The 117,554-nt window shown below is 58.9% G+C and overlaps 10 protein-coding genes across 31 annotated transcripts; 3 read left to right on the forward strand and 7 right to left on the reverse strand.

Moving 5' to 3' along the window:
- Positions 1-325: 325 nt before the first annotated feature.
- Positions 326-6,841, forward strand: WDR24 (WD repeat domain 24). Its single transcript, XM_074919122.1, has 9 exons — positions 326-806; positions 1,087-1,264; positions 2,088-2,763; positions 3,494-3,609; positions 4,678-4,799; positions 5,134-5,238; positions 5,337-5,674; positions 6,119-6,303; positions 6,479-6,841. Exons 1-9 carry the CDS (start codon positions 326-328, stop codon positions 6,645-6,647), a joined length of 2,370 nt encoding a protein of 789 aa, XP_074775223.1. The 3' UTR covers positions 6,648-6,841.
- A 232-nt stretch (positions 6,842-7,073) lies between these two features.
- Positions 7,074-9,047, forward strand: JMJD8 (jumonji domain containing 8). Of its 4 annotated transcripts, XM_074919427.1 has the most exons (9): positions 7,074-7,206; positions 7,281-7,364; positions 7,535-7,583; positions 7,692-7,788; positions 7,883-7,951; positions 8,043-8,162; positions 8,244-8,311; positions 8,468-8,602; positions 8,780-9,047. In XM_074919427.1, exons 1-9 carry the CDS (start codon positions 7,118-7,120, stop codon positions 8,858-8,860), a joined length of 792 nt encoding a protein of 263 aa, XP_074775528.1. In that variant the 5' UTR covers positions 7,074-7,117; the 3' UTR covers positions 8,861-9,047. The 4 variants fall into 4 exon arrangements, with proteins under 4 accessions (XP_074775528.1, XP_074775531.1, XP_074775529.1 ...); XM_074919430.1 differs by lacking the exon at positions 7,883-7,951; XM_074919428.1 differs by lacking the exon at positions 7,535-7,583 and having other exon boundaries at positions 7,867-7,951.
- Positions 9,048-9,221: 174 nt separating this feature from the next.
- Positions 9,222-13,359, reverse strand: STUB1 (STIP1 homology and U-box containing protein 1). The gene is made up of 7 exons (XM_074919432.1): positions 13,159-13,359; positions 12,208-12,406; positions 11,936-12,101; positions 11,664-11,754; positions 11,009-11,065; positions 10,682-10,798; positions 9,222-10,229 (listed from the first exon to the last, which is right to left on the reverse strand). The coding sequence occupies exons 1-7, from the start codon at positions 13,342-13,344 to the stop codon at positions 10,104-10,106; spliced, it is 942 nt and encodes a 313-aa protein (XP_074775533.1). The 5' UTR covers positions 13,345-13,359; the 3' UTR covers positions 9,222-10,103.
- Positions 13,360-14,681: 1,322 nt separating this feature from the next.
- On the reverse strand, positions 14,682-19,629 carry RHBDL1 (rhomboid like 1). 5 transcript variants are annotated; one of them, XM_074919266.1, is made up of 9 exons: positions 19,500-19,629; positions 17,807-17,944; positions 17,123-17,281; positions 16,622-16,846; positions 16,080-16,228; positions 15,877-15,989; positions 15,503-15,603; positions 15,070-15,130; positions 14,682-14,970 (listed from the first exon to the last, which is right to left on the reverse strand). In XM_074919266.1, exons 1-9 carry the CDS (start codon positions 19,536-19,538, stop codon positions 14,699-14,701), a joined length of 1,257 nt encoding a protein of 418 aa, XP_074775367.1. In that variant the 5' UTR covers positions 19,539-19,629; the 3' UTR covers positions 14,682-14,698. The 5 variants fall into 5 exon arrangements, with proteins under 5 accessions (XP_074775367.1, XP_074775368.1, XP_074775366.1 ...); XM_074919267.1 differs by having other exon boundaries at positions 17,150-17,281; positions 17,780-17,944; XM_074919265.1 differs by having other exon boundaries at positions 17,780-17,944.
- A 2,262-nt stretch (positions 19,630-21,891) lies between these two features.
- On the reverse strand, positions 21,892-67,643 carry LOC141966649 (mitochondrial Rho GTPase 2). Of its 9 annotated transcripts, XM_074919612.1 has the most exons (59): positions 67,518-67,643; positions 66,871-66,962; positions 66,600-66,776; positions 66,197-66,320; positions 65,557-65,727; positions 64,477-64,600; positions 63,042-63,109; positions 62,838-62,947; positions 61,737-61,967; positions 61,049-61,117; positions 60,305-60,415; positions 60,047-60,192; positions 59,683-59,740; positions 58,006-58,124; positions 57,651-57,812; positions 56,760-56,890; positions 55,557-55,673; positions 54,787-55,022; positions 54,180-54,319; positions 53,491-53,621; positions 52,136-52,266; positions 51,484-51,645; positions 51,076-51,204; positions 50,417-50,550; positions 50,282-50,319; positions 49,698-49,817; positions 49,095-49,274; positions 48,160-48,260; positions 47,126-47,228; positions 46,551-46,672; positions 46,012-46,171; positions 43,343-43,533; positions 42,924-43,092; positions 42,447-42,558; positions 41,697-41,868; positions 40,829-40,951; positions 40,450-40,630; positions 39,484-39,614; positions 38,320-38,463; positions 37,069-37,188; positions 36,476-36,560; positions 34,468-34,526; positions 33,231-33,312; positions 33,065-33,108; positions 31,702-31,755; positions 31,263-31,315; positions 30,607-30,715; positions 30,053-30,154; positions 29,541-29,639; positions 28,993-29,101; positions 28,619-28,739; positions 27,711-27,795; positions 26,711-26,856; positions 26,522-26,622; positions 26,319-26,449; positions 25,783-25,863; positions 25,476-25,598; positions 25,168-25,370; positions 21,892-23,798 (listed from the first exon to the last, which is right to left on the reverse strand). In XM_074919612.1, the coding sequence occupies exons 1-59, from the start codon at positions 67,525-67,527 to the stop codon at positions 23,681-23,683; spliced, it is 7,155 nt and encodes a 2,384-aa protein (XP_074775713.1). In that variant the 5' UTR covers positions 67,528-67,643; the 3' UTR covers positions 21,892-23,680. The 9 variants fall into 9 exon arrangements, with proteins under 9 accessions (XP_074775713.1, XP_074775715.1, XP_074775714.1 ...); XM_074919614.1 differs by lacking the exons at positions 36,476-36,560; positions 37,069-37,188; positions 38,320-38,463; ... (36 more) ...; positions 66,871-66,962; positions 67,518-67,643 and adding an exon at positions 35,041-35,116 and having other exon boundaries at positions 26,322-26,449; XM_074919613.1 differs by lacking the exons at positions 36,476-36,560; positions 37,069-37,188; positions 38,320-38,463; ... (36 more) ...; positions 66,871-66,962; positions 67,518-67,643 and adding an exon at positions 35,041-35,116.
- An 80-nt stretch (positions 67,644-67,723) lies between these two features.
- Positions 67,724-87,925, reverse strand: CFAP70 (cilia and flagella associated protein 70). 2 transcript variants are annotated; one of them, XM_074919621.1, is made up of 26 exons: positions 87,751-87,925; positions 87,349-87,444; positions 87,034-87,113; positions 85,846-86,022; positions 85,288-85,470; positions 84,723-84,814; positions 83,528-83,627; positions 82,439-82,573; positions 80,777-80,944; positions 80,467-80,547; positions 79,886-79,977; positions 77,653-77,713; positions 76,444-76,635; positions 75,678-75,809; positions 74,946-75,071; positions 74,259-74,392; positions 74,062-74,177; positions 73,712-73,903; positions 72,669-72,770; positions 71,835-71,923; positions 70,985-71,137; positions 70,110-70,271; positions 69,554-69,643; positions 68,432-68,533; positions 68,111-68,158; positions 67,724-67,827 (listed from the first exon to the last, which is right to left on the reverse strand). In XM_074919621.1, the coding sequence occupies exons 1-26, from the start codon at positions 87,818-87,820 to the stop codon at positions 67,753-67,755; spliced, it is 3,048 nt and encodes a 1,015-aa protein (XP_074775722.1). In that variant the 5' UTR covers positions 87,821-87,925; the 3' UTR covers positions 67,724-67,752. The 2 variants fall into 2 exon arrangements, with proteins under 2 accessions (XP_074775722.1, XP_074775723.1); XM_074919622.1 differs by lacking the exon at positions 80,467-80,547.
- Positions 87,926-90,969: 3,044 nt separating this feature from the next.
- MSS51 (MSS51 mitochondrial translational activator) lies at positions 90,970-94,596 on the forward strand. Of its 3 annotated transcripts, XM_074919322.1 has the most exons (7): positions 90,970-91,125; positions 91,655-91,841; positions 92,187-92,342; positions 92,568-92,692; positions 92,921-93,484; positions 93,980-94,073; positions 94,150-94,596. In XM_074919322.1, exons 2-7 carry the CDS (start codon positions 91,768-91,770, stop codon positions 94,424-94,426), a joined length of 1,290 nt encoding a protein of 429 aa, XP_074775423.1. In that variant the 5' UTR covers positions 90,970-91,125; positions 91,655-91,767; the 3' UTR covers positions 94,427-94,596. The 3 variants fall into 3 exon arrangements, with proteins under 3 accessions (XP_074775423.1, XP_074775422.1, XP_074775421.1); XM_074919320.1 differs by lacking the exon at positions 90,970-91,125 and having other exon boundaries at positions 91,495-91,841; XM_074919321.1 differs by lacking the exons at positions 90,970-91,125; positions 93,980-94,073 and having other exon boundaries at positions 91,492-91,841; positions 94,074-94,596.
- Positions 94,597-94,607: 11 nt separating this feature from the next.
- Positions 94,608-102,095, reverse strand: LOC141966505 (cytoplasmic phosphatidylinositol transfer protein 1-like). Of its 3 annotated transcripts, none has more exons than XM_074919323.1 (10): positions 101,982-102,095; positions 100,399-100,517; positions 99,070-99,218; positions 97,596-97,684; positions 97,425-97,432; positions 97,073-97,144; positions 96,888-96,983; positions 96,638-96,793; positions 96,490-96,553; positions 94,608-95,540 (listed from the first exon to the last, which is right to left on the reverse strand). In XM_074919323.1, the coding sequence occupies exons 2-10, from the start codon at positions 100,444-100,446 to the stop codon at positions 95,275-95,277; spliced, it is 948 nt and encodes a 315-aa protein (XP_074775424.1). In that variant the 5' UTR covers positions 100,447-100,517; positions 101,982-102,095; the 3' UTR covers positions 94,608-95,274. The 3 variants fall into 3 exon arrangements, with proteins under 3 accessions (XP_074775424.1, XP_074775425.1, XP_074775426.1); XM_074919324.1 differs by having other exon boundaries at positions 100,399-100,496; positions 101,982-102,054; XM_074919325.1 differs by having other exon boundaries at positions 95,397-96,049.
- Positions 102,096-103,858: 1,763 nt separating this feature from the next.
- On the reverse strand, positions 103,859-104,931 carry MYADM (myeloid associated differentiation marker). The gene has a single exon (XM_074919098.1). It carries the CDS (start codon positions 104,919-104,921, stop codon positions 104,055-104,057), a length of 867 nt encoding a protein of 288 aa, XP_074775199.1. The 5' UTR covers positions 104,922-104,931; the 3' UTR covers positions 103,859-104,054.
- Positions 104,932-106,075: 1,144 nt separating this feature from the next.
- On the reverse strand, positions 106,076-116,828 carry SEPTIN12 (septin 12). Of its 2 annotated transcripts, XM_074919097.1 has the most exons (12): positions 116,683-116,828; positions 113,464-114,075; positions 112,981-113,364; positions 108,173-108,361; positions 107,725-107,853; positions 107,529-107,610; positions 107,296-107,433; positions 107,020-107,137; positions 106,847-106,942; positions 106,632-106,728; positions 106,335-106,386; positions 106,076-106,235 (listed from the first exon to the last, which is right to left on the reverse strand). In XM_074919097.1, exons 1-12 carry the CDS (start codon positions 116,735-116,737, stop codon positions 106,091-106,093), a joined length of 2,097 nt encoding a protein of 698 aa, XP_074775198.1. In that variant the 5' UTR covers positions 116,738-116,828; the 3' UTR covers positions 106,076-106,090. The 2 variants fall into 2 exon arrangements, with proteins under 2 accessions (XP_074775198.1, XP_074775197.1); XM_074919096.1 differs by having other exon boundaries at positions 112,981-114,075.
- Positions 116,829-117,554: the final 726 nt, after the last annotated feature.

The raw sequence follows: 117,554 nt of genomic DNA on the forward strand, positions 1-117,554 counted from the left end.
GGAGCAAGGCACTCAGAAGAGGTTTGTGTGAACTCTCTAAGAGGGAGTCGCGGAAGGCAGCAGGAGGAGAAGCCTGGTGTGGGGCTGTACCTCCCCGCAGGTAGCAACTAAGCTGTAGCCTCTCACCTCCACAGCCCGTTGATGTGGCCACAAAAAGCTGAGGTCGAAGCCACCTGGGCCTGCCAGGAGCTGCAGGAGCCGAGCCTGTCCCTTCCCAGCTCTGGCTGAGGTGGAGCAGGAAGGCCATGCAAGCGTGAATGCAGCCTGTGGGGACACGAGCCTCCGAGCCTGCTCCTGGAGAGGGGAGTGTGCCCCGAGGACAGCCATGGAGAAAATGGCCAGGGTCACCACTGCCCTGGGGGGCAACGCCCTCACGGGACGGACCATGTTCTGCCACCTGGATGCCCCCGCCAATGCCATCAGCGTGTGCCGTGATGCTGCCCAGGTGGTGGTAGCTGGCCGCAACATCTTCAAGATCTACTCCATCGAGGAGGACCAGTTTGTGGAGAAGCTGAACCTCCGCGTTGGCCGCAAACCCTCCTTGAACTTCAGCTGTGCAGATGTGGTGTGGCACCAGATGGACGAGAACCTGCTGGCCACCGCTGCCACCAACGGCGTGGTCGTCACCTGGAACCTGGGCAAGCCATCCCGCAACAAGCAGGACCAGCTCTTCACAGAGCACAAGCGCACTGTCAACAAGGTCTGCTTCCACCCCACTGAGGTCTACATGCTCCTCAGTGGCTCCCAGGATGGCTACATGAAATGCTTTGACCTGCGCAAGAAGGACTCTGTCAGCACCTTCTCTGGTATGAACACAGGCTGTTGTTTGCCCTCTCCCCATGCCCAGGAGGAGGGTTTGCTCAGAGCATGATGTCCACAGCAGGCAGGGTGGGAGCTGAGAGGCATTTTGGTACTTTTTTTTTGCCACTCAGCAGTGGGCTAGGTCTGCACAGGAGGTGGAAGGTGGCCGCATTGCTCCCTGCTTCCCCTTCTTTCTGGGCCGGGGACCCCCATGGCTCTTCCAGTGGGGTTTTTAGCTTTGCTGGAGCTCTGTTCCACCAGATCTCAATTTCTGTCCCCACTCAGGCCAGTCGGAGAGTGTACGTGATGTCCAGTTCAGCATCCGGGACTACTTCACCTTTGCTGCCACCTTTGAAAATGGGAATGTGCAGCTGTGGGACATCCGCCGGCCAGACCGCTATGAGAGGATGTTCACGGCCCACAACGGGCCTGTCTTTTGCTGCGACTGGCACCCAGAGGACAGGTATGTGCAGGGCCAGACCCTGCCAGCCACCCAGCCTTGACAGAGACAAGGGAGACCCTAAAAACAGGGTTGGGACCTTGCCAGGGGAGGAATCAGAGTCTCTGATACCCTGGCCCCTTGTGTTAGGGGCTGGGCTATTGCTAGAAGATGAGAGCAATTATTGCTCTGAGGATTTGGGGGTGTGTTGGGGTGATTTGGTTTTGGTTTTTTGACAAATTGGGGGTTTCTGAGGCACTGGATTGCTAATGCTCAGGTGTAGCTAGCTGCTGTCTTGCCCCCTGTGTGAGGGCAGCATCTTGCTCCAGTGCTCAACTCGGGGAGGGCGCTGCACGGCTGCTCAGGGATGGGGCTTGCTTGTGTTTGATCCCATTTCCCTCCTGCCTTGCCCTGGGGGTGGTTGCAGTGTGTCTGGAAACAGCTGTTGTGGTGTGCGGGTCCCTCCTCACTCCCTGTCAGGCAGCGCTTCAACTCCTCACCAGACGAGACAGGCCCTGAAATACATTCAAACTGGCCTTTTTCCTCTTTGCTGTCCCTGGCAAGTGGAAAGCTGGAGGAGGGGGAACCAGTCTGGCTGGGAGCCCTTCAGATGAGTGTGGCTCTAAGGATGCAGGGGACAGGAAGGAGGGGTGTTGCCTGACCTGGTTATTGGAGAGCGGAGGCATTACAGTAGCACGTGGGAGGATGTGATTGCAGCCCAGCTACTTCCCCTTGGCGTGGATGTGGTCACATCTGTGCTGTGAGTGTTTCTGTGCTGGGGTGGGAAAGGAGAGGTGAACGGGCAGGGGTCCTGGTGTCTCACCATCTTCCTCCCCTCTTCTCCCAGGGGCTGGCTGGCAACAGGCGGCCGGGATAAGATGGTGAAGGTGTGGGACATGAACACCACGCGGGCGAAGGAGATTTACTGCGTGCAGACCATTGCCTCCGTGGCCCGGGTGAAGTGGCGCCCGGAGTGCAAGCACCACATTGCCACCTGCTCCATGATGGTGGACCACAACATCTACGTTTGGGACGTGCGGCGTCCCTTCATCCCCTCCGCCATGTTCGAGGAGCACAAGGACGTCACCACAGGCATTGTGTGGCGTCACCTCCACGACCCCTATTTCCTCCTGTCAGGCTCGAAGGACAGCACCCTCTACCAGCACATCTTCAAGGACGCCAGCCAGCCCATTGACCGGGCTAACCCTGAGGGGCTGTGCTACAGCCTTTATGGAGACCTGGCCTTTGCTGCCAAAGAGAGCCTCATCTCCTCCGACTCCAACCGCAAGCCCTACATCGGGGACCGGCGTCACCCCATCTTCTTCAAGCGTAAGCTGGACCCCACGGAGCAGTTTGAGTACATCTCCTCCTCCAGCGCCCTCAGCGTCTTTGAGTCGGATGTGGAGAGTGGCAGCATGGACTGGTTCGTGCACACCGCCAAGCAGTACGCGCTGGCTGGCCGGCCCCTGGCCGAGCTCTGCGACCACAACGCCAAGGTGGCCAAGGGCTTGGACCGCAACCAGGTGAGGCCGAGGCTGGAGAGCTGCAGCGCAGAGCTGGGCCAGTGCCGAGGTTGGAAGGTCCTGTCAGGATGAGGCCCACCACCCAAGCTGGATGGCAGTTTTCCATCCAACTGTGGCCTCTGGCTGTCCCCAGAATCTGTACCTCTGCCTGGCACCAAACCCAGAATCACAGAATCATCAAGGTTGGAAAAGACCTTGAAGCTCCTCCAGTCCAACCATGAACCTCACCCTGACTGTTCCCAACTCCACCAGATCTCTCAGCACTGGGTCATCCTGACTCTTCAGCCCCTCCAGGGATGGGGACTCCCCCCCTGCCCTGGGCAGCCCATTCCAACGCCCAACAGCCCCTTCTGCAAAGAAATGCTTCCTAATATCGAGTCTAACCCTGCCCTGGCGCAGCTGGAGGTCATTCCCTCTGTCCTATTGCTCATTACTTGATTCAAGAGACTCATCCCCAGTTCCCTGCACCCTCCTTTATGCTCTACAACATCCCTCCCAACAACCCAGGGAGTTGTAGAGGGCCATGAGGTCTCCCCTCAGCCTCCTCCAGACTAAACCCCCCCAAGTTCCCTCAGCTGTTCCCCATCATACCTGTGCTCCAGACCCAGCTTGTACTGCTGTTGCCTACAGCAAGGACAGATCATTGCCCAGAAGCCTGACCCCCACCGAGAGCCTGCCCAGCTCTCTAGATTGGCCTGGCAAAGTCTGACCGCAGCTGTGTCTCATGCAGGTGGCTCAAACGTGGACGATGCTGCGAATTATCTATTCCAGCCTCGGCACCGTGTCGTCCACTAACCTCAACCACAGCATGGGGAAAGGCAGCACTGCCCTCCCACTCATGAACAGGTAAGGGGTGGCAGGGAATGACACGATGGCTGGGGAGCGGGAGAGCAGAGACGGCTCCTCGGCTGGGCCGGAGTCACGGGGTGGGAGCAGGATGGCTCTCCCCCAGCCTCAGGCCGTGCTGGCTTGCAGGTTGGCATTGTTTGAACGCAGCTGTTTTCTGTGTGGCTGTGAAAAGCAAGTGGCCAGCCTGGCCTTGAGCTGTGCAGCCTTGTATGCTGCTCCCTTCCCTCCTTAAAACAAAGTTTGGAGCTGTGGTAGGGTGTGGGGCTGATACTATCTTTGTAGTTATTTAATTAGTGACTGTGACCAAGGGCTGGGATGGAGAACCCCTGTCTCACTGTGGAGAGGTCGTCTTCTGCTTTTGAAAGGGAGAGGACAGCCCAGCTCTGCGAGCAGCTTGCTGGGGTGGAGAGTCCCGTCATGGGCTGATGAAGCAGGAAAACTTGTTTTTCCTCTTCCCAATAACATATAAAAGCAAGGGGTGAGGACTCCAATTATCTGTCAGATCTTGCAGGGCTGGGTTCTCAGGGTGACTGGCAAATTCTCAAATAACATCAAAGAAAACTCTCCTTGACCAGGCTCTACATCCAGACAGGTCACTGTCTGCTGCTGACTTAAACAGCAGGCAGCAAGCTGAAGAGCTTGGCTCTGCTTCAACCCCATTTCTTTCCTTTTCCATCTTAGTGAAGCCTGAGAGCAGTGATGCATAACAAACAGCAAAGCACCGTGTAGTGAGGCAGCTCCTGTTTACCTGCCTCTGAGGTGAAGGTAAATATTAAGACATGGAGTCAAGAGCCAGCACTCAGCTCTGAAATCCTGTAGAAGGACCTTTGCGGGCACCTTCGTGGTGCACGTGTAGAGATGCCAGGCTTAGAGAAAGGGCTGTGTTAACAACTGCAGTGTATCTTTAAATTACAAAGTGAGGACAGCTGACTATTGAGCTCTCGGGGAAAATCACCATATCTTGTGTTTCACTGTTCAAATTGCAACTGGAGACCTCTTTCCAGGCTGCTGGCTAGAACAGAAGCTGTAAACTTCTGTGACTATTAAATTTGGCTTCTTTCTCAGCTTTAACCTGAAGGACATCCCCTCTGGGCTGGGTAGTGAGTCGAGACTGGATCGCAGCAAAGGAGAAAGCCGCACAGAAAACATCCTCATGGATTCCTCCTCCACCCTGATCAACAATGAGGGTAATGTTTCTGGGGCAGCCCTGTGGCTCTTTCCTCCTCAGCAGTAGATGGCCCTGATATGGTATAAACTGGTAAATTTATCCTGTAAATTGGGGTGATTGGACCTGCTGCAGCCCCCAGGTGAAGTGTGCCAAGTCCAGGGATGTTGTGGAAGGACATTTTGCTGCCGTGACCCCCAGAGTGGTGGCTGTAGGTGCCAGTAATGTGACTGCGGTGGGGAGCTGAGCTGCCTGGCTCAGACGCAGCCTGGCTTGCTGGGGCAGGACATGAGGGATGTGGATCCAACGGTGTACCTGAGGGGGATGAGCTGATTTCTTTCTCTCTGGGCGAGCAGACAACGAGGAGACGGAGGGCAGTGATGTCCCTGCGGACTATCTGCTGGGAGATGTGGAAGCGGATGAGGACGACCTGTACATGATGGATCACGAGAACCCGCATGGTGAGCAAATGGCTGGTGCTAGGAGGTGTTGCCTGTCCCAGTCACATGGCTGGATTTTCTCCTGTCCTTCCCTACTCATTCCTGATCTGTCCTCACAGCTGAAGAGCAGGAATACAGCCTTCCCCAAGAAGCTTTCCCCCTGCGCCATGAAATCGTGGACAACCCGTCGGCCTTGGACCACCTGCAAGACAAGGCTGACTCCCCTCACGTCAGCGGCAACGAGGCCGAGACAGTGTCGCTGACACCCGTGGAGTCCTTCTCCCTCATCTCCATCTCCCACTCGCTCTATGAGAACCGCCTGCCCTCCGACTTCTTCAATCCCATCGTGCGGGACACGCTCCTCTTCTACGCCGAGCAGGGTGATGTGCAGACGGCTGTGTCTGTCCTCATCGTGCTGGGAGATCGCATCCGCAAGGAGATCGATGAGCAGACCCAGGTAGACCCCAGAAAGCCCCTTCCCGGCTGTGCCAGGACTGAACCCTCCCTTCAGGGCTAGTGCAGCAACCCCACGAGCTGCAGTAGGATGCCTTGGTGGGACCCAGAGGTGGTGTATCCCAACACCATGGGATCTCATTGGGCTCTGGGCACCTCCCTTCTCCTCCAGCCCCTGTCAGGCCTGCTCTAACCTGGGGTGGGCACCTCCAGGACCCCTGGTACCCAGCTGGCTGCTCTACCACAGTCCTGGCAGGGACCTGAAGGGTGTCTGCAGGGCCAGCATGGGGAAGCAGCCTTGGCCTGTTGGTTTGGGGAAGGACACCTCTTCTCCAGCCCCGCAGAGCAGTTCCTCCTCTGCAGGGATCTTGCCTTTGGGATGCAGGGCTGGGATCCCAAGGGGGTTGGAGGGGGGCGTTGAGGCTCAAGTGTCTGCGGCCATCCCCAGGAGCACTGGTACACGTCCTACATCGACCTGCTGCAGCGCTTCCAGCTCTGGAACATCTCCAACGAGGTGATCAAGCTGAGCACATGCCGTGCCATCAACTGCCTCAACCAGGCCTCCACCACCCTGCACGTCAACTGCAGCAACTGCAAGCGGCCCATGAGCAACAGGGGCTGGATCTGTGACAGGTGAGGGCAGTGCTGCAGGCAAGGAGCAGGCAGCAAGGTAGGGCACTGTGCTGTGGTCACCAAGAGGAGTCCCAAAGGGGCTGCAGGGGCAGGAGGATGGGGTTGGTGCCTGCCTCGGTCCTCCCTCGCTGTCCGCCCAAGGGCTCTCATGCTCACCCCCTTCTCTCTGGTGCAGGTGTCGGCAGTGTGCCAGCATGTGTGCCGTCTGTCACCACGTGGTCAAGGGGCTCTTTGTCTGGTGCCAGGGCTGCAGCCACGGTGGCCACCTCCAGCACATCATGAAGTGGCTGGAGACCAGCTCCCACTGCCCCGCCGGCTGCGGCCACCTCTGCGAGTACACCTGAGCCCCTCGCCGGCCGGGGAGACGGCAGGCAGCGGTGGGAAGGGCAGGCAGAGGTGGGTAGGGCAGGCAGGGCCTCCTCTCTGCCTGCCCTCCCCACACCTCCCTGCCTGTATTTATTTTTGTGTAAATAGGGGCCGGGCCTGGCACCCAGCCCCTGCTCACCCCTTTTGTACTGGATTAAAACAAAACAGAGCAGCTGAACTGCATCGTGCCTCTTGTCTGTGCTTAACGTGGCAGCAGCGGCCCCCGGGGAAGGTTCGGGCCTCCGGGGGGCGGAGCTCGGCCCCGGTTCCGCTCCCCGCCCGGGGAAGCTGTGGGCTCCACTTTGCCCGTGGCCCCTTTAAGCTCTGGCCCCTGCCGGCACCCGTAGCGCCGCGCCCAGCCAATAGCAGTGTGCGGCGGCCGCGCGGGCCGCGGTGCCTGCTGGGAAGCGTAGTCCGCCGGCGGCCCCGGTACCGGCCCCGCTCCCCGATGGCGGCAGCGCGGCGGCTGCTCTCGCTGCTCCTGCCGCTGGCCTGGGCTCGGCCCGGCGGCTGCTCCGACCCGCCGGGCGGCGGCTGGTAAGGGCGGGGGGGGCTCTCCCGGTGTCTGTGCCCGTGCCCGTCCCGGTGCCGAGCGGAGCCTACCGTTGCAGGCTGGCAGGCACGGTGCCGGAGGAGGAGCGATGCACCGTGGAGCGGGCCGACGCCTCCCTCACCTACTCCCTCTTCCTGCAGCGGTAGGGGTGGCCCCTGACGCCGGAGGGGTCCCGGGGCTGGGGGAGGGCCGCGGGCAGTCCCCGGTGTCCCGGGGAGGGACCCCGGGCGATCAGGAGCGCGGGCAGGTCCCGGGGGAAGGGGGTTGGGTGCGGCCGCCCGTGCGGGATCCCGCTACGGTGCTCTCCCCCAGGTTCGCCTTCTCCCGGCCGGTCATTCTCCGCGGGGTCACGGACAACTCGGTGAGTGCCGGGAGGGGGGGGACCGGGGAGGGGACACACCGGTGACCCCGGAATCGGCGGCGGCAGCAGCATCGCGGCCCACCCCCGTCCCGCTGTGCCCCCCCCCAGGCCTTCCGCGCCCTCTGCACCCGGGAGAAGCTGCTGGCGGCCTTCGGGGCCCGCCCGGTGCGGCTCAGCACGGCCAACACCTACTCCTACCGCAAAGGTGAGGGGGGGGGCGGGTTGCTGCGGCCCCTCCCGCGGCGGGCAGGGCCTGCCCAGGGGTATCGGCAAGACCCCCCAGCTCTCCCCGCCCGCAGTGGACGTGCCCTTCCAGGAGTACGTGGAGGAGCTACTGAAGCCGCAGGATCCGGCCCAGCTGGGCAGCGGTGGGTAGCGCTGTCCTGCTCTCTGCAGCCGGCGGCCCCCCATCCCCAACCCCGGCTTCATCCTCCCCCTCTGTCCCCCCTCCCCCCCCAGACACCCTCTACTTCTTCGGGGACAACAACTTCACAGAGTGGGGTCCCCTCTTCCAGCAGTATGTGCCCCCCCCGTTCCGCATCCCGGGCACCAGCCCTGCCTACAGCTTTGGGATCGCAGGTGGGTGCTGGCAGAGGTGGCAGGGGGTGCGGGCAGAGAGGAGGGGTGTCTCCCCAGCACCAACCCCGCCTCCTTCCGCAGGCTCTGGCTCCGGGGTTCCCTTTCACTGGCACGGCCCCGGTTACTCTGAGGTGATCTTTGGCAGGAAGGTGAGACTTGAGCCCTGGGGGGGGGGGGGGGGGGGGGGGGGGGGGCAGGGGAAAGACCCCAATGGGTATCCCCCAAAGAAGCCCCGATGGGGCTGAGCCCGAGGGGCTGGAAGGGAAATAGGGGGCTGTGTGTGTCCCCTCCCCGGTGTCTTCCAGCGCTGGTTTCTGTACCCGCCGGATAAAACACCCCACTTCCACCCCAACGAGACGACACTGGCCTGGCTCCACCACACGTACCCCAGGCTGCCACCGGCCGAACGGCCGCTGGAGTGCACCCTCCGGCCTGGCGAGGTGAGTCCAGCCCGGCCTCTGCTAGCCCACGCGTCACCCTGTGTCTCTGCTCCCCTGGGGAGGTGGAAGGGACCCCCCGCAGCCCAGCCAGCACCCCTGCGGCTGCTGAAGGACGTAGGGTGTAGCCCCCAGGGAGCCCGTGGGACACCACCACCCCCCACCACTATCTCCCGGCAGGTCCTGTACTTCCCCGACCGCTGGTGGCACGCCACACTCAACCTGGACACCAGTGTCTTCATCTCCACCTTCCTGGGGTAGAGCCGGGGAGGCCGAGGACGTGCCCCCCCCACCCCAAATGGGGGCAGCAGCTCCAGCTCCTGCCCCTGCCTGGGAAGGGCAGTGCCAGCAGCCCCCCACTCAACTCCTGGTGTCGGGACCAAGTGCCTGAAGTTCTGGATTTTACTGGTATTTTCCCTCCTCTTCGGATTAAAGTTGTTCTGTTGTATCGCTTGGTGTCTTGTGCCATCCCTCCTGCCACCAGAGTGCAGGCAGGGGCTAAGCCCCAGCCCCCGTGGGCAGGCTGGGTCATGGCGTGACCTCCTCAGGGGATGGCACCGCTCCCCAAGCCAGGACCCTGCCTGCCCCCTGCAGAGATCGCCACCGTGAACCACTCCAGCTCTTTTTTCCACATTTATTGCTGAAATTTTTTTTTATTTTTGTATTTATTTTTTTTAATTGACATTGGCAAACTTTCAGAGGGCGCTCAAAGCCAGGCAGGCTGTCAGCCGACCAAAATGCTGGAGTCTGTCGGATGCAGAGTTGTTGGTTTTGTAGGGCTTTTTTCAAAGAGATTTCATTAAAAGGAAAAATTTTAACCCGGGCAGTTGTTCACAGGGAACCACAGTCCCAGCAGGCAAGGGGAGGCATAAACCAGCCCCTTCCAGCCCAGGGGCAGTTGTTTCCCAGGAAAAGCCAGAGGGCGAGTCAGCATCTGCAGAAGGAACGTGGGTCTCCCACCCTGGCAAGTGACTATTTACAGGGAAGAGGAGGACCCGACCCTGGCCAGGCAGGAGGTGGAAGAAGGAAATAACTATGTACATGGGGAGGGCACTGGGCCCGACCAGCACCAGGCGCTCATCCCGGCAAGCTCCTCGCAGCACCTCCCTGGAGCAGGATGTGATCTTTGGGGATTGTCAGCTGCCATAGCCAAGGGGGAACCTGCTGGTCTGGACGATGAAGATGCTGGTGCAACCTTCCAGGCCACCACCACCAGCCAGCCTTCTCCAAAGCGCCAGGCAGGTCTTCCTCCAAGTGCTGTGGTCCGCGAGGAGCTGGTGGAGAGGGGAGCCCGGGGAGCCTTTGTGCCCGCCCAGGCGCTGCGGCTCCTCGGGAAGGGGAGATGGCGATGTGCCCTTTCCCAGCGCTGCTGCTGGGTCTCTGGGCACCTGGAGCGGAGGGGGAACAGCCGGAGAGCGAGTAAGGCATGGTGCCAGCCCAGCGAGAGCCGTCTGTGCCATCTAGGGGGGGGACCTGGACGGACCAGCGCTGCCCCCTCGGCCCCTCAGTAATCCTCCACCCAGCCGTTCTCTGAGATGAACGCGTCTATCACCTCCTTCATGGCGAGGTTGGGGATCAGCTGGTCTTGGGTCAGGGGACTCCGCGTCACCGGATCGAAATGACCCACGCGCTGCAAGGGAGGAGACGGCCACCAACCGGTTACTCCACGTGCCTGGCCTCGGCCCCGGGGCACAGGCAGCTGTGAGGCCAGGGCCCTGCCTGCATCTCTGCCGGCATCCGGCACAGCAGCCAGGCATCCGTGCGCCTGATGGCGGGAGGAAAGGAGGCGGAGGGAGAGCCCCTTCGGAAGGTGCCTCCCAGCAGGTTAAGAGCGGGTCAAGGCACAAGATCCCTGCCAACAGCCGCCTCCGCTTCAGGCAGGGCCTGGCAGCACCCACTGCCTTCCTGCCTGCCCCGGCACCTCCGCAGGGAGCTGCCCGGGCAGGTACCTGGGACCAAGCCCAAGGAGGCTTTTGAGCCCGCAGCTGGGCAGACAGCTGCATTCACACCCAGGCAGGGCAGGCAGGAGACAGGCAGAGGAGGACTGGGTGGAAGCCCCCACTGCCCATGGCCCGGCAGTACCTGCAGATGTTCCTCAATGTCCTTCCTGTCATAGGTGATGCCGCTGGGCGTGATGCAAGGCTCTCTCATCAGCTCAAAACTGATCTTCCCACATAGGTAGTCAGGGATGTCCCGTTTCTGGCTCGAGAGAAGCAAAGCTGGGTCAGGAGGGGCTGGGTGAGCCCAGCATAAAAAAAAAAAAAAAAAAAAAAAAAAGAGGGCGAGGAGGTGGCACCAGCTGGAGGAGAAGCAGGGAAGAGGGCAGAGGTGGCAGCACGGGCTGAAGCAGGTTTATGGTGAGCAACTCTAGACAGGGAGAGACGGGAGCACACACCAGGGCACACTCACCTTCCTCTTCTCATCCACTTGAGAGAAGAGCTCGTCCATGTCTGCCAGGTATTTGTCCTGAAAGAAAAGGCCTTGAGGATGAGGGGGACCTGGTGTATGTGGGCTACAGGTCCCCAGGGAGGGAGCCCTGAAACCTCCCACCCCAGGGCTGGTGTGGCAGGCAGAGCCAAGGCTGCAGGTCCTCGGTGGCCCCTCTGCCTTCACAGCCCCCAGCTGGCGGTTGCCTGGCTCCAGGCTGAACTGCGTGGCAGGAGTGATCCAGCTTAAAAATAACCTTCCTTTGTGGAGCTATTTTTATCCCAGGATTAGTCCTCTGCACCGGGCCAGCACCCAGACCCACATGTGGCCAAGAGCCGTTGGCATTGCACGGCCCTCAGAGAACAACAGGCACAGCAGCTGGGGGACAGCAAATAGGCGTCACAAGAGGTGACAGAGCAGGAGCAGCTGTCATGGGGGGGACACAAAAGCCCTGCAACAGCAGCTCGAGCCATGAAATGAAGGCTGAGAAGCTGTGCTCTGCCCCGTGGGCTCCTGGCTTTCCCCTGCACAGCTGCAACCCCACGGCTTCCTCGGCTGCAGCAGCACATGGGGATGGGACGAGGAAGCCCCAGCTTGTCTCCCAGCCACCGTGAGCAGCCCCAGCCCCCCCACTCACATGTTTGGCCTCGATGCTGGCCAGCTGAACTCGGCTCCGGCTCTCATCCGCGTTTTCTTCCTGCTGAGTCTTTCGGCACTCAGCCAGCTCCCTAGGACAGAGCAGGGAGATGAGAAGCAGTGGAGGGACACGAGCACTCCCTTCCCTGCTGCTGCTGCTCGAGTTGCGGGGCTCCCACTGCACCTCCACGAAGGCACAGGCACCACACACAGAGCTGTGACAGCTTCATGGCACTAAAAAAGCCTTTATGGGTGCTGCTGCTGCCCTGTTACCTCTCCTTCTCCGCCATGATCAGCTTGGTCAGGTAGGAGTGCAGCTCATTCTCCTGGTTGATCCGCTTCTCCTCGATGCTGTTCCAGCGTTTCTTCTTGGCGATGCGCAGCGCGCTGGGGATGTCGTCTCCAAAATTCAGCCGCTGTTCCTTGGCGAGGTTATAGGCTGGGGAGGAAAAGCATCTCAGAGCCAGCACTGGCTTCCTTCTACTCATCCCTGGCCCTCTCCTGGTGGACAGGCTGGGGGGAACACCGGCATCGTGCCCGCTCACCTCTCTGCAGGTTGGCGATGGCCTCGTCGTAGTTCTCCATCTCCATCTGGCACTGGCCCAGGAAGAAGTGAGCCTTCACGGACTGGCCGTCCAGCTCCAGGGCTCTCTTGCAGTCGGCCAGTGCCTTGTCGTGCTGCTGCATCTTCAGGTAGCAGAGGGCTCGGTTGGTGTAGTAGACGGCCACCAAGGGGTTGCGGTTCTGCAAGATGAGACCCGTGCTGTGGCGGGTGATGGCAACCACCTGCTCCCCACTGCGGGCTGGCAGGGACAGGGCATGGTGACAACTGGGTGACTTGGTGAGCCGGCTGCACAGCATCGTCACCCTGACAAGAGCCATGAGTGCTGGCTCGGGCTTGCGCCCCATAGGGACTTGCTGGGATGGATGGGGGACAAGCTGGAGCCAGTCTCCATGGGGCAGCCTGTGTCCCAGCTCCGGGGGGGGGGGGGAGCAACCCCCCTAGACGAGGCACTGGAGCCCTCCACCCCAGGGTGTCTCTGCCTCACCAAAGCCAGCCTGGGGATGTGGTGGGGTGGGACAGGCCCAGGGTGGGGGCACCCTGGCAGGGGGTGGGCACGGGAGGATCCCGCTCAGAGCGTGGTGGCGGGACAGGCCGGGCTGGGGGCATGTCCAAGCCCAGGGGGACCTTGGCTAGACCAGGCCAGGGGCGGAGGGGGGGCTCAAGCCCAGCGAGGGGATCCATGCCCAGGGGCGTGTCTAGGACCGGAGAGGGTGGTCTAGGCCAGGGGGGTCCTGTCCCGGGGAGTGGCACAGTGTCCAAACCTCGGGGGGGTCCCGTCCCGGGGGTGTCCGGGCCAGGCCCGGGGAGGGGGAGCCGAGGCCAGTTATGCCCGGCGGTGGGGGGTCGGGGGGGGGAGGTGGAAGGGGGGGGGGGGGGTGTCCCGTCCCAGGGATCGATCCCAGCCCGGGGTGGGGGTGCCGTTGGGACTCACGATGGCGCGGCCGTAGCAGGCGGCGGCCTCGGGATACTTGCGGCCGCCGAAGAGCCGGTTTCCCTGCTCCTTGTGCTCCTGCGCGCTGTGGCTCTTCTCAGGGCTGCCGCCCCCCGCGCCCCCCGCTCCCGGCCCCGCCGCCCCGGGCCCCGCCGCGCCGCCCTCCCGCTCCTCCTTCCCCTTCATGGCGCCGCCCGGCCCGGCCCGGCCCGGCCCGCTGGGGCCGGCGGCTCCGCTGGCTCCGGCCGCGCACTGCGACAGCCGCCACCGCCGCCACCCCCGCCGCCGCCGCTTCCGGGGCGGGGCCTGGGCGGGGGCGGGGCCTGGGGCGGAGGGGCGGTGTCTATGAGTGAGGGGCGGGGCCAAGGGGCGGGTGGGTGATATTTGTAGGGCTGGCGATGGGGGTGCGGGGGGGGCGATGGGGAGAGTAGGGGTCTGATGGCGGGAGGGTGGGGTTGATGGGGGCTGTGGGGCTCCATGAGCGGGTGGGGAGTGAGGAGGCGCGGGGGGTGCAGAGAGGGGGTGGGAGAAGGGAGCGAGGGGCCAGAGGTGGGTGCGCTGAGGCACGGGGGGATTGGGGGGGACTTCAGTGCCCAGCCCGTGCTGCAGCCACCCCCATGTCACACACAGTGTTCCCCCGCGCCCCCCCCCCCCCCCGGGGGCAGCCCCCCCATTCCCCCCCATCCCTCACTGAATCATCAGGGACCCAGCAGGGATGAGGGTAGGGCACGCCCGGACACCCCCAACCCCCCCCATTCCCCCACCCCACAGAGACACAGCCCCCCAGCAGTGTGCAAAATATTTATTTATACTCCAAAAAAGGTCGGGGGTCGGGGGTCGGAGCGGGGCCCCCCCCCCCGTGTCCCCATCCCGGGGCGAGCCCCCCGCCCCGGGGAGGGCAACTGGCAGCAAAGCGGGGGGGGGCAGGGCACGGGGAGGGGGGGCTGCGCCGCCGAGGGCACTGCTGAAATGAGTTGTGCCTGTCTCAGCTGATTCGCCTTCCTGCTGGGCTCTCCCCATATTACTCTTCTTTTTTCTCTCTTTCTTTTATTTATATTTATTTTGGCATAGAAAAATAAATCGTTCCTATTTTGGCACCAGTCCTTTGAAAGTGCAGGTCCTGGAGGGTCAACGAGTCGGCCCCCACCCCGGAAAAGGGGTACAGGAACAAGCCGGGGGGGCCCCCCCCTCGACTCCGTCCCGGGGGGCACAGCCCGAGCCCTGCGGGCACCCCAGGAGTGTTAGTGATACCGGGGCAGGGCTGAAGCATCCTTGGGGGGGTCGAGGGCGGGCACAGCGGGGCGGGGGGATTTGCCAGGGTACATTCGGGGCCGGGGGGGGACGGGACGCAGCCCATGGGGTGGGGGGGGGCACAGCGCGCTCGCTAGCACCGAGGGGTCAGGCGGGCAGGGGGGTGGCCTGTCCCCATGTCACGCGCGGGGATCCCTCCCTCCCCTCCACCGGGCTTGGCCAGCGATAGGGAAAAAAAAAAAAAAAAAAAAAAAAGACAAAACAACGAAAAAACAGGCGGTGAGGTGGGTTATGGCGGGGGGGGGATCTGTGCCCCCAGCAGGTCGTAGGCAAAGATGTTCCAGAAGACGGCGAAGAGGAGGAAGGTGCCGTAGGAGAGGAGCAGGACCCACCAGCCGCACTGGTCCTGCAGGCTCTCCTCGTAGCTGCGCAGGATGGTCAGCCCCATGCTGATGCCCACGATGGCCCCCGCCAGGTGCGCCATGAAGCTGGGCTGCGGGCCCGAGGCCGGCAGCGGCGGGGAGAAGCGGAGCCAGACGGCGCGACCCACCTCCGAGCTCACTGCGGGAGGCAGCGCCGGGAGCGCTCAGTCCCCCCTCTACTCACACCACCCACCCCAAAATGGGCACCTCGGGGTGGGGGCGCGGCCGAGTTACTCACTGCACACCAGCGCCAGCACCATCCGCAGCAGCTTGTAGGGGCAGCGCATCCCGGCCCAGTTCTGCGGGCAGACGGATGGAAGGACGGATGGACGGGTGGACGATGGGCAGGCACCGGGGAGGGGGCTTGCGCGGGGGCCCCCAGCCCTGGCTCCGTGGAGCCCCCCAGGTCCCCATTCCTTCCCCCCCCACCCCACGATGCCACCCCGGGGGCTCCCCCCGGTGATGGTGCCCACCCCATGATGCCACCCCACAGCATCCCCCCCAGTGTCACACTAGGCTGCCACCCTACAATGCCATCCCCCTCCCGATGTCATGCCATGCTGCCCACACTACGATGACACCCAGTGTCACCTCCCCCATAGCATCCCCCCCATGATGTCACACCATGCTGCCCACCCCCCCATGCCCCCCCCGGTGCCGGGGGTGCTGACCATGACGACGTTGGCAAGGTGGGCCGAGCAGAGAGCGTAGACACCCCCTGATCCCCCCACCAGGGGGGCCCGCATGTCCGTGATGGAGACGGTGAGGGAGCCTGCGGGCATGGGCAGGTCTCAGCATGGGGCCTTGCCCCTCATAGCATTAATTAATTACAGTCCACATTAATTAATTATAGGCTGCTTTGCCCCCCCAGCCCCCTGGGGCAAGCAGTGCTGGCAGCACAGGGTGGTACCCAGTGGTCAAGACCAAGCAGCAAGCATAACCCCGCATCCCCATCGAACTCGGGGTGCATCTCCCCGTACCCTCCCCGGGGCTGGTGACGGGGACCGAGGGGGACATGCCCCCCCTCCACTGCACACGCACCCACCTGCCAGGACGCCGGCCAGGTAGAGGAAACTGATGCGCAGGATGCCGTGCACCATCTCCAGGGGCACCCCAATCATCAGCTGCAGGAGAGCGTTGAACCCCAGCTGCTCCAGCCTGCCCAGGCACAGGAGGGGACACTCAGGCCACGCAGCCCGTGGTGTGTCCCCCCCACCTTGGTGTTCGCTCCCCCCAGCAGAGACATACCCCACGTGCATGAACATGTAGGTGAGGAAGCGCCAGGCGCGTGCCCGGTGCCCGGGGTGGTAGACGAGGGGGCTCTTCATGTACTCGGGGTGGTAGGTCTGCAGCACCCACTTGTTCAGCCGGGCCCCGTAGCAGAGGAACACGATGATCTGCACCAAACCCCACGGTTGTCACCCCCAGCACTGCTGAGCGCCCCCCCATCCCTCTGTCCTGGGACAGGGTCACCCGCCCCTCTGCCCCAGGTCTGAGCCCCCATGGCCACCAGGACGTCACAACTGGGGTCACCCATCCCCACTGCCCTCGGTCTGAACCCCCATACGGGCACAAGGACCTCACAGCTGGGGTCACCCATCCCTCTGCCCTCCTCCATGGCCATTGGCATCTCACAGCCGGAGTCACTCATCCCTTCACCCCTGATCTGAGCCCCTCTGTAGGCACCAGGACATCACAACCAGGGTGACCCATCCCACCCCAGGTCTGAGCCCCTCAAGGGCACCGGGACCAGCCTGGGCACCAGCCAGCCACATGCCCGTGCCCCGTACCTGGGTGAGGGTGACGGCTGCCATGAAGACGGGGGGGGGACACGTGCGGTGCTGGTAGAAGTACCAGCGCCGGTCCATCTCGCAGGGCAGGATCTCATAGGCCACGTAGCGGACGAAGCGCTTGTAGAAGCCCAGGCCGGTCTCATCGAGCAGCACATCGCGGGGCAGGGCTCGCTGCCCGTTGGCGATGGCGCGTTTGAAGCTGCTCGAGCGCTTGCTGCTGATCTGCGGAGAGAGGCCGTGCCCGCGGGGGCCGCAGGGGCAGCTTGGGCCAGTGGGCTTGTGGCCACCCCCCTGCCCATTGCCACCACCCCATGCCAGAGTGCAGTGGGACCAGCCGGACAAGCCACCCCAAGGCCGTGCCATCATCCCATGCCAGAGGAATCCCTGGGGACCACCGTTGTCTGCCCCCCTCCCCAGGGGCACAGGGAGGTGCCCAGTGCCCACCCCAGGCTGGCACCCAGCTGCTCGCCCCCATCCCCGCAGCCCCTCAGCACTGACCAGGTCTACCAGCTCCTGATAGCAGACCTGCCCCTCGTCGTTGCCCTGTGCCAGGGCCACCAGCATGTCCAGCTTGGCGGGGTCCAGGGGCAGCTCATGGCTGTGCACGAGGCTGGCGAATGTCTCCACCCCGATGAATCCGGTGTTTTCGGGGTCCAGCTGTGGGGGACAGCACAGGGCATCGCTGGGACGCCAGGGCTGCAACTCCTTAATCAGCTGGGGAGAATGTCTGGTGCCCCTCACCCCGGCCTCAAGCCTGGTAGTATCATGTGCGGCTCCATGACACCAGCCCCCGCCTCCGCGAGGGAGGCTACAACCCACAGCCACCCTGTACCCCGCACTGGGTGGGTGCCTGGTGCCATGTGGGTGCCCTGTGCCGTGGGGGTGCCCCGTGCTGTGCAGGCGTCCCCGTCCCCGTCTCCCCACGGCGCAGCCAACACTCTCCCACTCAGTTATTTCCCGCCGCCAGCAGCCTGCCAGCCAGGAAGCCACAGAGCTAAACACACGCGCAGCCCTGGCACCAGCCTCCTCCTCCTCCTCCTCCTCCTCCTCCTCCTCCTCCTCCCATGTCCCCTCACCACCGGGCGCTGGGCTCCACCACACTGGGCACCCTGTGCCGGGGCACCCTGCACCATCCCCGGGGCTCCCAGCACTGACCGGGCACCCTGAGCCTTCCAGGGGCACCTGGTGTGGTCCCACTCCTGGAGACGAGGAGCCCGGCGTGGCACAAGGAGGATGGAGACGTGGAGAGGGCACCGGTGGCTGGAGCTCAGCTCGAGCCCTGCCGAGGGTGGCCAGGACCCTGCACCCCACAGAATCGCCCTGCAAATAGTGTTGGGTTTGCTCCGTTTTTCTGCGGGGAATGACATCCAGGAGAGGGAACATCCTCGTGGGACGGGCAGGAGAGGAAGTGCTGGGGGGCATGGGATCGTATCCCCACCCCGACGTGCACCCCATTCCTCTGCCCCGGCAGGGAACAGCCAAAGCCTCTTTCCCAAGGGGGCTCTGCCTGCCCGGAGCCTCTGCCAGGGGCAGACACGGGTGCAGGGTGGGGAGTGGGGTGCAGGGTGCAGGATGTGGGGTGCAGGCAGTGCTTGCATCCTCATAGCAGTCACCAGCCCATGGGAGCAGCCCCAGCTGTCGGGGTGGGGGAGCACCCCAGAGCCCCTCGTTCCCCACATGCCGCCCCACAGGTGCCACGTGTGTGTGCCACGCTGGGACCTGGCACACACTGTCCCCACGCGCTGGCACATGCCGAGCTCACTGGCCCCGAGAGCCCTGGCATCACCCAGGAAGCTCCTCTCTGCTTTTGGGGTGCATCTCCCACCACCCCAACTCCTCTGGCCCGCTACAGCCTCCCGGGGGGGGGCCTGGTCCCCCAGCCCCCCAGCCCCTCGGCCCTGCTGGGCTCTCCCAAGTCCCGCTTACTCCTGGGGAAGATGCTGCTCAGCCCCGAAGGGCTCGGACACGCACGGAGCCCCCACGCCCAAGGGTGGGGTGACACGCGGGGCAGCACCGCAGCTCCCGGGCCGGGGAGGCTGGGGGACCCGGCCAAGGTCACAGAGCCAGCTGGGGGCAAGGGGGGGCCGTTAATATTCCTGACCCCTAATAATTTCCCTGCCCATCCCCAGGGGAGAGCTGCCAGCTTGGCCCGGGGTGGGTGGGGACGGAGGGACGAGGCGGCCGAGCGCCGCGGGAGCTGCTCGGGGCCGAGCACTGGGGTGCAGCCGGTGGTAACGCACCGGGGCCCGATCCTGCCAGCGGAGCGGAGCCCAGCGCGACGCAGCGGTAACGCTCCACGGCCTGATCCTGCAGTCAGGTCATGGGGCTGGATGCAGCCCCCCGCGAAGGCGTGCGAGCCCCGACTTCACTGGGGTGGCCAAACCCCACGGCAGCCCCGGCAACTCGGGGTCCCATCCTGCACCCCAGAGCTGGGGCTCGGCCCCACCGCAGGCGTTGGGGCTCGGCTGCCCAGCACCCCTCGTCCTTGAGCATGCACCCGGCAGGATCCGGCCCGGGGCAGAGTGGGGAGTGCCGGGGCAAGGAGGAGGCCACAAGTGAGCTGAGTTGCGCGGTCTCAGCGGCGCAAGGGGGATCTGGGTCCCCCGGGGCAGTGATGGGGGGCACCGGGGGGTGCTCAGCGGAGGCGACGGGCGCGGTAGTCGCCCTGGGCGGGCAGCACTGCCCGGTGCCTGCCAGACCCGCGGGCAGCGCTGCCCGCTGCGCGGCAGCCGTGCCCAGTGCATGCGAGCATCCCCCCCGGTAGCGATGCCCGGTGCCCGGCGGCCCCCCCCGGAGCGGATCCCCGTGCCCGCTCGCTCCCCCCCACCCTCCCCCGGCAGCGCTGCCCCGTGCCCCCCCCACCCCCGGCTCTCACCTGCTCCTGGATGAGCTGGAGCAGGGAGCTCCTGTCCATGCACCCGGCGGGAGGCGGGCTCCGCCGCTCCCCCGCGCCCGGGGCCGGCGAGCCGGGCAGGGGAGCGGCGCGGGCGGCGGGGGCGGCGGGGGGGGCGGCTCTCCCCGCCAGCCCCGCGTTGCGGCGGGCCCGGGAGCGAGCTGCGAGCGGCGGCGCCGGGAGCCGCCGATGGCAGCGGGGCGGCGGCGGCGGCGGGGGCGGGAGCGGAGCCGAGCGGAGCCGCCCCCGCCGCAGCGCACGGCGCAGCGCCCCCCCCGCCGGGAACCGGGAACCGGGACCCGCCCCGCTCCGCCCCGCCGGCAGCCCCGGTCCCGCGCCCCGAGACACGGCACGGGGAGGGAGCCGGCACCGGGCACCGGCAGCCCGGGACGGTACCGCGTCCCTGGACAGCTACGTGCATCCCGGGAGGGGGCCCCGCAGCCCGGTACGGTGCCCCCATCCCAGCGCCGGTACTCTGATCCTGCTACAGTATGTGCACCCCGGCACTGGTACCCACATCCCAGTACTGATGCACAAACCCCAGTATGGTACCGGCATCCCGGTACAAGTATCTGCATCCTGGTATGGGAACCCCCAAGCCAGATACTGATATCCACATCCCAACATGGTACCTGTACCTTGGTGTGGTACCTGCATCCCAGTATGGGTACCAACATCCCAGTACAGATACCTGCATCCCAATATGGGTACCAGCATCCCAGTACAGGTATCTGCATCCCAGTACAGGTACCAGCACGACAGTATGGGTACCAGCATCCCAGTACAGGTACCAGCACAGGTGGCCGCAGCCTTTACCGCTGTCCTGACCCCGGCACCCCAGGCCAGCGCAGGGCTGGGCACGTCCCCCACGGCACCGGGCACATGGTGCCTCCAGCACCAGCCCCTGCCCCAGCACGGAGCCGGCTGAGCAGCCTGGCACCGGCTCCCCTTGAACTTGCTCAGCGGCCCCGGGGCCTGCCCTGCTGCCCCCAGAGCCCCATGAGCCCTGCCCTGTGGGTGGTGTATCCCCACTCCCCTGGGCCCCAGCTCAGCCCCACTGCGAGTGCCAGGGCTTTGCAGCTCTGCCATGGCACGGGGCTGTCCCTCGCCAGCCTGGCACTGCCGTGGCACGGGCTGCCCGGGGGACAGAGGGGCTGGAGGCAGCGGGCGGGGGGCTGTGCTGGCGGCGGTGCCGGATGGCACAGGACAGGCAGAGACGCTGGGCAGCGGGCAGTGCCCAGGCTCCTTCCTCAGGGACTGCGTGTGGCCGTGGTGAGCTCCCCCAGCCCTGCCATGTGCATCCCCTGGCCCACGCCTGCCCCGGCACAGCCTGCGCAGCTCTGGTACTATTAATACACATCACGGCATGTGGGCCTGCTGCTCCCACGGGGCCCAGCCTGGTTTGGACTCACCAGGGAGCACCGTGTGTCCCGTCCACCTTGGCATCGCCTCCCCTGCCCTGCGTGGCAGTACCAGCCGTGCTCCCTCCCTGCCCTGGCACCCCAGCAGCCCTGGTTTGCTATGGCAGGTCTCCTCTCCCCCCCAGCAGCCCGAAGAGACCCCCTCACACACAGGGAAGCAGTCTGGTCCCATCCAGCCTCAGAGGAGAGGCCCTGTCGAGGCGCTGGGAAAAGCCTTTTCCCCACCTGCACCTGTATTCCCGGTGCCCAGTGCCCGCAGCTGAGCCTGCAGAGACAGAAACAGCCGAGGGGAAAGCTGCCACGGGGAAACAGGAGCAAGCAGGAGAGGCAGCACAGCCCTAGGAGCTGCGGGGGGAGGTGGCTGCAGGGAAGCCCCCAACCCCACACGGGGATGGGCACACAGAGCCCAGCAGGGCTAAGGGGCTGGAGACCACAGTCCCCCCAGGGGGGCTGTAGCGAGCCAGTGGAGTTGGGGTGGCAGGAGATGCACCCCAAAAGCAGAGAGGGGCTACCTGGCTGCTGCCAGGGCTCTTGGGGCCAGTGAGCTCAGCACGTGGGGATGGTGTGTGCCAAGTCCGAGCGTGGCACATGCACATGGCACCTGTGGAGTGGCACGTAGGGGATGGGGGGCACTGGGGTGTTCCCCCACCCCATGGGGGCTACTGCCACCACCTGTGAGACCCTGCCAGAGCAACACAGGGACCCACCACCACCTTCCCCACCTCTCCCCGCTGGCTGGCACTTGTTGCAGAGGTATCCATGTCCTCAAGCACCAAGGAGCCCCACACCTTGTCCCCCTAAATCCCTGTAACTGTCCCCAAACAGGGCGGGCAGCCTAGGCCCTTGGGGTCCTCTCACTCACAGCGCAGCCAAGGGAGGCCCCAGGCTTTGCAAAGCCCCGGCAGAGATGTGGGTCCTGCTCCCCAGGAGACGTAGGACATGGTGTGCAAGCAGAAGGTGTGTAAAAATTTATTTTGTTGTAGAGAACAAACCTCCTAAAAAGGTATGGCTTTGCCAGACACAGACCAGTTCCGGGAGTGAGGTCACACCACCGGATGCGGGCATGGCTAGCAGAGCCGTGCACGGTGGGCTCGAGCACGGAGAAGGGATACAGAAACACCAGGGATGGGGCCCTGGCAGTGGCACGAAGCACGGCCAGCAGCGAGCGGGGTGGCAGCGGGTGCCAGACTGGCAGAGAGGCTGCGGCATAGGCAGGGACCCCCCGGACGGCTGGCACTGGGGACCGGGCACCGGCAGGATGGGGGCACCACCCTGGGACTGCCCCTGTAAGAAATAGATGCTGGCTGCCACCCAGCGACTTCTCAACCCCTCACTGGCTCCAGGCCACAATAAAAAGTTTAAATAGACAAAACATACAGAAAAGCACCTCCAGCTGTTACCTCGGTGCTGCCCCACCAGCTGCCTGCAAAGAAACCTACCCTGAGTGTGCTCGAAAAGCTGAAGACTGGTGGCACTGGAAGGGTGGGAGCCCAAGGGACAGGTGGAAGCCAAGTGCAGGGGCCAGCACAGGCTGGCCTCGCTCTTTGGGACTCAGGAGACAGGGACGCTGTGGGACTCTGGCCCCAGATCTGTGCTGAGCTGAAGTCACAGCAGCTGCCCAGCAGCAAACATCAGCTCGGGTGTGGGCAGGAGGCAGGCGAGGAAAGAGCTTCCAGTTGTAGAAGGAGATGCAACACCCAGAGCCCTGCAGGCTGGGCCAGCCTCAGTGTGGCCAGAGCTCCGTGGAGGGGACAGCAGGACCAGGCCATGTGCCAGCGTGGCACCAGCTCAGCAATGGCACTGCCAGGAGAGGACTGCAGCCTGCCCTGGGGAGCGCAGCAGGCACCCAACCCCCTCGCAGCCCTCCCCAGCATACCAGGGCTCCTGGGGCCCTGCAAATACTGGTGGCCATGAATACTGGTGGCCAGGGCAGGGCTGGGGAGGGATGGGACATGCAGCTGGGCAGGGGAGAAGGGCAGATGGGCTGAGAGGCTGGAATGCTGCAGGACTCCAAGTCTTTTTGAGCAGAAACGAGAGAGGAGCATGGGACAAGTCCCGGGTATCACTCCCTCCCCTCTCGCATCCCAAGCCTGGGGGCTGCAGCCACAGCATTCCAGCAGGAGGGGCCAGGAGTGTCCCCAGAACACAGGGGCTTGCGGGGTGTAAGCACCTGGCCCTCTACCACTTCCATTCCCGCTGGCAGAGGGAAACAGGGCCGGGGCTGGAGGTGTGCCCCAGGGGGCTGAAGCCATGAGCCCATTTGACAGCTCTGCTGCTGCTGCTGGGGGCGTCAGAGGCTCTGGAACTGTTGTCCCCCCCAGATTGAAGGCACCAGCACAACCCTCTGGGGAAGGGATGTACCCAGCCTAACAGATACTGAAACACTCATGTTTGAGCTTAAAAACAAACGTTAAAAAAAACCCCAAACAGAATAAAAAGAAGAGGGTGATCCTCCAGCTGCTGGCAGAGCTCCCCATGCAGAGCTACCTGGCTCTGGCTGCCGTGGCTGGGCAGGCGCCACACGGGCCAGGAGGCTGCGGAGGCCGTTAGGTGAGGCTGGCCAGTGTCGGGGGGGTCTATCCTGCTGGTGCTGGGAAGTCCTGTTTCACTGGTCCTGCAATCCAGGCTGGGGGGAAGGGAGGACTTCCCAGCAGGGACCAGCTTGAGGCAGGGCCCCTCACTGGGGCGTCACTGGGGATGGGGAGGCTGGTGTCACGGGGAGGACGGGGTGGAGAGAGACTCTCATTTGTTCTTGGCTAGCACACGGTACAGCGTGAACCCTACCAGAGCAGTCACCGCAGCCCCCAGGGCCACCCGGAGCCAGAAGGATGCAGCTCCCAGCTCCACGGCATTCAAGTGGCTGCAAGGAAAGAGAGAAGAGGCCAGTGAGCAAGGTGCACAGAGACGGCTGTCCAAACACCAACTCCCCGACAGCCCAGAGTGCTTCCACCTCAAGCAGGGAGGCTGGGGTGTCCCTTGGGGACAGAGGGTGAGCACGGCACAGCTCCAGGCCGGGGGATAGAGCCCAGGTGAAGGCAGCACCAAGAGGCCCCCCCCGGCCCCGCAAGCCAGAGTACTCGCTGCCCAGCATCACCATCAAGCCCAATGAAGGCACCCCGCCCTGCTGGGGGGATGGACGTGGCTTTACCCTCCCATGGTCTGGAAATAGCACACCTAAATAATTAGTACAAGAAGGAGGTATGTATCTGCCTTTCTAGGTCAAGCTGCTTTTACAACTCCAAGTGCACAGAGACCCAGAAGCGGATGCAGGCGGAGATGCCAGCACAGCCACTGACACCGACCCAAGCACAGCGAGGGAAGGGGCCCAGTCCTGCCCGAGCGTACACATTCCCTTCCTAAACACGTGCTGTCCTGCATCAATGTGCTCCTCTCCGAGGAGAAAAGACGTATCCATTATTCATTCTCCACTAAATCAGGGGAAAACAGCCAATCCCTGGTCCTCCATTACGCCGTTATTTATTTATACCACATACCCTAAGATATATTAAGAATATTTAAATTTTAATACTGCAGAGGGAAAAAAAAGTGTCAGCTCTAAAAATAAAGTTGTTTATTGAAAAGAAGCTAGAGGGAAAACCACTCACTAGTAATCCCATCCTGTCTTCCAATGCACCCACACATTCTCCCCAGGAGAGCTCTGCCCCCACTGTTGCGCCTACCCCCAGCTTTCAGCCCCCTCAGCCCCTCGGGCAGAGCGATGCCACACACAGACACATCCTCCTCCCCAAACCTCCCCTCACCATCAGCGCCCAGCCTGGCTGCCCGTTACCCAGCTCCTTTTGGGGTGCAGTTCCTTCCCAAGGGAAGCTGTGTGAACAGAGGTCTCGCTTCACTGACCTCTTTTTCAGTCTGATCCACCTCATCAGGAGAAAATAGCTGCCACCCCCTCTCTGCGGGCCTCGGCAAACTAGGCTGGCTACTCCAGCATTTTTTATCTTAGGCTTCAGAAATAAAAACTCCTGTGGCAGGATCTATCTAATAAATCTGTCAGAGATATGCATAAGGCAGAAGAGAGCCGAGTCCCCTCTGCCCTCTCTGAGCAGGGACAGAAGTGGCCCTTTTGTTTCAATTACTTGTACGAGCAGATGACAGCAAGAGCTAGTGAGAAACCAAACCAAAAGCAACGCAGTGGAGGCAGGGTTCAGACACAGTCCCCCTCCCCAAGCTCTGCTCCCAGCCAAGAGCCCCCTGCGTGGAAGGATACTAACGGGAAGGTGGCAGCGGTGGCCAGCTTGGTGTAGATTGTGGTGCTGGGCGGACCCTGGCTGTGGCAGGAGAAGAGGAAGGGCGGTGGGAGGCAGTGCTTGTAGCAGAACTCGGCGGGGGAGAGCCCGGGCTGCTGACTCGCTTCTGGCAGGTCTGTCTTGGAGGCCACAAAGACGCAGGGGATCTGGCTGTCCATGTAGTGTTGCTGCAGACACAGGGAGAAGTCCCAGTGAGGGGTAAGGGCCCAAACCCCGGGAGACATGGGACTGCCACTCAAAGACTGAAGTCCCACAGGGCTCCTGTCAGCTACCTTATAAATACTGGCACAGTAGCTGAAGGATTTGGGGTCACTCGGGTCATAGATGAAGCAGGCAACATCGCAGGCTGCATCCGACGGCTTCACGAACTTCGTGTCAGTGCTGACCTCATACAGCTGGGGTAGGAGGGGAAAGGATGTGTGGCACAGCACCGTCTCAAGATCAGCTGTTTCTCACACCTACGCAAGGCTGTGCTGGTGTGACCACAGCCACAGCACAGCACAGGGGTGCCAGGATGGCCACAGCCCAGCCCTGCTGCAAGCCCGACACAGCAGCAGTTCCCTCCTCTCCCTGACTTACTATAAGGTACTTTTCCTGACCGTTGACCTGCACCGTGTTGATCGTGTAGAGGGATGGTTCTCCTGGGTTCTCCCTTTGGGCCTGCCACCGATGAAAAGACCATCTCAGACAGCAGGGAGCAAGAGCAGTACTTTGGGGAGAGAGAGAATTTCACACTGCCCCAAGCCCCTGCGGTGTAACAGCCACTTGGAAGCCAGCTGGCACCTGCCACAAACACAGGGCTGTTCGTAACAGGGAAAGTCAGCGTCACCTTGGTGAGATCGGGGAGATACGGCTGCCCGGGAAAGGCACAGCCCCTCCAGCTCCTCACGACAAGGAGAAGGAGCGGGTGCGCTGCCTTAGGCAAAACTAAGGACACGAGAGCCACAGCAGCCAGCACCGCTGGCACGGAGCGGGGCGAGAGGCCCTTTGCTGGGACACTGGGCCCAGCCGTGGGCAGGTCACGCAGCAGATCGCTCCACAGCCTCAGGGCTCTGCCTCCTGCTCCGCCGGGACGCCCTGCCGCAGCGCGGCCAGGGAGGGGAGCAGCCACTCACCGCGAGGCTCCTGCCGAGGAAGGCCTGCAGGAAGGCGGACTTGCCTGCACCCCTGGCTCCCAGCACCTTGCAGAGGAAAACGTTTCTCTGGGTCTGGCCTTTCTCCAGGTCAATCCTTTTCTCCCGGGTCACTGGCAGGAGAGAAGCTAGATGAGGAAGAGGAGGGACCCGAGCCGTGACAGGAGGGGAGGGCATGGCGGTACCCGTGAGGGCTTGTGTCTGGGAGTCCTGCTCCGAGAGGATGGGGTAGCCCAGGTAGCCCAGGCACTCCAGGCAGTGCTGCACATCCAGGTATGCCACGAGCCTGAAGAGACAGAGAGCATCGGGAAGCCGACGAGGTCAGCAAGGGCTAGGCGACACGGCTAAAGGCAGGGGAGAGGGACTGAGCTTACGTCCACTGGCAGAGGAATCCATGCAGGGAAAGCAGGCCTTTATCAGTGGTGCATACCGTGTTGTAGAGCTCGGGGCCCCAGGGCACGCAGGGGAAGACGCTGAAGAAGTTCTGCAGCTCTGTGGGTGACAGGGCTCCATCCTGGTCCTGCTGAAACAAAGGGGTCAGCAGCTGAGGCGGGACACAACCCCTGGGCACATCAGCAGCTCTCTGCAGCCACACCAAGCAGTATCGGGCTCCAGAAAGGGTCCCTGGCACACAAACCACCCTGCTCGCTGCTGCAGAATGACCCAGGCATGCTTTCAATAGCAGAAATCAACTGGAAGCAAGTCCAGGGCTGTGTGAGCATGCGAAGAGCCTGTGCCCCAGGGACTGCCATCACTGCCCAAGACAGGCCGATTCTGCTCTGCGATCGTTGCAATCCCCCATGGCCCCCGGGGGCACATCAGCATCTGAGTAACTAGTCCCAGCAGGTGCATGCGGATCCAATACATCCCCTTCTCCCACTCTCCAGAGCCAGAGTACGGCACAATCAGTTGCTTTCTCTCGCTCTCTCCGGCCTGGCACCCCCTCCACAGGGCTGGCAGCCGTGCGGATGCTCGTGCTTGGTCCATGGCTGCAGGCCAGCAGCTGTGCCCGCTTCCCCTGCCACCCTGCGTGCTGCAGCCAAGCACTATGAGGGGCTATGCCAGTTTGATGTTAACTCAGTCCCATCCCCTGAAGCTCTAAGCTTTACTGGTTACTTTTTGGTCAAGGATAGTGACCAAAACCCCATGCCCTTGACATGCCATCAGACCTCTTACAGCTCACTGTGACCACCTCCTGCTCCCAAAGCCTTGGCAAGAAGCCACGAAGGGAGTGCTGTAGCAGAGGAAAGCCCTTCTCTGGTGCTATGTCTGCTCTCTGGAACAGAGGGGTGGGCAGGAGAGCAGCTACACCCAAGTGTACAGGCCTAGCAGACAGCATCCCCTCTCCAGGCAGCTCCACCACGCACTGCCCACCTTGTCATGCTTCTCAAACAGCCGCTGCAGGAACTGGTAGCCCAAGTGGTTGAGCTCTGTGGAGCAGCCGGGGGGAAGGCGGAACCTGTTGGAAGAGACCCCAGTGACCCTCCTCAAGCCCTGGATGAAGGGCAGAGCGTGTGAGCGGGTCTTCGGCCAAGCCAGATCTCACCCAGAGCACTCAGCTCCCCACGCCCTCCTGGCTCAAGGCCAGTGGTTGTCTCCAGGCCTGGCAATTCCTTGACACACCCGCCTCAGGGGTGCACAGCAGCCTCTCCTCTGCACATCCGCGCTGCCCGAGCAGGCAGGGAGATGACGTAGTCACATATCTGCCTTGCGCCCAGGGCTTCAGCAGGGCACAGCACTAGCCCCAGGGTGCCTTCCACCAGCACAGGCCCTGTCGCCTCCCCGCGCACCCCGCTGTCCGGGGAGAGCATGCGGCGGCTCACAGGCCAAACCCTTCCATTACTGCCAGATCACCACCTCCGGGGTGGCAGGGAGCAGCAAAGAGGCAGCAGCTGCAGAATCAGCCAAGAGGGTTATGCTGACAGCTCACTGCTCCCGACAGCCGTTCTGCCTCAGCTCAGGCAGACAGAACAGCCTTCAAAAACCCTTTGCTGGTCAGGGACAGGCCTTCATCCACCACCTCCTTGCCTGCCTACATCAGAGCCAGCAGCACAGTCAGCAACAAGGCCCATTGTCTTCATTGCCAACCCCACATCAGCTCCTGCCCACAGGCGAAGGTGAGGAGCATGAACCTGACCATGAGCTATGGGTGCGGATTCAGCCTCAGCTGAGGAACGCAGTAGACCCCAGGGTGCAGAAAGGAGCCAGCAAAGGTGCTGGGGAGTCCCAGTTGTGCACCATGGGGATGTCACACCCTGCCCGCCCCACGGCAGGATACGCACTGTGGGTAGAGATAGTCATCTGTCAGCGCCAGCTCGTCGTCGTAGCCAAAGCGGCGAAGGATGGTCCAGGTGGTCTCGTGCCGGCCCCTCTGGATGAAGAGTGTGTTGAGGAAGAGGAAGCCTGCAGGAGAGATCAGGTGGCTCAGACAGAGTGGGGTCAACCAAGCACCCAGACTCAGGGATCTGCTCCTCGGGACCATGTTTTCCCTGGGAAAACAGGCTCTTGGACTGAGAGCTCTAGTAGCCACAGCAGGCTCAGGCTTGCATTGACAAGAGGGACCAACTCAGTTTGGAGTGAGGGCCACGAGGCTCAGCCCAAGGACAGGGCCCCTCCATCCCTCACTGGAAGGGGCACGGAGCCCTCGTGCCATTACCATTCAATGTCAGGCCGTTGTCCTGCACCCCATCTGTGGTGTTCTTCCACACGACCATCTTCACATCCTCCAGAGCCTGGGGAGCCAGTGGGTTTCCAAAGCAGGACTTCTACCTCCCAAGAGAAACAAGGTCATCATCAGCAAAGCACACACACAGCACGACCCTCTGTCTCACCAGCATCCCTCTTCCCTGGGGAGGAGACAGTGTTTCTAGGAGAGAAAATCCACCCAGCTCAGGGGTTACTGCCTCAGACCCTGACCAAACCCCGTTCCTCAGCATCCCAATAGTATGACTCTCAGCATCTCCAGAGCCTCCTGCTGTTCCCACTGCAAAGCAAATTCAGCCCAAGCTTAGTGAAGACAGAAGACCTGTAGATCCCCACGTGCACAGAAACGAGCTTTATGGTGCTTTAGCAGAAGCACTGAATGGAAATAGAATGGCTGTGTTGGGAGAAGGACAGCCTTTCTGCCTGGTATTGAAGGAAAGGGGACTCCAGGGGCTTTCCACAAGGGACTGGGGAATATCTCAGCTCCGCAGCCAGCCCTACCTGGAAGTAGTTGAGTTCATCATCGCTAAGGATCTGGTTGTTATCCTGGTCCGAGAGGCTGAAAATCCGTGTCAGTGCTCGTGCGCATGCAGGTTTCAGCTGCAAGGGACCAAGCATGGTGACAAAAACAGGGCACCAGCTTCAGCCTGGCTCTTTCCACTGCATCCTGAACTTCCACTCATAGAGGTGTTCCCTTCCTGCACTGGCTGAGAACACAGTCCCTTGGAGCTGGGAGTCAGAAGCAGGACAGGCCACAGGGAGGTTTTCTCCTAGACCCTTCCCACCACAGCTAACACATGGCCTGGAGCACGAAGGGTTCTGCCCCAACATGCCCCTGGTCCTCGCAGATCTCTCTGGCTGTGCTGAGCACAGGAGTCGGGTACTTTCCCCCTGTTCTGGCTGCATCAGCCCAAACCCTCCACCCTCCCACCCAGGGGCACAAGCACAGCAACAGAGCAGAGCGCTGTGACAGGAAGGAGACTCCTCTGGGGGCTGCGGGCAGCACTTCCTACCTGCTTCTCCTCTGGGTCGTAGAGGGGGGCGGTGGGGTGCAGCACAGCTTTCTGGGCATAGTAGAAGAGCTCAGAGATGTTCTTGAGATTCTTGGCAGAGCACTGGGGATTCAAAGGAAAAGACAGCTCTGAGTGGGGGCAAGGGGCTGAAGCAAAAGGAAGATGACAGGAGGTCCCCGAGTCAGACGAGTCATGCAGCAACACACAGAGCAATGTCGGTCCACCATTAGACAAAAACAAAAGGGAAACTTCCTGCTCGTGCTCTGGCTTGGCTGCGCCCATTTCACAGCCCCAGAGCCAACAGGGGCTGAGTGTAGCTCCAACACCAGTTACAGCTAGAGAGCTGGAGTGGGCAGGCACTGAAACCCTCTCCCTGCAAGGAAGACAAAGGACAGAGAGCCTAAAGCACAGGCCCTCAAGGCCCAGCCAGGGGTACTTCTGCAGAGCAACATTAGCAGGGCATACCTCCATGAACATAAAGGCCCCCTGGCTCACACCAGACAAGCATTCCTGCCCTTCAGGGAGGCCTTGCAGAAAACCTCACGTTCCCTCACCTCCACACAGGTCTCAATCTCTGAGAACTGGTTCATGATGGGCAGGATGACATCCATGGAGCTCCCCACTTGCAGGTCGGACTTGTTTCCCACTAAAATAATGGGGATCCTGGAGAAGAAAGACAGTGTCAGAGAGCACAGGTGAGGCCACCCCTCTCTTGGTCTCGGTCCTACCCCAGTCAAGTGTGCTCCCAGGCAGCAGGCCAGGGAGCCTCCCCACCCTCCTCCACAAGGTCCAGAGCAGCTTTCCTGCCTCCCACGGCTGGGAGCATCCATCTGGAGAAACAGACTGCCTGATCCCGCTTATGCTTTCACCCAGCAACAATATGTTTAGGAGCCTTTAATCCAGCACAGCAGCCTTCTGCCTAAGCAGATTGGAGCTTCTGTGCTTCCATACTCCCTCAGCAGCCCCCTCTCCTCTCCCTGCCTGGCTAAGAGGAGATCAGGGGGGGAAGGAACCCTCTCCCCTGGCCCTCTGCCTCAGCTAGATCTGCAAGGGAGAAAAGCCCCCATGTTCTTCTGCTGCAAGTGGTCTGGCCACAAGCCACAAAGCTGGTTTAATCTCAGCAACCTTGGCAGGTGGTGAGGGTGCTGGGCACCCCACAGCCCCCAGAATCCCCCAATTCTGCATCCATGGACCACCTCACACACAGTACCTGGAGCCCTTCTCAACTCCCCCGTTCACCATGGGGATCCACTTTGTGCGAATCTGAAAGGTGAGCACAGGGAAAGGCCTGTCAGTGCAGTCTGGGGAGGGAGAGGCAGCTCCCAGCACAGCTCCAGCACAGGCGCCGCAGCAGACAGCAGGGCCCTGTGGCCATCTGCTCCCAAGCATTACCCAGCACCAGCAGGCAGAGCAGACCCAGGATGCTGGATGCCAGCAGAAAAATGCGACGAGCCTGTTGCCCCCCAGCACATATGGACAACAAGGCAACATGGGAGCAAGCTTGGGCTGTGCAGGGGTCTCAAACCCCCAATCCACAGGACCCCAGTACCCACCCACACCAAAAAGCTGGGCAGCATGGAAGGACCCATAGCTGGGAACCCCCTCCCCTCTGGCACTGCTGCTCAGGGCTCTGGTGGGGTACCCGTTACCTTCTCGATTGTGGCCTCCTTGGTGACATCATACACCACACAGACCACGTTGGCCTGCAAGAAAGAAATGGTAGAGGGGGAGCGAGTGAGGGTCCCTACAGCACCTTGCCGCAGTGGGGAGGCTGGCTGAGCCCAAGGCACAGCCCTGCCGTAGCAACAGGCCAGCCCCACGGCCAGGCAGCTCCAGCCCCACACGCTGCTGGTGCACTTGTACCAAAGCCCGGCAGGAGTGGCTGAGCACGCATGAGCGTGCAGACATACACAGCCCTCCAACAGCAACGGCTCACCCGCCGCCAACACGAGCTCCACAGTGGGCTGCTCAGGGAAAAGACTGGTTCCTCTGCTTCGGGAGCTGCTGCCAGCACGTCTGCCTCCACACCTGACAGCCCGGTTCCTCACTCCCACACGATGGCTCTGCCCGTGCCCCGTGCTGGGCCGTGGCCGCTGCCCCCCTCCCCTCCCCGACTGCGCGCAGACAGCGCTGACACCAATGCTTTATTTGAAGCAGACAGGAGGGATCACTGGTCTTTTCAGGAGAGAGTTTAGTGCTAATCCCGAGGACACACAAGGGTTTAGGCAGGATTTCCTGGAGCCATTTTAAGCCTCTGTATACTCTTGCTGTCTGGGTGGAGGGAGCAGGACCCCTGCACCCACTGGTCCACCTCCTTGGCTGTTACTCACTGAGGTGGCAAGATTAAATAGCTTTGCTCATGTGAGATGCACAGAGGAGAGACAGTTTTATTATCCATAATCAAGAGGTCCTCCTCCATACAGAGCTGAGGTTAATCCCAGGGCAGAGAAGAGCAGCTGGGTCTACCCCAGTCAGCCAGCTGGATTATTCCTCCAGGGCTGCTCGGAGGGACGTGGGAACCCTCATCCCTCCATGTCCAGTGCTCCCTGGGGCTTCAGATCCCAAACCAACTCCTCTGGCTATGGCTTCAGGAGGCAGCCACAGAAACCTAATACAGGGAGCGGGAGGGTCTTGGCCAAGCTCTGTAACCACTTCTCCCCTCTTCTGAATTTATTGGGAGCATCCCAATGCTAAGAGCACACCATCCGCTCAGCAGCCTCCTCCACCTCCTGAGCTCCAGTGAGCTGCCCCCCAACACTCTCCTTCTGGAGGCTCCCTGGAGGGCTAGGACAAGCCACGTACAACAGCTTACAAGACAGAGAAGGATTAAACAAACCTCTAAACAAACCAATAGCATTAATCCACAGATAAGCAACTGCCCGTGCATCTCTCGTGTTAATGGGGAGAGCGAGCAGCCACGTGTCACTCGCTGGCTGCAGGGCTACAGGCACCACAGCCCCCTGTCCCGCAACACCCCCAATTCACTTTGTTCCCAATTCACCCCCAGCTCACCTTAGCAATCTCCTCCTGCAGCTCATCCTCCGTCTGCTCTGACTCTGAAAGGGGAAGAGCGCCATCACCAACTGCCCTTGGCAGTGGGGACCCCTTCCCACTCCCCCCAGCAAGGCAGGAGGGGAGAAGCAAGACCAGCAGGGAGTGAGGAGGGATGGGGCCCTACCTGAGTAGTCCACTATGTGCGTGGGAACCTTCTCAGGGGTGACATCAGCCGGGATCGTGATCTCCTCTGCGCGAGGAGGCACCTGCAAAGGCAGCAGACTCTGGTCCAGCCAGCTGTGCTGAACGCAGCTGAGAGAATGGGTGACAAGGTACTTCAGATCCCAACGCAGCTGCTGCCCAGCGCCCTCCCTGCCAGGGTGGGATGAGCTCCAGACCACAGATTGCTCCGGGCCCACGGGGCTGCTGCTGTGGCTCGCTACAGTCCAGCCCTCGAACAGCCAGTGTCCCTGCAGTGAAACCCCTGACCACCTCCCAGTCCCGAGCCCTCCCTCAAGACAGCTCCTGGCAGCACCGAGTCCTGTCAGGGAAACCATCTTACAGACAGCGCTGCCACCCCCGCTACAGCTCTGGAGATAAGCCCTCAGCACTCCTCCAGCTCTCTGGCCTGACCTCCTGGCAGCTGGGAGAAGCACTAAGCTGATTGTCCGGGCTTTGCTGTGAGAGCACAGGAAGGCGCGTGGAGCCAGTCCTCCCCCGAGCCCCCGGAGCTGATGCTTCCCAGCGCAAATGTCGCAGAGAGCACCATCTGCTCACAGGCAGCAGGAGAAGCTGCCTGACGGCACAGGACAAACGTGCCTGGCCAGAGGGATCTGGTTTCCCTATCCAAACCCCGATGGGACAACGAGCTGCCGAACTGGGTGCTCCAGGTGGCACGTGCAGGTGGGCTGGATGCTGTTCCTTGTAGTTGACCCAGCTTGAAGCACCAGGCCTGTCTCCAGAAACAGGCAAACAAGCCGGGAACGTGGCTCAGTTCCTTCCAAGCACCCTGTGCTGGTGCCACCAAACCAAGGCCACAGCTGGGGAGCAGACAGCCCTGCCATGCAGGGCCCCGTGACCTGCTGTGCTGGTGGTGCGGAGACCCCCAGCCACAGTGCGCTGGCTGCAGCAGGGGAAGCAGGGCCCTGGGAGGTACCTTTGCCCCTCCTCAGGGCACACAAGGCCCCACATCAGGGATAAGAGCACAAACCGGAGAAAACGTTGTTTCAGCTAGAGCTCTTGGGGTCCTCACAGGCTTAAGCTCACCTGAATCAGCCCCGTGGCTCTCACCAGTCCCCAGGAAGCTGTGTGCACCTCCCAGACACCTCCACCTCAGGCCGGTGCCACTCGGGACAGAGCCGTCCCACCGCTGCCTGGCAGGGCACCCAGCCAGGTGGGCCAGGGCCCCCCCTCACACTCACCTCTTCAGGGAACTCCTCGCCCACCAGAGCCATGATCAGAGATGTCTTCCCCACCTGGGCTAGGAAAGACAGGGAAGACGTTGTTACCGGCCCGGGAGAGCCTGAGAGGGACACGGGCCAGGGCGAGCGGCAGCCACGAGTGGAGCCTTCGGCAGGCAGCAACTGTAACCGCGGGTCTCGGGACGACTCGGCAGTGTTCGTGCTCTGCGGGAGACCGCGGGGCGGAGGCCGGTAAAGCGGTGCAGCGCTTCAGACCGGCTCGCCAGCGGCCGGGAGCTCGGTGCTGCTGGAAGGAGCCCACGGGAAGGGCCCTGCCCGCAGGAGCCACCAGAAACGAGGGCCCGCGGGGCCGCCAACGGCGGCCAGAGAGCACTGCTACCAGGGCCGTCACGGCAGGGGACACATCTTCCGCTCTGCCAGCCCCCTCCCTGGGCCGGGGCCACGGCCAGGCCCGGCCCGGCCGCTCCCTCCGCAGGCGAGACCCTCCCGGTGCCGGGCGGCACCCCGCAGGCCCCTGGCCGCCCGAAGGGCCCCAGGAGCCCATCCCCGCCATGCCCCTGCCGCCCGCCTTACCCTCCCCCAGCAGGAGGATGCGCACGTCCCGCTTCATGGCGGCGCCGCCGCCGCTCCCGGGGCCGCCGCCGCGTCCCCCCCCCACTTCCGGCCACACCAGCGAGCGGCGGCGCAGAGCGGCGCGGGCAGGGCGGCGCCCCCTGGCGGGCGGGGGTGGCGCGCAGCATCCCCAGACCTCCAGGCTTCGGCTGCCAATGTTTTTATTAACAAAACCCAAAACGGCAAATAGGGCCGTAAACACATCCCGCAACTGCCCGGGCCTGGCCTGGGGGCCCGCCGCCGCGTCCCGCCCCAGCAACCTGCCGGGCGAGCGGAGGGTGGGGCTGGGGCCTAACTGAGGCCCGGTCCAGGGCCTCACCCCGGAGCTGGGGCCTGGCCGGGGGGGCAGCCCCCAGCCTTCCTCCCCCGCTGGAGAAGTGCCGCTGGCTCGGGGGCTCCCAGCTCAGCCCCCCGTGAGTTCCCAGACGAGGACAGCGCTGTGGGAGGCCGTGAGGAGGCGGCAGCCAGAGGGGGCAAAGCGGCAGAGGTGGACAACGTCATCATGGCCAGCGTAGTCCTGCACATCGCTGGCGGGGCAGCGCAGCAGCCTCAGCAGCCGTTCTGTGGGGAAAGGAGGGTGCTGTCAGGGAAAGGAGGTTCAGCCACCACGGGGATTGTCCCTGCCAGGAGCACCGTTCCCTGTCACTCTCTGGGCCCTCTCACCCCTGCTGAGCTGCACATCAATAAACTGAGTGACAGGGGACAGCTTCTTGCTGAAGCAATTAACAGCTGGTAATAGGGAGAGAGCATGACAGGGCAGCTCCACGCTGTGTGTCAGACGGTCATGCTGCAGTAATAGATGCGGCAGCACGCGTTAGTGCAGCTCTGCTCTCTTGCACCCCACCCCGAAGCACCTGGGCCTGGGCTTAGTGGGTGCCCTGCAGCAATAGGGCAGGTGTGGAACTCGCCCTGCTCTCAGGAGCTGCTGTCAGAGTGGGATGGATATAAATGCTGCCTCCCCAGGCAGATACAAACCGCTACAGGAGCAAGGTGCCCTTGCTAGGCAAAGGGTGCTGATTGTCCCCATGTTGCAGGAAGGTCCCTTCTGCCTCCCAGGCTGTAACTCACACAGCCGCAGAGATGAAGACAGCCCGTAACCCCAAGAAGTCATTCGAATGACAAATCTTGCTCATTGACAAATGGAACTGAGCTCATGCATCTTGTTTCTGACCTATGAGTCTCCCAGAGCTTTCTCCTTGCCTGACGCATACCCTGCCCGCAGTCCCAGGGTCTGAGAATATGGGCTGGTGTGTGTGCAAACCTCTCTCATTTAAAGGAAAAAGGAAACTTTGATTCCCCCGCTTTGCAGGAAGAAGGGGAGATCTCTCCTCACTGAAGGTAACCTGAGGACAAGGCAGCCTGGGCAGCAGAGCTCACAGCACCCTCTGGTACTCACCACCGAAGCCGACAGCCATGAAATGTGCTGCAGGAGACAAGCTGAGTGATGTGGCAAAGTACGGCAAAGAAATCTTCTCAACTACCTGTGCTCCAGCAAGAGAAACACACCAACAGCTCAGAAATGGAAGGCAGGAGACCAGAGCTGCTACAGTGACTGTCGTTAGGAGGGTAAGGGGCTCCTCTCAAAGGGAAGGCTGACAGATGCACAGCACCTCAGAAATGTGCCAAAGGCATTGACTTTCCAGAGCAGACTCCACTCAACGATTTAGAGACTGTTAGCACTCCTGAAAGCAAACACCTTCCCCTCTGGTCAGACAGAAAGGCAGCAGGGCGGCAGCCGGGACTGGCAGCCTGCCCAGACACAGCCCAAGGCAGGGGCAGGGTCCTGCTGCTCACCTGGGCCAGACTCGGGAGCTTCTGAGATGAAAAGCTGTTGCCCTGAGCAGCTGCTTGCCTGATCCCACCCCACACCTTCAGACTTGGCTGTACAGGTAGGGCAGCACTGCCTCCCCGCACTGCACCTCGTTTAACGTGGCCACAGCTCTGCGGCAGCAGAGGAATGACCACGCCACTCTGGCAGGGCACGAGTACCTGTTTCTTGCACAGACTGTAAAACAAGGCCTCCTTCTGCATCCCAAAGCCGACGTAGACCAGGGTACCAGGTTCCCAAGGGCAGAATGCAGCCAGGCTGGGTGGGAGGCTGCTGAGACCCTGGTGAGGGAAACCAAAGGGGGCAAAATGGAGGCTAGCTTCTCCAGCCTGACCTAACATAGTGGGGGACAAAATGAGAGCACGGAGGGACACCAGCCCTTGGGCTGCAGGTGCCCAAGCAGCAGGAAATTAGTATGATGGAGGCTGTTTCTACCTCAAGCATGCTCACAGCAAAACAAGGAGCAACCACACACTGCCATGGAAACCTAAAGCAAATCGTTTACTATCATATGAGTGGGACACGTGAGGGTCCAAGAGGTTGAATTTCCACTGAGGCGTTATTGCTGTGTTGCCTTGAAGGTGAGATTGGGTTATGTATTGGTTTAATACAAGAAAATAGAGCGCAGAAGATAGATCTTTAGGAGCGGATGCAAGATCAATCCTTCCCCTGTTCACTGTGGGGAGACCTGTAGTGAGTTTCCTTCATGGAGAAGAAATCCACCATTGTGGAAACAAACAATAAAAACATGGACAGAACCCAAGTGCCATATGGGTCTGGATGGTGCTTGGCCCTGAGGGTGGCAGGCTGAGGCACCACTGCTTGTCCCCCAAAAAGACCCAGCTCCCTTCTGCATACCAATGTCATGGGTATTGGGGACCATCTCCATGTCCTCTCCAATACAGACCCTCCTCCATTTCTAGCAGGGGTCTGGTTGCCCAGATCTCACACCTGGGTTGGAGCCAAACGGTTCTGCAAAGCATCACAGACACACAGGGCTATGGTACGTGGCTCTGTGAACCTGTCACTGGGCTTCTGGCACTGAATATTCATGCTCTTTGGGAACACCAAAGTTAGCAGCATGCTTATAATCAGGTCTCTCTTCTGTGCACTGTGCTCACCACTGCCTGTGCTCTGTTTTGCGTAGCACAGGGGTGTCAGCTATTTGCAGATGCAGTTTCTGACTCCTGAGGCTTACAGAGTCAGTGCTTCCTGGTGGTTAGGCACTACTAACAACTCCCACTGCTTTTTAACACGCCAGAAGGTGCATTAACAAGATACTCTCTGAGCAGCAGAACTAACAAAGATGACTTTCCTAAGCACACACTCTCTCTTTGGCCCCGTCCCACCCAGAGCCCTGAAGCATCCCTCCCGTGCCAGGAGCAGGCAGAGGCTGGCAGCATCACGCTCACCTCAGGGCTGGCAGGAGCTGGGAAGCTGAGCCAGTCAAGGAGTTCACACTTATCCTTCAGCCAGTCGGAGACCCAGACACTGACCCGGCGGTCCGAGCTGGTGGCCAGCCAGAGCTCACCTCCTTCCACCCCAAAGTCATGGTCCTATGGAAGATAAACACAATGCTGTGACTCTGGCAGTACAGAAGCTTTAGAGAAAGCTGCCACTAGAGCTAGCGTGGGGCAGGAGCTCCTGGGAACACAGGCCTTATGCCACAGGGGATCAATGCCAGGATTAACCTCCATTTGGGCAGTGCTTAAAGTCCCTTAGAACAAAATAGGACAAGAAAGCTGTGGTATTGGAACTGGCAGCACACTCTGGGCTGAGAGCACCAGCAGAAGAAGCTGCTGGGGGAGGAGCAAGTGCCTGGCCTGAACGACACAGATCTCTTCCCTGGGATCCCTCTGGATCTACACATCTCCTAGGGGAGTGCTTGCAGATACTGTGTGTCCCCTAACAATGTCCTTCACCTAAAATCGAGGAGGATCTCCTAAGTCTAGAATTACCAGGGAACACAGCCTTGCAGCATGGATGATTTTAAAGCCTGAGAACTTAGGCAAAATTATTCTCATTTCCACTGTGCAAAGGAAGAAGACTCTCCATGCAGAGAAGGGCAAAAGAGATGTTAAACCATCACACTGCCGCCCCCACCAAGTCTTCCCAGCCCCACAGAGGAACCGTACAGAGAGCCAGCCGTACAGAGAGCCAGCTACACACAGGAGGCCAGACTGCCAAGGATCGACATGGGGAAAGCACCCTGAGCCTTCTCAGGGGCGCGGGGGCTGAAAGCTCACAGCCCGGGCTGCTCTCAGGGGTGCTGCTCTCCGAGAGCCTGTGGCGCAGGCACACATCACATCTGCGTGCAGTGTGTCTACAACAGCCACCAAAGGTCCCCCCGCCTGCAGGCACAGCCACAACCACAGGGTGAACGCCTGTCGCTTCACCCCACCGAAGGCATCCCTAAAAAACTGAACAAAAGTTACCGGAGGGGATGGAGGCCTCAAGATGAAAGGTGAAGGACAACAAAGCAAACTCACTGACCGACCCAGCCCTGCTGCTGCTGCTCCCCACAGCTGTACAGTGACACCCGGGGCACAGCACCAGGGCAGAGGGTGAGGACACACCTGCTTCCGGGTGCACTGGAGAACAGTGATGGGGGAGCCTTTGTGGTCAGCGAGGACACGGATAGTCATCCCGGTGCGAGGACTGCTGACAGCCACAAGCCCGTCCTTGCCTCCTGATAAGATCATTTCTCCTGTAGGCAGAGGAAAGGACACTTCTTGTAGGAGAAGAAAAAACCCATAGGAGAAAGGTCCAAGACTGTGGGATACCGGTGTCCCAAAACATCATGAAATACTGGGAACATCCAAGTCAAAGGTTAGGTAGGAGGAGATGTCTGAGACGTTCACTAAAACACCACGCTGAAGAGCAGCCACTGCGGACTGTAAGCAAGACACAAAGGAATGTGATTGCTGCTTGTACCCAAACCCCTTCACTGTGCCATTGCCAAGGTACCTCCCATGTCCCATTTACCACAGGCTCAGCTGGCAAAGCTGCCACAGCTTAGAGAATCACAGAATCATCTTGGTTGGAAAAGTCCTTGAAGCTCCTCCAGTCCAACCATGACCCTCATAGTGACCATTCCCAACTCCACCAGATCCCTCAGCACTGGGTCAACCCGACTCTTCAACCTCTCCCGGGATGGGGACTCCCCCCCTGCCCTGGGCAGCCCATTCCAATGCCCAACAACCCCTTCTGGAAAGAAATGCTTCCTAAGAGCCAGTCTAAAGCTTCCCTGGTGCAGCTTGAGGCCATTCCCTTGGTTACTTGGTTCAAGAAACTCATTCCCAGCTCTGCACCCTCCTTTCAGGTAGTTGTAGAAGGTGATGAGGTCTCCCCTCAGCCTCCTCTTCTCCAGACTAAATAACCCCAGAAAAGCTCATTGATACAAGTTCTCTGGCTCTCCCTGGCCCCAGGTTTTTGGGCAGGTTGCCAGCATGCAGAGCAGCTGGGGGTCAGGGTAACCGAGGCACAACCTTGGGGTGCTCCCCTTGGCGATGTCTTCCCACTGTTATAACAGGCAGCCTCACCGTCTGTGGAGTAGGCAATTGCCGTCAGCGCAGCGGCATGGGGGTGCATTTTCAGCTCCATCTCTGTCCTGGAAATGCTGAACACACGGATGGTGCCATCGCTGTACCCTGCCACTACATGCTGGCTCTCAGATCCCCACGCAACAACAGGATGAGGCTTCCAGGCCAGGCACTGGCAGCTCTGCAAAGCAACCAGGGCAGAGACCTGATGGCACAGTGAAGACAACAGGACTGTGCAATCAAGTGCACTAAAAGCTCCACTTGCAAGTATTTCTCCAGTTTTAGTCTATGCTGCGAGGACACAGCAGTCCTTGCAATCCCAAGCAGTGGACTGTGCCCTCTGCCATGAGGAAGAGATTGACGTACCACAAACGATTACCTGGTTGAGCACCTGGAACTGTACCACCAGTTCCATGCTGCCCAGAGACCAAATCCTCACGCTGCCATCTTCCCCACATGTCGCACAGTGAGTCTCATCAGGACTGAAGCACACTTCAGTCACCTGCAGCAGGAATGGAGATGGGGAACAGGGGCCCTACAAATGCCACAGCCTAGAGGACATCAGCTCCTCTGCCCTCTTGCCCCCCAGGACCCCTCTTCATAGGAGACACCAGACAAGAAGCCCCAGACATAAAAGAAGATGGTGTGCTTTGGCTGTCCTTAAATCTCAGGCTTACAGCTAGGCTTGTAATGGAAACCAGTAAACCTAACACCAAAGCTAGGAGCACTATGCAGTGTAAGTAAAATACTTTCTCTTCTACTATTTGAAATCTTTTCTCTGTACCATAAAGACACCCCAAAGCAACAGCAAAATTCAAGTCATTCTTCACCTGGGTTTTTTTTGTGTCTTATGTAAAGAAAATGTTATCCAATATGGATATCCAGCTAGCAAACAGAAGGCAGGCAGAAGTCACCGCACTCGGGAATAAAGCCATAGTGCTTGCAAGCTACGTTCTTCTGCTCCAGCAGAAAGGCCCACAGCTGCTCCCAGGCCAAGGCCATTAAAAACCTAAGGCTGGAGAAGATGAGCTCGGACTTCTTGACGCTGGACTCCTCAGCATGCCCAGTTCCCTGTAGACTCCTCCATGCCGTCCTGCCAGCACTAGCAAGCCCTGCAGCTCCCTGGCCTCTCCCGTGGCCAGACCAGGGAATGCTTCCACAGCCCACACACGCTTCCCAGTGCACAGACAGCACACACAGCACTCGCTGCTCTGTGGGACAAACCACCCCCGCCCAGCCACTCTAACCTTGTTCTTGTGGCCACTGATTAGTCGGATGCTTGTGCTCTCCGTCCAGTTGACATACCACAGTGTTCCTGCCGTGGTGCCCACAATTCCCATTTCTAGAGAGTCATCAAAGGCCATGCTGACTATGGTCCCATCGAGGGTTATCTCATGTTCTAGCAGGACCGAGCTAGACCTGGAGGAAAGGAGGATGCAAGGAAGACTGGCTCAGCTGTTGGAACAGCCACTCTGCCTCCTTTAAATGCTATCCTTCTGATGAGCCCAGTCATGGATTTGCAGCTAAATGGTTCAACGAGGGGTTCCTGTGCATTGAACAGTGACTATTGTAGCATTTACGCTGCAACCATCTTCTTTAGGAAAGAAAGAAAGAAAGAAAAAAGGGGATGCAATAGCAGGAGGGGAGAAACAAACACAAAGTATTTTCACTGCTTCTCTTAAAGGAGTTCCTACAAATCACCAACACAAACTTTAGGCGTGATAATACCCGTTTCCAGTATTAAGAGGGTTCACAGCTACCTGTGGCAAAAATTGAGCAAAAAGACCCAGACAGAAAGAATCAGTAGTTACAGGACGGAGAGGAAAAGCTAAGGATGCAGAGCAACAGGAGCAGCATGCTTGCAGGCAGAGCTGGTGTCTGCAACAAGCCACCTCTCAGACAGGTCCTGGGAGCTGCCAGACGAGGGGAAGAGCATCTCCAGAGCACGGTGAGCCGGGCGTGCGCGCAGCGGGGACGCTGGGGCCACGACCTCCTACCTGGCATTGGGACCTTTCAGCTTCAGCTCCTGCACGGTGGCCACTGCCCACAGGCGGATGCGTTTGGTGTTGCTGCCGCTCACCAGCCTGCTGCGCCGACACACCAGCACACCTGGGAGGCCACAGGGGAACAAAAGGCACCCATGAGTATCCACTGCTCTCAGCCATCACCCAAGCTGTGCTCCTGACAGCCAGGCCACCGATTCACTTGGGCAGGGCAGTGGGGGTCTTCTACAGCCTAATACCCAGTGTTTTTACAGACTGGAGGCAGATCCCCCAGTTCTGACAAGGAAACCTGGAGAAATCCAAGGAAACCCAGATCCACTGCCACCCCACGCATCTTGTACGTAACATAGCAAACTGGCTTTCTGAGCACAGCTGAAATCAGAAGCCTGCAAGCTCATTGCTCTTCTTTCTTAATGAGTTCCCATGGAATTTGTTACAGCCCTGACAGAAGCTCAGGGCATTTTCACCCACCAATCTCGCCCTCATCTGCCTCCCATGTCATGAAGCAGCGACTAGTCTCGGTGTCCCACACACAGATCTGTCCTGAGTTGGTTCCACTATAAAGAAGGGTGTCAGCACCATAACAGAGGGAGGTCAGCTCCACTGGCCCCAACACTTCCGGGGCAGGGGCCCGACGAACCTGCCAGAGCACATAAAACAGAAATGTCAAAGAGAATACAGTGTTTACCTACAAGGGGAAAAAAACCCTCCTCCTACCCTCAGTTCATGCAGTTAATATGTCATATACAACTGAAAGCCACTCATGGCCAGTCAACATCATTGCCCTAAGAGAAATCATCAGCTCTCACGGACCTGTGGGGGCATCACACTCACCAGGGGCTTGGAAAATAAGTCAGAGATGCTGAACAGAAGGTTCACCTGAGGTTTACCTTGAGGTTGACATCAGCTCCCTGTTGTTCCAACAGCCAAAACATCACAGCTCCCTTCCCCACACAGGCCAGTTCTCTGTGAGAAAGAGGACTAAAAGCCACATCATGGACTGGCTCCGAGATACATATCGACGACATGAGTTCGTAAGTGTAGGTATTCCACAGAGCAATGGTTTGATCACTGTAGTCCCCTAGGTAGAACATGAATGACAGTAGGAGGAAATCCTGCAGCCTCAGGATGTTCCCAAGTACATACACTGCACACACACATCAGCTGTGACACTCCCTTGTCCAGTTGTTTGGGGACAACTGCTGCAAACACTGTCCCAGGCATGGACACGGCTCCTTGTGTGCTCAGCAAAAGCTGCACGATGTGATGGTTCCTCATCCGAGTTGAGGGCTGATATAAGTGGCCCAACACCTCATGCTGGAGGTTGTAGCATATCTGGCCCTACAGTGGGGTTTGCAGCTGGCCCTCAGACCAGCCGATGGCTGGCACGTGCATTGGGTTTGTGGGGCAAAGTTTTGGTAGCGGGGGGCTACAGGGGGGGCTTCTGTGAGAAGCTGCTAGAAGCTTCCTCCGTATCTCCAGAGACAATCCAGATGGCTCCAAGAAGGACCCACCGCTGGCCAAGGCCAAGCCCACCAGCAACAGTGGTAACGCCTCTGTGATAACATATTTAAGAGAGGGAGAAAAAAGCCTGGGGGAGAGGAATGGCAGTGGGAGAGAGGAGAGGGAATATGTGAGAGAAACAACTGCGCAGACACCAAGGTCAGTGAAGAAGGAGGGGGAGGAGGTGCTCCAGGCGCCGGAGCAGATTGCCCTGGCAGCCCGTGGCGAGAGGGCAGGCTGTGCTGCAGCAGCCCACGGAGGTCATCGGTGGAGCAAATGCCCACCTGCAGCCTGAGGAGGACCCCACGGCGGAGCAGGGGGATGCCTGAAGGAGGCTCTGACCCCGCGGGAAGCCCACACCAGAGCAGGTTTGCTGGCAGCACTTGTGACCCCTGGGGGACCCACACGGGAGCAGTCTGTTCATGAATAGCTGCAGCCCATGGGAAGGACCCACACTGCAGCAGTTCCTGACAAACTGCAGCCTGTGGGAAGGACTCATGGAGAAGTTCGTGAAGGACTGTCTCCTGTGGGAGGGAGCCCATGCTGGAGCAGGGGAAGGGTGTGAGGAGTCCTCCCCGTGAGGAGGAAGGAGCAGCAGTAACAGCAGGTGATGAACTGACTGCAACCCCCAACCCTGCCCCCCTGCACTGCTGGTGGGATGAAGGAGAGAAATTGGGGGCAAAGCTGAGCCCGGGAGGAAGGCAGGGGTGGGGGGAAAGTGTTTTAAGATTTGCTTTAGTTCTCATTACCCTACTCTGATTTGATTGGCAATAAATTAAATTACTTTTCCGAAGCTGAGTCTGTTTTGCCTGTGACAGTAATTGCTGAGTGATGTCCCTGTCCTTATCTCCACCCACGAGCCTTCTGTTATATTCTCTCTCCCCTGTCCAGCTGAGGAGGGCAGTGATAGAGCAGCTTGGTGGGCACCTGGTGTCCAGCTGGGGTCAGCCCACCACAGCACAGTAGGGATTTCAGCAGGCAGAGCAGGTTTTCTGCTGTTTCTACATCCTTAGGAGCTACTGCATGCCTCCACGTATGCTCCACACAAGCCCTCCGGCGATACTGTGCACTCGGGGCTAACAACAGTCTTAAAATAAGAAAGGGATGTCACCTTTGCTGAGGCCAAAGCTGAGATGGGAGCGGGTCTTAATGGAAGCCACCCTATCTGGGTGGCTAGCGGAAGACACAGGCCTTAGTGATGGCAAACATGGCCAGCTCCTGGCCAGCTCCGGAGGACAGCACTCTCCTGCTGCCTTTCCCAGGCTCCACAAGCTCAGTGGAGACTTTCAGCTCTTCTCTGCAGCCCAGACCAGAGCTGGAGGAGGGCTCCTCTCCTACACTGCTCTATGGAGAGCACAAAGCTCTCTTTCTCTCCAGCAACATTTGCTTTTTTCCAAGGGCAGGTTTACCAGCCCAGAAAGAGTGTATTGCCTGCTCCACAGGTCCTCTCTCATGCAAAACAAGAACTTATTAATTGCATATTTGTCCTTTAAATGTCCCCTGCCCAAACAAAACAGACAGCTTGAGCGTCCATCGTGTGCTGGCATTGCTGCCTGGCAGGAGGCTCACAGTTTGAAGCCTGGCTACTTCTATGCAATTCTACCTAAGCAGTGATAAGAACTCCAGAAGAAGGCTTTTCCCTTCGGGCACTATATATAGTAAATGCAAACTATTTACACAGGCTGAACAAACGTTAGTGAGCCAGGAGAAGAAAGGTGTCACTTCAAGAAAAACGAGCTAGCTGGAGCAATGAGAAAGCACTGAAGGGGAGCTGGGGGGAGCCCAGTGCTCACGCCTGCAGCTGAGATGCACAGGGTGAGCGCTTCCAACAGTGCTGGGAAGCACCCTCAGCTGCCAAGAGTACCTCTGCAGGTGCTCACTCCCAGGCAGACACAAGATCACCTGCAGCTTTACACACTGCATTGTCCATTGTCCTGAGGCTAACAAGCAACAGCTTCATACCCACAAGCCTGGTATGTATCTGGCAGGTATTACACATCTCCCATGAGCTGTCTACTCTAGGGTGTACTCCTGCACCCACATCCAGTGTACTCACCCAGGGTAATAAGGAACCTGTCGTCCCGAGAGAATGCCATGGCTTGTACTTGTGTCTTGTGATGGAAGAGACTTGCTGTGCAAACCCCATCCTGGACGTTCCAGATGCAGATCTGACAATGGGAGTCTCCAGTCCTCTTTCCTGAGGCAGAGGCAAGAACCTAACAGAACAGTACATTGCCACTGAGACCTTGGTAAGTAGAGAACACTTCATTAGTTAGTTTTAGAAATTACTAGTCTCAAATCGAGGCGATGCAGTTGGCAAATGGAAAATTCTGCGAGAACACCCATTAGCTGATGGCAGGAGGGAATGGTAGCATCACCCAGAGGAAGGGAGCAGCCTTTGCTGTCATGCTGAGCGAGCACAATGGCTAGCTAGGCTCCAGAACCACTGACTGTACTTCCATAACCCCAGGTCTCCACACAGCAGGTAACAGAAGGAATGGACAAATGGGATTTTAGTCTGTGACACTCCTTTAGCCCGAAGCTACACAGACAAAACCAAGGCCAGGGCAGCAGAAGCCTCTAAGCCTCTCCTACCTGGGCATCATGGCTGACAGCAAGTGTAGAGATCTCCTCTGTGTGGCCCAGCCAGTGGTTCTGTGATCCCGAGTGCAGGTCTTCAACCACAATGATGCAGCCACAGGTGTAGGCAAAGAAGCCTGGCAGAGGAGGAGGAGACAGGATGTTTTCATGTAAAGGGTTTGTATACAACACCCACTACAATCTACATGGCAATTCTTTTTTTCAGTAATACATAAAAGCTGAATCTTCTACACAGCTTGTCAACATCCTTCCTATCAGCTTGAGAGTGGAGTAAAATCTCACTTCTCCTAATGTAAGCAAAGCAAAGCTGTTGGGCATCACTCCAGCTTGGAGAAAGGAGGCAAGATGGCCTTCATGAGAACTTTCCCTTTTGCTCTGTCCACTCAACAGCTGAAGCCTGAGTCTGCTCGTATCAACTAATGTTTGCCAATAGCAAAGAAGAAGGTTTACTGGATTTTACCAACACAAAGAACCCGTGTGTTAAAGCAAAGCTCCCAATCCAAGAACAAGATCATAACGTGGCTCAGTACACCCAGAGTACACGTCTCTCCAGAGCCCTCCTGCTGTACCTGTGTCTGGGTTCCACACCATATTCCCTCTGCCGTTCCCATTGTAGCCAATCACTGCTTTCAGCTTCAAGACCTCACTGCCAGCTGGAGGAGATAAGAAACTCTGCAAGAAAAATAGACACTGGCTCATAATAAGTTTTTGAAGGATGGCCCTGTCAGGTACATTCAACACCCACATAAGCATGTGCATAAGCACACACACATTCTCACTCACACAACAGGCAAATCCGTGCCAATACTCACACAATCGAAGTTCAACACAACAACAGATGAATACCAACGTGCACACTTATACATACAAAAGAGAAACTGCACCAGCAAAAGCAGGCACAGATGCTTTCAGATGGGGCACAAAACAGGCTGGCAGCAACTGCCCAGCCGACGAGCAGCTGCTAATCCTGCTGGGAAAGAGTTCAATGGGTTTTGCTGACTCGGGGATGTAGATGTTTCAATAGGAAGACAGTGGGGGGAAAAAAATGCTACCAGGTGGAGGGACAGAGGAGAGAGTTGAGGGTGCAAGCTGAATGTAGCTTTTCTCCCAGCACTGTGAACAGCAGAGCTTAGGAAAAGGTTGAGTACGTTTCTGTTTTATTATTGCTCTGTTTGTTATCAGAGCGAGGGCTGTGCCTTGACTATCTTCACTACGCTCGATGGATTGCCTTCCCCAGCCTGTGCTGCCAACGCATCTGCTCACAAATATGGGTGCGTGATGAATCACTCCATTGCTCACTCGTCTTTCACTTTCAATAGCACATGCCATTTCCATTTCTTTTGAATAAAAATGTATGTAGATTTGCTGAACAGAAAAAGAGTTGATCACAACTCACTTTTTACTAGTCTGGAAAGAGCTGCATGTAGAGGAGAAAGGGGAACTAATGTTAGGAGTTTCTAATTGAACATTGGGCCCAGGGGTATATTTCACAAATTACTTTCAAACAGAACAAAAGGGAAACAACTTGGAAAATCCACCTACCCAAGCCCCAAAATGCCTGTCTGCCACCTGCTCAGGTAACCAGACCTGGCACAACTCTCACCTGGGGGAGCACTGATGCCTTAAAGCGAGGAGTGAAATGCCGGTAGGAATCTGGGCGGATGGAGCATTGGGACTTGGGACTTTTGGTCTCCTTTCTGGGTTCTGCCACACAAAGAAGAAGACAGTACCTATGGGACGCTGCTCCTTGAAAGGGTTTGGGAGCAGCAGCTAGGCTGTCTGTTCAGGTGCTGCGTATGTGTGCACACATACACACACGGCAAAAATCCAACCACAGCGTCACACGTGTGCCTACATGTGTGGCCATGGAAAAGCACTAGCTTTCCAGGAGCAAAGGAGGAACATCCATCTCCCCTCATCATCCTGCTCAGCCACAACACGCTGCAATCAGCTTCAGGGCATCCATGCTGTGTGCCCTGGGCATTGCTGGGAAAGCATAAGCCACACAGCTAGAAAGGTCTGTAATAACGAGAGCAGCGGAGGCACAGTTTCATGTTGAAGCTTTCCAACAAGTCCTGCCTGGGGCTGAGTGCTGGCAGCTGCCTGCTTCTGGCAGCTCGCCACAAACTGCTGCAGCTTTGAGGCTGTGCATCTATTAATAGAGACATTGGGAGCTTTAATTTCAGCCGGGTTTAATAGAACGTGCCACTTGGAGATGATATATTGGCTCCAAGCTGAAGGGGGGGCTTCTGGTATGCCTAGAAGCAGCAGCAAGGGAAGAGCCAGAAAAACAAGCAGTCTTGGAGACCAACAGGAGTGTCCCTCAATACTGACTTCCTTTGGTAAATCACACCCAAGGGAAAAGCCCCGAGGAACACATTGCTGCCCTTCGTCCCACAACTCAGAGTACGTGTCCAGGTCTATCTGTACCATATTAATAACGATCTTTCTTTATTTTTCAGGGATAGACCAAGCTGCCACACAGGCCTGCACACGTGCCCCTAAGGAGCCAAGCTCTGTACAAGATGGCTGATATACCATTTGCTGCTTCCTCAGGAGACCTTGAGCTCTCCTGCCTCACTTTGGACCTCACAAGAAGCTCCTCATTTCTGACTGACTCCACCACAAGGACCGAGGCATCTTTGTCTCCGTTTGCCACCATCCTGCTGCTGCCTGTCAGACATGCTTCCTCCTCTTTGTCCGATTCGGAGAAAATACCTGAAAAGAAAAATCAGTGGGAGGACAGAGCCATCCGTGTCCTTCAGGACCGCTTCATGTGTGACTGACCCTTTGATTTCTGGCAGTGTCATTCTCCTGCTCTGTGTAACAGTCCATCTGCTAGGGTGGAGGGCAAAGCAGACATTTCCTACTGGGTATGTCCAACACGGTATTTACCACAGCCCTCAGAGAAGCTGTGCCAACAGCTCAGTGTATGGAGGAGAGCAGAGGATTAAGTGGTGCTGAACCCCAACATCTCTGGCTGGCTTTGTCCAACTTAGGGTAAGGAAAGTGCAGACTGGTCTGTCAGTCCACAGGAAAGGAAACACGGGCAGGGACAGCTCCAAGGATGCTGCTAAACTAGGCAAGGCATTTTTCCTAAAACAAGATTAATTTTCCCCTTTCCTGCAAGCAGTTCCTTACTTTGACATCCCACTTGGTGGACAGAGCTGACATCCAAACATGGTGGTGAGGATGACAATGGCAGAGGAACTATCTGCCGAGGTGTTTCAGAGGAATCCTTTAGCTTCTCGGGGCTCCCTTCTGTGAAAAGAAAAGGGCTTATGTAACTTCCTTCATCCCTTAGATCCTTGCATCCTCCTGGGCTGATTAATGGTGATACCTCCAAGCTCATTTCTTCAGCTCTCTCCTACAAAGGAGATGCCACTTCTCTGTCCTTCCAGAAAGGGAGAGAGAAAGGGATAACGAAGTCAGGGAAAACGAAGACAGAAGAGATGGAGGCAGGGAAAGACAGAAGACAAAAGCTGAAAGACCTAGCAGAAAACCCAGAGTGGCTTTGCTCAGAACATCCCCTGCTTGGCAGACTCCCACTGAGATGTTCTAGTTAACTGGAGACTGGAGCTAATTAGCTGGTTAGCCCCCTGCTATGTGACCGCTTCAGGGAAGGAACCAAAAACCCTCAAACCCTACCCTCTGCCCCAAAAGGCAGCGGTGGAAGAGCTGCCGACCTGCCAGCCAGCACAACTCATGGAAGAAGCCAAACTCACCTGCTCCTGGCAGTAGAGTGGACTTGGAGGAACAAGCCCTGGAAAGGCAAGGAGAGCGGTGTTACACCAAAAGGGGTTGGGGCAGGCGAGGTGAGGGGAAGCAGGGCAAGGCACTGCCCAGCACGGTGCACTTACCTGGCTGGGGACGACCTCTCCGCAGGCAGAGCCAGGAAATCCCAGAGGAAGATGGCATCTCCAACGCTGATGACGTGCCGTTGGTCCGGGGTGAAGGCCACCTGGCGCACTGGCTCCGAGTGGCCAATGTACACCTGGGAGAGAGCACACCTTGACCTTCATCACCACACCTGTCCTGTCAGGATGGTGGTTACTGCGCTACTGCGCTCCCTACCCTGGGTAGCCAGGGTCTACGCTCCTCAAGAGGCCAGCACCACCCCTATGGTGTTTTAGGATTGATCAATCTGGGGTTGACCTTCAACACATCGATCCGGAGAAGCAAGCAGAAGCTGAAAACATCCAAGGTTTTGTCCTAGCTCTCAATACCTCTGAATCCCCAGGGTGAACCATTTTCCTCTCTGGGTGGCTCTGTCCCTAGCACACAGGCAACACCTCCTCTGTCCTTCTCAGAGAGCCTTGCTAGGTGTGGTGCTTCGGCAGCCCCTGCCTGTGCTCAGGGCCGGGCATCACTACGAGGGAATAGGGCTGCATTTCACAGCTGCTGGGCAAACTGGGACTGGAGACAGTGGGCCAAGTCACACAAAGGGCACTGGCTGCTCTTTTCTCCAATAATTCAGAAATGCAACACCAATCCCCTTCCCTCCCTTTATGGGCAGTACCTGGAAGTTGATATCGAAGCGCATCTGATAGTCCCACACTTTGATAACTTTGTCACCAGCAGTGAGCAGGTATCTGCTGTCCTTGCTCAGCACCAAGGAAGAACAGGACAGCTTGTGCACAGGAGACACCTGAGGACAAGAAACGGCACCAGGAGCCTTAACTGAGCTAGTTCACGTCCTTACTTATGCTTCAGCTGAAAGTGTGACAGCACAGAAAACAAGGACAAGCTCAGGCTCACCCTGAGCACAACCATACCAGGACAGCTACGGGCTTGCCAGTCATGTGTTTCTTTGAAGCCTGTCAACTCCAGGCTGAGCTCTTTTCTCATTTAGACTTTAGCAGTGACATGAAGTGCCCAAGCCCCACATGACACAAAACCTCAGTGCATGAATTTCGGAGTGTCTTACCTCTCGCACCAGTCGTCCTGTTTTTGCATCAAGCACAAGGATTTTATTGGAAGAAGTGGATACCAGGAGCTCGCCTCGGGGCACAGGAGCGAAACAGACTCTCACTGCAGAGTCCAAGGCCATGCTGTTCAAACCAAGGATGCTGATGTCCACCCTCAGCAGCTGTGAAACAAGGAGCTACTGAACAAACATCCTGGAGCATACTGCAGAAGCCTCAGGATTGCTCTCATGGCTCTCCTAACAAGAAGCTACAGAGCTCCCCAGACCCCTCCCTTCCCACCTAATGAGGGGCAGCAGGGTCCAGGCAATGTCCCAGCTGCCCAGGAGAGCAGATCACAAAGAGGTGCTGGAGCTGTCAGTCTACACAATACTTCTCCAAATTATCTTTCTAGAGGGGAAAGAAGCTGGAGAAGAATCAACCTTGACCTTCTTGTTTCTGTCTCACAGAATGGAAAACAAACCTCATTGTAACCACCCTGAGCAAGCATCTGCTGTGCAGGGAATGGCCATCTCCAACACTTCTGGTGCCCAAGGCTCTTGATCTCTCTCATCTGATGCAACCTATGGGAATTTTCCCACCAGCCTGTGGCACCCTGTGGAGCACACTCCCCTCCCCACTCTCCCCCAGGGACGAGGGGAGCCTGCTGGATACCTCATCTAGAGAGCAGGCCTCCATCACGGTCACAACGTACTTGGAGGGACCCACGAAAGCCAGGAGATGGTTGTCCGCACTGACCACCAAAGCATCTGGACCACTCTCAGCATCCTGGGCCACGACATTGCCTGAGGGCCACAGCAAGAAACAGAGTGAAGAGAGGAGCAAAGCCCACACTGCAGCCAGCTCACCATGACAGTGCTGCTGACTGGCAGCTACAGTTTCTCCTGCCTCCAAATCAGCCTTGGGTTAATGTTCTGGCCTGAGAAACAAACAGCCTCTGTCGTAGAAGATGCTACAAATTTTATCTGCAACACCCAAAACGTGCAGTGAACTACCTCAAAGGCAAGGTCTAGATAAACGGCTTGTTGCCTGACTGAACATGTGGTGTTTTCAATGAGAGAAGAAAGTCACGGGAAGAAAATTGATTTTAGTGTTTATTTTCTAGCGTTAGAAGAAACTGTGACAAGGAGCTATGAATGTGAGATCTCAGCTGCAGCCTGGGTGTCTGAACCCTGCACAGAACGAAGTCAGTGCTGAACCCCACCGTGCTGACATCAGTCCAGTGAGCAGATAGATCCAAAGGTCTAAATATCACAGAAATCACAGCAATTTTCTCTATTTATTCCATTACCAAAATTCCACTCTACTGTCCCTGGAATATGGCCAGGCAGTGAACATGATTTCAGAGTAGAGTCAGCATGTAAAGGTCCAGCTGCAGCACTGACACCAAACTTGGGTGATTTTGGACAAATTGCCTTATCTCTCCGAGCCCCTATTCGTTCTCCACCTACCTCAGCTGCACCCTTCCTGGGGCAGGATCCCCCTCTTTGTATGTTCTTGCATAACAGAGCTCCCTTTCCCTGCCTGAGCTTGTGCTGCCACAGCTCATTTCAAAAGCATACATTAGATGTGACATTAATGTTTCCAAACTGCCTTGCCCCTGCACTGCTTCCCCTGCCTGCAGCTCTCCACCTTCTCTGCTCACCAGCACAGCTCTGCACAGCTCTGCTGTAGGCAGGATTAGGGAAACGATCCAGTTTAAACAAATTAAACTGCACATCCACAGAACGGAAGAAGTCAGGGCTTGAGCATGAATAAGTCTCTGCAATTCCATCCCATTCATGAAATTGTAACACCAAGCAAGCTGAGAGCGTTTGAACCAGGACAGGTAGGGAAGGACTGGCAGCCACCAGGGTTTGCTCACACATATGGTATCAATGCAAATGACACAGCTTAGGATGTTCATCAGAAAATATCTTTCTGAGTAGGTTGAGTCTGGTTTGGCTTTGGTGCTAGGATGTCTGTGCTAGTAAAAATCGAAGAAAAGTGACCCACAACCGGAGTCTTACCTAGGACTCTCAGGATGTGGCTTTTCTGCACCATACAGCTGTAGAGAGCCAGAGTTCCCTGCAAACAGGAGCTGAACATGAACTTGCCATTGGGAGAGAAGGTCAGTCCAGTGATCACAGTGCGGTGCTGCCTGAAAGAAGGCAGAAAACTTAAAAAAGGGGAGGAGAAAATACAACCCCCCCTGAAAAAAAGCAGTAACACAGTGCAACATGGTGAAAAACCCAGGAGAACAAAATAATCAGGGACAGGCAGAGGATCCCACCACGCTCATGCCTGCAGCAGTCCAGGACAATCAACACTCTTAACTTTTTGGAAAACTGAGCAGCAAGCACAGCACTCCAGCTGTCCCTGGATGGGACATGCTCCCTCTGCCTCTGGAGCATCCTCTGCTTCCCACACCAAGGCTCACAAGGGCTCCCTATTCAGCTGCTCTCTAAGACAAGCTCTACTGTTGGCCACTGGGAAGTCACAAAGAAAACCCTCATAGTCTTTGCAGGTTGGACTTTTACTGTGCAGAGCCTTGGCACAGCAGGCTATCTCTGCCTGAAAACCACTCAGCTGGGATATGAGAATTGCTGAGCTCAAGAAAAGCACTTTCTCTGCCTCCATGATTATCACTGTGGCTCTTGCCAGGACACCCAGTTAGACCCATATCTGCCCCGGTGCAGCTCCCACTGCAAGTGCTTACTTGTGCTCTACCAGGAGATCGGAGGCAGCCAAGCTGAAGGTCCGCACCATCCCGCTGTCAAAGCCACAGGCCAGAATCTGCTGTGTGGGGTGAAAGGCCACAGCACACGGCATTTCATCTGCAGCTGTGAAGTCATACAGCTGCAGGGAACAGACACACCGCAGGCACAAAGATGGATAAAGCTCTACCTGGCAGCTGCACCACACAACTGTACAACAACAAAAGAGCCTCGGGCTTCCACCATGAGCGTGTCCCACAGCAGAAATCTGATCTTGCCTGGATGGATCTATAGCCCAGTGAAGTCCTGGGTCTGTGGGAGTTTAGATAAAGCCCTTGGGTATTGTTTTGTGTGAAAAAGCAATATTCAAAAGACAGAGGAAAAGAAAATATTTTTGTTTAACAATAGCTTCAGAAGCTAAGGTCAAATTATGCACTAAGCTAAAACTCTCAGAAAGCCATACTTCCAAAGGATTTCTTGCCCATGGTACACCCCCAAGCTTCAGGGAGGACATTTAAGGGCTCTCGAATGGTGGAGCTTTGATAACCAGACTGAACAGACTAAGCAGAGACTAAATGCAAAACACCTACTGACTCTCATTTCACCTACCTGCTGCATGGAGACGAGGTCCCAGACTCGGATGGTATTGTCCTTAGACACTGTTGCCATCTGCTTCCAAGTCTCCTCTACCGAGAATGCCAAAATGGAGTCCTCGTGAGAGCGCATGAGGGTGTTATAGTCCCGGGACTGGATATCCAGGTAGCCCAGATTTCCAGTGGCAGTTGTGCACAAGACTTTGTGGCTGTCTGGGCTGATGCAGACAGAACTCACCGGAGCCTCATGCACTGGGGAAAGACACAGGAGTCAGCAAACTCCCCTGGAAAAGGAGCAGCTGAAACACAGCTACCAAACCAGATTCACACTCAGGAAAGTAATGACACAGGAATGAGCATCCTGCCACCTGAAGACTGAATGCTTGCAGGCTTGATTTTAGTGACAAACTAGTCTCTGCCCTTTCTAGAAGTCCCCAGGCTCTGCTGTTACGGTGATTGCTTCAAAAAGAGCGAAGAACTGCTTGACTTCTCCCCTAATTTTTCACAGACAGGTGAGCCACGGGTACAAGGGCACAGGAATCAAAATGGAGTGCCTGCTCTCACCCAGGAGATCCTGCCTTTCTCCTATGAGTTGGAAGAATGAACATGAATAATTGTCGTTGAAGTAGAAAACTTCCAAGCCAGTCACCCCTAGACACAGCAGGCATAAAAGATGCCTTCGTTCATGAGAACTGTGTGAGGAGATAAGTCAGTGGAGCTCTGGCTCCACAGGAGCAGGCTGATGGAGATGCGGAGCTCAGGAGCACCGCTGCCAGCTCTACTCACCTGCCTCTAAGACAGCAGCTGAGAAGTCCAGTGGCCACAGGCGCAGGTAGCCATCTTCTGAACCTGTGGCACAGAAGGTTGAGGAGAGGCTAATACTGTTTATAGCGATCCCAGGACCTGAAAACCCAAAAAACAACAGTACCTTGTACAGTTGAAACAAAAAAACTCAAACCGAGGCTGTCCCCTCCCAGAGTTGAGTCCTACGGTCCACCCGCACCAGCAGCCAAAGCCTCAGAAGCAGCAAATAGGAATCCCACGGTGACTGACAGTACAGTCAGTCCCCATCTCTTCCCAGCACTCCTCTTTACCATTGTGCAACTCTTGCCAGGCACAGAAAATTCTTGCCACTTGTTAAACCCTGCCATATTTTTGCCTTGAACAGGATCTTGTAGCAAGGGATGTCCTAGATTAACTGGCAGAGATGCAAACCTCTTTCATTTCCACATCTCAAATCCTCTCTGCGGTGTAGTGAGAAGGTACAGAGAATACAGACCTACAGAAGCTGGGTTTTTTGATTCAGGTATAAAGTCCATTGGTCAAAGCACTGGCAAGAGCCAGCACTGCTACCAGGAGGACACCCAAGGACATTGTTTCATCTCCTCTTGGGGCGTTTTCTCGCCCATGAAGTGAGAACCAGAGTTACACAGCTCTCAAAGGGGCATGCTCTAGATTAATTAGCTCAATTTGCAAGAGCAAACTATGCACTAGGTTTTAAGGTATCATAGCAATCACACTTGAAAGTGAATTCTTCCTGCTGTTAAAATGAATGGAAGGGCCGAAAGCTGTACTATTTCATATACAGCAACAAAGATTTCCCAAACACTCTGCACAGGCTGAATAATGAAAAAAATCATCAAAATTTTGCTGGTCTGCTTCGCTCTTTTTCCATCTCTACATTAAGACTCCAATCAGCAAATTAAGACCTTGTTTCATGTTTCTAAAAGTAGTGTTTCTCTGAAAGTGCAATCAGCATTGAAAATGCTAAAATTCTTTCTTAAAATGATACTTTGCTGTACTAAGGAAGATTATTTGCAGTACTTAAGAGGCAAATAGCTAGCAATGATCTAATCAACCCAAAATAATCCTTAGCAGTAGGTAAATAGCTGGTTTATTTTACCAGAGATTTGAATTAATTTCTGCCCCGATGATGGCTGAAGTGCTCCCCTGCTGACCCCCCTCCTCCCTGCCCGCAGACACTCCTACCTGCACTGCTGCCCGCCTTGTCCTGCTGCTGGCAGCCCTGGGGCTGTGCGGGCAGGAGCCGCCGTGCGCTCCTCATGCAGACGTTCTTGTAGTCCACCTCCAGGATGTGGCCACTCTTGCTGCAGACAAAGCTGTAAAGGAGAGAGATCCCTGCTCTGGCACCCCAGGGTTAAGAGGAGCTGTGCCAGTGTGGTTTAGTAAAAACCCAGTTCGGTTCACCTGTTAAACTGTTTGCCTGGTGGAAAGTAATTCTGGTTCACAGTAACCTAAGGGGTCAACGAGGTGTTCAAGGGCACCTTTCCATGCGCTATCCTAACAAATCTACAACCAAGCCAGAGCTTCCTATTTGATTTCTTGTCCCTTTGAAACATCAATTAGCAAAAGAGCTAAAAATTTGGCATAGGCTTCAGAAAGGAACCTCTCTCTGCCACAGGACACAGCCCGGGGGAAGGCAGGGCCAGCGGAGCCGACAGCTCTGCCTTTATGGAAAAGTATGTGGTAGCAACAAAGGTTTGGCTTTGATGAAAAGTGTCTGTCTATATGCAAGAGGATATGCACCACACTCCTCCTACTGCCAACAGAAAGCTAGCCTTGGGTCAGGGAGAGGTTCAGTGAATAAGGCAAAACATCAGTATGGCAAGAGGAAAGATCCATTCCTTGGGCTATTCTGCAAGCAACCCAGTCTCTTTTGGGACATGAAGCACACTGAGGAGGGGAGAGGCTCTCCCAGCTCCAGAAGGCATATACATTTTGCAGGGAAAACCCAAGCAAAACGCCATTCCCCCACAGAGAAGGGGGAAGGAGAATGCTGAAGGCAGCTGAGAACTGCAGAGCTCGCTCCCGGCAGGCTGCCCCGTGGCCGGGTGACGGTGGAGCCCAGCAGCCCCTTACAGCGTGCGGTCCTCCGGCTCCCGCTCGGCCACGTGCCCCTCCTCGAAGGCCAGGTCGGTGAACTCCAGGGAATGGTACTCGCCCAGATTGACGGGACACGAGCGCAGCGCTCCGCTCCGCACTCGCCACAGCCTGATGTTGTCCCGGCCACACGATACCATCCTGTCCCGGGAGAGACTGTGTGAGGACCAGGGCAGGACTCTCCAAGCTCCCGGCAAAAGGTGAGTGCCCCAAGGGCAACCAACTGACAGCGAAGACTGAGAACAGGAACGGGAATTGGATGGTCGCAGCACCACGATTGGCCCTACAGCCATGCCAGAACCAATGCTTTTGATTTATTTTCTTTGCAATCTACCTTCTATCATCAAAAAAAGCAATCTTCAAAGCCTGGATGTCCACATCGGTGTGTGCTTTGGCCAGCACAGCCACCTCTCCACCACAGGTGACCCGAGCAGCATTCCACACCACCACCATCTGAAACAAGAAAACATGATGGCAGAGCTGCTCAAACGTGGAAACCTTGACAGCAAAAGAGTTTTTCCTTACAGCAGCTGACCAGGTGCACATACGGGAACCTATTCCAGAGCTGGGCACAAAGTACTGATAACAGAGTTGAAGTAGGGGAAAAAAAAAAATCCTCGTGCACAGAGGGTTTAGGACAGTCCAGCAGTTTTGCAAAGCTTCATGGCAATGTACTTGTCTGGCATCCATAATCATAGGTTCTAAATCCCAGGGCTGCCTGGCAACAGGGCTCAGACTTGGAAAGAAAATCCACAGAGGAGTGGGAACTCTGCCTGCTGAGATATAAGAGCTGTATCAGGGCTGAGCCAGTCCACGAGAGCTGGAGGTAGCACGTGTCTGGCGGCGCTGGCTCTTGCAGCACTTTGCACACTCACAGTGCCCATCATGAGCGGCAAGTTAGTTAAACCCTTGCCCCAAAGAAAAGCAGGAGATGGGTGAAGACATGCAGGTGATTTGATGCCCTGCACTTCCAAACAGTGTTAAAACCAGACCCATGGTAACCTTGGCGGCTGGGATGGGCTGAGGCATCACCCTGGGAGAGGTGCTCCTGGCCAGCGCTGCAGTACACCCTGTTCTCCCATCCTGCTTTCGCCCTGCTGATCCCCCCTCCCCAGTTTCAGCTTGCCAGTTCCCACCCCCATTGTGGACTACTGCCACGTGCTGGGAAAAAAATGGAGCACTGTTTGTTTTTTCGTGCAGGCAGTACACAGTTAGCGATGGCACAGCTAATTGCTGGTGGTTGTCAATAAGGGATCAGTGGATAAAAACAGTTCCACTGGTAAAACAAAACCCCCAGTCCCATGAAACAATTTTATTTTTGACTGTTACATGTGAAATCTGCGTCATCCCCTAGCTGCACTGGTGGGTGGCAGCTTCAGTTCCCAGCATCCCTTCCAGCAGCAATGTCTGTGATGCTCAGAACTCAAGGATTAAACCTTGCATCTTCCCCTAAATGCCATAAAAAAAGGGGGTTGGGGCTCCAGTCAGTGCTGAACCTCCCATTTTAATTCCCATTCCTTCACTATGTGTTTGCAAGCCTTCCAGCTCGAAATGCCACACAAAGATGTGTGACCCTCAGTCCGGTGGGCCGGAATGGCTGTGGAGGCGAGCGGCAACGCCGCGCGTGAGCCTGCAGCAATCCCTGCAGGGTGCGACAGAATCACACCGCCGCCTCCATCACCCCGCCTGGGCTCCCAGTGGAGACAACACCAGGGACACAAACAGCCCCAAAGCTCAACCAAGCAGGTCTCACAGGCTGCTCCAAAACGATTTGTTTGCTTGAAGCTGAAGAACGTGCATGGAAATACTCGTAAGCATTGGGTAGAAGGTAAGTATTTTCTAAGCAGCTAACGAGAAAGGGATCTACCTCTGACTAGAGCAAAGAACATCCCTAGGAATGCCCAGAGCAGAGGTTTGTCTGCAAAATAACTACATAATCTGGGAGGGCAGCCATCTCATGTTGCTTGTTCATGGGGCAGGGAAGCCTCCAAAACCAAGTTTCATTTCTCACCGTTTTGCCGTGCCCATCCTTTCCAACACCACACAGAACAGCTCCACTGTAGGAAAAGCTGCAAGAAGAGGCCACCTGGTGAAATGCAGCTCCTTGTACCCCGAGCACATCTCAGTGGGGAATAAAAGGAGACAAGTTGTGGGTATGGGGAGACTGCAAGACCTGAGGGATAAGCTCAGGAGTGAGCTGGCAGCATATCGGCTGTTCCGGGCCAGCCGCCAGCAGGTCTCGGTGATAAATACAGGCAGATGAAGGAGAGCTATAATTCACCCCCAGCTTATTATGCATGAATAGTGCAGAAAAGCTGCCGTGCTGCAACATTCAGCCCACCTGAACACATCCCCATGCCCAGGTTGAAACCCACCTCAGGGACAAGAGGGACTGGACGTGGGTTTTAAACACGGAGAGGCAGCTGCCCGTTGGGAAGTCCCAGAGACGCACCACGCTCAGGGGACCAGCCTGCGCCGAGGCCAGCAAGGTGCTGCTCCCGTTGAAGGCCAGTGCTGACACCTGTGGGAAGCACCAGGTCAGAGGCTCTCAAGGAGAGCTGGGACTGGGGGTACATCTGCGGTACAAGGACAGTGCTGCCACAAAGGGGCTTTGTAAGGATTGTTATGCTCACCTTGTCCGTGTGTCCGATGAAGAACCTCTGCTCTCCGGTCTGGATCTGCAGGGTCACTATAACAGCATGGCAGGGGTAGACCACCGCAGCGTTGTCCTGAGTCCACAGCACCTGCAGGCCAAGACAGGAATGAGGGGGCTGCAGGTTCTCCAGAGGTGCCCCAGGTCCGAGGCTGGACCTACAGAGATTTCTTCAACAGATCTGTTGCACGTGTCAGGTGAAAGGATGCTCTCCCGTAAAACGAGTACCCTTCTAACTTGCAAAGGGAGACTAAGAGCCCAGCCATCATCCTACTTAATTCAGTGGATTTACGAATCATGTCTACTACATCAACACCAGGCACAAGGAAAATGATGTTGGCAGAGCCCTGAACTGGCTGAACCAAAATGACCCTTTCTTTACCCTGACAGACTGCAAGCTGAGCTCCTGCAAGGCAGGGTGCCCCACGGAAACAATCCAAAACACAGCCCTTCCTTTCCAGACTCCTACAAAGTAGCTCTAATTTTAACGCGTTAAAACAGAGAAGCCATGAGATTTAAAAGTCCCCCAGAATTTCTAATTCACCATCGTAACAGTGGAAGACCCATGCACAAATATAAGCCTGTGCTCATCTGCTCTGGGGTCATTTTCCCCATCAAAAAGTGCAGGAAGGGTGGCACTCAGCTGCCTTTCACACCTCCAAAAAAATCAATACCCTGGCCACATGATTACAGATCAACTCCTCAAACTATCTGAGCTACTGACCTGTTTGGTGCTGCAGCCTCCGAAGCCAATAATCATTCTCAGCTTCAGGATGGGATCCGGTAAGAGCCTCTGGGAAAAAAAAAAAAACACAGTCACATTTAGAATTGGACTGAGGTCCTCCACCTGGAAGCCCCCTCCTTCCCCATTGCTAGTTTCTCTCCAAAGCACAGAGGCAGCTTTGAGTTCTCTCCTGTTAAGAGGGGATGGCTTTAAAGTATACAACCTGGTGGAAGTTAAATCTGGCAGGAAGGAGGAGCTGGGATTTCCCAGCATTAAGCAGCAATCCCAGCCAGGCTGGGGGGTTTCAGCCAGCCCTTCCCAGTGCCCTGGTGATGCCCAGCTGGCGGCTGCTGCAGGAAGGGCTCTCCTCTTACCCTGCAGGCAGGGGCTCTCCTGCTGGATAGCATACCTGGCCCGGAGCCCTTCCTGTACATGTTCTGGGTAAATTAGTAAACATACATCATTAGCTTAAGGTCAGTGCATTTGAACACAGGGTCCCTCTTTCAAGGCGAGTAAGATACTAGTGGAAAGGAGAACTGCTAGTCGGAAAAAAATGCCAGCAAAGGGACTCCATAGGATTAACTGAAACTTCAGCCTGAAGCCTGTGTTCCCTCTGCTGCTTCTGCCATGCTCACAAGCGTCTCAAAGCCACCCTTGGGCTGCCATGACTCCTCAGGGCTTCACCCACCTCCTCTGAGCCAGCATAGACAGCTCGGGTGGTTCGTTTGCTCCTCTGGTGAGCGTACACGTGGATGCCACCATCAGTGATTGCTGGTGACTGCCCAGCGTCCCCTGCACTGTGTGGTCTCTGGTTCTTCTCTAGCTCCTGGTCCCCAGCAGGCACCACTCTCGAAGGCCCTGGGGCTGTCAGGTGAACCTCAGGGATGGTTTTAGTAATTAGAGGACACCGGCGCGGCATCTGAGAAAGAGCAAAGCCTCAGAGAGAGATCAGCCTCCTCCCAGTGCCTCCCATCCACCGCAAAGGCAGAGGCAGGGAGACAGCCGCGTCTCTCCCAAGTGACTCCACAGCAATGCAAAGAAGGACAAATGTGTACCTAGCTTGGCCAGGGAAGTGAACCAGCAGTCCCTACACTCCCAGCGTTGTCTGTGCACAGTTCACCTCCTCCAGACAGCAAACCAGAGCCCCAGAAAAGATCCAGCCCTGGAAGAGCCGCCCTCTCTCCACTGAGCAGAGGAGGCTCAAAGCCCCTGGCCGGCCAGCCAGCCCGGCACATCCCAGTTCAGAACGGCAAAGTGATCACAGTCCTCATTTTCTTCCTCTCCACAGCGTGAGAAGGATGGCTTCCCCCAGTCCCTCTCCAAAAGCCCATCACCATGCTGTCTGGTAAGCCAGTCTGAGCCCCATCTCCCACATCACCAATAGCAGGGAAGGGGAACTCAGCGGTGAGGGCAGCTGTCTGCAATCCAGACTCCACACACTGCTCTGTTCCCTGAGGGCACCCGATCAAGTTCGTTAGTCTCCAGTCCTCATTTCCTATCTATAATTTGAAAACACATCTATTTGCTGCCTCAGCTGAGACAGGGAGGATAGATGTCTGGAGATTACGAAGTACTTGGCATTTATCTTGTCTCTGCTCTGCACCATGACAGACTGAACCACCCAGTCATTAACTGCGGGGCTGTGGTCACCAAACTATGCCCAGATCAGCTGCGAACAACAAGCAGCAGCTAGTACATCCTAAATAAAGGAACTCAAAGGCAAGACATGGGGAAAACTCCATGGGAGGCAGAAAGGAAGAAGTTATAGCCTCCTCCACAGTGCACTTACGGCTTTGGGACTGGTTATCTGATGGATGAGGGACAGTCGGTCACGGACTGCTTTGGTGAGCGTCACCGGCTGGGGCAGCTGGCAGACGGGGTCCTCCGAGACTCGGCCACCTGGGTGACAAGAGAAGCATGTTGGGCTCTTTTGGAAACCCAAGGCATCCACCCGGAGTGGCACAGCCTGGGCTGCTGTCCCCGGCCTTCCCACCTGCTGCAGGACTGGCACAGCTCTTCTGGATGGAGTCATACGGCAGCTTGGACCCCTCGGATGGGAACCTGAGCAAAGTCAGAGGAAGGTGCCGTGTAATCAGGATATTGCACTGGCACCCGGGAATCCCACTTGGTAACACATGGCACAAAAGCCTTTTCACTGTCTCCTCTAAAATTCCCTGTTTTGCCCCATCCTCCCCCAAATATAGGGATACTAAAGCATCTCCTAGGACTCATCTACACTGTTACTTTGCAGGGGTTACCTCGGCACTGTGCGCTTTAGGCAATGCTACTAAACGGATGACTGCAATCAGTTGTCACGGTTCTCTGGCAAAAACCTCTCCACTGATGGCAGCCCAGCACCAAAACTGAGAAAGTTATGCTTACATCTGTCCCTCAGTGAGGCATTACAGCCGGTGACAGCTCAGCAGCCCCTGGCAGCTACCCTTTAACTTAGCAAGAGGCTGAAGTGCTCCCTAGGAACAGCACGCCCAGAAGAAAGGCTTGCATTACGCTGTTAGCCATGGGAGCAATCCCAGCAAGAGACAGTTGAGAGAGGGGATCAGTGTTAACAGCAGGAATCACAGAATCAACTAGGTTGGAAAGGACCTTGAAGATCATCTAGTCCAGCCGTTACAGTTCCCAACTACACCATGTCCTTAAGTGCTAAGTCGACCCTACTCTTAAACACCTCCAGGGATGGGGACCCCACCACCTCCTTGGGCAGCCCATTCCAACATCCAACAACCCCTTCTGGAAAGAAATACTTCCTGACATCTAGTCTAAACTTTCCCTGGTGCAACTTGAGGCCATGCTCTCTTGTCCTGTTGCTTACTACTAGGTTAAAGAGACTCAGCTCTCTGCACCCTCCTTTCAAGTAGCTGTAGAGGGTGATGAGGTCTCCCCTCAGCCTCCTCTTCTCCAGACTAACCCCCCCCAGTTCCCCCAGCCGCTCCCCAGCAGACCTGTGCTCCAGACCCTCCACCAGCTCTGTTGCCCTTCTCTGGACACGCTCGAGTCATTCAATGGCCTTTTTGGGGTGAGGGGCCCAGAACTGAACCCACTCATCAAGAGGCGGCCTCACCAGTGCCAAGTACAGGGGTAAGATCCCTTCCCTGTCCCTGCTGGCCACGCTATTGCTGATACAAGCCAGGATGCCATTGGCCTTCTTGGCCACCTGGGCACACTGCTGGCACATGTTCATGAAGCCCTTTTCCTACCCCAAAACATTTAAGCAATTAAGCTTAGACCAGGGTAGATGTGTTAACGACACCTAAATGCTGGAGTTGGGGTGACCAAAATGTCTCCACTTGAGCCCCAGGTTTGTCTGGATCCATCATTCTGTAAGCAGCATTACCTGTCCTGCCCTCCCGTGGGGAATGGGGAGGTCTCAGAGCCACGATGGGTTCAAGAGCAGCCGGGAGCAGCCATACCTGATGTAGTCGTAGAGGTCATGCCACTTCTCTCCCTTAGGCACAGGGAAAGCCATTTCCCGCGGCATGGGAGCGACCCCGCGGCAGGCCAGGTCGGCCAGCCGGGCCTCGGAGAAGGTCACACCTGGCAGCACAGACATATAGAGAATAAGTTCCCCAAGGCCTGTGGAGCTGGCTGAAATCACGCATTTCCTGCGGTACACGGGCACAAACCACTTCCCTCTTTGAGAACAGCTGAAAAAACAAAGATTACAACCCTGATGTCTGTAACAAACTAACACACCTTTGCACAGGAATATTCCTGAAACTCTCAACCTCCAAAGAAGACCCCACAGCATAAACCCTTGGTATCGAGTTACAAATCCCCCAGCCCCAAGGTTCACTTAAGTTCTCTATTCAGTGATTCAGCAGTTTCACGTGATTTGTGTTAAGGCTCTTTTCTCATTTTCTTGTCTTCTTTCCTTCATGCATTTGTAAATTCATGCAAGTCTTGAAGATATAAGAAGTTTCAGGAATCTGAAAGCAGTATCTATAACTTCCTCTGCGATGATGCTTTCAAGTTGGCCAGTCAGTTCGGGCAGATTTCCAGCACAAAAAAAGGCAGGCAGAAACAAAGGTTTTGACCAAAGTATACCTGCCACACTGAACAGGTGGATAAAAAAAGTACGTTGGAAGATTTCTGAGACAAAAAAACCAAAGGCTTTTCCAGCAGATAAAAGGACAAGCCTTATAGATGTGAGGCTTGGTAACACCCCTGATTTTTTTCCCCCAAAGAAAGAATTCTAACCTTGGTAAGTTGTTTAACTTCAGTTTTACCACCTACTTTTACATCTGGAAAATGAGAGGACACTTTCCTCCAGAGATCAGGAGACTCTGGAAACTTAATATAGTTCCAAGTATTTTGCCTGTTCTGCTTCATATCGTACTGCTCCAGTAACAGCATCTGAGTGCCCTGCCAGGGCCAACGACCCTGCTGGCATCACATCTGCAAAAGCAGCTTTAGACCCCCACGGGCTCCACCCAGGCTGGGTTGAAGTCACGGCAGAAACCAGAGGCCACCCTGAGGTCTCAACTCCTCACCTGGGTCAAACACCAAGTCGCTCGTGCAGAGGTTTTTCACCAGCAGGTTGGAGCAGAGCTTGACGCTCTTCAGGTGCCTGTAACGGCGGTTGAGGTAGAGGGAGAGGATGGAGGGGAGGTCAAGCACCAGGCAGGTCCAGCGCACGTCCGCAGGGGCTGCGCCCAGGAGATCTGGGGAGGACAGGGCAGGTGGCAAAAGAGAAGATGGGAAAAGATGCTACAGACCCTGCCCCTCGCAGAACGGGAGACGCAAGATTAACAATGAGTAAGGAAAAAGTATTTACCAGGCAAGACTTCCACCAGGCTTGGCTTGTTTGTGCCAAGATGGGAGATGGGAAAACTCGCCTCGTAGCAAGCAGTGCAGGGGGGTAGAAGGACAGACAAGCAGCCCCGCTGCCTCTGTGGACTCGCACCCAGCCTGACACTGCACCCCACTGCTCGGGAGAACAGGGACAGGGGGCGTCCCTCACGGGAGCTACAGCTCCAACCTTCCCAGTGCTGAGGGTCTCCCACTCAGGACCACCACTCTCCACTCTCCTTGAACGCATCAAGTCAACTTCTGAACTCAATTTATTTCCTAATGATTTATTTCGGTGGCGATGTGCCAGCCGCCGCCAGCAGCACCTCACACGCTCCTCACCGGCCGCGCGGTCGCACACGGAGCCCTCGGCTGCTCCACAGACAAAGGGGAACTGCAGCCAGGTGGCTGTGGATTTGAACTCCTTGAAGAAGTTGGAGAAAGAGATGCGAACCACCAGGTTTTCCTGGGAAGACAAGACATGCAAAGAGCTTTAGTCACCCTGGTGGCTTCGGCAGGGAAATGCTGCAGAGGAGAAGGCACATGGCCGTGTGTCCTGTCCCCTCTGGAGAGGCTGCAAGGATGGAAACCATCCCCAACCCGGGGTAACCCACCAGCAGCCACAAACACTAGACACATGCCACACCCCCCAAGCGCAGAAGACCACCGCTACCACCCCCACGTCCTTCAACGGGGCCACGATGCTAACGACGGCGATTTAACGAGGCCACCCTGTGTCACGTACCTCAGTGGTGACGTCCAGGTGGACCACGAAGTGCTTGCGGGGCATGGGCCTGAAGAGCAGGTAGAGGTAACGCCCCGCCAGCCCCAGGGACTGCGTCCCCGACCGGGGCAGCTGCAGGTAGCTGCTGGCGGGGACGGAGCCCCGGATCCGGTAGACGGTTCCCTTCAGTCTCGCGTCCTTCCAAAACCACAGGGAAGGGGGACGAGGGGTCAGTGCGTCCCACCCGTGGCCGATGCCCCCCCCAAACCTGCGGTGCCGGTGCCCCCGTTACCGTGAGGGCGGCCACGTCCCCCTCCCTGGCGGAGCGCTTCCACTCCTCCACGCGGAAATGCTTGAAGATGTTCAGGTAGGGGCGCTGCCAGGCTGCCGGTACCGGGATTGGCGAGGGGATGGTACCCCCGCCCGGACGCCCCCCGTTACCCTCTGTACCGGGGACCCCGTGTCTCGAGATCCCCTGCCTTGTTGGCACCCCATTATCTCCGTGTCCCGAGCCCCCCCACCTCAGCCTCGGTGACGCCCCCGTCATCTCCGTGTTCCGAGTCCCCCCAGCCCCGGTGCCGCCGCCGTGTTCGGTGACACCCCCGTTACCCGCACCACGAGTCTCCCCAGCCCCGGTGACACCCCCGTTACCCCCGCACCCCGAGTGCCCCCAGCCCCGGTGACACCCCCGTGCCCCGATCCCGCTGTCGCCCCCGGTAACGCCATGCTCCGAGTCCTCCCGCCCCAGCGACGCCTCCGTTACCTCCCCATGCCCCGAGCCACCCCCCCCCCCCCCCCCCCCGCCGCCCCGGTGACGCCTCCGGTATCTCCGTGCCCGGGAGCCCCCCGCAGACCCGGCGTCGCCCCGTGTCCCGCCGCCGCAGCGACACCCCCGGTACCTCCGAGGCCCCCCCAGCGCCGTTAACCCCCCCCCGCTACCTGCCGCCATGGCGCGCGCCGCCCGCTCAACCGTCCCGCGCGGCCGCCGCCAATCCGCGCGGGGCAGGGCGGGAACGGGAGCGCGTCATGTGACCCGCCCCGCCCCGCCCCCTCGGGCGCGCGGGAAGCGTCCACCCGCGGGTGGGGGCGCCCGGGGCCGCGGCGGCAGAGACGGGAACGAGCCCTCGGGCACGGGGAGTTTATGCGGGATGGGGGCAGCGGGGGGGTGTCGGTCTCAGGAGGCCGGGCTGCCGGAGCGCTGCTGGGCGGCGCGGATCTCCCGCAGCAACGCGTCGTTCCTCAGGCCCAGCTGCAGGAAAGGAGAGAGCGGAGGGCGGGGGGGTCAGGCAAGTCCAAGGGCGCCCACACCCGCACCCCCCTCCCGGGGGCTCCCCAGGAAGCAAAGGGCCGTTCCCTCGTGGGAAGCCACGGGCAGGAGGTCGCCCAGGGCGGCTCCTCACACCCCGCCGCCTGGGCCACATCCTCACATTAAACGTGCAGGGGAAAAGGGAACCCCTGGACTGGCTGCCGTCCCGCGGCGCCAGTAGCCCATGGCCTGCCCTGCCCGCCCCCAGCCCCGGGTAGACCCAGACCTTGAGGGTGTACTTGTAGCACTGCTCAGCCTCCAGCTGCCGTCCTCCCTAGAGAAACCACACGAGAGCAGCTGGTGAGGAAATCATCTCGCAGGGAAATAACATATTGTAAGAAAGTTCAGCATGGAGTACGTGCGCCGGTGGAATAAGTGCATCAGGCGATGGCAGGCAGGGAGGAAGGGCACTGCTTTGGCCAGCCGAGCACAGTCCCCAAACTATTTTTACCACTTAGATTTAGAACACGTTCCTCAGGCTGATGAACAGATGCCAACAGACCCCCTGCTCTGTCCCGCTGGCGGGGGGAGCTGCCTGGGAACTCACTTGCAGGCAGATGAGGGCGAGATATCCCCACACTTCAGCGTTGGTGTTATTTAGGGCATTGGCTTCAGAGAGAGCATCCTCTGCTTCCACCATCTCTTCCAGCTTGAGAGAGAGAAGGAGAGGCGTGGACAAAAGGCAAACAGCAGGCAGAAAGGGCTTCAGAACCCAAAGGGCACCTGCTCTAACAGCCAAAAAAATATCAGTGCAATAAAAGCATCTGGCAGGGTTTCCTGATAGGGATGCAGGGAAAGGATTTAGGGCAGAGCCAACCAGTTCTCCTCCTGTCTGGAGCACAAGCCTCTTGCCGCTGACTCCTGGCCCCCATAGGAGCACATGCTGTATTTACAAATCAGTCCCCAGCTGTAAGGGAAGCAGCACAAACGCCTTCACCTCCACCTCTGGGAACCGAGGGGTCCAGCCCCACAGGGAAACACAGCTCTAGTCCTGGTCCCTAATCCCACTGCACAGTGGCTCTGGGGAGGCAGCGGTGCTCCCAGGCCACCACTCACCTCCCTGTCTCAATTCTGCAGCTTCCCAGGAGGTGACGTTTGGCCAAGGGAGAAACAGAAGTTCAAAGTCCTTCCCTGGGTGCAACCCTCAGCCAAACTCCCTTGGAGGCACCTCACAAGGTGCACCTCTGGGAGATACCACGCTGCTGGTGTCTGGGTGTCCTTGGCAGCCCTTCAGAGGCGCTGGATTCTTTTGGGCAGGGAAAGCACTGAGATTCCTCCCTGCTGATTTTCTGCTCAATTCCTTCGTGGTGACGTGCAGGTCATGTGCAGACAGGCACTCAGAGCAAAGCCCGGGCCCAGATTACGTGCTTGCCATGACATCCTGGGGAAGGAGGTGTTGGCAGGTCCTGGCATCAGGACGACTGGGGGAAGGAGTCCTGCTCCCAGAGCAGCTACCGAGGGTGCCTGTACTCTGACATCTCCCATACAAGCAGCCCAGGGTGCCCCGCTGGAACTGTGACAGCACAGGGCACACAATGGCCTTCAGGAGCATTGGTTTCGCAGGCAGCCAAGCTTTACTTTATCAAAGGGGATCATGCAAAAGCAAACCCTCCATCCCATGCCACAGAGCCTGTTAAAGCACAGATGACCTGAAGGTAATTGCACTTACCCTATAGCAGGCAATTCCCACCCCCAGCCAGGTGAGACAGGACGCAGAGTTCTTGCAGGCAAGCAGGTAGGTCTGCTTCGCCCGGCCGTACTGCCAGGAGAGAGACGATCATGTTTCTCTCTGCATCAAACGCATCGCTTTTCAGACAGCCCCCCTCCCCCCCTCCACAGGAATTTGCCAAACACCCCATCTCTGGTAGGGCTCAGACACCCCCGCCCCCACCATTGCTGTGGGGGCTGAGCGCCTGCCCGCTGCCCCTGACGCGGTGGCTCTGTGCTGGCAGGTACTAATACAGTAATGTAGAAGTCACCCTCATGGCTAGGATGGTGAGAAATGGGTCAGCTGGCTCCCGAAACATTGCAACCAGGACTTGGAGCTGGCAAAAAGGCAACAGGGCAGATCGATACTCCAAGGAGTTGAGCACTCCAGAAGGGTTTGCTGTGTTGTGAGATCCTGGCTATAGCTACAGAAAATGGTGTCTTGTACTTGGGGTCTGGAATCTCCTGCTATTTGTTTTGTGGCAAATACCTTTCCACCACTCCTGCTGGCTCCTCACCTCTTTCTCTTCCAGGTAGATGGAGCCCAGGCGCAGGTAGACGAAGTGCATATCTGCAGCATCCTCCAGAAAACTGATGGTTCGCTCATAGCACTCTTTTGCATCACCAAAGTCCCTCTTCAGGTAGCACAGGTGCCCTTTCTGAGCCCAGACATTTGGATTCTGTGCACACAAAACCAGGAGTGAGACATGGCTGGGAGACAGGAGTGAGAGAGACTTGGGAGAGAGACAGGGACCCTTGTCACAAGCAGAAAGGAAGAGCTGGCTGCTGCAGATTTTACGTACAGAATTAAAATCAAGTCAGCAGGCTGCTTGCATAACACCAGCAATGGAAGCCCCCTCCAGCCTTTCCCTGCACAGCACCCTGGCCTGTGCAAGGCTCCCCAGGTATGGTCATATGCCAACAGCATTTGAAGGTGTCAGCTTCCTTCTGCCTTCCATTCAACCTGACTCCCCAAAGCTGCCTTCCCTCTGCTGAATAGCATCCTTGTTTCTCATGAAACAGAGCCTGACTCACCAACAGAGGGAAAGAGGATCAGGATACACATGTTCAAAGGGAAAAGAAAGGCAGATGCTGCAGAGAGAGGAGTCCTCGCTCAGAAATACTGCCTGTCTGTGCCAGGAGAGGACAGAAGGCAATAGACGGGTTAATGAGGAGGGCTGTGCTGCAGCCACAGCCTGATGTGGTTCATCAGCTGTGATTGTCCTCCCCTGCAGCAACTGCTGCAGACTAGCATTAGAATTGCTCGAGTGGAAATGAAGCATGGGCTCTAGGTTCACAAGCAGCAACAACACAGGCAGGGTCTGGCGTGGTGTTTGGCCAGTGTCCTCCTTCGGGACACGGTGCTGCACCCTGGGAACACACACAGCATTACCATGCAGTCAATCCTAACAGCCTCGTGGAGACATTCTTCACATTTGGAGAGATCTTCTTTCAGCAAGGAAGTCTGGGCCAGCACCAGGTAGTATGCACAGGAGGGACCTCCCTGAAGGCTCAGCAGCTCGTGGGCAAGCGCCCTGTGAACAAACTGTGGAGGAACAGCACACCGTCATGGTTCGGAGAGCAGGCAAACCACAGGCACCCCCAAAGATGCAGCAGGAGCACTGACTCGCACCTATTTGTCTTCCATGGACAGAAAACAAACAAGAGATTCTTTTTTCCCCTCCTTTGAGTATTCACCTCCTTTACTTCTAGTTCTGTTTTGCTTTAAGCAACTCCTCCTGCCATGTAAAATTAAGGCAGTCAGAGTGATCTCACAGAGATGACTGTGTGGGACAAGGACATTCCACAGGTGGCACAAAAATTACTCTGACATACACGGGTGTCTGAAACAAGAAAGGAGTACTGGCGTCTTGGAAGCACCACAATAATGGATCTCATCTCCAAATGTACAGAGAACATCTGCACATGTCTGACTTGGCTGTCCCCTCCTTGGTAAGCAGTGCTGAGCTGAGGCGCCCCGAGAATGTCGCCTGCCTGAGGTGACTGTGTTCCCAACCAGAATTTCGGTCTGAATACGCTGCCTGGCCACAGTTTTGCATTTCTGGACAGTGGTGGTTTTGCTGCTTCTCGCACTTGGCATCTGCAGTAGCCACAGCTTGTTCTCCAAGCCCAAGAAGGGGGCTCACTGGAGCTTGGTGGAGCTTGCCACCAGCTCTTTGGTAATAACACAGGGAAGAAGACCAAACCTTCCTTCCCACTCCTCCATTCCACACTGAGCTGACCTGGATAGCATTGACTTTCATCAGGAATTCCACTGCCTTCATGAAGATTGTGCAGGGAGGTTGGCCGAGGGCTGAACCAGGGGACAGTGCTGCAAGAAAATGTGTCTCCATCAGTCCCAAAGTGGGCTTTTTATTTCTGAAGCAAGAGCAGGGACTGAGACCCTGGCAGGGACAGAGGAATCCCAGCAACACAGTGTAAAACCCAGGGGGTGGCAGGGGAGGCTGAAGCAGTGATTAACTCTGCATTTCTTCCTGAAGGGCTTAAATTTTGTAAGAGATGTGAAAAGAAACAATGCTCCTCACCCACTAATTTTCCAGTCCAAACTCAAAGGAAGAAAAGCTAGGAATTTATGACTGAAGCTTGTTGGAGTTAACTAGAATGAGGCCCCTTCCTCCCCAAACCAACCCAGTGGGGCCTCAGGCACCCAGCACTGCCATCCCTTTGCCAGCCACTGGAGGAGAGTGGAGCTGTAGAAGAGGCAGATCACACAACACACGACCAGAGGAGATCTGTAGGGACAGTTTAAGAGCTGGCATTTCAGGAGGGAGACATCTGAGCAGCCGATGAAGGCTGCTGGGTGCCGTGACATGCAGGAAGAGAGCTGCATTCACCTGCTGACTGTCCATCCTGAGATGTGCTGCTCTGAAAATCAGGATGAACCTGCTTTGCCTAGAGATTCCCCGGCTAGGGAGAGAGAACAAACCTTGACGTCTTGCCTTGGCATCAGGATGGCCACGGCTCAGTGCTCCCGAGTTACTCCCCTCCCCACTGATCGCACGAGGCCAATTCCCAGGATGGGGCTCTCCCTTACACGCCAGGCCCCATGCCCTAACCTTTTGGGGCTGCCTCTGGTGCAGTAGCCTCTTCCCCGGGTGCTACACAGGCCAGCTCCAGCACCTCTGGCAGTTTGTCAGCTGAGCTGCCGGGAACTCTCTCTGGAATGAAACCCCCAGCAACTATTAGATGCAAACAAAGAGTATGCCATAAACTGCCCAGTTTGAAGCATGATTCCACAGAAATGAGGAAGAGAAAATATAACAGATCTATCAGATTTTCAGAACTGGGAAGAAATTTCTTTGCAGGAGGCAATACCTAGGTCTGGGGTTTTGAGACCATGTGAAACTAGAAATGAGCATAAATGAGGCAATATCCATTCCCTCATAACCAGAAGGGCCAAAAAAAGGCCTGCCTGCCTGAGACATAAAGGTGGTGGTAACATTAAAAATAAAGCCAGCCAACATTTCCCACAGCCTGACCAAATATTTGAGATTCAGGACAGAAAGTTTTGGCTCAGGGTGTGGCTGGGCTCAGCAAGCCTCCAAAGGATCCCTGTTCAGTGTCACCACTGAGCAGCTGCTTTGCCATTTGAATTGGCGAGGCAGTGCTTTCCAAGCTGTGTTGGGAAGTCACAGCAACAGTTTTCATGAAAGCTAAACCTGGATGACCCTAATGTACGACTGTCACAGGGGCAGCTCTGCCCTCCCAAAGCTTCAAAAAGCACACTCGCTTCCTCCAGCCACCCTGGCCACTGCCCGTGACACATTGCTATATCAGTGACACTGGGCTAGGGCAGAAAAATAAATGCAAAGACTGGTCCCTCTGCTAGGCTGCGGGTAAGACAAGGTATTGGCCGTGCTGCTTTCAGAAAGCTTCATCATTTAAAGCAGCACACTTGCTGCTGCTGTCTCTTGCTGGTGAAGTTTGTGGTCAGTCTATTCTAGCTCACAGTCCACCTATTTGTCCTTTATCCTTTGTATTTCTCCTCTTAGAAATACTAAGAAATTTCTCCTCCTTTCCACTGCTCCCCATCTCCCACACTGCTCTGAGCGCCCTCCTTGCTGGTGCTAGGGCACCTCCTGGTTTTGCCTGGCGTTACCTGGCAAGGACTCTTCTGGCCCTGGGCTGGGAGACCTCACACACCCAGCAGAAATGTGCTTTTTCCCTCCTTCTCCTTCAGCAGCCTCAGGGATGCTCCTCTCCTTGGCGAGCTCTGCTCGCAGTAGCTTCTTGGCCTCACGGAAGGCCATTTCCGCCTGAATATTATTATTCTGCAGCTCATAAAACAAACCTATAGGATACAGAAAGAGCCACATAAGTAGGCACCTGACCATTAGCCAAATCCTCCCTTAGCCGTCAGATTAGAGCAGGGAGAGGAGGATCAGGGGTGGAAGTGATGCTTGGCTCTACAGGAACGCTTTGAGCATGCAGGCTGGCTTGCTTTTGTACCTGAAAGCGTCCAGGCTACAATGTTGGATGGCTCCAAGCAGCAGGCATCCTCAAAGAAAATCTCTGCCTCTTCATAGTGCTGCAGCGTGACAGCCACAATCCCACAGAGCAGCAAGCTGGGGACCGGGCTAGATAGGTTAACCTTGCAGGACACCCCCCACCCTCCCTCCCACCCACCCACCGGGAGCACACAGCACCTCTGGATGTGATGGGGGTCCAGAGAAAGAGCCTGCTGGAAGCACTCCTGGGCTTTGGTTGTTTCCTCAAGCAGGAGGCAGAACGCCCCATAGTCCAGCCAGTACTGAATGTTGTGCTGGTCCTGAGCTACCCTCTAGACAAAAGAGAACATTGCTGGAGTGAGGAGTGCTAGAATCATGCTCAGCACACACAATGGACTGGGGAGACAACTCTGGAATGACCATGGCTTTCCTCTGGCCACCCAGCCCAGTTTAGCAACAATCAAGCCCTTGACTATCACACACTAGGATTTCCCTGTGCTGGGCTTCCTCTAAGCCTCCTTCACATAACACACGTCCTCCAGCTTCAGCAGACCTCCTCTAGCCTGTTAGAGGGCCCAGGGTCCCCAGTGCTGACCCAGCAAGCCTTTTGGACCAGCTTGTCCCATTTCCCCTGGGCTCAAGGCTGAAGTCCTCAGTGAACTGGCCAGGCTCTGTCTCACATCCTCCAGAGAGCAGCATCTCCCTAGAAAATCCCTCAAACCATTCAACCTGAGTATCCCGGTCATGTTCACTTCCTTCCGCCCTACACAGCAGTCAGGGATGGCTGAGCTGTCACCAACAGGGGCCCCACACCACCGTGCTGGCGTGCTGGCTGCCAGCCCAGACATACAGGGGATGGGCAGGAAAGAGCAGGGGCTCCTTTACCTGCTGGTGGTAGAGAGATGCCAGCTTGTAGTCCTTGTTGACTTCAGCTTCGTGAGCAAAGAGCCAGAGCTGCTCCTCGGTCGTGCGGGACAGAGGAACAGGAGAAGCGGCTTCCTCAGACAGTAGCTGGTAGAGACCGAGACAGAGTGTTAGCCCTGGGGAGGGTAAGAACAGTTCATGTGACCCCAGAACAGCAGCAGTCCCCAGTCTGGCACTGGGGTACAGCCTGGTATGGCTGGGGGTGGGCGGGTTGGAAAGGCAAGCTGTCCCAGCTCCTGTGTGTGCTGGGACACATTCCTGTCATTCCCAGGTACCTCTGCCACACAACATCCATTATTTGCAGCTGTAGCAAGTAAAAGCATCCCCTAGATCAAGAACATGTCAAACTTCTGTGGTGACACTTACTGGTGACCCCAGCTGATGCAGGATGGCCCCCAGGTGAAAGGCAGATGACACCAAACCCAGACACCCTCACCAGGAGCCAGCTGAAGAAGCTTTTACTAGTGGCATCTTGCACACATCCCACTGTCAGGATTTCGCAGCAGTGGGATACAGATGCCCTGGACCCTGCCTCTGAGTGTGGCTTGGAGCTCACATGTGATAACTGCAGCAAATGAAAGCATGAGTCTGCTTCTATCTTGAAGACAAAAGTCCCCCGACGTCACTAGACAAAGTGTCTAGCCCTGAATCCACCGGGAAGTCTTGTCCCAAGTGACCCAGGTTTCTCCCTACCTGGTTCAGGGCAATGTGCATCTGGTCCATGAGGTACACATAGAGCTCACTGAGAAATGCCTGTAACTGCTCCTGGGACTCAAATGCCGTGGTCTTCAGGTATTTCTCCCTCACAATCTTCACAACAGCATACTGTGGAGACATGTGACTTGGACAAGGCAGGTCCCCCCTGCACCCCCCACCAGCTCTGTATTCCTACAAAGCCAGAACACACCAATTTTGCCCAATGCTCGAACTTAGTTCTGAGGAAGAAATCCAGCCCAGCACCGATAAAAGTGAAAAAAAAAATAAGCAGGGGTGAATTCCCTTCCCATCTCCCAGCTCCGTCCCCCCCTGACACACCAGTGCCCCTCTAGAAACATGTGGGAAGGTTTGTCCCCTCAGCACAGAGAGAGGGTCTCCAGGCAGAGTGTGGTTGAGGTCAACCAGCTGAGAGAGGGGAACCCCCTTTTTCTTCCAGGGTGGACTGTGAGTGTGCAAGAGCAGTCAGCTTTGCCTTCCTCAGGCTATGAGCATGGGGCAAATGGATGTAATCATTTGGAGTCTCCTCCCATTGACGAGGAATGGTTCTGCTGGTGTGTGACCAAAGCAGCTTGGTGCCTGCTCTGTTAGAGGAGAACCTGTCCCCCCCCATGCCACAGGTGGCAGAAAGGGATTCTGGAGCAACACATCACCCTAAGTTACCACCACAGAGCAGTAGTTCCTCACTGAGAAACTGCAAGGACAAAACAAGTAGGGAAGTGAAAAGCACATGTGGACTCTTTACCTTTAGCTGTTCTTTAAAAGCAAAATATTTCCCAGAGCTGTTGAGCTCAAAGTTGAGCTGACGCTTCTGTTCCTCCAGGGTTTGGTGGTCTATCACTCCCTGGTCAGGCAGCTGCTTCCCAAAGAGCTCATGGTATTCATTTAGGATGGCAACAGCAATGCTCGTGACACGGTTGTGATAATCTTCCACAGCCTAGGAAAGAAATAATCAAACTTCACATGTCACTTATGCCATCAACCTTGAAATGTATTTTATTTGTCAGAGCCCACGCCTCCCATAAACTCTGCCTGACTCAAGTCTCAATTAGTCTGTCACGCATCCTTTCCTGTCCATGCCCAAGGGCTGTGAAAATATCGACATGTAAATACAAAAGGGCTCCTTCATAATTAGATATTGCTTCTGCTGTATTTTTCAGTCAGAACCCAGTATTTCAGTCACAGTTGTCTCTTCTATAGCAGTATAATTGGCTGGAAGTAAAATATATCTCATTTGCTGGGAGCCTTTTAAACCCTTGGGCCAGCCCTCTTCAGAAGAGTCTGTAATCTTCATCATCTTGGTGGCAGAAGCTTCCATGCACTGCGATAATTAAAATGTATCACTGTGCACTCCAGACAGTCCGGCACAAACCAATTCTGCAGCAGCACTGGAGTCAGTTATTGAAGTGCTCCTTTTTCCCCCGCTGCTGCTTTGAATTTACCATCGGTCAGTGACCATCTGAGGACATTCTCCTTTTACGGCTGCTCTGTACCCACAGAAAAAGAGCCAGTGCTCTCAGACCATTTTCTGACGATGTCGCACACACAGAAGTCCTCAAAAATTCTGGATGACCCAAGTGCTGGTTCATGTTTGTCTGGGTCTAATGAAGCACATGGACTGCCCGGGGTAAACATAAGGTTCTGGCAGCATCTTTCCCCACCGTCCTGTTTCCTTCCAAACACCCCCACGCTGCTGCCTTCCCTGCCTTTGCTACATCTCTCCCCTTTGTATGGGCTGTGAACATGAGTGATGCAGCCCAGAAATGATTTCCCAGTGCATACTACTGCAAAGATAACACATCCAGAAGTTTTCTTTTCTGCATATTTCCTCTTCAAACCTCATCAACATGTTGCTGTGAGGCTGAGATTGAGAATGAAGATTCTCCTGTGTGAGAGGGATGAGGGCAGGATGAGGTGGCAGAGCAGTGGAAAGGCCACAGGCTCTTGCACGTACCTTTTTGGCTCCTGCAGTCCGGGGAGGCAGCGGAGCGCGAGGAGGAATCATCTGTTTGACCCTGTCAACGAGAGGACAGAAGAGATCAGCCACATACACTGCCAGTAACGTCAGCTCGTCCTGGGCACAGGCAGCCTGTAGTGTGAGGGCTCCATCCTGTCATCATATCCCTGAGACACCTTACAGGGACCCAGGGGGAAAACTGAAGTCTCAGACCAAGAATGAACTGTGAAGACCAGGCAGCTACATTCAGTGCTTGTAGCTTATCACAGTAGAGTTAACATTTGTTATTACTAGCAATCAAAACCACTCTCCTAGAGAAGCTGATCTTCTCTAACTCACAACCTCCTGAGTCTGCCAGAACAGCTGTAAGAAAGGTACCAACCTGATAAAAGCTCTGAAGAGTTTTATCACTGTAAACCCTCGGCCATCTGATCCATCGGTTCCCAACATCGCAGCGTGTGGCTGTGGCACCTCATCCCTTGGCCATGCAGTGACCCCTGGACACCATAGCAACCCTGTCTGTACCACTACTAGAGTTACAATGACCTTTCAATTATGGATCAAAAGCCCTTAGGATTACCATAATTTTTACTAAGATTTTATTAAAATCTGTGGTGTCAAACCAGCATACATTCATTGGGATTTTTATTAAGATTTCCTGCTTGCTCGCACCAAAACACCTTGGGTCCTTAGAACACAGTCCAGCTCACCAAGCAAAGGTGTTACATCCCTGTGATGGCTCCTACCCAATTAGCAAAGCAAATTGCTTATTCCCTGCCAAATATAAACCACTCTTACAACTGTTCTGCCAGCTTACGGAGCCCCTGACGAGCTGCCTTCTCCAGGTCCCAAGCCCTGCCCACTTCTCCCACACAAACCCCTCTTGCACTCTCTGCCGTGTGGTCTGGTACCATGGCTGTGTGGTGCCCTTGCTCTGCACAGACCCATCACTGCTCCTTGGGAAGCCACAAAGCCTGAACAAGTGGGTAGTGCAGCTCCCACACTCACAGTCCCACCCTCGCCCAGCCTCAGAACAGCACCTGACACCGACGTGTTACCTCCACCAGCAGTACACATGAAAAGCAAACTGCTTCATTTTCAGATGAGAAAAAGAAAACCAACAACAACCTGGGGAAAGTGTGTGAGCAAAGAGGGCCAGGCAGAGGCTGGCAGAGGATTTTGGATGGAGCCCAAGAAAGCAAGCTATGGTTTGCTACTATTTAAAAACCCTTCCAGAAAAAGATCCACTGTTGATCTTGCCTGCTAGGACACACGTGGCATCAGCTGGAGCCCCCCAAGACAAAGCCCTTCCCACAACTCGGGAGGGCTCATTTTTCAGACCTGACATCTGCAGCTGTGCAAGGCAGGTGAATGAGGAGGAGTTACTAGTGCAAGTTGCAGAAGAGTAGAAACAGTATAAAAAGGGCCAGGAGAAGGTCTGTTCTAAGGGTGGGGGGTCACCTTCCTCAATGTGTTCTTCCTAGAAGACAGCAGGCAGCACAGAAGGCAACACACATACTTTCCCTTCAAAGAATGGCTGCTGCTTATGTTTCTGTTTGAGAGGCATACCGCCTGTGCTTGTTATACTTTATTCATTTGCTGCATTTTCTCTTTTTTATTCAATGAATTATACATGCTAGGTCTTTCCTAGACTGTAACGCAGCAGGGCTACCACTGGACAGGAAGAAACTGCCTCAAATCAAACAGACAGTGGAAGACTCAAAGCAGCAGAAATGAGAGAGCAGCTCTACAGCAGAACAACATGAAAACTAATGTAACAGCTGAGGAATGGGTAGAAGATTGTGAGAAAACTTCTGAAAAGGAAAAAATGTCAGAACGCTATGGTGAGGTTACAGCAGCACTACCCAGGGCAGTCCACGCCGGTGGCCAGTCCCCATCAAGCAGCTTGCCAACATCACGTGCAGGAGGGGATTAACAGGAAACAAAGCCCAGTCGGGAGCGCAGACACTGTTGTGCTGCTTTGGTGTCTCTTTTTGAGAGGAATGGCAGGGAGATGCCAGCTCGGATGAATGCAAGTGTTTTCCCAACACACCAGATGCTACCTCTTAAGCAGCCTGGCCAAATCCTCCCCCTGATTCCAGGGGGCTCTGGCTCAGGCCCTCAGTTGGTCCTTACGGAGTGCTCCAAGGGGATGGCTCGCCATACAGCCCTGTTTCTATCCTGCAGAAACGAGCTGTCAGCCCCGAAGTTACAGCACGTCCTTACGCACCGTCTGGTGAGCTCCTCTCGTAATCGCTTCGGTACCAAGGCCTTGTCCAGCTTTATCTCCATCATCAGGAACGTTCCTGCTTCAGCGTATTGCTGTGAAGATAAACATTGCTCTCTCAATGTCATGCTGTCTAGAGCCATTACTGGCATGATGAAAGACTGAGAATATAGGTACAGATCTTCAGCAAATGCTATTCAAACTGTAGAGATACAGCTTGTTTTATAGCCTGCCCTCCGAATGATTTACAGCAGCAAAATTCAGCTCAAGAAACCAGTCAAGGAAAAAGGAGAAAGCCCAGATAATCAATCTGCTTGCAGAATGAATATGTATTCTAGATGTTTTAAGGAAGAATCCAAAGTATGAAGGAACCCTTTTAAATAAATGCCTGGTTATTTACAGAGACCTTCTAGCCCGATGCTAGACTGCCCTCCAGCTGGATGTCACTGGAAGAACTCCAGGACAGCACCTACATAAAACATTGCCCAACTCACTCTTGAAGAATTTAATTGCATGAAAGGTGTGAGACACTTGCGCAGTGATGGTCTAGCAGTCTTTCCTTCTCTTTGGAGATACATAACTACCTGTCCATCAAGGCTGAGATATGTGACATTTTCAGTTTCTACAGTGACATCTGACAACTGGGTTTTGGGCGCGTTGGACATCTGTTGAAGAAAAAGGAAAGAGGTCTCTTGTTTCAGATTCAATAAACCTCACACCTTCGCAAGTTCAGGGTGCGAGTTGTATATTTGTTCAGACAGCATGTACTAAAATTTCAAGATAATGAGTATCTCTCACTTGGCTGAGGCATCAGCCCCTGGTTTCTGCATGGCCCAGCTACCTCTGATGTGGAAATGGAGCAACCATGTTGCAATATGCCTCTCTAGACCTTACCCTTCTGTTGGAATCCTTATCTCTGGTGAGTTTCTCTTTGCCTTCCTTCTGAGTCTTGCTGGGAACAGCTCTGGATGGAGGAGTACTGATCCCTGAGGTCCACAGCTCTTCCTTAGTCAGACCGATCTGCGTCCTGAGATCCCAGAAAACACTGTGCTGACTTTTGGTCTGAAAAAAAAAGAGGCAACAGAGGGAATCAAGGGACAAATTAGGCTTCCCCACCCCTTTTCCTTAACCTCTCACTACAAAACACATTGTCAGGGTCCTAAATGCATTAACAAGCTATGCAGCCTCATCCTCCCCTCCTACCAGTGCTCAAGGCCAGCTCTGATGCCTCAGGTCAGACTATGAAAAGAGCTGCCCGAGAAAGCCTCACTAGGGTCTCTGCCTTCCCTTGAGAGCTGCATTTTCACCGAGGCACTGGCCCTTGATTCTTGCCTGAGCTATGTGGTAGATATGTTGGAACCCAGCCCCGTGCTGCCCTGACCCACTGGCCTGAATTCCCAGCTTGATCCTGGACCTGCCTCACAGCTATGGACTTGCCTGGTGATGTGGACTGTTAGATGAATCTGGCTACCCTCACCAGGTCTGCTCTGCGATTTTTTGCATGCCCCCACCTGCCCTGCAGTGATTCTCAGCTTCTGGCTCACCTTCTGGGATGGAGCAGCTTCCCTGACACACGTCAGTGAATTGCAAGGAACGGGTTTTCAGATTGTCTGTTTACACACTGCTTGACCACCTAGACAGGTGGTTCCCTCCCAGCCCTCACTGTTATCCGGGCTAACAAGAACTGACAAAAGGATGGAGCAGCTGTACTGAGATCATCTAAACCAAGGCCAAGGAGCAGCCAAAAGCATCCACAAAACCAGAGAATGAGAATGACAGGGAGAGCAAGAGTCACTTCACTTCCGACAGATATATGCTACAGGATAAGTAGTACCACACAGCAAGAGGCCATTAATTATGGCGATGAAGCAGAGAGCAGCAAACAGCTGTGTGCCTAGCCCTGCTTTCCAACTGCCAGCGGGAGCGTGGAGGCCTGGAGAAGGGCTGTAATTCACCCAGCTCCTGCAGCCTGGACAGCAGCACTACAGGGGCAGTGGGCAGAAAAACCACGCTGTGCATCTGCCCTCCTGAAACGAGCTCAGGTCTGTTCCAGGAGTACTGTGGGAACATGGAGATGTAACTGTCACTCTTAGTAACAGGAGGGGGAGAAACACAAATACAAATAAACCTCTGTAAGCTACGGCTGAAAGAGCTCCAGTGACAGCTTTTTTGGTTGTTGCCTGGGGTAACGCTATCCTTTTAGAGTCACTGTTTGCTCTTCCCAGCAACGCAGTTCATTTGCCCATGTTCCAGACTGGGGAGAGAGGAGCATTCTTACAGCTCTCCCTGCTCAGCTGTTGGCAGAGAAGGGAGTGGAGTGAGATTCAGAGCCTCTCTCAGCCCCCAAACCTGCTCCCGCATGCCCAGAAATCCCCTGCCTTTGAGAAGTCTGCACATAAAAGCTTGGCTTGTTATTTTTCTCCATCACCAGAAAGGCAGTGAAGTTTCAGAGCCAGTCTCTCAGTACCATGCTGCCCATGCTGCCCGTCCTCCCAACCCTGCTCTGCGCAAACAGCTGCAGAGTGGAGCTGAGCTGGCTGGCTGCTCTGCTCTCACCTTCTCAAACACCTCGCTGTCCTGGTAGGCAAAGACACGAAAAGCGCCCCGGATCTGCTTCACACCAGGGCACAGCAAAGGCACCATGTTGACATATGCCACGCCATGGAAGGAAATCTGCTTGTCCTCATCTCCCTGGAAACACAGAGCAAGGAACGGAGATACTGAACGGACTGTTACTGTCTTTAAGGAAACAAGGTCACCGATTCCATTAAGAAGAGGGCACACAGCAAACTGATGCACCTGATGAGCCAGTGGCTCTCTGTCACTGGCACGCAGCCGAGACAACCTGGATGAATACACTGGAGTCATTCAATATGTAGAATATCAATTTTATCCCACTCTGCAGATTTTCTCTCTAATACCCACACTGTTCCATTCCTCAGGATGATCTTTTCGAGATACAGCTGCAAAATTATCAACCGTGTGGTTAGAAATCCAAGAGACTCTAACAGAGCTGTGCATCTCAGGTTTGACAGAAATCAGGTAGCTAATGGAGGTCTGAGAGTCCAGGCTAGCAGCAGACTGGAGAGGGTAAGGAAAGAGGATCTCTGTCAGAGCCGCAAAATCCTGGCACCAGTGAGTGTTGAAAGGGATTTATACCAACTTGAATGACTTTGCCCTGGAACAGATTAGGAGCTTTCATGTGATCAGCGGCCAGGAACAGAACCACTAGCTAAGGGGCCGTTTCTTTGTTAAACCACCTCAGTTTATGTGCAAAAGCATATCTTATTTACACCCCATGAATGAAGGCATGAATTTTTTCAAGATGCTCCAAAAACCCATTGACTGAAGATAAGCTTGGTGAATTACCTTGATTCTCAAAAAGCACCCTCTCCCTGACCCCTTTCCACCAAGCTACCACAGACCATCAGCAAGAGCTCTGTATGCTAGAAGGAAAAAATATTATCCTTTGTCTATTTAACAGCTCTATAAGGCTGAGTAATCCCTTTACAAAGCCTCTAGCTCTCTGACTCGCTTTGGCTGGTTCAAGGCTGGTTTTGGTATTACAAAGGCATTGAAAGGAAAATGCTCGATAACGCAATGCTGCTCCACAAGCCAGAACAACGTATCCCTCCCCACTTTTACCTTGTCAGCTTTGCTGGTTTTCCCTTTGCTGGATGAGGCCACAGACATCCTGCAGACCTCCACGGGCCAGTACCGGCACTCCACGATGCGCTTCTGCAGGCTGAACACAAAGGAGGATGCTGAGAAGGTGCAGAAACCAAGCTGGAGAGCCACCCCACCCTTCTTTCTGCCCCAGCAGCTCCAAAACATCCCTCTCTGGGTTTGCTTCGACCCAGTTCCACACCAAGCACCCTCAGGCCACTGGAACATGTGTGCTTTGGGGCAGGCTTGGTACATTTTCTTCTCCATCCGCTGCTGTGTGCATTTACAGCATAACCAGCTGTAATACAGTTGTGAGAGCAACACACTAGGTCTTCTCTCTCCCCTGGTTACTTCAGGAATGAAACGATTAAGAAGGAACATGATTAACTTTGGTATAAATCCTGAACTGCACAGAGCAAGTGGACCCTGAGCTCCCATTCAATGTGCCTGGGTAACTTTGAAACCAGCAGGCAAGCTGATGGAAGTGTAGGGGGAAAAAAAGATTAAAAAATCTAACCAGATGATCGAAAGGAGTATTTCCACAGGAGGAGTAATTTGGCTGTGAAACTCATAGCCATGATGCAGCTGAGGCCAAGAACGTAGCAGGATTCAAAGAGAAATGGGATACTCATCCTGCTCGTGAGTGTATCTGGAGCCATTAAAGGTAATATTTATCCAGTAAAAAAGAAAATGAAGAGAGCCCACACGGAGTGAAAGGATTTTAATGTATTGGGAATTCAGCAAAACTTAATTAGCAGCTCAGAGGAGAGCTGTGTGGGCCACCTTATTCCATGTCTGTTCACCACAACTCTGCTGCCCCTTCCTTCAAACCATGGAGGGAAGAGTCACCAGCTCCAGTTGCTGGCAGCATGAGCGAGGGTTTACAGCCTGGAGACAGCAGCTACAGCCAATTCATCTTCTCCCACTGTAGCAGAAGTAAGCTGCTGCCAGCAATTAAAGGCAGTTAGCTGCTCCCTTGCTCATGCGAACACCTTTGGCCAACAGGCAGCCCCAGGAGCCACGGGAGGTGAGGCAGAGCCACGGTTTGATCACAGAAGAGGTCTGAGAGCACCTGCATGTTGCTGCTCCCTGCCTTAGGTCACTCAGCTGAGTGTGTTCTGGGGTGGTTTCTCCCCACCGCTCCATGCTGGAGGGAGGTTTGCAGGTCCCTTACATGGCTACTGTAGCAGGATCCAGGTAACAACGCCTTTCCGTGTCCCATATGATTCTCTTCATGTTTTCTGCTTGGATCCTAAATTCCCTGTCCTGTGAGAAACAGCAAGTGATCAGAGCCAGGACAGCAACCTCCACAGCCTGCATTATCCCCAGGTCATCCCCAAAAACGTTCCCTGGGGGAGAACGTGAGTCAGACAGAGGTGTCTAACTCACCACACACAGGCCATCCATCCTAGCAGAGTAAGTTAGCAGCCCTTCCTGCAGAGACCAGAGCACGTTAGTATTAAGAGCCTGGCTCACAAGGAGATAATACAACCCCCAGCCCAGTGGCTCAGGCGTGGGCAGCTTTCTGGGGAGCAGACCTACCCCATGCACCCTAGGGAACTCTCCTAAGGTGAGTTAGCACACCTGCTGTCCCAGAGGAACCACCTCCATGTCTGCACACTGCGCAGAGAACCGACCACCGCCTGCCTCCCGTAACAAGTCTCTGCAAGTCTTTCTCAGTCCCCTCAGTGAGACCTGGTGGTTCTCTTCCAGCCACGACACTGCCAGTCCTTCCTCACCTCTCTTTTGTTGAGCTCTCCATCCTCATCCTCATAGGGACCACCAACAATGAAGGAGTCGGGTATGCTCAGAGCGCCAGGGGCCATGATGTTAGCAAGGGGCCATTTTTTGGGCCGGGGTAATGGCTCTTTTTCACCATCAAGCTTCAGGATGCCATTCGTGAAGAGCAAGGGGAATTCCTTCTAGAGAGACATGAGAATGAAAGGACTTGCGTTTCCACCATGAGCAGGAGGAAGTGCCAGCTGCTCCGAGCTGGGTCTAACAAAGTAAAGCAGCAATGCAGGGGCCTGACTTCGAAAACACACTCTACCACATGCATACAAAGAACGGAGAAAAAATAAATAGACATGTGGAGAAAAACCTGCCAGTTTCAATACAAATCTTGCTGAAGAAACATGTCACCTCACAGAGACCCTGAGCACTCGCAACAAAGGCTACTGTTGCACAAGCTGTACACCCCACGGGCCTGGACACTTGTTCCACGGTGTGTACAGTGGGAGAACAACCCACTCCATAGCAGGCAAACCCCCTCTCACCGTGCCTGGACCAATCCTCACCTCCCCAGCTGCTGGTACGTGCAAGCAAGCCATGTAGTTTTGTAGGGGTCCAGTGGCAGCAAATGCTTCGGGGATGGAATAAGCTGCCTCCAGCGTGACACTCAGGAGGTTACCATTTGCAAACTGTGTTGCAGAAAGCAGGGGCTCTTTAGTGCACACTGTCACTTCAAGGCCACCCTGTGAGACAAGCATAAAGTAGAGCCAGTAGCTAGACAATTATAACTCTCCTGCTCTTGAGGGAGAAGCAAGCAGAAACCCAAGGCCAGAATGTATAATGTTATCTTATTCCTCACCTCAGATGTAAAAGAAAACAGCAGCACGGGAAAGGAATTTCATGATCAATTTGTCTGAATTGTGATATTTGTTTGTTTAAATTGGTGCCTTGGCATGGCATATGCCCCAAGGGTCTCATAAAACGAGCCAGGGAGAAAGAACATCAGGGATGGAAAATAATGATTTTCCCCTGGTGATTCAGAGCATGCCAAGCTAGAGCCACACTTTGACTCTGCCCTATCTCCACACGCTGTGTGCAGTCTTTAATTACCTGTCCCAGCCCTGGATGGATTCTGTGCAACGAAAACCCAGCTGGTCAGCATTTATTATCTCTCCTCCCTAATGAGTGCCCCCCTGCCTGGCTTACTATGTAACACCTCTCAAATACAGCAAAGTTAATGCAACATCCGCCCCTCCAATTCATTCGCAGTGCTAACTGCAGGCAGACTTAGGAGCAAAATTAAGACACATTTTCCCAGTCATACTTAACTCCCTGCTTTATTCACCGGGTACTTTTCAACCGGCTGAGTGAGTAAGGACCTTGCAGGAAAGGCAGTCAGAGTTTGTACAATAATGGACTCTGAGACATTTTGTCCACAGAAAGGAAGACTAATAATGTTGGGCAGGTAATCCTGCCTTTGTCTTTTTCTGTATTTTCAGCACGATGCTTTCCATCTTGAATATTTTTTCCAGAGCAATTTGGTAGCTGCACACATTAACATTTCCTAGCACGACCTCACCTATCATAGGCAACTAGGGACAGACGTCAATGGGAGTAGGAAAGGCCTCCAAGCTTGTAACATATAGGGCCATAACATATCCGTGATGAGCTCGGCGGCTGAGTCATGCTCGCTTTCCCATTAAAAAGCAGCAGAGAGCCGAATGAGCGAAGGAACAGTTCCAAATTCCACATACCTTGGCCTCCGGGTGAAGGCTCTCTAATGGAGAGGTAGGTACTGCATACAAAGGAGCTGAGACCTTAAATGAACACTGTCCTGGGAAGAAAAAGGAATGCAAACAGCATAAAGTAAGACCCTCTGTAGAGAAATCAACTCCTAACACTGAGCTACTGATGTCACCCCATCTTTCTCCAGACCCAGCTTTCTACAGATGCCCTGAAGTGCATTTTGTCAAAAGGAAGTAAGTTTTAGTCAGGGGTCCATAAGCAAAGATCAAAAAGTGCCAGGGAGTAAGAAGTAGTTATGGAGGCTGTGGAAGTCAATGTTGCACCTCGCAGCAGAGGTAGAAGGTCCACCACAGCTTGGCCAAGAGGTACGGTCTTCTCCTTCTGCTTCTTCTCCTTTTGCAACACTTCTACCACTGTCACTAGAGAGAAAAAAAGAGAGGAGCTGGTAGAGTTTCTCAGACAGCTTCGGGGGCTGCAAAGGGTCTGTGTCAGCTCTGGCACACACTCCTATTTCATGTCTCAAGGACAACAGCAAAGCCCAGGAGCACAGGCCAACATGAAAGGGGATTCTTCCAGCTGGCAGAGATGGGAACAGAAGTGCTGACCCCCCCACCGCTGCTGCTGAAGTGCTATTCTTGAACTAATGACTCCTGCAGCAGGCAGGCAGAGCACAGCAGCTGACAGCACCCACCTCCAAGGAGGGACATTGAGCATCAGATACTTACAGAGCACAGGTTTTTGTGCAATGTCATCCAAGGAGTTGGGCCCATTGGGGCTGCTCTCAAAGCTGGTCATGAAATCATAGTTTGCTGTCCCATTTGGCAAGACATCAGTCTTGGAGGATTCTCCCAAGATTGCTCCGTTGTATTCCACATGCACCAGAGTAACTGACACGTTGCTTTTGATAGTTTTCTGTCAAACAAACAGCACATTAAGCACTTGGCCCTGCAGCAACAGGCCCAGGGTCAAAGTTGCCTCAGGCAGGCAGCTCAGTTCAGTGCCCAGGACAGGGTTCACTGGTGGGGGTCTTTGGCTATTCCACTACAGGAATGGGGAAGAGGAGCAGAGTTTTGCCGTGCTGAGACCTCACCCTTCCCTGTCTCTAGGAAGCAAATTTCCTGCTCCACCATGCTGTGATGTCCCAAGAATTATCGACAGCTGTGGCAGGGGAGATGGAGAGGTCCAGGCTCTACCCCAGAAAAGGCAATGAACAACACATCTAAAGCAAATCCCAAAATACACCAGTGATATTTTTGTGCTTCCAGGATACTTGAGAATTTTGTCATCTCCTAAGAAAGTAGCTCCTGAGCTACATGGCTGAGCTCACAGGACACCTGTGTATATCACGTGGCTGCAGAATGCCCTGGAATCAAAGGGCTCCAGCAAGCTCTTTGACAAGCTCTGCAATTTGTTTTTCCACTTGCTTTAAGTAGAGATGAGGAGATTCGAATTTTAGAATGTCTCCACAGAGGGGTGGACAGGGGTGTGAGAACACAGCACATTGCAGCGGGGATCCATGTGCCCTCACAGCCATGCAAGTAGTGCTGAGACTGGCAGTTACCGAAGGGCCTCCCTGCAGGAGAAACGTGGTTCACTTCTCAGCCAGGGGAGAGTGGCCACCGCCCTGAACACAACTACCGCTGTACCCAAACCCAGCTTTTCTTTAGTCCTGAGCCATGGGGACACCTAACTTCCACAGGCCTCTCCCTCAGCTCCCTCTCTCCATGTCACTGGGGTAATTAGTTCCATATTGGCTCTTGCACAAAAAGAGTTCACTTGGTTTTAATTTTCAGTCCTTCTATCTCCTTGAGCAGGCATTCTATGACTGGCTAAACAGAAGAATCCAATTAACCTTTCTCTGTACCATTAATTACCCTAGACTCTTCTCTCATCCTTCTCTACATTACCTCTAATTAACCAGATTCCACACTTCTTATAGCTGGAATGTTTTTCATATTCTTGTTCTTATAATTGTACTTTTGTAACCCTCTCTCCTTTTGCCATAGCCGTTTCTCAAGATGGAGCAATCAGAACCAGAAAGCAACATTCCAGATGCAATCAGTCCACAGGTCTCTTCTTTCCAGCACTGTTTTTCCTCCTCTTACCTTCTACTTCTCGCCAAAGATGCTGTTTTCTGAATCTATCAGTGTGAGAGGTATTCAAATACTACAATGTAAAAACCTCAAAAAAACAGGCAGGTGCTTGTGGTTTGCTTTTTTTTTTTTTTTTTTATCTGCTTCTAAAGCAGAAGCAGGGATTTGCATTTTTCTGCTTGAGGCAGTAGCTGAGCTTCTCCTCCGCATTCCCTCCCAAATGCCTGTTCCTTTAGAAGACTTTAAGGACAGCTGGGTGTATCACGCAGCACATGGCAATCACAGTAGTCATGGTCTGATTGGAACCAGCTCATAGTCTTGCCCTGTAACTGCACTGGACCCCACTGTCTTTTTAAAACAAGAGCCATCCTATTGGTTTCAATATGATAGATCATATTAAAACCACTGTAGCTGGGATGAAAGTCCGACTTTATATCCAAGGTGAGATCTTTTTGGGGGTATTTGTCTCACTGATACACATTTTCACTTTGTTTTGCTTAAAAAGGTTGCCATTTACATACAGTTAGGCAGAGATACATTTCAACGCAGCATCTCTGGACTGCTGCTGAGGAGGTGCCTTCCCCAAACTACGTGCATCACAAGCCTTTACTCTGGACAAACAAGCCCTCAGTGCAGAGGAGGAAGCCACAGTGTGGCACCACTGAATCTCCGATATCCTCGCCACTCCTTCCTATAGTCTTACCACCTCATGCCTGGTTTCGAATAGAATCATAGGACACAGAATTGCTCTGGCCACGCTTATTAAATGATAAGAGACATTTTCAAAGGAACTTTACCAGGCCCTGTGCCTTCAGTACTGTGATCTGTACTGGTGTTGCTGGTTGTGACTCGCTCGGAAGAGCTGCAGCAGTGGGCAAGGCAGGGGACTCCTTTCTGGCAGACAGCCCCGCAGGGACCTCCATGGCTCTGCAGGAAAAAGAATGAGGAAAGAAACTTGAAACTGCCTTATTCCTCTCCTCTGTGGCTGCAGGCCACAGCAGCCATGGTTGCTAGCATTATTCAGGGCTTGACTGTCAAAACACCATTGAAAGCACAGAGCTTTGTCAGTGATGAATCTCTCATGAGGAGCAGGGGGAGGACAGGGAAGAAATGTAATACAAAAATTATCCAGCTTTGTAAATTTAACCCAGCTGCAGCTCTCGGTTCCTCCATGCACATTCAGTGTGACAGGCTGCTCCTGGCAAGGCTCTCCCCAGCACGGGGTATGGCTCTGGGCTCTCTTTTGCTTCTTTTTTAACTGAAACGGTAACCTGTGGGGCTGAAGGCCTATGGTTGCCAGTCCACCCTCACACGGCCAGGGGACCTGGCTCCATCCCGCACCGCAGGTTTGTCCGCGGGGCCTCTGGAAATCCCTCTGGAGACACGGCTGGGCCGAGCACACCCCTGTGACCCCGCCACACGCCGGTGCCTCACACGCCGGCGCCTCACGCTCCCCCAGCTCCAGCTGCCCCCGCCAGGTGTGGGCTACCAGTGTCTGCCCCGAGGCTGGCAGCCTCCTCAGCTCAGCCCCTTCCCGCGGCCCGGGGCCCCTCACGCCCCGGGCTGCGGCCTCCGGCCCCTTACCACACCGGCCCCATCAGGCCCCCGGGGGCGCGGGGCGGCGGCGGGGCGCGAACCCGCGGCCTACCTGCCTCCGCGGAGGGCCCGCGTCGGGTAACCACGGCGACGCGCTGCTCCCGCGCAGGCCCCGAAGCCTCGCGAGATCCCAGCTCGGCACCACGTGCTTGGGGGCGTGTCCGTGAGGCCGCTGCCGCCGCCATGATGGGTGCGGGCAGCCCTCACAAGGCCCCTGGAGGGGCGGAGGTTCCCCCCGACCCCCCGGCGCCGGCTGGGGGGTGCTGCGGAGCCACCGTGTCCTTCCCTGGAGCCTGGCGTGCCCCTGGGGAGCCCAACCGCCGCCCCAGCTGCGCTGCTGGCCCTTGGCTCCCCCTGGCAGAGGCCACGGTGCCCACTCAGCCGCTCACTGGGAGCCCTGAGGGAGAGGGGGTAGGAGCAGGCCGAGCTGGGGTGGGAGCCTCACGGCGGGGGGCTGGCAGGCCCCATGGGAACAGAGGGGAGAGGTCCCAGGGGCTCGGGCAGCCACCCCAGCTCCCCCCAGGAGTGCAGCGTGGCATCAGCTCCGGGGCAGACAGGGTTCTGGGGGACCCCTCCGCTGCCACCGGTGTGTGTTTCGGGGCGGGTGCTGGACCCCTGGAGCGGGTTGGCCTGTTCCCTGGGAGGGCATGACCAGAATAGCTCCGCTATCTGATTCCTGACGGAGGGGCCACTGCTCTCCTCTGCTGCTATCTTCTTGGGGCTGACATTTGAGCCCAGCCCTCCCTCGCCGGCAGTAGGACGTGTGCCGGGGCCACTTGGCATCACCCGGCTCCTCCGTCCTCCCCGCCAGCGCGGCTGGGGACAAGCAGCGGGATGGCGGGCGGGAGGCGGCGCGGGGGCAGCGGGCGGCGTGGGGGACCCCAGCAGCGCCCAGTGAGCCATGAAACAGCCCCCGTGCCCTCACCCCTCTCTCCTGCAGCCGCCACTGCCCAGCGAAATGCAGGTGCTGTCCCCAAAACCAGCCACCCCAAGAAGACCGTGGAAGAGCCAGCAGCAAGGGCACCCGATGTGGATTCGCTGGGCTTCCAGGCCATGGACTCCAACGTGCCAGGGCTGTCCCATGTCATCCTCCAGAAGCTCAACATGAAGACCTACGAGGACTACAAGTGAGTGAGCACCCACAGGTGCTGCCACGGGTATGTGTTTCCCCCGCCCTGGCCAGAGCATCCCATGTGTCCTCCCACAGCTGGAGCATCTGCTCTGGCTCATCCCACCCTCCTGGCTCAGCTGGCATGCGGGGTGCTCTGATGGGGCTCCTGGGTGCACCCCTCCACTAGCCCACTCCCCAGCTCCCTTGAGGAAGCCCAGCTCCCCATCCCCACCCAGCCCAGGCCAGGATGCTCTTGGCTGCAGCAAAAAATCCTGGCAGCCTTGGAGGGAAGATGTGAGCCCCACTGTGATGGCAGAGCAGCATGGGGCTGGATCCTGCTCACCACCCCCAACGTCTGCAGGTCTGCCATGGATGGGAGGAAGAGTGGCAGCGATTTTGGCATCCGGACTTACTTCGACATGTTTCAGAAGATGGAGGACACCTTCAAGTTTTGCGCTGAGTGCAAGAAGCTCCCCGATGCCCTCCCTGACCCCAAAAGCCTCCGGCGATGCAAGAGGTATCAGGGGGAGGTGGTCTGATGGCACGGGGCTGGGTCTGTCCCCTTACTTCCAGTCCAATGTCTGGGGTGAAGCCAGGGGTGTCTGGCCCCGATTCCCACCACAGAGCACCCCAAAACCAGTGATGCAGCCCTGAGAGGGGGTGGCAGGAAGCCCAGCTCAGCAGGTCAGATCCTACACCACCACCCCCCCCCAGCGTCTGGGCACACTGCCTGTCTCCCCAGGTGCCAGAACGTGTACTATTGCGGCGTGGCGTGCCAGCGTGCCAACTGGCCACTGCACAAGAAGTTCTGCAAGAAGCTGAAGCTGGTAGCCCTGGATCGGCTGGTGGAGTGGCTCGTCTTCACAGGTGGGGCTGGGGACACTGCTCCCACCCTGAGTGTGCCCTTCCCAAGGGCTGCCTGACACCTGTCACCCTGCACCAGGCTGCGCGGGTCCTGTGGAGGGGTGTGGGGTCCCTCCTCCTGGCTCCAGCCCCCCTGGCTGCGTCCAGCCCCCCTGCAGCCCAGGTGGGACGGGCAGCCTGGGCTGTGGGGCCACCACTGCGACCTCCAATGCTTCTCCCTCCTCCCCCCAGGAGACATCCCCTTCCCCACGGAGACCTGGACAAAGCCTGCCCAGGATGTGAAGAGCTGGGAGGACTGGTTTGCCATGCAGGGACAGCTGGAGGAGAAGCTGGGTGCCATCCTGGCTGGGCGGTACATGACCCTTCTCTGGGCCAACGCTGGGAAGCCCCGGCCAGAGGACGGGGAGCTGCGTGAATCCATCCGGCGGCTGGTCACTGACTTCCACTCACGGCCACTCACCATCGGCTTGGGGCTGCGGCTTTTTGGCATCAACCCCCTCGCCAAGGCCCTCACCGTGCACGTGGTGGGGGCATCCCATGTCGAGACCCTCAACACCCGCCTGACGGACTACGATGAGCTGACGCGGATGTTCCCGGGGCACCGGGGCATGGAGCTTGTGATGGTGGGGGTGGACGTGGTCAACGGACCCATCATGAGGCCACCCCTGGCCACACCGGCACCCCAGGGAAGGGTCCATCTCAGCAGCTACAAGGGGCTCTACCATGACTTCTGGGAAAGCCACGTGGAGACCAAGCTGGCCGCCCGCCCTGACCTGGTTGTGGGCTTTCACCCGGGTGAGTGTCTGCGCCACAGAGGGGCCCGGACCCTCGCCACCCTGCTGCCTGGGGCAGGATGTCCCTGGCAGGATGCTGGGTAGTCCCTGAGCACCCTGGCAGCACCAGGGGCTAAGCCTGCTGGTGGCCTGGGACATGCCCAGGGCTTCGCACCAAGTCACAATGGGCAGCTGGAGTGGCCAAGGGGACCCACTGGGGCTTGGCTGCCTTGTGTCCCCCCCCAGGCACTCAGCGTCCTGCCTGTGTCACCCACCTGCCCATGAGTGGGTGGGAGCAGCACCCAAAGGGGTCCCTGCCTTCAGGTCTCAGTGTGGTGGCTCAGCTCAGGGCCAGTGGAGGTGGGGAGACAGGACCCACCTTGCTAAGGGCTGCCAAACCCTGTCACTGTGCAGCCCGGGGGTCTCCAGCATGGAGCGGCTGCTGTTCGAGCCGCTTTCCCCAGGGCCAGGGTGGGACAGGAGGGGGGGTGGGACATTCACCGCAGTGTCCCCACAGGTTTCCATGCCTGTCCGGACCTGCTGGCAGGCTGGCTGCCCACCCTGCTGCTGCTGCGGGACTATCGCCTGCCCGTCCTCTTCACCGTCTACAGGTGAGCATGGCCCTGCTGCCCCGGTGTGCCGGCACAGGCGGTTGGTAACAGGCTCGTCTTCCCCCTCTCCCGGCAGCGAGCAGGAGCTGAAGTCCTCCCTGCAGATCCTGGTGGAGCTCGAGATGCACATCATGGGCTATGCCACCAATCCCTTCGCCTCGCTCCGGCCCGAGCAGGTCTACTCAAGCCCCAACAAAGCACCTGTCTACTGCAGCTCCTACTACATCGCCCTGCTGGGGCTGGCGGCATCGGCTGTGCCGGGTGCCGAGGAGCTGGAGGAGGATGATGGCTGGCGGGGAGGGGAGCCCAGTGCTGCCGGTGCAGCTGGGGGCATCGCCCCGGGGCTCGGCTGACCCTGTGCAGGCTTGCCCTGCCCTGTGGACCCCCACCCCCTCACTGCCCCATCCCAGACCCCATCTCCCTGTCTCAGGATGGGCGATGCAGCCATCCCTTGTCACACACATCCCGTCCCAGGGGACGCGGCACCCCAGCACAGGCATGGTGCCAAATAAACCACCGCTGCCAGCCAGCCGCTGTATCTCGAGCTTTATTTCCAAAAACGCCTTTGTTTTCCCAAAGAAAATGGAGGGCTGAGTCTGCCCCAGCCCCCCCTCAGGTGGCCACAGCCTCTGGAGGGATGGCAAAGGGGACCCCAACTGTGGGACCTGCCATGCATGGGGCTGTGTGGCCCCTGGGGACCTGCGGGGAGCCCCAGCCCAACACCCAGCTGTCACTGTCACACATGTTGTGCCCCTGCACCAGTGCTGCTCCAGATCACTCACTGAGCTCCACCGCTGCACAGTCAGGCACCAGCACCCAGCCCAGTCATGGCACATGGGCACTGGCTGCCGCAGCCCCGCTGCTCGTCAGCCTCGGCGGCCCCTGAGGAACACCCTGCCGGGGTGGGCAGCGTCAAGTGAACCAGCCCCTGCAGCATCACCCGATGCTGCCCGGGACCCCACCGGCCTGGCATCCCCTCCCTGCGCAGCCAGCAGGTCCGGCACAGCGATGGTGACAATGTCCCATGTGGGCACCCACGATGGCTCAAGGAGGCCAGTAACCCCCCGGGGCTCCCTGCGCCCCGAGGGTGGGTCTCTCCCCGAGGTTGGCGCCTGTCGGAGGGGCCGTGGCGGGCGGCAGGGCTGGCGGCGGGGCTGGCACTGTCCGGCTGGGGAGGTGGCACGGTACAGCACTGCCAGTGTCACTCGGCGCCAGCGCGTTCCCGCAGCGCGGGCAGCGTCAGGGTCTCTGGTGCTGACTTCTTGCGTGGGCGAGTCTTGGGGGGAGCAAGGAAATCGGGGGCCTCGTCGCTGAGGGGGGTGGAGGGGGCGCTGGCAGGGGCCGAGTGCGTGGCCGTGGGCTGCTCCACCTCGCTGACTGAGATGGTGGGTGCCACCAGGCCGATGAGCTCGTTGGTGGCCTCCTGCGTCTCCCGCTCGTAGCGCCGCACCTCCTCCATTGTCATCCCTGCCGAGCACAGCCGGGCTTGGGGCCGCTCGGCACAGCCGCATCCTGCACCCCATCCGCCCGGGGCAGCCTGCGCCCTGCGCCCCGGCTCCCCGCCGAGCTGGGTGCCGGGAAGGGGACAGGGGCTGGGGACAGGGGGACGGGCAGGGAGGGGGACGTTGGGCAGTGCAGGAAGCCCCCGGCTCCAGCACCAGCCCAACCAGCGGAGGGGAAGGGACGGACAGAGCGCAGGCAGCGCAGGCAGGGGTCGTGTGGGGAGAGGCACCAGGCCGGGGGGGACCCTCCGCTGCGGGGTGCAGGGGGGGCTCGGTGTGCACTGTGCACAAGCCCCTCTGCCTGCACCTGCCCGCAGGCAGCGTGGTGGGGTCTGGGGTCTCCGTCCCCTGCAGGCAGCATGTGACAGGGCTGCCCGCTCAGTGGGGTAAGTTAGGGGTGCTGGCTCCCCAGCTTTTGGTTTGTGGCCACTTGCATCTGAGTCTCGAAGGCCCGGACCTCTTCCAGGGACATGTCTGGAAGGCAGAGAGCCGCTCACCGGGGCAGCCCCGTGCCTGCTGCTGGCAGCTGTCAAACCCAGGGCTCCCGTCCCCATGTCTGCACGTGGCAGCCGCCTGCAGCGTGTCTCCCTGCCAGACCGGGGGTGCAGGCAGCGCAGGCAGGGATGCTGGGGCTTCTCTTTGGGCCCCCCGCTTCAGACAAGCCTTCCCCAGGTGTGCGGCAGAGCAGGCAGCGTGCGGGGGTGCAGGCAGGCGTGAGGGCAGGGGGAGCGGAGCAGAGCGGGCAGTGCAGGCAGCGGGTTGCAGGGAAGCTGGAGGAAGAGCAGGAGCCTCCCGTGGGGTTAGTGGCATCGGTGGGTAAACTCGCAGTCCCCTCCCACCCTCGGGGTCCGGTGCCACTCCAGGGACCGTGTCCCCCCCTCACCGGCAGCGCCAGGGCAGCCCCACAGACTCACCGCACCACTCGTCCACCCAGGCGAAAGCCTGCCGGTGCCCAATCAGCAGGATGTCCCGGATCACCTGCGACACACCGTGGTGGTCACCACCCTGTCCCTGTACCCCCGATGTCCTCCTGCCCTGGCCTGGGCTTCCCCCGCACCTCACCTTGTGCACGAACTGCTCCACCCGTGTCTGCAGCCCCCACACCTCGAACTTGACGCTCACCAGCTTGTAGGAGCACATGATGGGTCTGGTGTGCTGGCGCCAGCCCTCCCGCAGCGGCCCCCGGCCCGTCTTGGCCGAGCTGAAGAAACGGGGGTCCTGGGGGGGCAGAGTGGGGCTCTGAGCACCCTTCCCCAGGACAGGGGACAAGGGGGTGGCCCCAGGGAGCTCCCCCCGTTGCCACCCACGCTACCTCCAGGCTGCGGTAGTAACGCTCGGGGATCTCGTCAAAGGCGATGTCCAGGAAGGAGACCTCGTGGTCACCCAGGATTTTATCGCTGTGGAAGATCTGGGGAGGAGAGGGAGGGTGAGAGGCACCGGCCATGTGTGTGTCCCCCAGCAGTGAGCATCCAGGTCTCAGCTGTGGCGCAGACTCACATTCTCGCTGTCCCCGCAGTTGTCCTCGTACTTGGTCTCGATGTAGATGGAGAACTTGGGCAGGAAGGAGCACTGCAGAGAATGGCTGTCAGACAGCCCTGCGGGACACCCATCCCGAGGGACACCCACTCCCAAGGAAGCCCACCCACAAAAGACACCAGGCCCCAGGACACCCAGCCTCAAGGGACACCCACCCCCCAGGACACCCAGCCTCAAGGAATGCCCACCCCCCAGGACACCCAGCCTCAAGGAATGCCCACCACAAGGGATACCCAGCCCAGTGCCCCCACCCCAGCCATGCCAGGTGCTGGGGAAGGGGCCAGGTCGTTTCCCCCCCATGCCACCTCCTTACCGTGTACTCTGCAGGGACACCGTGGCACATCAGCATCATGGGGTGGCATTGCCAGATGGCATCACGGGGGAGAGAGGGAGCAGTGAGACTGGGAAGAGGCACCGGGTGGGCTCTGCTGGCAGCCCGCTGCCACCGCCGGTGCCCCGTCCCCACACCCTGCCCGGGGCTCACCAGTGATGGTGTAGGGGTAGTAGTTCCAGGCCTTCTCCGTGATGTAGAAGATGCGGGGTGTCACCGCCCGTGCCCAGCTCGGCAGTTTACTGGGGGGGACCATGGTGGGGGGTGCTCTGCTCAGGGCAGGGTACAGCCAGCGAGCACAGCCCTGCACCGTGCCCCTCAGCCTGGCTCCACCGAACGCAGCCCCACCTAGCACAGTCCTGGCTCTGGGACCCCCAACCCCTCTCTAGGGACCCCACCTGCTCCCCAGGACCCTCATCTCCACCCCAGGACTACCCCCAACGATCCCTGCCACCTTCCTAGGACTATCACCTCCAGCCCAGGGACTATCCCAGGGATCCCTGCCACCTCCCCAGGACCCTCATCTTCAGCCCTGGACCATCATCTGCACCCCACAACCTCCCCAGGGACCCATGACACCTCCCCAGGACCATCACCTCCACCCCAGTGCCCCCACGCTCTCCCCAGGACCCCCACCTCCTCCCCAGACACCCTTACTCCTGCCCCATGGACCCTCCATCCCCTTTGCTGACCCCCCACCACTTCCCCAGGGCACCCTCCACCTCCCCAGAGCCAGGATCCTGGGGTGCTCCCGTCCAGCCCGCAGACACCCCTGCCCACCTTGCTCAACACCAGTAGCTGCCCACTCTCCCAGAGCAGGATCAGGCCCCCAGGAGAGCCAGGAGGTGGGTTTTGATTAATTTGCAGGCGTTAAAAATAACATCCCCGCGAGGGGAATCGTGAGCGGCGCAGCTAAAAATAGCCCGTCTAACGCCAGCGACTCCCCGGCGAGGGAGCAGGCGATGCCCGTGCCGCCGTGTGCTGCAGCCAGCAGCGGGGACATGGGGACAGCAGCACCGGGTGCCAGCGGTGGCCCAACGGGCACCTGGGGCTGCACGTGGGGACACAAGGACACCCCCAGGGATGGGCTGAGCTCCGCACTGCAGCCAAGGCAGCCACCGGTACCCGGAGATGGGTGTCCGCCGGGAGAGGGGTGCAGCCACCGGAGAGGAGTGCACCCTGCAAGACGGGTGCGTGCCCGGAAGATGAGGGCACCCCAGGAGATGGGTGTGGTTCCCAGAGGGGGGTGCACCCCTTGGAAGATGGGGGCACCCTGGGAGGTGGGTGCAGCCACCGATGATGGGTACAACCCCTGCAGAAGGTGCACCCTGGGAGATGGGCGTGGGCCACCCCCAAGATAAGCACACCCCAGGAGATGGGTACACCTGAGAGGTGCAGCCCCCAAAGATGGGTGCAGCCCCCAAAGATGGGTGCAGCCCTGGGAGATGGGCACAGCCACACTGCAGGGTGTCAAGGACTGAGAAAGGATGTTCCCCGGGAATTCTGGAGGAAGGGATGGGGCCACCCCAATGCCTACCCATGCCCCCTGCCATGGTGCTGCCCCACAGAGCTGGGGCACCAGGGCCCCCTCCCCACCCAGCACCCGTATCTGGAGCCACAGCCACACCTGGAGAGGTGGACGCGCTTCTCGGTGAACTGGCCGGGGCCGTGGACGGGGTCCTCGTGGGGCTCGTTCTTCACCACCTCCACGCCCTCACCCTTCTCGCTCTCCTGGTGGCTGTGCTTGCTGATGGTGTAGAGCTGCCCCACGCGATACTGCAACCACAGCACCCAGCCTCAGCGCTGCCACCCCCTGCCCCCGTGCCCTCCCGCTGCGCCAGGATGGGATCGTTTTTGCTGGGCTAACGGGTTCCCAGCTGCACCACTGAGAGGGGAAACTGAGGCACGGAGCAAAGGGGTGACAGACCCCGAGTCGTGCAGCGGGCAGGAGTTTCACGGGGTACCCTGTTTCAACGCCCCTGTCCCTGGGCTGATCCAGTGCCTGGGTGGGGGCCAGATCCTGCCCTCTCTGCTCTTCCCTGATGGCCTTGCAGAGTGCCTGGAGGCTTTCTGCTCAGCAAGCTACCTGGGAGCCAGGGAAAACTATATATATATATATAGAGAGAGAGATATGGAGATATGTGTGTGTGTGAATGTGTATTCGATGACGTGGCCACACAATAAGTGTTTTACTGTTGTGCTGAAGATCCCATCCCTCACCCTAACTGCCAGCGCAATCTTAGCAGCCCTCTGCCTAACTGAAAACCTTCCCCAGGTGCGAATACAAAACCGGTGCCCAGCGTGGGCACTGCTGCCACAGCTCCCCACCCCCTGGAGTGGCTCTGTTGGCACCAGACACTCACGAGTGACCTTCGGCCAGGGATGCTGCCGGCTATCACCACTGTTTGCCCAGGGATTTGGGCTCCCTGCGGAGCAGCGATCGAGCCTGTGCTCCCCATCAGAGCAGCTGCCCCAAGTGCTGCAGCACCATGGGCACCCAAACCCCCAGTGACCTTCACCCACTGGTCCTGGGACTGAGCTGCCCCCGAGCAGCCCTTGGTGCTGCCGTTGGGCTCCGTGCCCAGCGATGGGATGTGCCCCCTGCCTACGGCTCAGCACTCGCACGGAGCATCCCAAGCCCACCGACGTGGCCAAAGCACACCTTGGCAGCTCGACCAAGGCAGACAGTCCTTGCCACAAGCCGTGTCATGAGGGGACAGCAAAGGGGGTCGCAGTGTCCCCCACCCCCTGTCTGGGCAGGGGCCCTATCCCCTAGCACCCCACTGCTGTGTCTACAGGACCCCCACACACAGCCCCCTCCATCAGTGTGTCCCCGCAGCTGTCCCTGGCATCCATGACCGTGGCTTGGGGCTCCCTCTGCCTCTGCACCCTGCTTCCCAACTGACACCCCCTTTTCTTGCCCGGCTCTGGGGGCCCCCCACTGCCCCCCACTCACCTCCTCGGTGGTGAGCGGCATGCAGATGCGGTATTCCTTGATGAGCATGGTGGCGTGGGCAGGGCAGGCAGGGTGGGGGTCAGGTGGAGGCGTCGGCGCTGGTGGGGGCACAGCTCATTCTGGGGGAACCCGGGGGGCGCAGTGAGAGTGGGGGGATGGTGCTCGGCAGCCTCCCACGCTCCCATCCCATCACCCCACGCTCGAGGCGGTTGCCCCGCTCCCGGCACGGGTGACTTCATGAGCCGTTGCCATGGCAGTGGCGTGAGGTCACCGGTGTGAGGAGCAGCCTGGGTGTACCCGGCTGGGGACACCCCGGCACCCCGAAACCCCCTGGCATTAACCCCTTCCCTGCCGGGCAGACACCAACTCCCTTAGGCAGCTGTCTTGGAGCACATATGTCCCCCCAAAACACAGTGCCATCCCTTCGGAGCGCCACATCCACACCCGACTGCGGCGGCCAGCGCAGAAAGAGGGTTGCAGGGTGGGATCAGCCCTGCCGATGCCTGCGGAGACCCACCCCTGGGCACACCCACACTCTGGTCTGCCCTGGGGCTCTGCTCCTAGGGAGCACACAGGTGATGTCCCTGGCGTCGGACATCCTTCCCTGGGCAGGAGCTGAAGTCCCTGCTCCAGGGCTGCCTCCCAGCACCCACCCCAGGGCTGCTCCCCAGCACCCCCGGCCAGTGGCACTGCCAGGCTGCCCCGCTTGTCCCCCCTGGTCCTCACATTAGCCAGTGCTGGGGGTGCTCAGGGCGGGTAATGAAGCAGCTCAGGGGGCTCCTGGCCGTGGCCCCCAGCCCCACGGGGCAGGAAGGGGATGAGAGCCCCCCCAGGCAGTCACCCTGAATGGGGGATCAGGCTGATGGGGGCTCACAGGGGGTCTTGTCTGGGGTCAGCTTGTCCAGCTGCAGACACAGGGGCATCCCTGGGAGCACAGAGGCACTGGGGGACATTGGGATGTCCCTGGGGGCACGGGGGGACACAGGTGTCCCTGAGGGTGTAGGGGCAGTGGGGGACACAGGGGCGTCCTTGGGGGACACAGGGGCACCCTGCTGACAGGGAAGCGGGCTGGGTGCTGGTGCCGGGTTGTGGGAAGCCGTAAGCCCCCCGGGGGGCTCCTCACCCAGCCCCGGGACCCCGCTGCCCCGGGCCGGGCGGCAGAGGCAGCCCCGGGATGCGGCAGAGCGCGGGGAGGGAGGGGACACCCCGGGAGACCCGCAGGAGCACGGGGCACCCCGAGCCGCCCGGACCCCAGCGGCAGCGCGTCCCCTGCCCCATCCCGGCACCGGGGGAGCTCAGACCGGCCCGGGGGGTCCGGGGCTGCCCCGGGGCAGGAGGGGGGGTACGTCCCGTCCGGGGCGGGGGTCAGGCTCCGGGGGCTCCGGCCGGCCGTCCCGCCGGGACGAGCGGGCGATGCTGGGGCGGCGGCGGGCTCGGGGCACCCCGGCAGCACCGGCACGGCTCCCTCCGCCCCGGCCCGGGCTCCGCCGCCCCCTCCCCACCGCCCCCCTCCCGCCCGGCCCGCTCCGCCGCATCCCCGTGGGGCCGGGGCTCCCGCCGCCCCCCGCCCCGGCCTCACTCACCCGGGCCCGCGGCGGTGCCCGCTCCCCGCCGCCGCCGCCGTGCCCCGGCCGCCCCGGGCCCTGCGCAGGAGCGCACCGCCTCCCGCACCGCCTCCCGCGCCGCGGCACACCGACCCCTAGGGGGAGGAATGCACCGGCACCGGCATCCCACAGCACCGGCTCTGGCAGCACACCGGCACCGGAGCTCCCCCAGCACAACACTGACCGGCACTGGGGGCCCGGCTGCCCCCGGGAACCCTCAACCGTGTCTGGGAGATGCCCCAGGGTCTCCCCCAGGCCGGACCCTCCCGCTGGGCTGTTCCCACAGCCGCTTGCAGGGAGCTGGGAGCCCCCTAAACCTCCTCCTGCACCCCTACTCCTCCACCCACCCACCTGCACCCCACTGCCAGCCTGGTCCCGGCACCCCCCGCCTCACCGCACCCCGTGTGCCGGCACCGCCCGTGTGCCGTCCAGAGCCGAACACGTTACCGGCACGAAGCGCCGCAACTCATAACGGCGACAAGCCGCCGCCGTCACCGCGCTTCCCCCAGCCCTTTCCTCCATGAATTTCAATCAACCTGGGCACTAAAAATAGCCACGCTCGGGCGCTGGGCAGGGCTGGGCCCGGCCGCTGCGGTTTTCCCTTTATTTGTTCCAAAACCTGCTGCCTCGGGAGGCTGCGAGCTGTGGCACCGCTGCCACAGCCCTGCCGGGAGCGCCAAGGCCAAGCCGTGCTGCTCGGTGTTGCGGCACCCTCCGGCCCCGCTGCCCGGGGCGCAGGGGAGCAGCCCAGCCGTGCCAGGGCGCCGTGGTCGTGAGGGGATGACACGGTGGGGACACAAACAGCGTGAAGGCGACACCCACCAGGCAGCCCTGCAGCCTGGGGTGTTGCCATCACCCGCAGTGCCATGTGGCCCTGGCACGGGGCATGGTGGTCCCGCTCACCCTGGGCCCCGTGGCACCCACGGGTGCCGTCCAGTGTCCAAGGGTGGGTCCGGGCTCTTTCTCCAACTTCCCCCAGTGCAGCCACCATGGCAGCTGCTCTGTGCTATCTCGTGGTGGTGGGGACCCCACTCTCTGGCCCCCAGTGAGTCCCAAGGCGGCAGGGCTGTGGCTTGGGCCAGGGCGAGCAGCGGCCGAGGGAGCAGCGTGAGTGGGGACAGTAGCCCCAAAACCTGCCGGGGTGCCCTACGGGGCACCCGTCCCACATCCGGGAGCGCCGTGCCAGGAGCTCTGCCTGCCAGGCACACCTTCCCCTGCCTGCCCCGGTCCCTATCTGACTGCACCGCTCTGCTGCCTTTTTCCTGGTATACCGGCCTGCGGTGCCACCGTCCCGGCCCCCCAGCTCCGGTGGCACCGGGTGACATCCACCCCCCACCCTGTGTCCCCTCAGGCAGGGGACTCCCCGGCAGCTCCCAAAGGGTAACGCAGCAGGCACGGGACTCCTGACAGCATGGCTGGGACCAAACCCAGCGGGGCTCCTGATGGGGTGACAGGGGTGATGAAAAGAACCTGGTGACGAGGACCTGGCGGGCTCTCAGCCCCCCCAGCAGCCACATTCCTCCCAAACCCGTTTGGCAGGGTCCTCTGCCGGTGCCAAGGAGAAGGCATCCGGGTTGGGTTTTTCCTGGTCATGCCCTGCTTCACTCTAGTGCTGAGTCAACAAGGAGAAAATAGGGTTTGTTGAAACCCAGTACCCACCCCCCCATGCCACTGCCAGTGCTCCACTGTTTTCCACCCCCAAGCCCCCTGTGCCACTGGGAAGGATCCCGCAGAAAGCCAGGAAGGGGAAGAAAGAGGAGGCAGAAGCAAGTGAAAAATGACCCAATTTAATCCCAAAGCCCCCCCTCCCTGCTCCAGGGTTCTGGGAGCACCCTGGTCCCCCCCACCCAGCCTTCTGGCCCCCGCCATGGAGCACCGGGCTGAGCACACCCCCAGGAGCACCCCGTGGCTCTCCACTCTGGTGCGGGGAGAAGGAGCTTTCCGAGGCGTCCAGCCTCTTCCTCAGCTCCGCTGGCAGCCCCGCACCAGTGCCGGCACCAGCACCCAGTCGCGTCCCACCACCACCTCACCCCACGGGGGCACCCGGAGCCCTTAGGGAGGTGCCCTGATGAAAACCATCTTGGTGGAGTAGACCAGGTCCACCAAGTAGGCGATGAGGTTGAAGATGGTGAGGAAGGTGATCCCCAGGTGCTTGTTCCACCAGCAATTCCTGCCGCAGGAATTGGGGCGGCTCTTTCCCCTGAAGCTGTAGAGGGGCCAGAGGATGGTGGCAGTGAGGTACATCACCAGGGCCAGGGCATTGTAGCCCACCAGCACCTTCTCCAGCGGGCAGGGCATGTAGGTGAGGCACCGGCCAATGGTGAAGATGATGATGAGGAGAGTGATGATGAAGCAGATGGAGTAGACAGCCACGCACCACTGCAGGCCAGCTTCCGAACTGTAGGCATCCAGCAAGGAGAAGATGAGACAAGCCACGTAGGCTTCAAAGACCTTGAGGAGCCCAGGCACGGTGGAGAGGAAGCTGCTGATGTCCCCTGGCTTGGCACGGGTGAGCCCCACCTCGAGGGCGTAGGCAAGGAAGCAGAGGCAGGAGAAGGTGGTGGCCACGGCCTGCCGGACACACTTGCTGCTGCTGCAGGGGCTGCTGATGAAGGTGGAGGGAAAAACCACCGAGGTGGTGAAGACCATCAACGCCGCCAGCATGGAGAAAGCTGAGGTGAAGTCATCCCAGGAGAGCGGCAGCTTGGGGTAAAGCTCCAGCAGCTCCAGCACCACCACCAGCAGCGTCACAGTGAAGCAGAAGCACCAGGTGAACATGCACCATGTCCCGTAGGGACCCCCGAAGTCCCCGGTGGAGGCCACCAAGCTGAAGGCAATGCAGGACAACACGATGGCAAAGAGCCGGGCAATGCCCACCCAGGAGGTCACAGCGCGGAGGTTCACCGTCGCCACGGCCATGGTCCCTGCCAGCTCTCCCACCCACGCCGCGCGCCGGGAAATGGGTGCTGCCCGCAGCCGCGCTTATCTGGGTGTTGGGGCGGAGGGGTGGGGCATGGGGCAAGGAGCTGCCGGCCCCCCCAGCTGTCCAGGCTGAGGACCCCCAGCTCTGCTGCCACCACCACCGCCACCACCGCCACCACCCAGGGCTCGCTGGGGCGGCTGCCGGGGGCTGGCAGCAGCGGCAGCGGCGCAGGCGGGTGGATCATTAACACGGGGCCGGGCGAAGGGTGCTGGCGCTCGCCGTGACGCGGAGCCCCGCTGGGGGGGGCCTGGGCGGGGGGGGCCGGGAGTCACCACGTGTCACCATCCTGGCACCATGCCCTGGCCCTGCCCGCAGCGAGACGCACAAAGGGGCCTTTCAAGCATCCCTGGAGCAAGGGGGGGGCTGCCCCAAAACCCCCATCCCAGCCCTGTTCTGGGGCCAGCAGCCAGCAGGGCAGCACCCATAGGGTCTGCCTGAGGGGTTTGGGGTCTGCACCCAGTGCTGGGTGCCCCTAGCGGGGGGGTGGGGTGCCACAGTGGGGAGCGGCCACGTGTAGCCCCCACACATCCTTGCAGGCGGCACCTCCATACCCCTCCCAGCACCTCCACACCCCTCCGCCACCCGATAAGCGGCTCAAAGTCCGGCTGTGCCAGCTGCCGTCACCGGGCAGGGTGGGTGGGGTGACCATGGGGAGGGACCCACACCCTGCCCGCCCCGGCCATCCATGGCACCACCAGCACCTCAGCACTTCCCCGGGGTGCACGGCCAGTGCTGGCGCTGGGCACCCCAGCAGCACCGTGGTGGGGATCTTGCCCCACGGCCCCAGCAGCCGGAGCAGCACTGGAGGGTGGTGGCACATCAGAAGGTGGGAGTCCATCAGGATGAGGATGATGGCGAAGGCTGAAGGCTCCAGGTTGACCTTTAATGTCACACAGGGTCCAGGGGGTCTGTGTCCATAGTGGAGCTTGGGGATGAGGGACCAGGGGACCCAAGCCAGGGCAGCCTGGCACTCATGGGGGGCTCCTCGCCCCAAACTGGTGTGGGCTCCTCACCCCAGGCAGGGTCCAGGCACAGCCACTGGTGTGGGTGGGGCACAGGCGCTGCCACAGGGGTCCAGCGGCAGCTCTTGGGGGGACCCAGCGGCTCAGAGGTCACTGCCACCCTCGCCCTTGCCGGGCAGCCCGTTGAGGGGGCTCAGCGCTGGCCCGTTGCTCTCGTTCAGCCGCCGCACGCGGTAGCTCTCGTAATGGACGTTGTGGGTGATGTCCTTCAGGTCCTGCAGGTGGGACCTGCCCGGGGTGGCAGTGGGGAGGAAGGGCATCAAGTCACCATCCTCCCACCATCCCCGCCGCAGGGTGCTGACACCCCCCACCCTGTCCCCCGCTCACCGGATCAGCAGGTCCCGCAGGAGGGGGAACTCGCAGTGCGCCGGATTCTCCACTGCAAAGCAAGGCAGAGTAGGCAGCGGGGCTGGCAGGGTGCTGGCAGGAGGGAGGGCGGCGAAGGGATGCCCGGGAGCGCATCCCAGCAGGCTCTGGGTACCACCGGAGCACTGGCGCATCCCCCCCGCTCAGCACCCCCAGCACTCACCCAGGCAGGGACGCACTCACGGGTGCAGCTCCCCCGCACCCCCGGCAGACCCCCTGTACCCGGGGAGGGTTGGGGGTGCAAGGGGCTCCGCTCACCTTCAATGATGCCCCACTTGGTCTTGCGGCCCAGCACCCGCTTGCCATTCACCTGGTGCTCCTGGTCTGCCCCCACCACAGCAAAGGGGATCTTCTCCTGCCAGTGCAGAGGAGCACGCTCACCCCAGGGTGCTGCCAGGCTCACCCAGGGGTGTCTCTCCCCCACCCTGGTCCCCAGGGCCTGGCATTCCCAATCCCAGCGCCCCAGCACTCACCCGAATCCTGTCGTTCAGCACCCTGTCATCTGGGTCCTGGTCGAAGTCCTCCTGCGGGTACACGCTGATGGCATGGGTCTTCAGGTCCTCCTGGATCTGCGGGATAAGGGGCTTGAGTCGGGGTTGAGGAGGACACAGGGCACCCTGGGAGCCCCTCAGGGATCTGTCCTTACGCGTTGCTTGAACTCTGCCCGTTCCTCCAGGGTGAGTGTGTCGGCTTTGGCGATCACCGGCACCACGTTGACAATCTTACTGAGCCGCCGCATGAACTCCAGGTCCAGTGGACGCAGCCTGCCAGGGACCACCATCACGCTGGGATGTCCCTCCAACCACCACTCCAGGGTGACACCCCTCACCATCACCCCAGGATGACCCTCCCCACCATCACCTCGGGGTGACCCACACCACCAAGCAGGGAGCACCCATGGGCGCTGTGAGTGGGGACGCACCAGTGGCCAGTGGGAGGGACAAAGTAGACACATCCATGGACCCGGGTGTCTGGGATCTTCCTCTTGCGGGTGATGAGGATCTCCTCGCGTAGGTACCTCTCGTACTGCTCGTTGATATATTTGATGATGGGGTCCCAGCTGAGGATGAGGAGTTGGGGGATGGCATCTGAGCTCAACTTCCACCCCAAATTGCCACCCACCAAACTGGGATGCTGCACCTTGCTGTGTCCTACCAGTTCTCGTTGTTGATCTGGTCCCCGAACCCTGGTGTGTCTGTCACAGTCAGCTTCATCTTCACACCCTTCTCCTCGATGACTATGGGGCAGAGATGTGGGTAAGCAGGGAACCAGGGGGGTTCTGCAGCCGCATCTGAGGTCCCCTGCTTCTCCCCAGGCTTGGTGGGACACAACCCCACGGTGGTGACCTTACCATGGGTGATGGACTGCAGCTGCACCGTCTTGGGTATGCGCTCCTCCTGGCTAGGCTGCGAGGCTTTGCGGCTCACCTTGGACTTGAAGAGGGTGTTCACCATGGTTGACTTCCCCAGCCCACTCTGCCCTGCGGGGATGCCGGCAGCTCCCATTTGTTCCCTCCAATAAATTTATTCCCCCAGGGCAATAACACCTTGGTATCCCTTTGGGAGCATCTCAGAGGTTGTGATAGCTCTGGTTTGTCCCCCCAGTAAATTTACTCCCCAAAGTGATAACCTCACAGTACCCATTTGGGAGCATCCCGGAGGTTGGGATGGGCTCACCCATCGCTATGTTATAGGGTACAGAATGTTGCTCCGCTTAAATTTATTGCTGTTTAAATCCCTTAAAAGCATGGTTTCTCCTGGTATGGTGGCATCGGAGCAAACTCCGCGCCCAGTGCTCACCCACAACCATGATGTTGAACTCAAAGCCCGTCTTCATGGTTTTGATTTTCATTTGGTCGAGCACAGCTTCGATTCCCACGTAACCAAAGAGCTGGCAACCCGCCGGGCCAGGCGCCACGGTGAGGGGCATCTCCTCCTCCGGCACGGCCAGTGGCTCCATGCTGTGCTCCTCGGGCTCCAGGCTGCTCCCTGCACGGGTGGGCAAAGGTGGGTGAGTCTGGCCACCCCCCACCCCCCTCCCCAATGCCCACCCCTCCGCCAGCACCGTTGCCCCAGCAGCAGCCGCCCCGGCAGGCACGCAGCCCCGGCACATTCCTGGCAGCTGGCGAGGCTTGGCATGGCAACGGGGCACACCGCCCCCCCCCAGCACCCCGCGGGCGGAGGGGGACGGGGAGGCGACGTAGTGACATCCTCGGGGTGGCTGTCGCCCGCGATGCCACAGGTCGCTCTGTGAGGCGTTTGCGCCGCGTCCACAGCGGCACCCTTCACCCAGCCCACGCTGCCACCCAAACCAAGGCCACCTGCTGCAGCACCCGCTCTGGCCCTGGCGCACCCGGGGGGCTCCGGGCCTGGATGTGCCGCCCCATAACGTGCCCAGACATCAGCCACTGCGGGGCTCCGGGCACCCACCTGCAGCCCCGGGGGGGTGCTGGGGAGGGACAGCACAGGTACCGGCACAACCCCCAGCCCCAGCGCCGGCGGGGTTTGCCTGGGGGACCGTGCCCGGCGCATGCCCCTGACTGGGGGCCACCAGAGCCCCACACCCGCCCCAGCCCTTTGTGCGGCAGCTTGGGGGGCCCCTGAGCCCTTTCTTCCTCCTCCTCCTCCTCCTCCTGCTGCTGCCCGGCACGGCCATTGTTCAGGTCCTACCTCGGCGCCGCAGTGCCCTTGCTCAGCACCCCGCTACGGTCGGGGGGGGTCCCCTGGGTGCCATCAGCGTCCCCATCAGTGCTGCAGCCCGGCCCCCTCTCCTCCGCCAGCCCCCGGCTGGCACCAAACCCGGCTCCGGCGAGGCTGCCGCTCCCACACATGACCAGCATGGCAATATCCCTCCCCCCTCCTCCCTCCCACCCCCCCCGCAGCCCCCTCCCCGTCACAGCCAAGCCCCTGCGCTGAGTCTGCCGGTTGCCCAGCAGGGTGGGGAAGGTGCCCGCCTGGCTGTGCCCACCTGGCACACGGCACCGCTCGGCCTCCAGCCAGGCCGGCACAAACGGGGACCCCAGCACTGGGATGCCCCCCCCACCATGGCACCCATCACCCCCATGGGTGGCTGCCGTGGCACCGAAGGGGAGCGGAGCACTCGGCTGGAGGTCCCATACCCCCTGGCACCCACCGTCTCCCCTGGCATCGGGGAGCACCGTGATCCCCGAGCAGCCCCAGCACGGGCACGGCGGGGCGAGGTGAGGGGTGGTGGTCCTGCCGCCCATCCCGGTGCCGCAGTGCCCCACGGCGCCTGCGTCCCCCTGCACCGCAGCCTCCCCGCCTGCCACATATGTGCCAGCCGGTTCTTGGCGTTGGCGAGGCTCAGGCGGCAGCTTGCTGAAAGCCGAGGGTGCCGAGGAGCCAAGCTGCCCCGCCGAGGCCACAGCCATGTGCCATGCAGCTTGGGGACAAGGGACACATGGGCAGGGTCCAGCCCGAGCCAGCCCCAGGGTACCAGGAGATGATGGAGCTGAACACGCCCGTTGCCACAGCAACAGCACCCTGGCAGGGAGGAGGGGCACCTGTACCCACTGGTGGGTGCAAACCCACCGCCTCGCCAGGGCAATGGCAGGATGCCCGGGAAGATGGTGGGTTGGGGACAACAGTGCCATGTGTCCCAGCTCCCCCCGCGGGACAGGGTGTTCCTCGGAAGTGTCGAAACAGCTGGGAACTTCCTGGTGACAGCAGTGACACCCAGCCGGGGGGGCTGAGGGCAGGCAGAGAGCTGGGACACCCCCCCTCGATGCTCACCTGGACATGCCACTGCTCAGGGGATACACACCAGCCCCCCTGCACACCCACCCTGGTCCCTGCCAGCCCCGGGCAGTTGCCAGGACAGATCCAGAACACAGTGATGCAGCCGCTGCCTGGAGCCGCCCACAGTGGCAGGCAGGGTGCAGGCAGGATGTGGTGCTTGCATGCCCCCCCCCCTTCCCTCAGCTCCCTGGGGTGCTCCCTGGGGTGCAGCACTCAGCCGCTGCCCACCGCTGCGGGCCGTGTCGGGCCGTGCTGGCGGCAGCGCCAAGCAGACACAAACAGCCGGGGGGGGGGGCGGGTGCTGCCACCGGGCGTGCGGCAGCGCTGGGTGCTGCACCCACAGCTCCCTCCCCCACAGGGCTGGAGCCCCCCGTGCCCCCACCCTCACTGCCAAAAAGACCTGTCGGCGACGGCCAGCCACGTGGAAGCTCTTCAGCATCACCACGCACCTCCCGGGCTAATGGCTCCTGCAGCCAGACCTGTTCCAGGACTCATTAAAGATGCTCTTATTTTCCAGGCAGGGACAAGTAATCCCGGGTCCGTGGTCTCCTCCACAGATTTAATTACTGATGCGGGGCTAATTGGCCGGTTCTCTGGGGAAGCCTGTAATAAAGGCTCTGGGGATGGAGGGTGCTGGGAGAGGATGAGCTGGGAAAGGAGCTCCCGGCCTGGCTGCTTGCCACCACACCGAACCAGCATCGGATGGGGAGCGCATGGCTCCGGACTGGGTGGGCTCGAGGGATCCGGCCCCTCCAGCAAAGGGACGGAGCGTTTTGGGGATGCAGCACGAAGCATCCACTGTGCTGGCAAGGAGCTCACTGCAGCTCTACCCACCCGGCGAAGCGTGACCCAGAAATGCCGACACCTCTCCCAGCACCAAACGCGACCCAAGGGGACAGCAGTGACAATCCCCACCCGTGGCTGGAGACGGAGCCATCCTGCCCGGCTGGCTGTGGCGCAGCGGGAGCCACGGCACGGGGCTGGGGGCCGCTGGGGGCCAGGATGAGCAGAAGCAGAAGTGAGGCAGCGGGCGAAACCCTGTGCCTGCCCGCCGGGACCACGGACCGAGGGGCTCCCCTTGCCCCGGCGGCAGCACCCCCCTGCCCGCACGCTGCCCTGCCCGCTGCCGCCCCGGCCATCCCTACCTGGGCAAGCCGGCCGGAGCCGGGGCTGCTGTCGCCAAGAGCTGGTCACCGGGGCCAAATGGCTCCTGGGGTGCAAGGCGGGGAGGGCGGCTGCAGCCCACGGCTCCTCCTCCGCTCCTCCTCCTCCTTGCCCGGGGCCCTGCGTGGGTGACTCGGTGTGGAAGTGAAACGCGTGGAAGTGAAACGCGGCGGCCGCCGGCTGGCTTGATGCTTCCTCCCGCGGGGCGCGGGACCGAGTGTGCCACGCTGCCCCACGGCCACCGACGGGTGCCACCGGCCTGGGGGCTGTGGTGGCCTCCCAGGAGAGGAAACGGCGTGTCCCCACCTTTTCCTGATGGAGAAACTGCTGTGCCCAAGCAGTGCCTGCCAGTCCCATGCTGTCTGCAGGGCAGCGGGGGCCCACACGCTGCCCGTTGGCTCTGCAGCCTGGGCACACCACGCTCGGCCACCCTGCCACCACCCTGGCTCCGTCCTGAGCATCTTCCCCCCGTTTCTCCATCACCCTGGCTCTGCCCCAAACACCATCCTCCCATGTCCCCATCAACCCTGCTCAACCCTGAGAACTGTCCCTCCGTGTCCCCATCACCCTGGCTTGGCCCCCAGCACCACTGCCTCACGTCCCCATCATGTCAGCTCCACCCCAAGCACCATCCCCTGTGTCCTCATCACCCCAGCTCGACCCTGAGCACTGTCCCCTCCACCCTGGTCGGGTGCCGCGGGCAGCAGCGGGTCACCGGGGCAGCCAGGCTGGCTGGGCAGCACGGCCACGGGCATTGCTGGGGGATGATTCACCCCAGCCTGCAGCAGATGTATGGATGCCTTCGCCGGCGTCAGTACTTAGAGCCAGGCGACGGCGGCTCTCATGACACCCCAGCGAGACAAGCAATGAGCCCCAAGCACCTAAACAGGGACTGGTGGCGCGCTGGTGGCGGCGGCTGTCTCCCGGCCACCCTGGCACCCTCCAGCCTTCCTCGGAGCAGGGGGACACTGTGAACAGGAGGGTCCCCACCCTGTGCTTGGGGATAGGCACAGGCTTGGTGGCGCCCACAGCAGCACAGTGGGAGCCAAGGGCACGGCTGCCCTGGGGAGCCCCATGTCCTTCCCCCCACCACAGGGCACACGCCAAGCACACCTGAGCGCACCTTGGCCCCTCGCCACCTCCTCCACCCCCACGGGAAGGGAAAAACAGGATCTGTCCCCGTGCCAAGGCAAGGAGGGATGAGAGGGGAAGAAAGCACTGGATGCGGGACAAGATCGCGGCGATAGGCGGCACGCGCAGGGCCCCGGCGCTCGGTGCTGCTGCCGATGGGGCACATGTGTCCCAACCTGTCTCCCTGCGCCGGGAAAAACAATTAGTGCCGGGGCGGCACGGGAAGCTTGCCAGGCACCCCAGGGCCGGGCGGACTGGGAGTGCTGCCAGCGCCGCACTTGGCTCCGCGCCATACAGCCCCCTGCTACGCGCCACGCACTGCGCCGTGCCGGGCAGCATCCGATGCGCCCCATGGACCCCCGGCCCCAGGGTGGGGGGTAGCGAGCTGGTGGGGCTCATTCTGTCCCCAGCACCACCATCACCTGGCCATTAATGCTCTCCCCAGAGCTGGGGCGGCTGGAGGCAGCCGGGCTCACTGTGGGGTTTTGGCAACACCGCGCCCAGCAAGGGGGTCCCGCTGGGGAGAGGGGAGAGGGGACAGGAGAGAGTCCTACCGTGTTCTGGTGTCGCCGCAGCCCAGCCGCCGTCTGCAGCCTCGCTGGGAGCCGCTGCCACCACGCAGGGTCCCCGTGGCCCCACCAGCCTGGTGCTGGAGGGGTTCGACCCGGTTCCGCCAGGTGCTGCCAGGGTCCCCGGGGCCGGCACCAGCACCAGCCCCCCGAGGAAGGCGGGCTGGGAGCTCACTTGCACAGTCTGTGGCTGGGACACCAGCTTGAAGGGGGCAGCCTGGGGGGTCGGCAATGGCAGCAGCCCCTCAGCCCTCCCTGGGGAAGGGGTGACTGGGGCCGGGACTGCCTCCCCCTGGCCCCGGGGGAGTGGCAGGGGCTGGCGGATGGGGCTGGCGCCAAGGCTGGCCCTCAGCTGTGGCCGGGGCAGCGGGGGGGGGGCTGCATCCCACCCCCCCAGCAGCCACCCCTCCGGCCCCTTGGGGAGCATGGGCAGCCCCGGGGCTGCCTCCGTGCCATCGTATGGGGCCGAGGGGGAGGAGGAGGAGGAGGAGGAGGAGGAAGGCTGGCGGGTGCAAGGTTGCATCGCAGGGCTCTGGGTGCCCCACAGCGGGGGGTCTGGCGGGAGGGTCCCCATCCCTGGCTCCTCGGCGATGTGCAGGTCCAGGGCCGGCAGTGAGCCGTGGCTGGCACTGGCCCCACGGAGGGGATGCTCCAGATCCGCCGGGAAGACGCTGCCGTGGGACGGGACCTTCTTCAGGCCAGGGCCGGAGGCCGGGGGGGTGCACGGCAACTGGGGGGGCCCCGTGGGTGCGGGACTTTCCAGGCTGGAGGACGAGCTGCGGAGGCTCTCACCGTCGCTTCCTGGCCCCGCAGCGAAGCCCTGGCGGGTCTGGAAGGAGGCGACACGGGCGATGGAGGCGCTGGCGGTGCCGTTGGCTCGGCCGGCAGAGAGGCTGGTGCTGAGCCGGCTGCGCAGCACGGGGCTGGGAGCCGGGCTGGGGCTGGTGGCAGTGCCCGAGCGGGGCGCGGGGCTGGGCTGCAGCGGCCGGCAGCTCTCGCCGGTGCTCGAGGGCAGTGGGGACACTGGCGGGGAGCTGGGCGGCTCGTCCCCATCCTCCGCCTCAAACGACTTCTTGAGCGCTGGGGACAGAGAGAGAGAGAGATGGTGGCACAAGAGTGGCTCCTGTCGCTGGGCACCTGCCAGGCTCTGTCCTCTCCCCAGCCAACCCCGCAGCCAGCCCCATGCGTGGAGGCCCAGCTGTGCCGTGCCGTGCCGTGCCAGCACCCGGAGATGCCCCCCGCGCAGCCGAGTGCCAAAGGGCCATTTGTGAGCCCACCCTGCATGGGAAACTAGCACGGCGCCATTGCCCTCCTGGCCCTGTCGCATTGTTCACCTCAGTTTTTATCATTGTTCCCTGCGGTTTATCTGCGCCCGGCCAGCCGGTGCCGCCGGCTCCCCTCGCAGCACACTGCCCGCTTTATTCCCCCTGTAAGGGATCCGGCCCGAGTAACCAGATCCTCTGCCCGACCCTCTCCCCCTGTATCCATCCAAACAGCCATGCTGGGAAGGATTCCTGCCCCCTCAAAGGGCATTAACCCTGAAGCCTACTGATGGCGAGGCGGGCCTGAGCTATCGCTACCCGTAGCAGAAACGTCGCAGTCCATGTGGGAGGCTGCAGTCACACCTCCCACGCAGCTTCCCAGCACTGACAGCAACCACGGGCCCCTGCTGCCACCCTGGGGGCGCTCTTGGCATGAACATGCCCCCCCCATGGAACCCCCACCACCCCGTGGGCATCACAGCACCTGGCTCTGGCTTAAAGCATCCTGGCAGAGCATCCTGGCAGCGGTGGGGGGCCCTCTCCCCCTGGGCACCGCGGCCCAGCTGGGCACTGCCACGGCAGCTCTGAGTCACTGGGACCCCCGCGAAGCCCCCACGGGCAAGGAAACGCCCTGGCAGTGCAGCCGCCCCCTCCCTCCCTCCTGCCGAGGTGCAAGGCCCCCCCAGGAGCCGCGTTCCTGCCAGCTCTGCCAAAGCAGCACCATTTGGTGCCGGCAGAGCGCGGGGGGCCCAGGCCCCCGCCGGGCAGCCTTCCTCGCCCCGCTGCCAAGCGGCGGGTGGCTGCCTCCGGCGGGGAGGCTGGGGGGGGCAGCCCACGCTGCGCCCCTTCATCCCCGCCGCGCCGGCACGTGCGCCAGCCTGCCCCAGCATGGCACCCGCTGGCGCGAGGCCGCCCTCGCCCTCCTCCTCCTCCTCGGTCCCACGGCTGCTGCCCCAGCTTGGCCACGGTGCCGGGGGCGCAGTGGGGCGGTGGGGGTCGCATCCCCGTCCCCTCCCCAGCTCACCCCTGTGCCCGGGGCTGGGCAGGGGTCAGGGGCCAGGGCGTGGGTGCTGCTAATAACAGCTCTCCCCAGGGCAGGTATTTCTCCGGCCGTCCTGCCCTGCTCCAGCAGCTGGGGGCCACGGGGCCACAGGGACGGCGTCCCCCTTCCTGCAGCTCTCTCACTGCGGGGGGGCACTCCAAAACGCCTCCTTTCACCCCAAACCTGCCCCTGAGCCATCCTCAACCACAGTGCCGGAGTGATGTGCACAGCGGGGCGGGGGAGGCAGATGGGGGATGCAGGGCAAGGGGGGGGGTGTCAGGGGGTTTAGGGGGGATCGTGGGGGGGTGTGAGGGGATGGTTGTAGGGTGGAGAGCGGTTGGCGTGGGCAGTGTGGGGGGTGACAGGAGCTTTAGGGGGGGGTGGCAGCGGGTTGGGGGGGGTGGCGGGGGGTGGCAGGAGCTGGGGGTCAGCCCGGCAGCGGCGGGGTTAAGGTGCCCGGGGTAGGTGCACACATTCCTCCCCGGCGAGGGCAGCAGCAGCCCCGGGGTCGGGTTTCGCCGCCCGCCCCAGACCCGGCCCCGGCCCCGGCCCCTCCCGCCGCGGCCTCCGGGAAGCGGCCGCGGATAATCGCGGGCGGGAGAAACCCAAACCCGTCCCGCTGCCTCCTGCGGCCGGGCCGCCCCGGGGGGGGTGCGGCGGGACGCGGTTCCCGGCCCCCCCCGCAGCCCCCGGCCCGCCCGGGGAAGGGGAAGGGGGGGGGGGCGCAGCCGCGGGTCGGATCGTGCACACGCTGGGGAGTGCGAACAGGGGGTTGGGGAGCGAGGGGGGGTGCACACACGCACCCCCTACTCTCCCTGGGGCGCTTTGCAGCCCCTCCCCGCCCCGCTCCCACGCCCCCTCCCCCGAGGGTGCGCCCCGTCGGGCACAACCCAACGATCGCGCCCCGCGGGGGCCCCCCAGCACGCGCAGCCCATGGGGGGGGGGGGGGGGGGGGGGGGGGGGGGGGGGGGGGGGGGGTGGTGGTGGAGAGCAGCCCCCCACGATGCGCATCCCCGGGGGGCATCTCCCCCCCCCTCCACCGATACCCAGCCTCAGGCGGCGGAGGGGGGGGAGTGCAGCCCCCCACGATGCTCAGTCCGAGGGGGGGGCATCCGGTCTCCCTCCGATGCGCAGCCCCCCACGACGCACAGCCCTCGGGGGGGGCATCTCCCCCTCTCCGCCACCCAGTCCCGGGGCGGGGGAGGGAGCGCAGCCCCCCACGATGCTCAGCTCCTGGGGGGCATCCCGTCCCCCCCCGAGAGGCCCAGCTACGGCAGCATCCCCCCTCCCGCCAACACCCAGCCGGCGGGGGGCATCCCCCCCCCTCCGCCATACCCAGCCCCGAGTGGGGGTCACGGGGGGGTCTCGCAGCCCCGGCCGCACCTTCGAAGTCGGAGAGGATCCCGTCCAGGTGCTCCTTGACGGAGAGCCGGGCCATGCCGGGGCGGGGGGAGCCGGCGGCTGCCGCCCACCCGGGGCACCCGCATGGAGAGGCGGCGGCAGCGCCGGGGGGGTCGGAGCGGAGCGGAGCCGCGGCTCAGCCCGCCGAGCCCCGGGACGGGACGGGACGGCGCCGGCTGCCCTCGGCGGGGAGGGGAGGAGGAGGGGAGCGGCGTGGGGGGAGGGGATGGAGGGGAGGGGGGAGGTGCTGCCTGCGCCCCCGCCCCGGCGGGACCCCCCCCGGCTCCCCGGGCCCGGCCCCCGGAGCTCCGCCGGCCCCGCCGCCAGCCCCCTCCCACCACGGGTCCCGCGGCTCCGCGTCTGCAGCCCCCCCCCCCCCAAGCCTGCGCAGCCCGGCAGGGGCTGGGGACCACACTCCCCACGCAGGGCCCGCCTGCCCTGCCAGCGCCCCCCCTTCCAGGGGTGCACCCATCGCTGCCTTGGTGCTGCTGCCTGGGGGTGCTGCCTGTGCCCCCACCGTGGCTGGGGGGAGGGGGAAGGAAGACTGGGAGGGGGGTTCTGACTAGGCTGGGGGGGCCCTGGCCAAGCTAGGAGGGGGGGGCAGGCTGGCTGTACACTGCAGGCCCTGCTCCTCCGGGGATTTCCAGCTCAGAGCAGGAGAAAAAGGCGCTGTGCGGGCAGGGCTGCCTGTCGCTGCCGCCCTGGGTGTGTGGGGTGTTTGCTGGGGTGCTCCTGTCCCCCGGCGGTGTGGCTGTCCCTGGCGGGGGGTGTGTCCCACGCCTGAGCTCCTGGAGCATCCCTGGGGACCAGCTGCAGGGGAACGCGCTCCCCGTGCACATCACGGGTGGTCCTGC

The sequence above is a fragment of the Athene noctua genome, chromosome 15 (assembly GCF_965140245.1).
Source record: "Athene noctua chromosome 15, bAthNoc1.hap1.1, whole genome shotgun sequence".
Taxonomy (NCBI): Eukaryota; Metazoa; Chordata; class Aves; order Strigiformes; family Strigidae; genus Athene; species Athene noctua.

Excerpts from the sequence above, each read along its gene's own strand:
- CFAP70 (XM_074919621.1), bottom strand. The coding sequence starts at position 87,820 with ATGACCAGCTTTGAGAGCAGCCCCAATGGGCCCAACTCCTTGGATGAC. Across the intron at positions 71,924-72,668 it reads ACCAGAGGCAGCCCCAAAAG|CACTGTCCCCTGGTTCAGCC; the intron begins GTTAGGGCATGG and ends ATTTTCTTGCAG. Across the intron at positions 70,272-70,984 it reads CTGTTAGGATTGACTGCATG|AATCCAAATGTCTGGGCTCA; the intron begins GTAATGCTGTGT and ends TTGTGTGCACAG.
- RHBDL1 (XM_074919265.1), bottom strand. The coding sequence starts at position 19,538 with ATGGACAGGAGCTCCCTGCTCCAGCTCATCCAGGAGCAG. Across the intron at positions 16,847-17,122 it reads ATCAGGAGCTGGTAGACCTG|ATCAGCAGCAAGCGCTCGAG; the intron begins GTCAGTGCTGAG and ends CTCTCTCCGCAG. Across the intron at positions 15,131-15,502 it reads ACCTTGCCAACGTCGTCATG|AACTGGGCCGGGATGCGCTG; the intron begins GTCAGCACCCCC and ends GTCTGCCCGCAG.
- WDR24 (XM_074919122.1), top strand. The coding sequence starts at position 326 with ATGGAGAAAATGGCCAGGGTCACCACTGCCCTGGGGGGCAACGCCCTC. Across the intron at positions 2,764-3,493 it reads AGGGCTTGGACCGCAACCAG|GTGGCTCAAACGTGGACGAT; the intron begins GTGAGGCCGAGG and ends TGTCTCATGCAG. Across the intron at positions 4,800-5,133 it reads CACCCTGATCAACAATGAGG|ACAACGAGGAGACGGAGGGC; the intron begins GTAATGTTTCTG and ends CTGGGCGAGCAG.
- STUB1 (XM_074919432.1), bottom strand. The coding sequence starts at position 13,344 with ATGAAGGGGAAGGAGGAGCGGGAGGGCGGCGCGGCGGGGCCCGGGGCG. Across the intron at positions 11,755-11,935 it reads ATCATGGCGGAGAAGGAGAG|GGAGCTGGCTGAGTGCCGAA; the intron begins GTAACAGGGCAG and ends GCTCTGTCCTAG. Across the intron at positions 11,066-11,663 it reads CCAGCATCGAGGCCAAACAT|GACAAATACCTGGCAGACAT; the intron begins GTGAGTGGGGGG and ends CTTTTCTTTCAG.
- MSS51 (XM_074919320.1), top strand. The coding sequence starts at position 91,549 with ATGGCGGGCGGGAGGCGGCGCGGGGGCAGCGGGCGGCGTGGGGGACCC. Across the intron at positions 92,343-92,567 it reads AGCCTCCGGCGATGCAAGAG|GTGCCAGAACGTGTACTATT; the intron begins GTATCAGGGGGA and ends CTGTCTCCCCAG. Across the intron at positions 92,693-92,920 it reads GGAGTGGCTCGTCTTCACAG|GAGACATCCCCTTCCCCACG; the intron begins GTGGGGCTGGGG and ends TCCTCCCCCCAG.
- SEPTIN12 (XM_074919096.1), bottom strand. The coding sequence starts at position 116,737 with ATGGCCCGGCTCTCCGTCAAGGAGCACCTGGACGGGATCCTCTCCGAC. Across the intron at positions 114,076-116,682 it reads GATCCTCTCCGACTTCGAAG|CGCTCAAGAAGTCGTTTGAG; the intron begins GTGCGGCCGGGG and ends CTCTGTCCCCAG. Across the intron at positions 108,362-112,980 it reads TGCGGCGACACCAGAACACG|GGAGCAGCCTGGAGCCCGAG; the intron begins GTAGGACTCTCT and ends CCACCCGTGCAG.
- JMJD8 (XM_074919427.1), top strand. The coding sequence starts at position 7,118 with ATGGCGGCAGCGCGGCGGCTGCTCTCGCTGCTCCTGCCGCTGGCCTGG. Across the intron at positions 7,207-7,280 it reads GACCCGCCGGGCGGCGGCTG|GCTGGCAGGCACGGTGCCGG; the intron begins GTAAGGGCGGGG and ends CTACCGTTGCAG. Across the intron at positions 7,789-7,882 it reads CACCTACTCCTACCGCAAAG|TGGACGTGCCCTTCCAGGAG; the intron begins GTGAGGGGGGGG and ends CCCCGCCCGCAG.
- MYADM (XM_074919098.1), bottom strand. The coding sequence starts at position 104,921 with ATGGCCGTGGCGACGGTGAACCTCCGCGCTGTGACCTCCTGGGTGGGC.
- LOC141966649 (XM_074919612.1), bottom strand. Across the intron at positions 42,559-42,923 it reads GGCAGATGAGGGCGAGATTG|GTGTGCTGGTGTGTCGGCGC; the intron begins GTGGGTGAAAAT and ends GTGGCCTCCCAG. Across the intron at positions 29,102-29,540 it reads ATGAACTCAACTACTTCCAG|AAGTCCTGCTTTGGAAACCC; the intron begins GTAGGGCTGGCT and ends CTTGGGAGGTAG.
- LOC141966505 (XM_074919323.1), bottom strand. The coding sequence starts at position 100,446 with ATGCTCATCAAGGAATACCGCATCTGCATGCCGCTCACCACCGAGGAG. Across the intron at positions 96,794-96,887 it reads GTTACTACCGCAGCCTGGAG|GACCCCCGTTTCTTCAGCTC; the intron begins GTAGCGTGGGTG and ends CTGCCCCCCCAG. Across the intron at positions 96,554-96,637 it reads TGGAGCAGTTCGTGCACAAG|GTGATCCGGGACATCCTGCT; the intron begins GTGAGGTGCGGG and ends GGTGTGTCGCAG.